At 43.2% G+C, this 144,179-nt stretch overlaps 3 protein-coding genes across 4 annotated transcripts; all 3 read right to left on the bottom strand.

Annotated features, from left to right (window-relative positions):
• Positions 1-16,797: 16,797 nt before the first annotated feature.
• LOC147634159 (uncharacterized) lies at positions 16,798-20,076 on the bottom strand. Its single transcript, XM_086804549.1, has 7 exons — positions 20,054-20,076; positions 18,876-19,912; positions 18,679-18,780; positions 17,535-17,690; positions 17,384-17,438; positions 17,119-17,276; positions 16,798-17,002 (listed from the first exon to the last, which is right to left on the bottom strand). The coding sequence occupies exons 2-7, from the start codon at positions 19,617-19,619 to the stop codon at positions 16,868-16,870; spliced, it is 1,350 nt and encodes a 449-aa protein (XP_086660675.1). The 5' UTR covers positions 19,620-19,912; positions 20,054-20,076; the 3' UTR covers positions 16,798-16,867.
• A 106-nt stretch (positions 20,077-20,182) lies between these two features.
• Positions 20,183-24,980, bottom strand: LOC147634158 (uncharacterized). The gene is made up of 10 exons (XM_086805630.1): positions 24,875-24,980; positions 24,693-24,754; positions 24,344-24,425; positions 24,024-24,161; positions 23,641-23,906; positions 21,314-21,388; positions 20,833-21,213; positions 20,608-20,706; positions 20,395-20,463; positions 20,183-20,260 (listed from the first exon to the last, which is right to left on the bottom strand). The coding sequence occupies exons 1-10, from the start codon at positions 24,927-24,929 to the stop codon at positions 20,183-20,185; spliced, it is 1,305 nt and encodes a 434-aa protein (XP_086661756.1). The 5' UTR covers positions 24,930-24,980.
• A 38,846-nt stretch (positions 24,981-63,826) lies between these two features.
• On the bottom strand, positions 63,827-123,778 carry LOC147634157 (uncharacterized). 2 transcript variants are annotated; one of them, XM_086805306.1, is made up of 6 exons: positions 122,921-123,778; positions 88,509-88,607; positions 88,163-88,207; positions 64,623-64,760; positions 64,419-64,530; positions 63,827-64,322 (listed from the first exon to the last, which is right to left on the bottom strand). In XM_086805306.1, exons 1-6 carry the CDS (start codon positions 123,350-123,352, stop codon positions 64,210-64,212), a joined length of 939 nt encoding a protein of 312 aa, XP_086661432.1. In that variant the 5' UTR covers positions 123,353-123,778; the 3' UTR covers positions 63,827-64,209. The 2 variants fall into 2 exon arrangements, with proteins under 2 accessions (XP_086661432.1, XP_086661430.1); XM_086805304.1 differs by having other exon boundaries at positions 63,827-64,530.
• Positions 123,779-144,179: the final 20,401 nt, after the last annotated feature.

Below are 144,179 nucleotides of genomic sequence, written 5' to 3'. Positions count from 1 at the left end.
GACATTTGAGTGTAGTACAGTACCCGCTGCTGAAAATACAGCGGTTTGTGCAGGACAAACCAGAGTGCTATTTCTGGTAAATTTGTGTGTCTGGCAAGATGTCAAATGATGGCATAAACCAGATTGTTGCTAAGAAGCTTGACAAAAATAACTTCCATGCTTGGAGGTTCAAGTTGACAAATTTCCTGAGATGGGAAAGGGTTACTGGGACTACATAGAAGGTGAGCATGAAGAGACACCGGAGATACCGGAGATCAATTCGACTACTGCAGATGTGAAAGAGTTTAAGGATTAGAACCAAGGAGCCAAAAAAGTTATGTATTGGCTCTCTACCAATATACATGACACCATGATTGGGCACATACAGGATGCCAAGTCCCCAAGGAGGCGTGGGACACCTTGGTAAAACTCTATGAAATGAATACCAAGGCACGAAAGATACAGTTGAAGAATGAACTTCATACTGTGGAGAAAAAGAGTATGTCTGTGAATGACTATGCATTGAAGATCAAGGGTATTCTGGAATCCCTTGCATCTATTGGTGTTTCAATAGATGATGATGATAAGGTGGAAGTTTGTCTACGTGGTCTCGGACCACAATACAAGGCGTTCAAGACGTTTATTCAGACTCGGAAAAATATTCTCGATTTCACAGATTTGGTGTCTATGTTGATTATAGAAGAGAAGAGCTTGGGTGAAGACCAACAGTCTTCACAAAACAAAAATAGTTCTTCAGGGCAATAGGCCTTCTACACAAGTTCAAGAAGAGGACGAGGTAGACGAGGCCATGGACGTGGCCAAGGAGGTGGCCAAACAGGTAATCAGAATTATGGCCAGTAGCAACAACAACAACAGTCCCAGAATTCATAACAACAACACGCAGGTGGAAGAGGCCAAATCAGAGGCAAGGGGAGTCAAAGAGGTCGTGGAAATTGGCAAAGGCAGTATAATGATACACGTGGGTGCTTTTATTGTGGTAATCCTGGACATGTGCAGGCAGATTGTTATAAGAAGCAGGCTGACATGCAAAATGAAAAATTACAGCAAAACAACTATGCATCCTCGAGCAGAAACAATGAGGATAATGAAAGGTTGTTTGTTATATGCATCATGTCGTTAATGTCATGTCGTCTGAAAATGTTGAAGCAGCACATAAAGATGATGTATGGTACGTTGATTCAGGTGCTTCGAACCACATGACAACACATGGTTGGGGAGTGGTTCAAGGAGATGAAAAACCTTGAAAGATCAGGTTTTGTGAAAGTAGGGGATGACACTGCTCATCCAATTTTCCATGTTGAAGATGTGTCATTATCTATGCAAGATGGGAAAGTGAAGTACCTCATGTTCCGAACATAACAAAGAATCTGGTTTTAGTTGGCCAAATGATTGAGTAGGGTTTGCAGGTTCGGTTTAACCCTGATGGTTATTATGTTGAAGACTTTAAAGACAAGTGCAGGTTGGTTGCAAAAGGCGATAGAGTGGGAAGAATGTTTACATTGAATGTAAACAACATGCCTGAAGTGAGTGCTGCGATGTTTGCAAATGGTTCATGAAATTGTTGCAGATGCACACATTTGGCATAAAAGAATTGGACATGTGAATGTGCAGAGAATGAAGTCTATGCAGACTAAAGGAATTGTGGCAGGGCTGCCAAAGTTTAAAGTTGAAGGTATGAAAAAGATATGTGAAGCATGCCAATTTGGAAAGCAAACAAAGCATGTATTTCCATGTGACAGAAATGTGAGCAAAAATGCACTAGATGTTGTGCATTTAGATGTATGGGGTCCTATGAAGACCATGTCTATGGGAGGTTGCAGGTATTATGTGACATTTATTGATGACCACACAAGGAAAGTGTGGGTATACTTCATGAAGGAGAAGAGTGAGGTATTCACTCATTTTCAGAATTTCAGAGTTATGGTTTAAAAGCAAACAGGGAAACATGTAAAGTGCGTAAGGTTAGATGGAGGGGGAGAGTACCTCTTTAATGAGTTCTCTGAATTTTTACAGAAGAATGGTATTCAGAGACAATTTACATGCAGATACACTCCGCAGCAAAATGGAGTTACTGAGCGGAAAAATAGGCACATTGCTAAGATTGCGCGAGCATTGATGGGAGAGAAGAATATGCCACATAGCTATTGGGCTAAGGCTGTTTCTACAGTAGTTTACATCATGAACAGGACTCCAACTGTAGCCATACATGATGTAACTCCAGAGGAGAGGTTTATTGGCAGAAAACCTAATTTGTCTCATCTAAAAGTTTTTGGATGCATTGCATATGTGCATGTGCCAGATGAGCTGAGAACTAAGTTGGATCAAAAAGCTAAAAAAATGTGTGTTTATTGGGTATTCCCTTGAGCAAAAGGGATACAAGTGTTATAACCCTACTACACGTGAGTTGAGGGTAAGCAGGGATGTTGTTTTTTATGAGATGAGCATGCACAAAATGCAAGTCAGCAATCACAGTCTTTGAGTGGACCAGGAGAGTCCTCATCTAGTGGTTCAGTTGTTGATAGACCATGGAGTGGCAGGCTGCGTCATAATACCAGTCCTGCAAATGTGATTAGTACATCACATAAAGGCAAAGAGAAAGTGGTTGAGCCCCTTAGTATGCCTGACATTTCTGCAGGGCATTCTCATGTTGATGGAGAGTCTAGTGGCTCAGAGATGAGACTTGATGAGGATCTTGGAATACCAGCTATGAGAACACCTGGTGTAAAGAAGGCTATGGAAGCCATGAATGCAAAGCTGCGAAGATCTGAAATTCCATTAAGAGCTTGAAATCCAAAGAAAATACATACTTCTCTATATATGGCAGCACAACAAAGTAGGTACAAGGACTAACTCCTTGGAAATAAGGAGCAAGGTCCTCTTCAGACCTCAATGGGTCAATCAGGATAGTTGATACCAAAGGATCACAAATATATACTTGCCATTAGGAAGTGAATGGGGTCTTCTTGGGCCCTTTAATTTGCCCAAGCCTAATCAAGGTGATTAAGGAATAGCCAAATGGGGGGTTGCCATGTGGACTGAAATGTTGGGTTTGCAAGAGAGGTGTAAGAGTGGTCAAAGGGTGCACTTTTTCTCCCAAAAAGGGAGGGAGGCAATTTTACAATTTTCGGACCTCCATAACTTCTACATACAAGCTCCAATTTGAGCGGAGATTATAGATCCGTGATCTACGCATCAAGAGCTTTCCATAGATATGTTACATGATATGGTTTTGTCCGCTAGATTTTAAATTCCATTTTCCCCCCAAAATTCAAATTCGAATAAAGTAGCCGTTTTGAAGCTTCTAATTAGAAAACGTTTCTTCTTAAGAGAAAAGGTTTGACTCCTTAAACTGCCAAATAAAAGGGCCCAAAAAGCCTTCCTAATGTTTTCTTGGTCTGGCAAAAGCTCTTTCAACTGTACCCTGTAGATTGAATTAAAAACATTAGGAAAAGGAAAAAGAAGTCAAAATAAGAAAGCATTCAAAAAAAGGCGAAGAGTACACACCTTAAACAAGTAAGCACAATACTGTCATTGATCTCTCTATTCCTGTCAACGAGCATATAAGCATCCGTTGGAGCGATATGGAGGTACTCCTCCTGCTTGGCGCGCTGTACGAGACATTGCATATGATCTGACCAGGCATCGCCTTAAGTCTGTCGTTATTCTCTCCCTCCAACTTTAGAAGGTTTTCTGCCAATTCATCCCCTAACGACATGCTCTTCTAATACTATCTCCTTTCCCTTCAGATCCACCCCCTTTACAAGCCTCTTCAGCCCTTGTGGACCTGGTGTTGTCACCTCTTCAATAACCACCTTGTTAGTAGCCCTGTTCTTCTTCAAAGCAGGAGGAATGAAGAGGATTTCTACTGCCTTCCTATCCCTGAATGGTAGAGGTCGCATGAACTTATCATGCCTATACCTAACTCTACTTTACTAATGTCATGTCCTTGTCCATTAGTGTGACCCTCCTGACATGGGCAGCACAAATGTTACTATCATTTAATAAGTCTATAAGGAAGTCCTCGCATGACTCTTGAAGACATGCGAGGACGCTACTCTGCCATTTAAAGTAACCTTTCCACTTTATTATGTCGCTAATGGATCTGACAATCCTCAAGGAAAGGAGCTTTGGGATGAGGAGATTGACAGCTGCCTGCGCCTTCCTTATCTCCGTAAACATTTTTCTTTGCCTCTGCAAAGTGACCCTGGCCTTTGAAATATTCCTGCTGTTGTTGGGTTTGACATCAGGAAGCACAGGTTCCCTTGCGACACCCTTTGGAATTTCCTTTGGAAGATCTGGAACCGGAAGTGGATTTGGCGTTGGCACTGAACTCTCCTGACAGTCTGTTTCGTGCGCGCCATTGTAATATTAGAAAAGAGAAGACAGAGTAATTAGCCAAAAGTCACACGCCACCATCCACCACGCAATAAGGTGAATCCAAACGTGGACCAACGTTCATTTTGTCGGTGAATGAAACAAGAACTTATAATAAAATTCACCCAACCGTCCACACGGAGCGATATGTCGATTCGAAAACATGGAGAATGGCCATATTGCACCGTGAACGAGGTCAACGAAAAAAAAGGGGAAGAGAGAACTTATCAATAAAATTCATCCAATCATCCACGGAGCGATATGTTGATTTGAAAACATGGAGAATTTCCATATCGCACCGTGAACGACATTAGCGAAAGAAAAGGGGAAGAGAGAAAAACTTACAGGCGCTTGAAAAAAGGGTTGGGATGGATGGATTCAGCTAGCTACACGAGCAAAGCGTGGAGAAACGCAATGGAAAAAAAGCGTGGAAAAGAAAATATTCCTCCTTTTTATAGAGCAAAACGCAATCTTGATGTCGACTGCGTCAGCCCTACACGAGGCAATTCGTGAATCGATGATGACATAAGCCCTACCACACATGGCGTTCGATCCTCAATCATGTGACATCAGCCCTATTATTTGACCTATATAAAGATGGTGCGAGTTTTTCTTTTCTTTTCTCTGCGCTCGAAATATTCTCGCCTTCCATACCGTCCACGATGTGAGTCGGCTTTTTCCACGGCCCATACCGTCCATGGTGCGATAGCTGCATTCGCGCTCCGTTGCTTTCTCCTTATTATCGCACTGGTGAACGGTTTCCACTCAGATTAGAGCAGTGGCGATGGAGGTTAAGAGTTCTCACTTGTACAATGCTGCAGATGATGTGGATGATTCATTGCTAGAAGATATTAAGGATGAGCCAAGTGCCACAGAGCATCTCTTTGATCTGCTAAGGAGGGCTGGGCAGGAGAAATCCCTTTCCCATGTAGAGCATGTGTTCAACGTTCCTTTCACTCTGGAGGAGATTATCAAGGACATGGCAAGGACATCCCTGGAGGGAGAGTGGAGAGAGTATTGCAGGTTGGTCGACGGAGGGACCGTCTCGGATGGGTCCATTACGTATGTCCACATGTCAAGCCTCGCAGTCACCTCATCTCAGAATTCAAGCATGTCGAAGAGGTGGGACACTTCCTCAGATGATCAACGTGTCAAGATTTGTGTTGACATGTGCCCAGTGCATGGCAGAAAATGCAGGTTGCTAGAATATCATTTTGGATTTGTTGTGCCTATCTCTTTCTTCATGCTGATAAGGAGGATTACACAAAAGAGGATCTCAAAGGAAGGACTGATAAATCAGAACAGCCCTTTATTTCAAGTGCTCAGTCTGCAAAAGAAGAGGTCCTGGACCTTGTGTCCGAGAAGGAGGAGGAACTCCTCAGCACAAATTTTGATGTGGCAGAGTTTAAGGCCTCCACCATCATCGATGAAGGAATATCATCCGTCCATGGGGAGCGATTGACATCCAATTTCATCATCCCTGGGCTACCGTCCTTCCTAATTAATGGGAAGTATTACCTCCTCCTCTCCCACATTCAAAAACTCTACAATTTTAGGGAGGATTACTGTCTTGCTATAATAGCAGACGGTTATGAAGCTGTGTTCGGTGTTCTCGATGTAGAGAATAAGCATAAGGAGGATGAATTTCTCGCATTAGAAGTGACAGAAAACTTCTTAGAGGCCCCAAGCGGCAATGTCCTTGTGCTTTAAAAAAGCCAAGGAGAATGAAGCTTCTCTTCCTTCAGAGAGGAATAATTTCAAGCCCTTCAACATGATATGGGCATTTGTGAGTTTGGCAAGGAACCTATTCCCGAACTTGCCCAAGAAAATGAAGAGGGCTCCATCAACCTTTGGGATGCATCCAAGTTGGAGAAGGATGACAACCAGAAGGCAAATTATTGCTTAAGTCTGTTGCCCTCAATTAATTATTTCTTTACTTTGTCTGGTCTAATTCTTATTGCTTCAGTCTGTTTGAATTATTTCTTACTTTAGTTTGTTCCCTCCTGGTTCTTTATCAATGTAGATAGAGCTTGATGGCACCGATGGATTTCTTGGACGAGGTAGTGCTGGTCGTGCAAGAGTTCGGCAAGATGCCGCTCTTGCACACTACGTCTCTTCTATCGACAAAAATATATTTATTTTATATCATAGCAAGTACTCCAAGGATGCAAAGACTCCACTCCTTACACTGAAAGCCCTATCTAGGTATACAGGGTATGCATTTATACCTTATAATATACATAAAGTCATGCTTCTAGAGAAGTGTGCTGCCATCCATATCTTTGGATACGGCCTTGGTTTTTGGCCTTCTCGAGCAGGTTATTTCCTATGTTATTCAAGCTATGTCCTAGGTTCAGGAGTGGAGGATGTAAAGTCACTCAAGGGCTATAATCGTAGAGGTTTTTGCGTTATAGAGGGAAAATGCCTACCGAAGAGGGGGAGCAAGAAGAGAAGAGACTCAAGAGCAATTAGCTCTTTTCGTTGTAAAGATTTTCACTGCTGTAAATCTTTAATATAATAGAATGGTGTAATTATTTTTTATTTTCAAGTCAAAAAGCTTTACAAATTTCTTCTAAATGTTGTCTACTTCCTAAGTAAAAAATGTTTACAACTTTATTCCAAATACTTTCAATTTCAAAGTGTTGTTTCTACTTCCAAATTCTTCCTATGCGTCTTCGTGAAGATCTCCATGCTGCATGACGTGCTGGTTGCATTATTTCATGCTGCCCTTGCTAGATTACTCACACGTGCCCTTTCCATGGATAATTTTTGCCCAAAAGTGTATCTATAAAACCAGTTAAACATCTCCTTGAGGTAATTGGTACGAGTCTTTCCTCCTCCATGCCGAGTGTTTTTAAAATATACTCCTCTAGCTTGATAGTGAGATTTCTCCATTCCTTGTGTGCTCCACATGTCCAGAGAACCATACCCATTCATGAAGTATGCACCATGAGCATAAAGAATGTGCTGCACAAAAATTAAGAGAGTCAGTAGTTATTCATACTCGTTTCTTAATATCCAATAGGAAGGAGCAAATGTGTTTACCATGTAATGCGTAATGGTGGTTTCACCCCATGTATCAACCATGGACTTTGAAAATTAGAAAGCTCGTCTTGAAATTTTTGTCGCTCCTTTGTGGTTGTCCTGCTTTTGGTCAAAAGTTTCACCATCTTATTGAAGTCTGACCAAACCTTCTCACGTAGAATTACAAGGCTTGAATTGGTGTAGTCAAATGTTTTACATTTGCATAAATCCTTCCACAAGTTCCAAGGCTTAGTTGAGTCCTTGGCATTTTTTGGCTTCTCCAAAAAACGTCTTGCTTTATTTCCACATGGACACTTGTTGTGCAACCTCATGATTCATGCCAGAGATCTTTTTGTTAACAGTAATCTGCACATTGCCACCATGGCACCCAATTGAGTTGAGTAGTTGCTCTACTTTATGAAGAGCTTCTTCTTGTCGTTCTTTGCCTTGCATAAATGCATAATCTATGTGACCCTTGAGCAAACGGTCAAACACACGCATGAATGCATGCAGTGTATAGAAGTGGACTTTCTTCAATTCAAATGGAATTATAGGATTCCATTCTCGGTCTCTCAAATGCCTGTTTGGCACAACTAGCATGTTGGCAGACAAGACACCTCCAACCGAGTTGCCAGCAACATCACCCATGGGTTCCTGCTCAATATCTTGATTCTCAAACAAGCATCCTCTTCTTTCTCGACTTTTGTTTGTTTTTCCTTACCATTCTGATGCACCACAGACAAGGATTTTGAGTGTTGGCACCTTTTGGACATCCAAGCAAGCACTTTATTGTCTTCAGGTCACCCCCTAAATGCCAATCTATTGTATAAGTGCCCTTGCCCTCTACCTCAAGTTTTTCTCCCTCAATCTGTGCTTTAATGACAGTGGTAATCCAGGGTATTCTATCAAACATCCAAGCAAGAACTTCATGTGTCTCTTTTGGTACTTCAAATGTCCCAAGCCACCATATCTCTTTCTCAGATGGGACACTCTATGAGGGAAAGTCTAGCTTGCAAATCCTCTCCCTATCAGGAGTTTGGTTGATCTCAGTATTCCCCTCAAAGGTGTCTTCACTGAGAAAAGACGATAACTTTAAACTTTTTGCATATGCCATAGCCTCATTCATGAGTGTGATACTCATTCGCTCTATCCTCTTTCCTTTCACAATCTGACACTCATCCATTTTCAACAGAAAGCTAACTTTGTCACCTTGTATAACAAACAAAATTCAATAAGCTTTGATTTTTCGTAGACTTTTTCAACTACTTTGCAAGAGATAAAAGTTACAAATTATTAGGTAATCCATAGAATAAGATCATAACTTTCTTAAGACGTTGTAAATCAATAAATATATTGTTAAGCTTGTTTTGTAAGGAACCACAATATTACCATTGTTGCCTCGCTTTTTTCCTCAAGTTCTAATGGTCAGCACATCATTGACGCAGTGGTATTCTCCAATCTTACGTTGCATATCTTCATTGCATGTCCTCTTTGCTAATCTTAATCTTCTTGGGGCAAGAAAAATATTTCGTGTGATGCCTTGTTCGCGAAGTGTATCTTACAGTAATTAATGGAAAGCCTGGTATCCTTTTGTGCTTATGCCCACTTCATTGCATGCATTCTAAACTTCCTCAATGCCTAAAATGTTAGTTATATCTTTCATTATCTCATTTGCAAGTATCTGTCGTACCTGTTCATTGTCCTCTTTCGCTCTCTGGCTCCTATGGGTGTGCCCTTCATACGCGAGATTGTATCCTATAACTTTAGGATGTGGTCCTCTTTCTCTTTGCCCTCTCTCTGTAGCTATAAAATATTTTTCTATGCAATTTCGAGAGCTTGTTGCACACTACTCAAAGTGACTTGCAAGCTATGAATTTGTGAGTTTAGAAATTGAGCCTTCCATGCATCACATATACTTAAGCGTTTGCAATATCCAAGGAGCCCATTCCCACCCTCTCCAATAAAATGAATGAATGAGGGTAGGTCTGTGAAAGGTCGAGAGAAATTTGAAGAAGAACCATTAGGATATAAATACCCATCAACCCAAAGATCCACATTACAATGACCCTGCTGTCTTCTTTCTTGCTTCTCCTGTGCGTTTAGACGTTCTTTTCTGATAGGTGCATATTCATTCAACATGCGAATATGCAAGTCTACCTTCCTCACTCATGATGAATTTGAGGTGTTTGTTATTTCTGTGAGTGCCATAGTAGACACAATGGAAGATGGTAGATAGCTTCGATCCCAAAGAAAAGCTTGAAAGAGAGACCTACTGCAATGAGAGAGAGAGAGAGAGAGAGAGAGAGAGAGAGAGAGAGAGAGAGAATCTTTTAGTTGTTGAGTCGGACAGAGAGGAGATGTGATAGTAATCAATGAAGAAAATGGTTTTTAGGTGGGTTTGCTATAAAATATAAATTTTAAATTGTATTTAAAAGTGAAAAAATAAAAAAATGTAAGTTTTCCTTTTCTTTTAATGATTGTTGATTTAGAATTTGTGGGAACTTCAAAAATGCAATGAAAGTGTATTAAACGAGATTGTCTTTTAATGACTGTTGATATGGAATTTAGAGGGAACTTAAAAAACGCAATGAAAGTGCATTAAATGTGATTGAAAGTTATTTTGGGACAATTATTTTGAATTGTAATAAAAAATATTTTTGGGGCCCCTATATGGATGAGATTGATGATGTTTCGAGAGTTTTAGTGGCTAGAAAGAGAATCCTATAGTGAAAATCCTAGAGAGGGAAAACTAGAGAGATCCCCTACTTTTAGGGTCAAAAGTAGGCGTCATTATGAGGTTTGTCTCCTTAAGCCTCAATAAAATTATTCTTAATTATCCTTACAGGGCCCTTTTTATGTTCAAATGTCCCCTAATGGTTTCCAAAACCTTATGTAACGTGGACTCATCAAACTCTTTGAAATTATTCTCATCTTTAGCAAACATGTTCATTACTAGATCTTACCCCACTGCCACCTCAATATTCTTGCAAGATGCATATGGATTCAACTATGCACGGAGCTTTATTATACTATCTACTTGTTTCTGCATGTTCCTTTATAAACCAACTTCAATTGGATGATCATGCATACCAACATGAACGGCACATCTAGTGGTGTGTTCCCTCTTAAATGGAATGCAGTAATAAATATATTCATCACACACTCTGGTGGTAATCTATAATGATTACATTTTAATGTCTCATTCTCTCTACACAAAGGTCAAACAAGGGTGGTCTCCTTAGCTTTCCTTTCTGACACTCATTGATTATACATGTCCTCTTTGTGTGTAAGGACAGGCCACACTATAGCATCTTAGTTAACCATAGGGCCTGCTCATTCTCACAATACCAGGGAAGCTATCTTGTGAACTAGTACTATACTTAGCCCAAACATTTCCATCATTATTTTTGTCCATGCCATGCATACTGCTAACAACAATAGGTGCAGTAGGCAATTCACAAACAATATAACCATTGTAGTTCAAAGGTAGCTTATCTACCGCTTGCACATCCTTGGAACTTGAATATGCAAGATAAAGTGAGCTTGATAATGGAAGACTATCAATGAGAGTCAACACACTTACAGTTTCTTTAGGAATCTCTGTTTCAATCATTGGGTTCTTCAATGCAAAGTGATATAAACTATGTTGCTCACCATCCAGCTTGAATTCCAAGGATTTATCTCCAAATTGCATTAATGGCACTGCCACATGCAAATCAAAACGATTTGTACCATGATACATCTCAATAGCTTCAGTATCTGCAATTCCAAAAATGCTCTTTTATTTCTAAAAGGCCAATCCCACACAAAGGTGTGTCATATCTTATGGAAAGTGTGTCATAGGGGCCATATTTGATGTGGACTGTGCATGGCATGATGATCTTCTAGAGCAAGATATAGGTTTGTTCGTTGAAGAATGGCAAAGAGCTAAGGTTGTTTGTTTTTATATGCAAGTAATGTCATGTGCAAATTTTTGATAAATTATTCATTCAAGTATAAGGGAAAATAAAGTATGTTATTTAAAGCTATGAAATATATAAATTTTATATTACGTGTGCTATAATTTTAAGGTTATAATGTTTCTTAAACTCAACATCTAGCATCACAATCAAAATATTTTACATTTAGTGGTGTCAGAGAATGTATACCTGGATGGTCAAACATTAAATTAAAAAATATTGGACATTTATTCCTACTTAAAGATCAAATCCAGGGAAGGTTCAAAGGTGATCGAGAAGAAGAAGAGAAGAAGCTCTTTTAACGTCGTAGGAACAATCCCAAGAGACCAAATATGATCTATCCAACGGGAGTGAGATTCGAACACAAGATGTGTTGAATAACAACGAAAGAGAGAGAGAGAGAGAAAATTAGTGGCCCTAGGGTAATTTGCTTTCTCTCCTCCTTTGCTTCTTTGCCTATCTCATCCTTGGCTTCTCCAAGATTGGCTCAACACGGCTTACCAACTTCTCTAACGTGACCACGCTCACGTCCGTCTCCGGTAAGCTTGGAGCAGCTATTGTTGCAATCACATGTATGGTTTCTTTTCTTCTATATTTTTGGGTTATGTTGAGGCATCGCCTGCGTATGATGGTAGTATGGGGCTGGTAGTAGATGGCATGGCCTATGTATCAATGCGCGGCATCGCATCATGGTGCCCACATATCAATACACCTCATTTAACATCACGGTGCCTGCGTATCAATACACGGCATCTCATGCATATCATCAAGGAAATGCTAGGCCCACGGTCCCCATCTCATTGTCTGTGTATTGATACGTGGCATCTCTTGCACATCTCATCGCCTGGGGCTGATTGTCTGGTGATACAGATTGGCTTGTTGGTTGGTGTTGTAGATGGGCCTGCTATGATCTTTGCCTCTAGCTACTATAATTTTGTGGAGAAATTCTTATGCCTTGCTTTTCTTGATTACCTAATTCCCTTATGTATTTGCAAGCCTGCTTCATTTCTTCCTCATTGTCATCTTATGTCTTTTAGAGGTCAATCCAGGGGCTAATCTTATCATCTATTGAACTTGGAAGTGATTGCTCTTGGAAGTTAAGGATGGTGGCATCCTTATCTTCGAGATCTTTCTTGTACCTTTCAATCATCGCCAAGGCCTCTTCCTCCTTCTTTGCCTTAATTTCAACCGTGGTGAAGGTGAGCTACGAAGGTTATTGAGAGAGTCTTGCTCTCTACCATTTAAACCTTGGTGGAGATGAGCTACTAAGCTAATTGAGAGAGTCTTGCTATGTATGGTTCCTTTGGGTTTATCTTGGGCACTATGATGCTTACCTCCTTCACTGTGTCTACATATCAATGCATGCGCATCATGGTGCCTGTGTATCAATACAGGGTATCATGCGCATCACGGTCAGAAAGAAAAGAATTGTAAGGCACCCTGCCCATCTCATCGCCTGCTGCATATTGATATTCGCAATCGCCTTCTCATCTCATAATCAAAATCAGCATATTGTAAGCGTGCAAAGCCGTGCGCAGCTATAGCTACGGATCGCTATAGCCACGTTCTTTGAAAAAACAAATCCTTTTGTATGCGGCCACGGCTCTCTCACTACATCGCGGGGGGCTATACCATCATCCTTTTTGTAATGTTAGTAGTCCACAAACGCAGAAGGGAAGTAGAGTATCATCTTGTACTAGAGATATGGACATAAAACACAACAAATTTATGCCAGTGGAACAATGGTGTTTTCTTCTCCTAGAGGGCTTCTTTTGGCTTGACATCTACTTTTAATGATTTTTTTTCTTTTACTTAATAGAAATTGCTTTCTTTGAAAAAAAAAGATAAGAAAAAAGAAGAGAAGTAGATTAGCATATCTAAGACAAAAACACCAAATATAGTGTAGCTATAGGAGTAAAGGGAAACAACATAGGTGGTATTCCAATCATTCTTCAATGAATAAAGTAGTATAACAATAGAGAGAGAAGCTTGAGGAAGTGTCTCTCAAGCACAATAGATAGGTGCTCAGCAACACAAGAAGTAGCTACCTGTAGCAAGCATAGCAAGAAAACTATACCCCAACATCTCAAAAGACAAGCAACTCATATGAACTCCTGTGTAGCTCAAAAGTTGGTCATTTCCAACAACCATGTCAACTAGCACTGCTCAAAACTTTCCTTCATGTCTACAAATGCCTTGTCAAGCAAAGTAGCATTTTCATCTCTTCTTTCTTTGTGTGTGGAAGAAAACCCTAAGGTTTTCCTTAGGATTTATTATTTTAGTACAAATTACCCTCCATCAAGGCATGCTCCTATGCAAAATGCCTTGTATGTCCTTGATATAAAAGGCCCTTCTATTGAAATAGTGATGTTAGCATGCCTAGAAGGTGTTAATGAGAACTAGAGCATGAGAGGAAAATGGAATGGTTGTCTAAAGGGGTCCAATACCATTCATTGGGAATTGAAGGGTCCAATAGGAGTAAGCTAATGGCCAAGTGGCATGATGATGTGTAAAGGAGATTGGGCGAAAGGCTATCTATATTAGAAGCCTTTCATTGTATAAATATATGCAATAGAGTATTGTTGAGTGGGCTACTCTCTCTCTCTCTCTCTCTCTCTCTCTCTCTAGCCATGAACATTTTTTTTAAAATTGTGTGGTTGTGAAGTAAAACAAAGGGTTGAACCTTATCCCTTGGCTTTGATGTAGACTCAAATAAGGGTCATTCACATGCATTTTATTTCATTGTGCATGGTAATTGTGATTGTTTCCAAGTGGAGAACTGGTGTGGTCCTGGAGAACATTGTCAAGATAGGAGTGCAGAGAAAGAGAGATTCCCTAGCAGCAAAATGGTTGACTCAAGGTGCAAAAATTATATTTTCCCAAGACATGTTATTTTAAAGCTTATGAGCTCAAGACTTATGAGTCTATCTTTGTAAGATCATTTGATGTTGTAAGAATCTTACACCCGAAAGAAGTGACACCACATTGCTAAAGGCCTAAGTGGGCACTAAGGGGGAGAGTTTCATTTCTCAAAGTATATATGGTAATGACCATGCTTACATCAAAGGGGGGTATTAAATTAGTGATGTTAGCAAAGCCTAGAGGTGCTAATGAGCATAGGAGCATGAGTAGAATGAGAGGAAAATAGAATGGTTGTCTAAAGGGGTCCAGTAGCATTCATTGAATTGAAGGGTCCAATATAAGGAGCAAGCTAATGGCCAATGGCATGATTATGTGTAAAGGAGATTGGGCTAAAGGCTATCTATATTAGAAGCCTTTCATTATATGGTTCATAAAGTATGCAATAGAATATTGTTGAGTGTGCTATTTTCTCTCTCTCTCTCTCTCTCTCTCTCTCTAGAGTATGGGCTAATGGCCAAGTGGCATGATTATGTGTAAAGGAGATTTGGCTAAAGACCATCTATATTAGAAGCCTTTCACTATATGGTTCATAAAATATGCAATAGAGTATTGTTGAGTGTGCTATTTTATCTTGCTCTCTCTAGTCATGGAGTTCTCGGTGTGGCTTAACCCACCTTAGTTATCATGCTTAATCTTTTATCTACCACCATGATCAATCCCATATTCGGATTCTTAACACCTTCACGTGCGCATGCAATTTTCTTTTACACACAAACACTCATGGCTAGTTATTTCTTTTTTTGAACCATTGTCAACATCAAAATGGGCACCATTGACTTCGACCATCATAAATTATTTCACCAACATCCAAGTATTTTATCATGGAATTTATCGCCAACACGTTTTGATTTTTATGTGCTATACACGTTGGATGTTCTTAGCACTTTGTGAATATGATTATTGGATTTATCCCTAATTAGTGAGCCATTGATTAACCTTATTTTAATCTAAGTTTGATCAAGTTAATCTCTCGATCATGAATTGCATCACGTGCTTTGATTTATAAGTTATTCTTTGACCTTTTTAGTAGAATGAATTACAAATTATGCATCCATATTAACCATGTAGGTTAAAGTCATACTAGATTTGCTTAAACCATGACGTTTGTTTCTTCTTAACACTTCTACCACACTTTTGTTTTTTTTAGTTGCTTAATTTTTTAAAATTGTAGTGGGTGGCTAGCTCATCTTTTCTATATTTATTAGTACTATTTTCAAAATCATTTTTATTGTAGGTGGAAATGAGAAAGAGCACACGTTTTCACACACCAAGTACCCGGTACTACTTTTTTTTTAAAGTGAGTGCCCCAATTTTAACTTGGGCTATTGCTGAAGCGAGTAACTTTCCTTGCATTGATTGAGTTTTATACATTGTGGAAAAATGTAAAGAACTATGGAGTTTGTAAACCGTAACTTAGATTGGGTTTACACAAGTACAAGTGAAATTAGCCTTATGTATGTGAATGAGCTAGTAGTAGATCTAGTAGTGGAGTGGAATGATGTAGAGTACACCCTTATCTTTGACTAAGCTATTGAGTGTTATTAGACCCCTACTCGTGATATAATTTGAACTTTGAAACAAGGTCTTGGTTTATAGAGATGAGGCTCACCTTTCGATGGTGCCTTCAAACCAAGACCAATACTTAAGTCAATGCTATCACTAACCATTTATCACATGTTGATTTTAACTTCAGATAATTGAGAGTTAAATAGCCCATGAGCAATCAAGCATTGCTTCATCAAAATTATCGTATTTGCTTGATGCTTCTCCAAATTTCTGCTACTTTAAAAGTTGGAGGACAGAATAAGTGGTAATATTGTGAGTAATTTTTTGATATATAATCATGGTTATATATAAAAGACATTGAGGATCGGAAAGACAAGTCATGTAGAGTACACCCTTATCTTTGATTGAGCTATTGAGTGTTATTAGACCCCTACTCGTGATATAATTTGAACTTTGAAACAAGGTCTTGGTTTGTAGAGATGAGGCTCACCTTTCGATGGTGCTTCAAACCAAGACCAATACTTAAGTCAATGCTATCACTAACCATTTATCACATGTTGATTTTAATTTCAGATAATTGAGAGTTAAATAGCCCATGAGCAATCAAGCATTGCTTCATCAAAATTATGGTATTTGCTTGATGCTTCTCCACATTTATGCTACTTTAAAAGTTGGACGACAGAATAAGTGGTAATATTGTGAGTACTTCATTGATATATAATCATGGTTATATATAAAAGACATTGTGAGGATCGGAAAGACAAGTCAAAGAAAAACTCACTTTCAACCATTCAGTTTAATTTGTTTCAATTGATGGTGTACATTAAAATTATGGTCACTATTACTATAAATATATTAAGATAACAGCACCATTGTATTTCAAAGAAAGGCAAGAATGGTTATTGTGAAACACCATTAGAAGTACCACTTCCCATTCAACCTTGTCATAACCTGGCATAACCTTACTACTATGCCTGAACCATACTTCTAAAGGTTCAAAGCCATGCGCACATTGTGATATATTGGCAACAACTAGTTTGTGGGCGTTAAAGGCCTCCTATAGCTCGAGACAATACGAGCTTTTACGTATGGCATAGAGCTTGGTCTCCAAACCCAACGCACCCCCTTACAAGTTGATCCTTTGATGCTACAAAGAGCAGTTTCTGCACCGTGCCAAGCAAAGTCCTCTTCACTCTCTTAGGCCAGGTTGCCTGAGCCTGCATATAATTAAGGTAGGAGAGACAAATATCAGTGGCTAAAGTATGCACTATCTGAGGTACAAATAACATTATCTGGATTTAAGTACTTGGTTTATTGTTAGAGCTGTAGGTACCTCAAAGGTGGCGAACTTGCAATCAGGCGATAAAACATCCGTTGTGAGGTAGTCTGACTCAGAGCCATCTACGAGAACCTCAGCGGCCCTGCTGCGTTTCTTACTCTTTGCTGCATGCAACTTCTCATATGCTCGTGAGGTTTCCTTATAGGTTTGCCCTGCGCAGAGCAAGATTAAATTAACTCGGGAACTTATGTATCGATTAGAATTAAACAGCAGCGGGCAAGAGAATATTTAGAGATCATGTCGACCAATGACGGCTCACCTAAGAGCCCATGGACATCTGGTGACACCCGCAGTTGTGCGACCTTGAGATTTATCTGTGATAAAAGCAAAGTGTATTTAGTGCAACATGTTTTGGAAACAGGAGGATTAGAACTAGTTTATAATATCGGAGTAGCCCTAATTGTGATTACATAGTCTTTTAGCGATCCTCGCTTTCCGAAGGTTGCGTGTATTATGTCTGCAAGAACGTCCACTTCTCCAGGTGCAAAGATGTGCGCAAACTGAGGGGCGCGGGTGATCGTGAGGCCGCCTATCGTGAGAGTGCTGTTGACATCAGTGAGATCCACCTGCAACGCGAGTCCCAAAATACGTGTCCAGTGTGTGTTAGAAAAGGAAATTCATTAGTAACCTTTATGAATCATAGAAATATGCATTAATTATATAAGCCGTAAAAAAACCTCAAACACGCTAATCACAATCTACTATGGACAGTACACAGGGTGCTGTACCGATTAGCCCTTTCGTGTTTCTGTTTTGTATATCTCTATATTATCTTTTTTTTTCTTTTTCTTTATATTATCTTAAATATCTTTTTTAAAAATAAATCTCTATATTATCTTAAAAAAGAGTTTCACAAGACTATTATATGGCACGAATTTGAAGATGTCGGAAGAATAAAAAGAGGTTCGAAATAGTTTGAATTTGGAGCACGGGTCAAATGACTAATTGGTCAGACTAGTTTGACTAATTGACTTGAACTTCATCCTTCGTCACTGGTCGGCCGACTAATTTGACTAATTGACTTCAACCTTCATCCTTCGTCAAATCCCTGTCAATTGCTTTGCCCTACTCAAGCCGTGCTAGGGCTGGCTCCCGAATGACTTAAGGCTTCTACAGCTAAGACCTGCCCAGGCCTGTATTTCCCACCCAATGCTCTTGCTCAAGTGCCCTCTACATCCAAACAAGTGCAAACCCAGCATACCAAAGTCTCCACCCGGCCTGCTCTTAGACAAAGATATAGAGAGAGAGAGAGAGAGGAGCCCTGGCTCGTCGAACGTGTCTCAGAGAAAACTGCAGAGGGGCTGCAAGAGAGATACAGGCATAGTTACAAAAGCAGCGTCTTGCCCTCCAAGTGCAAATAACTATCTCACAAAATCTTGTATGTCAGATTTGACAAAAATAAAAAGAAAAATGCTATTTTCATGTTTTAAAAGGAGCTTTGAAATTTTAACAATTCTCTCTCATGCTTAGATACGAAACCCAGAAAAAAATTTCGGAGTCGGTGTTCAGTGAAACTGATCATAAAAAGACCCCATGCTTTATATTAGTACTCACATCATCGACAGCCAGCTTCCACGAGTGATTTTGCTTCCCTTTGCTTTGCGCTTCAATCAAAACCTTTCGACCTCTATACAGAATGCCTAACTTAGAGATGAACTGCATCACAAAAGGTTACGTAAGAATATAGTGCACCGAAGAGTGTTCTTTCACGTCTTATTTTGAGCATTCTTGCGTCCGACGTGAAGACTTACAGTTGATTTGCGCAGCTTTCCATGAAATACATGCATGTTTATATGAATGTTTTTGTCGGAAACAACACAGTAGTCTCTTCCATCCTTCCCGTGGAAATCGAATCGTTCGCCGTGCTTGCCAACAAAATGAGGGTCCCCCGTGACGCTGCCTAGGGAGGAGGGAGGTGGCGGAGGAGCAGGAGGGGCGCTCTCCACCGACGCCTGGCCCTGAGGAGGGGGGGACCCCCATCTCTTCTTGGGAGGTGGAGGCGAAGAGGTCATTGTGGCAGGAGGAGGAGGAGGTGGTGCACTAGGTGAGGCTGTGGAAGAAGAAGGAGAAGGAGGGGGTGGTGATAGAGTAGGTGAAGCTGTGGAAGAAGAAGGAGAAGGAGGGGGTGGTGGAGCAGGTGGGGCGTTCTCCACGGTGCCTTGGCCTTCAGGAGGAGGAGACCATCTTTTCTTTGGAGGAGGAGGAGGAGAAGCGGAATTTGGCGGTTGAGGAGAGCCCGAGAAAGGCGGGGGAGGTGGGTGATGTGGTCTTCTTGGTCTCCTCTGCCTTGGAGGAGGGGGAGGTGATGGTGTCGGGAGGGGTTGGACAGGAGATGGAGGTGGTATAAGAGTGGGGATTGGAGGAGGTGGGGCAGTTTGTGGCAATGCAGGGGGAAGGATAAGTGAAGGGGACGGTGGTGGCGGTGGCGGTGGCGTTGGCGGTGGTGGTGGTGGGGAAGCTGGTGGGGGAATAGAAGGAGGGGCCGCTTGTGACATTGGAGGTGGGACGATTGAGGGAGATGGCAGCTGTGGTGGTAGTTGAGGAGGGGGATTGCTTGTAGAGGGTGGAGAGGGTGGAGGAGGTGGAATGGTTTGTGCTCCAGGAGGAGGAGGAGATTCTGGTGGCGGAACCACTACTTGGGGTGGAGGAAATGCAATGGTTTGAGCAGGTGGGGGAGGAGGAGGAGATGGTGGTGGTGGTAGCGGTAGTGCTGACTCTACAGGGGGTGGGCACTCTTGTGGTATCCATGGGCATAATGGAGCCGGTGGTAAGGCATCTGGACATGAGCCTGCCCAAAAAAAAAGGAAGTCAGGATTCTTATCGCTATTATGGTAGATTTTATAGATGGTTGAAAATTTATCAGAAATAGCATCTCAATCCTAATTTTATATTCTATTATTTTTATGGCACTTTGAGACGCTTGAATTACCTTGAACTTGTTGCAGCCTTTTATCTACCTGTATTTCCGGTGGTTTTAGCAGCAGATAAGCGAAGAGCCAAGAAAAATGGAACTTTTAAATAGTTCGAAAACAGATGTCTACAAGTCCTTTGCATATTACTATGTTGGGTTCAGAAGGACTCTTACCGGGCAGGTGGTGTTGCAAGTGCCTTCGCATAAGGTAGAATTTGCAACCATCTATGAAAGACAAGAAAGTAGTAATTTATTTTGCATTCATGAATGCCAGGGGGTTTGTATTCATATCACCAAAATACCAAATCGACTTTATAGGAGCTTTGTAAGAAGCATTTGTAGGAAACATTGTAGCTTACATAGGAGGAGAAATCACACTTGTTGAAGGAGGCAGAAGCTGCGCGTCCAACAGCCACAGAGAGACCATGCTGTTGAAAAGCGGGCGATAGCTGTATTAACAGTCTGTGTGTGTGTGTGTGTGTGTGTGTGTGTGTGTGTGTGTGTGTGTGTGTGTGAGAGAGTGAGAGAGAGAGAGAGATCAGAACTTTAAAAGCTAATTCAAAGTAATGTACCGGCGCACTACTAGCTGAAAATACAGTACTGTAAGCGTGTAACTGAGCTCCTGTTGCTCCTGCTTGACCTGCCTGAATATTAACGTCTCCACCATCTTCCTGGAAAAGCATCAAACAAACAAACGTAATAAAGCATGAATCCTTGGCTTTACAGGATTATAGCTAAAAGATATATTAATATCTTACTGGTGAGTTAAGCTGTAGAATGGATGGATGAAGCTGTACCCCTGCAGTGTTGCTGAGGAATGCGCTCTGCTTGGTGTTGGCCGTGGCTCCACTGGAGACAAAAGCGAGCAGAAGAGCCCCTCCCTGGTGCTGGGCGGTGTTGTTGAGGAAGGTGCAGGTGGTGCAGTCCACCTGGGCACCGCCCACATCCGCGCAGTCTGGGCTGGAGTCGTCTACGAAGATGGCGCCACCGGACACGCCCGCATGGTTCCTTGAAAACTCCGTGTTGGTGAAGGTGGTGCAGGTTCTGAAGGTACAGCCTGCTGGTGTTGACGACGCACTCGGCTTTGGAGGGGGTGCAGAAGTGCTAATAACTGGAGGTGGCAGCATCGGAGGTAGCTTTGAACTGCCTCCCACATACACAGCACCACCTCTGTTTGCCTGCATAATAATCAACCACACATAATCTCACTATGTGCAATAATAGATTTGGAAAGCATGCATAAAATCAAGTAGTTTCCTGCACCCCTCTCATCAGTACCTTGTTATTGTAGAAGACGGAGTCGCTCACGAATGCCGATCCACCTGATTCAATCGAGACTGCACCACCTACATCCTGAAACCCACATGTTGACGTTAGAAAAATCAGGATAATAATAATAAAGAAGAAAATAATCACTGGCATATTAAAAGGACAATATGCTGATCCATTATTATTAAGAGGTAATCGAATGCATACCTACAAAACACAATACAAAATGTACCGTAGTTTTGGGTATTCGAAAAGAAAAAAAAATCCATACGAAAGGAATAGTTTGGGTATTCAAAAAGTAAAAATTTCCATACAAAAAGTACTGTTATCATCTAAAAATAATGCTCTAACTTGGCCTTCTCCTTTCTTGAAATGTGTCTTCAATTGAGCACACTCTATAAGATTGTGGAGGTCAAGTGATTGAGTTTGTTTAGCCTTTACTACTTGACTATTGCCAAGTGACACAAAGTCTCTTGTAGGCCTTGAAGATGTTTTTCACAAAAAAAAGGGGGGACTTTAAGCTAATTACACCAAAATAAACACCTAAACTTTCTCAAAAGCTCGAAAGGTGTCCACCGCCCACTTAAAAATCTGAAGATATCGAAGATGCATAATATTTTCAAATTTGGCATGCCATCTTGGCCTTTGCATCAAAGTTTGAACTACTATTCCTGTAAGTCTACGTAAAAGGAGACCGCCTAGCTCTACCTCTAGAGGATTAATCCTCTTTCTCCCTTTAGTGGAGACCATGCCCTTCAAAATAACACTCCAATCACTTGTTTAGATTTGTGATTTTATTAGATGTGAATAAAGGCGAGCTTCTTGTGATTTTTCATTCATATTTTTATTGAGACATTATACACTATATTATTGAGATATTATATTCGCTATTTATTATCACTTGTTTGGATTTGTGATTTTATTAGATGTGAACAAAGGAAGTCTTCTTGTGCTTTTCTCACATATTTTTATTGAGTCTACATTATATTTACTATTTAGTGAACACTATAGCTATTTAGCATGTAGCCCTAAAATTTAAAGGTGACCTTGAATTTTCATTTGAAGGACTCATTTGTACCTCGCATCTCTTCGTAAAGAAGTTGGAAGGGCATACTTCTTGTGCTTTTCTCGCATATTTTTATTGAGTCTACATTATATTTACTATTTAGTGAACACTATAGCTATTTAGCAGGTAGCCCTAAAATTTAAAGGTGACCTTGAATTTTCATTTGAAGGACTCATTTGAACCTTGCATCTCTTCGTAAAGAAGTTGGAAGGGCATACTTCTATTTTTTTTTCAAGATTTCATCACTCAAGGGAGTCACTCATAAATATGTAAGCATAGCACATGGGTTCAACAGAAAAGATTTTCTAAATCCTTTTTTTACACACAAAAAGGTACCATTTAAAGGAGGTATTCATAGGATAAATAGAAAAAGGACATGTTTTATTCATGAAAAATTAACAGATAAGGGATTTTTAAAATAAACCTTGAACACACGCGATATAGAGGGTTTACTTATAATGAACCTCCCAAGTTTCACCACGCCTAAAATTTGAAGCCTTGGGAATCCTTCTTGAGACATTTTATAATTGATCAAAAGAAAAACTAAATTTTGAGAAGCTTTTTATTGTACCCTTCTCAACTAAAAGCAAAGAAATTTGGTTATGATTGTGCCCTTCAAATGAAATAATAGGATCACCCAAAAATTTTAGGCCTGTTCACCACTACACTACTAGCCCATGATTACCACATGTGTATTCTAATAATAATTTAATGCTTTTATGAAAAAACCCAATGACTATTCAAAGTTTGATTTTAAAAAAACACTTGATCACACTTTGATTGATAAAGGTTTAGGGTTTAGGGTTTAGGGTAAATATAAACAATTGAATTGTTCACACTACTACGTCTTCATATTTGAAAATTTATACTATAAATTTTTATCTATATTTTTTGGTTAAATAATCAAGTAGATATGTGTCAAATGATTTCTTTGCCCCATTAAATAACATGGATATGCTTAAAGTTTATTTAAGATTTGGTGGAAAGGAGAGAGACACCTGAGCTAAACCATAAATGGAATCTATGTGAGACTTAGAGAAAAAGGAATCAATTACCAGTCCTACTTAAAAAGAAAACATGGTATAGACTGTTAATAGAATCTACGTCCTAGCGTTTAGAGGGCTCTAGGTTCTAATCATGGCAGTTAATGTAATTAAACAAGCCCTAGACATCACTAATAACAAAAAAAAAAAAGATGAACAGATAGATAGATAGATATGATGCTAATTACTTGGATAAAATTATATAACAACAAAGCGTAGATACTCACTGTGGCGATGTTGTTGAAGAACTTGACATTCAAGGCTTCAAGTTTGCCACCATCATTGCTGGAGTCTGCTCCCAGGCCAGTCACGAGGACCGCAGGTCCTTGGTTGCAGAATCCTCCTGTTAATTCGAGGTCTTTGAGCGTGAGGTAGCCGCTCAACCCCACCACAAAGATCCCCGATCCACCCTTTGCATCCAGCCTGCACTTGCTCTTGTCACACACACCCGTGATGCTCACTCTGTCCTCTATGGTGGGGAGGATCCCCACACCTGCAAAGCCCAAACCTGTTAGCGTTGTAAGGTGGCAGCTGCAATTAATAACTATATTATACCCTCATTTGTTCATAATCTTTGTAACTGATCAAATCCATGCATGGGGAAGACCACCTTGAAGGTTTATGTTGCTTGTTATATAAATCTGTGGCCTTCTGTTAAGTAAAGCTTGGACTAAACACAATGCATCTGAGCATTCCGGAGGTTTTATGGCATTCAGCGCATCCCCCGTCGCTAGCCTTCGGTGGGAACCTTTTGCACACACCGTCAGAAATTAGAAATACTTCATTATCAGTCACTAACCTTCGTTATCACTCACTAACCTTCAAACACTTCGTTATTAGTCATTAACCTTCAAAACCCAAAATTTTATATTGCACCATATAACATAATTTACAATCGTATCATAAATCTAGAGATTTAATCATGCATACTTAATAAACCTTGTCGCCAACGAGGGTTATAGCTTGAATGTTTTGTGTGGGGCTCATGATGTCCGCTTGAGGCAAAGTTAACCTGTTACAATGATTACCTTATCAATTGAGAAAATGCTTGTTTAATTTTTGCAGCAACACTATTAAGAATGTGGCTCCACAAAAACAGTAGCGGGCATCTTGTGGGTTATTGGTATTGAGGCTAACTGTGGACAATTGTGGTTATATTGTTAGTGAGGTTATAAATTGCAGCCCATTGTACGCTCTAATTAGAACCTGCAGGCAGAGGACATGAAGGCCGTTTAGTTTCAAAAAGCCAATGATCATGTAGTAGGAGTAGCTGGTGCACCTCATCTTTTGCTGAGAAAGCCAAAACGTTAGTTTCCTGACGTTTGCTCTCGCTAAGAAGCCCTGTTGAGGATTATAATGGGGGGTTATGAGGTGTATCAACAATAACATTAAGGAAGTGCGCCGCCTATTATAAAGGCGGCCGATTACGTTGAGAAGATTGGTCGAAGGTTGATACGATACCTGTTTGAAAAGAAGCCGCAACAAGGAGGAGAAGGGTAAGTGTTGGATGATGCATGTTTAATTGCTAGCAGAGTGCGAGCTTATCCATGCACGTCGAAGAACAGAGAGTAATGAGACAAGGCTTTAGCGTGGACGTCCGACAATATATCAAGGCTGTCCCGGATGATGATGCATGCCGTCGCCAAATACAGTTATCTCGAATCCAACGGCTGAGGCTATTCCCCGTCATAACTACCTTAACGTCTGCATGGATGGGTGTGTCCACTTCCGTCGTCTCTCTCTCACACACTCTCTCTCACAACAAGAGTATAAATTTGGTAACCTCCTTGTAACCTGAACCCAAAAAGATTACCAATTTAATTCAAATTCCATTTACCATTACCATTTGGTAACTTACCTTTTCCATTTACCAGGGTAACTTACCTTTGAGACGAAGTTACATATTGGTAACTTAGAAATTCTAATAAATTACAATCTTGATAACTTAGCTTTTTTGAATAATTACCAATAGGTTTTAGGCTTTATAAATTGTAATTTTTAGGGGGTTACAAATTGTACCTCTTAGTGATGTCAACCATGTAATTTTCAAATTTTGTCTTTCAACAAAATTCCAACTATTTGGATGTGCGAGTCGACCAATTTTGGAGGGAGTCACGACTCACCAATGACCATGGAGTGGTTTGAACGCCCGCCCGCTGCCCATACTACTCTGGCTTCAATTTCCCCTACACGTAACACGGACCAGGGTCCAGGCTCTACAACGTAACAGCCTGTTTGGCTTCTTCAACTACAATTTATACTCTACCTACAGGCTACTACACGTAACACAGACTACAGTGGTCCAAGACCCTAGACGAGTCTTGAGACTCGTGAGCATCGATGATCGCGGGCTGCAGGCGCCGAGCATTGACGTAACCACAAGAGCCCAGACTCACAGACACGGGCTGCAGGCATTGAGGTAACGAGGTTCTCTCTCTCTCTCTCTCTCTCTCTCTCTCTCTCTCTCTCTGGATCGGAGTCTCTCTCTCTCTCTTGAGAAAACATCTTCAGTCCTGACACCCGCTTCTGTAGGTTCAGCTTCGGTTTTTGCCTCTATCTCCTGCAAATAGCGATTTCCTATTCTCACCGGAGGAAACACCTATGAAAGGTAACATCCTAATCTCCTGTGCATCACCTACAATAGTAATTGATGGCCTTAACATTGAGCCTCAACTTCCTAACCCCACCCCTAACTTTGAGCCGATTCACGATTCTCTCTCTCTCTTCTCTTTCTCTCTCTAGTTATTAAACAAGTTGTACTTGGCCTTTCAATCTTTCAAACTAAGTTCAGTTTGTGAGCATGTAAGATCCTTATCGAGTCGATGCATTGGCCCTTGTTCCACTTTGTGCATTGCTGCCGTATTGAGAATAGGCAAGGCAAGTCTTTCACCGAAATCCTTGTGCTTCTTTTTGTCCTTTTACCAAGCATGCTCATTCGCTTTCTTGCCATCTCCCTCTTGATCTTTCTCTTTCTCCTCCCCATTCCACTTCCTTCAAATCTCATCATCCTTCTTGTTGTGCTTTTTTTCCACATCCTCCACTAGTCTCTTAAACTCTCTTTCTTTTGTATCAAGTTCATCATCATGTGCCTCTAGCCACCAAACTTGTAAACTTCCTTCTTGCTTTCCTTCATGAGAGTTGGTTGTTGATAGATGCACACATAGAGCATAGTATAGTGCTTCAAGTGTGTAAATTGTGTATGTCTCCACCATAAGAGAGCAAGAGACTAGCTCTATCCATGGCATTACAAGGGCACTACCCATATCAGCATCATTCACAGAGAGTGTTATCTATGTCCTCTGCTAGTAGGCAACTCACTAGTGGAGTGAGGGCTTGGAGCAACAAAGGTTTTTCTGCTTCATCTTACAGATGGTTTAAATATACCTCCACTACAAAGAAGTTGGTGTAGATAGTTGGCCTTTAAAGCCTTTTCATAAGCTCCTCTTCCTCCACCTCCACTACAAAGAAGTTGGTGTAGATGTAATTTTCCAAAATGTACCTCCACTACAAAGAAGTTGGTGTAGATAGTTGGCCTTTAAAGCCTTTTCATTAGCTCCTCTTCCTCCACCTCCACTAAGCATGCAAAAATAACTTTTTTGAAAACATCTTGCTTATTTTCCATGGCCTTTAGTAGACTCTTAGTCGTGTCTTTGTGTGAAAATATCTTACTTGTTTTCCATGGCCTTTAGTAGAATCTTATCCATGGTATCTTTGTTGATGGCCTTGGAGAAGTCTATGTCATATTGGAGGAGAGACAACTTTGCTACCTCCGTTCTCAAAGGCACATTGGAGAGTGGGGCCCTTAGTGATTGATATAAAGTTTGTTACATTAATTCCCACCCTCATTGTCTAGTCAACCTTATCCTCTAGTCTTCCTTGTTCCTCCTTAGCAATTGTCAACTTCTCTTAAATCTCTCTTTGAGCCTTGGCACTCTTCTAGATACCCGTACTAAGGGCAGCCATCGTTGCCTTTGTAATTTCTTCAACATGCATATTACTCCTTGTCTTGAAAGATATGTTTCAATAAAAGAGTGAGAGATGGAACTAGATACTATGGGCCTTCTATTGAGTGAGAGATGGAACTAGATACTATGGGCCCTCTATTGAATGTATTTCCTTTGTGCTCTTTTTTAGTTGCTCCTTCTGAGCTATCAACTCATCAATGCAGGCTTGTATAGCATCGTGGAAGGTTCTTCCCCTTCCTACTACTTTGTCAAAGCCTTGGCACCCTTCTCTTGTTGCTCTTTCAACTTTAATAACATCCTTATCTTTAGGCACATGAGCTATCTTGGCATCTATCTCTTCCCTCTTAACCCATCCTTTTTTTTCTTCCAATAGCAAATATTTCTCTTTCTTTATCTTCTCAATGCCTGCACTGACCTCCTCTACCTTCATCTTCAAGCTTTCTTTCACCTTCACTTGAGCTCCTAGATCGAGTGTGAGCTCTTCCACTTCTTTATTTGCAACTTCTATAGCAAGTTATTCCCTCTTGCATATCCTGAGGTGAGCTACTCCACCTTCTTTTTTGCCACTACAAGCTATTATGTAGATGCTTCCGTAGCTTTCAACTTGGAGCTTCTCTTGATCTTTGATAGCTTTATGTATTCTTGACCAAGCTTTAAATATTACTCTAGAAATGTCTTGTAGGTGGTATGTGTCCATTCAAATTCTTCTTGAAGCTTCTTCCTCTCCTCCTCCTTGGTGGGCTAACTCCTTCCTCAGCGGCACTAACTCCCTTTCTTTGGGAGATTGATCTCCTTCATTTGCTTAGAAAACAAAGCCATGACCCCAGAGTTCATCATGTTGGTGACTTGTGAGCACGTGATGTGCTCTTGCATTCTGTGCTGCCATTGTAAGATATTTGGATGCTTCCTTAGCATTCAACTCAAATATTTTCTTGATCTTTAGTAGCTTTACGTAGTCTTGGTCAAGCTTTAAATATTCCTCAAGCAATGTCTTGTAGGTGTTGTTTTCTTGTTCAAATTGTTCTTGGAGCTGGAGTGCTACCAGAGCATCACCTAAGGTACAGACTTCGTGAAGAGGTCCGCCACATTGTCTTCTATCGAACAATAGATAAGCAAGATGTCACTAGCCAAAATCTTTACACGAACAAAGTGATATTGCATCTCTATGTGCTTGGTTCGGGCATGGAAGATTGGGCTTCCGAGCAATAGCTATACAGCTCTGGTTATCACACTGAATGACTATGGGTTCCTTCTATATGGAAACCCAATCTGTCACGTAGGCTGTAACGCCTGTGTGACCGACGGCAAACCGGATGGCCGAGGACGTGGCCATCCGCCGGGGTTCAGTGGGAGAGGACGCCCATGCGGAGTCATGGGCGTCCAGGCTAGTGTGGACGGCAAGCCACACACTATATAGCCTGGGGGATGAGGGGCAATCCTCATTCTTCCTCTGCGGCGGCTGGGTGGTGAAGCCAGAGGCCATCCCCTCTTGTAGTAGTAGCACCCGTAGCGGCGCTACGGAGATCTAACACTGGTATCAGAGCTTGGCGTCGGGATTGCGAGTGGCATGCAAAGCGGGCCCAACCGTTTAATGATTGGCTCTCAATCAAAATTGGGGGGATAACCTTATCCCAAAGGTCTTCATCATCTTCTACAGCAAGAAGTGTACAGAAGAAAAAGGTTGCCATAGCTAGAAGGAAGGGTTTCCTCTCTCTCTCTCTCTCTCTCTCTCTCTCTCTCTCTCTCTCTCTCTCTCTCTCTCTCCCTTGCACACACCCAAGCTCTCCATTGCAGGTAAGCAATTTTTGTGTTTTTTTTCTTTGGAGCTTGTCTGTGGGAGAAGAGGTCGACTGTGCATTCACAACAACGGGAGAAGAGGTCGACTGTGTGTGTGGGAATCTGAAGAGATCGACTGTGTGTGTGGGAATCTGAAGAGGTCGACTGTGTGTGTGGGAATCTTGTAAGGGGGCGGCCTGCCTGGCCACAGCCAGTGGCCTGCCCACCAGCGGCGGGCGGCCTGCCTGGTGCTGCCGACGGCCAGCCCGCAGATGGCCAGCCCACAGATGGCCAGCCCACAGGAGGCCAGCCACGACCAGCGCAGCCGGCGCGTGCCCACCAGCGGGCGGCCTGCCTAGTGCTGCTGACGAGATGGCCAACCCACAGGCGGCCAGCCACACGACCAGCACAGCGCAGCCGACGGCCTGCCCAGCAGCGGGCGGCCTGCCTGCTGGCGCAGCCGGCGGCCAGCCACGACCACCGTAGCCGGCGCGGCCAGCCCTGATGAGACGGGCAACCGGCCTGGCTGCAGCCGGCCAGCCCATAGGCGACCAGCCATGCTAGCACATGGTCAGCCCCCAGGTGGATGCAGGATTTAAAAAAATAATAAAAAATAAAAAATAAAATCCAACACTAGGGTGGTTCCTGCGCACAGGTTCCCGCAGGGGAAATATTTACAGCAAGGAGCTCTCCCCGCATATATTTTTTGGGAGGGGAAAAGTTATACACGGCACCAGGGGGTTGGTTCTCACAGCGGGATGGTATTCGTATTTGGGACATATGTTTCAGTGAAGCTGTTCCCGCACAGGGACACACAGGACTTGATGACCGCTGCCTTTTACGGCTCCAAGAAGCGGTTGTTCGCATGATAACTGTCAATTAATTTTTTTTATGAGTTGCAGGCAACTTTCTCTCGGATCGGAGCATCCCGGAGTAACGATGCTTGTAGAGGCTCGCAGCGCAACACAAATCGGCAGTCGACGACAGTTGCAGGCAACCGTAAGGGGGGTGACTATTCTCTCTCCACTGCTCATTTTATTAGCGTTTTTTTATAATTTTTGAGTTCTTGCATTTTTATTTGTGCAAGAATTAAAATATGTCTGCTAGGCATAGTGTGTCCCCACCGCCTTCTACTTCTCTAGGGTTTTCAGGTCTCTTGTCCTCGGTCGCAGGCTTGACCCCGACCGAATTGTTAGGCCGTATACGCCCGACCGTTGTCCGGTCCAGAGTGCGCTCGTCGATCACACATGATCCGCCAGCGCCCTCCTCGTCTGTTGACCCTGCCTTAGGACCCAACGAGCCCGCAACGATCGCAGTAGCAGATGACCCCTTTCTGGCTGATGAGCCAGATGACATGAACACTGATGTCGCCGAGGAGACCAAGGAGGACCTCTTGGAATATGACGACGACGATTATGACCTATTGGACCCTGCTGACGTCCTGACAGAGACGGAGCTCTCTAGTAGACTTTTTAAATATCTTAATGCAAAACTGAACAATATGAATAAAGTCTAGGCTGACTTAGTCATGATGCTACAGAGCATCTCCACACGGTTAGACGCACTGAAAGCCGCCTCGGCTAGTACTCCGACTCCTCGTGGTAGACGAGCTCGTGCGGCACGGGTGAGCGTAGCCTCGCCAGTGGTTACAGGAGTATAGGCCGATGCGCCTGCGGGGCCGTCCATAGAGACAGCTTTGTCGTTATTATAAGACTTGAAGCCGCCTAGTTTTGGTGGCGAGGAGAAGGAGAGAAACAAGGACTCGGTCAACATGTTTCTAGCGAAGTGGTCAGACTTGCACGCACTGTGACAACAGCCCAGCTGGGTGCAGCCCGTAGAGGCTAGCCTCTCATTAACCGACAAAGCATCCAAGTGGTGGTGGATGAGTTTGACAACTCGTCCTGCCACTTGGACGGAGTTTGAAATGATGTTTCGAAAAGAGTTTTTGCCTGTTAATGAGGCGGAGAGAAGCTGGGATTTATGGGACAAGTGCTCGATGGAGAACAAATCCCTGACTCAGTACATCTCAGACTATAGGGAGATAGTACTCAAGCTAAAGGGGATCGATGCATTCCAGACATTGGGAGGCTTTAAAAGAGGCCTCAAAAATGATTACCTTGAGTAAGTAGAGCCCTTACAGCATAAAGACTTAGCAGAGGCAATTAAGTATGCGCAGATATTTGATGACATCAAGCGCCGTGGTGCACGTGGTGGTTCGAGCACAGGGCCAAGGATAGTGAGACTAGGAGGTCAGGCCTTAAAAGAAAAGGGTTCCGCAGTGATAAGCAGGGGGATAGGATGGACCAGGGAGAAGAGGGTGGTCATTGGTCTAAAAAAACGCGACCATCCAAGAAAAGAGACAGCGAAGTCCAAAAGAAAGAGCAGTATATTAAAGCGCGAAAGGAAAATCGCTGCTTTAATTGCAACAATGTAGGGCACACGAAGGCTGAGTGTCCAAAGCTTAAAGCCAGCACAAGCGGCAACGAGCCCAAAAGAGATGGTAAATCCTCTAGGCAGTTGCATACAGTGCAGAGACTCCCTCTCAGTTCCGCAGAGTTCAGAGAGGTAACAATGTGTCATTGTGATGAGCATCACGGTTATTCGATGACACTTATTCGATGACACCAGCGATATTGCAGCCTACTGTAGGTCCGCATGACATGCACATTTGTTCTGAGTTTATTAACTTTGGGCTGGAATTGGTTCTTGATTTGGATATCCCCAACATGCATTATGGCTGGGACAGTGTGTGCATCGATTGTGTTACTTGCTCTTGACCAAGTAAAAGGTAATCCCCGACTTGCATATCACGTTTCAACTATACATTTTAAGGGTTTAAGATAGGTGTGCCTTGCTTCATAGGACATTGGTCCTATGTTAGGCGCTACATTGGTCCTTGATGCGAGGCATTGGTTGTATGGGTTAGTAGCATGTGCACTCATTGGGCTATTTGTCCTATCTTGGGAAAAGTTTAGTCCTTGATATAGTTTTATAAAGTGCATTTTAGTCAAAAAAGAGTTTATTTTGCTTCCTGATTTCAATGTGTTTTAGTTGAATGTTGACTTGCATACGGGCTATGTTGTCCTAATTTGGGCAGCAGTGTAGTCATGTTATGATATGAAATTAGTCTTGTATGTGTGAAATTGAGCTATGTGTCCTTTTTGGGCAAAATTAGTCATGTTCTAATATTTTTATATGTTTGCATGTGGTAAAATGGTGAGCTAAGTTTGTATGCTAAGTTTATGTGACATGTATAAAATAGTGAGATAGTGGTAGTACCTCGGTGGCTCACGCGTCAAACATTAATAGTACCCCCCCCCTTTGGCTTTAGTACTGGAGCAAAGAGGGTGCCAATAGCTTTGGTACTATTGAGTGTGAGAACTGGAGATATCCCATACAGTGTAGTACCTGGGTTGCTCACATTATACATTAATAGTACCCCCCTCTGTGCATGTGCTTAAGCCTTGGCTCTAGTACTTGAGCGAAGAGGGTGCCAATGGCTTTAGTATTATTGAACGTGGAAACTGGGGAGACCCACCTGCAAAATTGTTTAAATAATCAATGGCTTGTACGTGCATAGACTTTGATATGTGTCATGAAAGTTGAGTTTTAAATCTAATTATTATTATGATATGTTTTCCTTAAAAGAATTTAATCTAGTTTGGATATCTTCTCTTTGAGTTGCATGTAATGTCTTTGAAATTCTTCTTTTATTGAATCGACAAGATATTAAGAAATGAGAAATCAAATTAGATTACAAGAGGTTGAAGACATTGGACCTAGTGTATTAAGGTCTAACAAGTAACCACAAACTTCAAACTAGATAAAGAAAAAAATGCCTAGTCTAGAGTGGCAGTTTGCAAAAAATGTATGCAGGCAATTTATTATATCGAAGTGCAATTTGTGTCAAGTCATTAAATTAGGTGGGATGGGGATCATTTCCTTAGCACTGCGAAGAAGTCATGTCGCAAATGTACACACCCTGCAGTCAATGCAGTAGCTAAGCGATTATTAGAAGAATCTCGAAAGAGAGATGTGAAGAATTCTACAGCAACTTGAAAATGATGACTACAAAGAGGATATGCCACGATGGATGTATGATTGCAAGACCAAGAGGACAATATGCTCTTTAATGTTGGTTGAACTTTCAGTATAAAAGAAGAGGTAGAAAGCAATATTCAAGTTGAGATGACTGAAATTGAAGCGCATCTCTCACATAGGCTTGCAAGGTCACATGCACTTATCGAAAGTGATGAGGAACTTGAAACACCGAACAGTTATACTTTCATTGAAAATTTGAACATAGTATGCACATGTTCTTGGTGATATTGTTCAAGTGATTAATAAAGAGTCTTGCACAGTTGTTGAAGAAGAGATTTGCATTACAAAGTAGTCATTACAAAAATATATTTGAATTACATCAATAAATTTATAGTAAAGTGTATAAAGTACACTTGTTAATAACTTATTGTGGAGCTAGTTACTATGTGGAATTACTGTTCATCTGGTCGCAAAATAGATTTTGTATTATGCTGGAGGTTTGAGCAGCCCTAGGCCTATGTTCATAATCATCACCCATACCAAAAATAGTATACAAGTCCTCAAGAATCTATGTATGGCATAGACTACATGCAATTTAGGTAATCATCATCCACACTAGATAAACCATATGATAGTAATGGCCATAGCTAAGCATGTAACAGTAGACATTCCGTACATCAAATGGTTTACAGTAAATGGGGCATGATGACACTTGGATGCTGCAAGCCTCTTATGCCTGAATATATTTAGGGTGTTGTAAAGAGCTTATTAGGTGATGGCGTTGGGGGGGAGGAGCCGATGGATGTATCTTATGTGTTAAACTATGCACATCATTGCCAAGTTGTTGGATGAAAGCTTCCATCCTAGCTCCTTGTTGAGGTGGTGTTTGAGCGACTTCAATTATTCTGTGTGTCTTTAGCTAGGTCAAAATGGATGATTCCAGCACTATGTGTTGTTGCCATGGCATAACCAATGCATGCATTATGTGTGGCATGTTTTGTAGCATTGACTTCAAGTGTGCTAACTCCAATGTGTTGAGCATGGGATCTGGGCCAAGAACCCTAATAGTGCCACCTTACTCCATTGTATCATGTGGCAGTGAAACTGGCCCATCTTGAATAGAAGGTTGCACAGCATGTTTCCTCTAAGGGTTCCACCATTGAAGTAAGGAAACACTATGATGCAAGGTGCTTGGGTGGTGAAAGCAATGCACCACACCAATCCAGGATGCAACTTTTGCATGCCCTACTCTATGGAAAAGGAATCTAACTTTAATGTGTTATATCCCTTGTAAAACTTTGCGCAGTATGTTAGGTGAGAGGGAAAAAAAGAGATGCCTTTTTATTGTGATCTTATGGCATTCTCCAAAACTACCACTTCCAATTTGATCATCCCTCACAATAGCATTGTATGGCATACTAACAAGATGGGAGCACTTTGCATTCGTAAGAATGCGGATTATTAGTTCAATGCCACTAGTGTCGACGCTTCCTTATGGCACGGTGTCTTAGGAGATCCTCACTCGCTTGGAGAGAGTAGTGCTAGCATCAATGTCTTTTGCTCTTTTGCTTTTGGCCTTCTCCTCCTTCCACTTATGGTGTCAAAACTGGAGCTTCTCTCCATCAATGCCTATCACCACATCATTTTTCAAGTCTTTAAGGACTTGAGGTAGATTTCCTAGGAGAGTGCAAGTGGAGTGCAATAACTCAATTTCATTCCACTTCTGGGCAAAAGCAAGAACTGCTTGGTTCTCTCTTTCTAGTCGAGTGCATGCTCGCTTAATAGTCTCCTTCATGAACTCCACCATATGGACGTCAGTAGCATTAATGTTAGTTGTGAGTACCTCGTCTAACAAAAGTTAAAGCTCTTGGTGCAATACTTTCATTCTTCTCCTTTGGATTCATCCTAGATGACAAGATGAAAATAAAAAGGAGACTAAGTTTGGGTGTTAAAGAAAAACACTTGTTGCAAGGAAAAGTATAAAAGCAATAAATGTTTTATAAGATTTTGTATATGATATTGGTGGCAGTGGGGTGTGAAGGTAAGAAGGAAAAAAGAACAAGATTTTGTGAGGGTATTGCATAAGAAAGAGAGCAGCAAGTGAAAAGAAAATAAGGTCTAGTTATGGTCTCTTGGGGGATGCACTAATAAGAAACCTTACTACCTAAAACAAGCATTCAAGGGGTAACCCCTTATGAATTTTGAGTTAATAAAAGAACCCCTTATTCTTTATAGCCTTATAATTTTTTTTCAAAGTGTAGTAAAAAATTCCCTTTTAATATATATTTTTATAAATTTACCAAAAAAATTAGAGTAAAGAACCCCTTGTTAATGAACTCACATGGTAAAATTATATTGTTGGAAGTGTACCCCCTGAGCGTGGTCTTCACTAAGGAGGAAGAGAATAGGAGAAGGGATGAGCGTTATACGTGTGTGTGATGTATGTGGTTATAGACATCACAAGAGAGAGAGAGAGAGAGAGAGAGAGAGAGAGAGAGAGAGATCATGTGAATTTTGAGCTAATAAAACAACCCCTTTTTCTTTAAAGCCTTACAAATTTTTTTCAAAGTGTAGTAAAAAATTTCCTTTAAAACATATTTTTGTAAATTTACCAAAATTTTTGGAATAAAGAACCCCTTGATGATGAACTCATGTGTACCCGCCGAGCGTAGTCTTCACTAAAAGGAGGAAGAAAGTAGGAGAATGGATAAGTGATATATGTGTGTATGATGTATATGGTTGTAGACAATACAAGAGAGAGAGAGAGAGAGAGAGAGAGAGAGAGAGAGAGATAACTCATGTAGTGTGAGTGTAGTGTCTTATGTATATTGGTTGAACTGTGTGTATATGATTGCATGTAAAAAAATTGACAACAAATAATATGCGACTAATCATATTATTTTTTGTATTAACATTTAATTGATCATTTATATCCTATCATGTGGCTAAATTTCATGTGCGTATACGGACAAGGTTATTTTATGTGCATATATGCACAAGGTTATTTTATGTGTGTATATACACAAGATTATTTTCTATGCATTAGTTGTGTATGTATAGGCCCATTTGTATTTATTATTAGGAAAAGGTTTTGTAATGTGTAAACCTTAGAAACTTTAGACAAGTTTATTTATATGTAAAGAAAAATCCCGAAGTGGAAAAGGTGCTATTATTGGTTCCAAGGGCTAAAAATATAAATATGACATAAATACCGTGTGTGGGAGAAGGGAGAAGGAGCCATGCACATCCGGGGTGGGAGACTGCACCCAATGCTCTGTTGATAAGTATTTTCTTCTTCTTATGTTGTGCTATGGTGTGTTAATATGTATCCATGTAAGGTTTCATTCCTTCTCTCCATGGATCGAATGATGCTAGGCATTTTACGTAACAGGGAGAAGAAGGAAAGCTTGAAAGTAAGCTTACTAGCTAAGCTACTCTAAAGTTTAAGCATGCACAGCTTTTAAGGTGATATATATATATGTATGTATATATATATATATATATGTATGTATGTATATATATATATCTATATATGTATATATATATATATATATATATGTATGTATATGTATATATATATATATATATGTATATATATGTATGTATGTATGTATGTATGTATGTATATATATATATATATATATATATATATATATATATATATATATGTATGTATGTATGTATGTATATGTATGTATATATGTATATATGTATATATATATATATATATATATGTATATATATATATATAGGAAAAACTACCCCATTTTCAAGAAAACCACGCCTAACCCGCAAAAGTGGTTTTATCCAAGAGTTCATTTTTCTCAAATCTGTAATTACAGATGATCTTAGCGGGCTGTATAGGTCTTAGCCCCACTCTCTCAGAACTTGATGAACTCACATTTTGCCTCTCCCTCTCTTTTCAATGGCCCTCAGCACATCTTCCTTATTGATTTTTTCTATGCGGCTAACTTTGTTGGCCGCCATGGTTTTAATGCTTAAAGTATTAAGTCTTAAGGATTTTAATCAGCCTTGTCTATAAGGCTTAAAAGCTACTTACTAAGCCTATAAACCTAGTTACTAAATCTTCTTTTTTTCAAGGAAAAGACTATTTATATTATTAAGAAATCAAAGAAGTTACATAAAAAAGAAATCTTTAACCATCAAAATGTCCTTGGAGATAACTATCTTTCTCAACCTAACTAATTCCTGGATTTCCTTGCATATAGCATGTCATCCTATCTGTGCCTAGTTGCATTGCACTTCTGAGCTATCTTGTCTTCTAGGTCCTTCAGCCTCCTTTGGATGAACCTTTCACTTGCATGTATTAATTGCACTTTCAGCCAGATTTGCTAAGTAGGATTAATGTTGAAAATGCAATCAAGTCTGTTTAACCACAACACCCAAAGCATTTTAGTCCTCAAAACAAACTAGAGCTCTAAGGAGTAGCCAATATTCTCCCCCAGAATCAGGTTTTTCCAATCTAGCTCAAGACCATTCCAAGACTTGACACAAGTTGATAGAGAGTCAAAACATCTTTTGGCTTGAGAAAAATGTATGAAGATATGCAAGTCATCCTCCATCTCTTAGCATCTCTGGTGTTTCCCATCTCCAATGTTGTTAACCCAATTCTAGGGTTAACAAGAACTACCACCATTATCTTACATCAACAAGGAGTCATGATAGATACACCACACACTATCCACCTTGCTTGACTAAGTAGTATTCTAGAAAGGTCTCAATAAATTTCTAATATCACATGAGCAGTATAAGAGTTCTAACGTGTTCTTGTGTTATTTAAGTTTGAGCATGCATAAAGTATACACATAATAGATTTGCATTTTAAGCCTCATTTTTATACTGTAGACATGTGGGGAGATGATCCAGACTCGAGAAGCCAAACACGTCGTAGTTTAGTGTCCATCGCGATGATGCAAACATGGAGTGTCTCTCACAGTTGGTGCTAGTTTGTCGCATCAGTATAGGAGAGAGAGTGTGTGGAACATTTTTGCTCCACCCTCACTCTCGGGGGTTATGTAAGTATACCACGTGAGTTCCAATGAAAAGGTTTTTCAATTCAAAGTTTTAAGGTAAATTTACATTTACAGAAGGGGTTTTCTAAAACGATTAAAAAAATCGTAAGTCCATTAAAAAACGGGGTCATTTTATTAATAAAAAATTCCCAGGTAAGGGGTTTTTTAAATACCCCTTGAACGCACGTGATACATATGATTTCTTAGTAGTGTAGCCCTCAAGCCCTTGCTTCCTTCCACAGTTAACCCTACACCGATGGGGGTTACTCTGATGGGTGGTTCTAATCGTGGGTTACGCACTCCTATACCCATGTCCACTCCCATTAGAGGATCTAGTCCACATCAGGGTGCTGGGACTTCACGTGGAAGTTGCGACCAAGCCATTCCACTCTCTTCTGTGGCACCTAGTCCACGAACTCGTCAGATATGAGGTCTGCCTCTTCTCATCATTCTAGTGGGGGTCATCGTTCTGGTGGGGGTGGATGTGGGGGTTGTTTTGGGAACAGTAATAGAACTGCTTCTAATTCCCCACCATCAAAGTATGTGCTAGCATAGCAGGTGGTGGATCCAAATGCCTATGACCGAGCGACGCTTCCTTATCGTGTGAGGAGGAAAGATGGGTCGTTCATTGAGAATAACAATGGGAAGCATGTCATAGCATGCATGCATCACCTTGTAAATCTTGAGTTCATAAACATTTGGGGCATTGACTTGAGAAATCAAGACAATACAAAGAAGAAATACATTCTAAGTGTATTGAAGAAAGAGTTTCTTGTGCCCCACCCTGACTTACAATTTAATAACCTTAAGATGCCGGATCGTATGCGGGGCCATGTGAGTCACAAGAAATCATTGATTACCCAAGGTCATGTGAGTCACAAGAAATACATTCTAAGTGTATTGAAGAAAGAGTTTCTTGTGCCCCACCCTGACTTACAATTTAATATACTTAAGATGTCGGATCATATGTGGAGCCATGTGAGTCACAAGAAATCATTGATTACCCAAGGTCATCAAGCGTGGTGGCATCAAGCCACCAAGAGAATCAAAAAAGGATTAGAAGAAGGCGAAAAAGACGTACTAGGAGAATCCCGATCTATTCAAGCAACAAACATAAGCAGCCCGATTACGCACGCATAAGAGAGGGACTTGTTATCTTGGATCGGGTGGAAGGCCATCTTTTCTTGCTCAATTTGTAAGTATTTTAATTGTTAACATTTTGTATTCAAAATTTTAGTTTTCAAAGAATTAAATCTTATATAAATTGTTCTTTTTTTACTGTTTGTTTAATGTAGAAAAATATGGTGGCCGTTCTCCTTCCTGTGAGGAGTACGACTTTGCTTATCCGCAATGGGATCTCGACCACATTGCAATGGTTGCGACAATAGGGTTTCACTTTGAACGATGAAGCTATGCCTGCTATAAGTTCATATTATTTTGGTTTTATAAGCTTTTAGAAATTTATCCAGTTTGTGTTTTAACATTACTTAATCTTGTGTGATATAGGAAGATGATGAAGAGGCAATAGGCGAGAAGGATAATGATGATGATGATGAGGAGGAGGAGAATGAGTAGAGGCCAGCCTATTGTGTAACTCCATACTTGATGTAGCTTGCTTGTTATGGCATTTTGGATGTAACTCGCCTTTTATGACTTTTGGGATTTAATACAAATAAGATTTTGGGAGTTACCATGTTGCAAATGTATTTTCATATGTCGATATGTCTATTTGTATAAATTATAATTGTCTTTGATATATTGAATTAAATTTATCTCAAAGAGGTTTGTGGAAATTACTAGGCAAAAAGGGGTTCGAAAAGGAAAAAATCTGTGTTTGAGGTAGATTGGGACTAATATCCCAATCTACCCCAATATTTTTTTCATAGTGTTGCTGAGTGATGGAAATAGCGATGCTAATGTTTTTTTATCAACGCCGTTGAGTGTTGAAAATAGCAATGCTGTTTTTTTATCAGTGCCACACTGAGTGACAGAAATAGCGACACTGTTGTTTTTTGACAGTGTTGTTGAGTAGCAAAATAGCCTGGGATATAGTAGCGATTATAGCATGGGATATAGTGGCGGTCATAACGTGGGACATAGTAGCGATTATAGCGTCGAAAAAAAAGCGACGCTTACGCTCCGACACTTTTCCAGATCCTTTTATAAAAGCTACGCTATATTCATCCCTCTTTTGTTGTAGTTGTTATAAAAAACTTTGAGCAAGAAAGTGGAGCAATGCTTAATTATTGTGGCATGATTCAAAACATCCTAAAGGTTGGATTCATGACATTCCAAATTTTTATATTAGATGTGAATTGGTTCAAGGATGCGTGTGGATGTGAAGTGGTTCAAGGATGTGTGTGGAGGTGCTTAAGCATCTATGAAAAGGTATCCAAATGGATTATGGGCAATTGATTCCACAAAATTTTGACAAATAGAGAGGGACACATTTGTGCTAGGTACCTCATCATTGTGAACAAGTAAATTCTAACCATAAGCTTTTATTATATCATACTTATGCATGTTTGATTTACACTCGATGTGTTTCTTTTTACAAGGTTGTGTAATGACAAGAAACGGTGGTATGTCATACAAGTGGCTCCTTGTTTAAAGAGCATTTTTCAAGATAGGGATGTTGAAGAGCTCATGGACGAAGTGGCAATCGAAAATGAACATGCGGAGGATCAAGTATAAGACGAAGAACGTGAGATACCACCAACTAATCAAGACGAAGGTGTCATTATCTGAAATAACAAGGAAGGACTTGACGAGGAAGGAATTGATTCCGAGCATGATGATGATGATGAATGATGATCTTGAGTCCATTGCTAGTGGGATAGATCTTTTTTGTTGATCTTTCAATGGTACATATGGATCTTGAGATAGACCAATTAGCATGTATGGATTTGATGGTTCAAGATGTAAGAGATGTTGGGCCAAGCTCACCCTAATTCATTAAACAATTGCTCAATTTTCCAATCTTGATTTATTCCATATTTGATTGTATTACAATACATTTGGTGCTTCTTATTCTGTGATATTGGGATCACATTGTGTGCTTTTCTTTTGTGATATTGGGAATATATTTTCAGCTCTCGAGAATGCTCTTTGGAATGTTTGGATTTTTTTCACAGTAATTGCGAACACCCTATGCACCTGCTTGGGTCCCCTCTCTCTACTCTCTCTCCTCTTCACACGGCTATGCTATGTGGCTATGCTATGCGACTATGCTCCCCGTCTCTTATAGTGGAAGATGAGGATGCTGCATTAATTTAATTAGTTTTGGATGTCTTCATCTTTATTTATTTTTGGACATGAAAACCTTATGTAATTTTCAGCTATGTACGTAAATTGCAATATAATCCATGACATTGCATTACAAATTTTTTTAATGTTTTAAGTGATTAAGTGTTTTTTAAAAAAAGTGATTAAGTAGTGTTTAAATAATGTGATTCAAAAAAAGCAAAGACAGAATGGGGGAGACATGTGGGGACACATGTCACCACATCTCTCCCCCATTATGTCCTCATTTGTTTTTATAGACAGTCTACTGTTATAGCCGCATGCGGCCATACACACTGCTATATACATGGTTATCTGTGCGGTTATATGCATGGCTATAGCCGCGCACTCATAGAGTTGCATGTATAGCCATGTTTATAGCCGTGCAAAGTTTTTTTCCATAAATAGATTGTTTTAAATTTGCGTGGCTCTAGATGCGGCTGTGCTCTTCATTTGTTATAGGGTAATTCATCAACCATTGAATACTATGTGTTTCTTATCTCTATCTCACTTGACAGTTTCCTTGCTTGTTGATGATGTATGCTTGACAATCTAGTGACCATAGGTTGTATCTTGACACATAACCTAAGATTTAGCAATTCACACTTAATTCATTTATCAAGAAGCTATGTGATGTTTTTGCTCATATAGACCAATCTCATTTATATCTAAGCATTCATATCATATCAATCGACTGAAGACATGCACAAACCCCTTGAAAAGAAAGAAGAGATAGAAGGCTATATCAATGGTAACAAATCAAAACATCTATATAGACGTCTTGTGTAAGATATTCTTTTCCAAATCAAATGGTGACTAATCAAATGATGATTATAATGATAAATGGGGATCAAATGATGATAGTAGTGATAATGATCAAGATATGCCTAAGATGATTATGCACTCTAGTTATATATTCTAATGGGTTTAATCATGCTTAAGGCCACATCATACCTCCCTCTTGAAGGTTGAGGCTTCCCACAACCCCAAAACATGAAATAGTGCGATCGAGCATTCCTCCTTGGGAGATGGTTTCGCCTTCTAATGGAGAGTTACTGAACTAATGCAAGTTCTTACTTGCAACTCTTGGAGGGTTAGTTGGAGTATCCATAGTGTTGTAGAATAAATACATGGCTTATATTTAGAATGCTCAGCTACCCATGCAATGTCCAAGGGGCCCAAAAAGCTAGGTAGCTTAACTTAGGCTTATGTACATACAAAATTTATCTTACTTGACACTACACATGTCATAGGCCCGACTGGATCCCATAATGATATAGCATGAAGTATTTGGCACGGTTACAAAAGGTATTGCAATAATGGTTCGATCGCATATGTCAAAGAAATGTTAAAGTGTGGTTTATATGAACATCTATAGAATGCCAAAATGATCTTTGAGAAAAAATGCAAAATATGATGATAATGGAGGCCACGAGTCAAATTCATGAAAGGAAAGTACTAAAATGCAAAATATGAAGGCGATGGAGGCCATGAGCTAGATTCATGAAAGGAAAGTGCTAAAAGCACTAAAAGCACTAAAAGAAAGATCTAGCTAGTGCAATGTCTTCAATCAAATACATTTATGTGACATAGGTTTGTTTGTTGTGCTTGGAAGTTGAGTTGGGGAACGTTGTGAGCATAGTATAAATTTAAAATTTCTTAGAAATTAGCACTGGCAACCAAATAAAAAACTTGAGTTACCATCTGGAAACTTTCTAGACTTTCAAAGTTTCTGATTGGTTACTTTCATACCCGAGATGATTACTGCCGAAAACAACTTGTATAGGCAAAGGGCATTGTAAGTTGCAACTACGAGACATGTCATACATCCTAATAAAGATAATGATGGACATTGGATAGATCAACATATAAGGCACTCTTATAAAATTATATCCACATGACAAGATTGAAATATTGATAATGAAAGGAAAAAACCTAAAAACAAATTTGCTGCTCTCCATGAAACAAATGGTGGAGCCTCTAGCTAAGCAAGTTTTAATAAGAAAGCTGAAGCAACTAAGCTCAAATCAGTACTTGATAGTGAGAGCCTCATTATATAGGCTTGAATACAAAGCTTTCTTAACATTAGCTAGGATTCCCTTCCAGCACGGTCGCCCTGAGAAAGCCAGCCCACTGGGTTCGAGGGACTGGATGGGCTCGGGTGAGAAGAGGACGGCCCTCTCTGTGAAGGAGGGCAGCTCGTACACTCAAACAATATTGTTGTCACCTGCGTAGGAAGAACACATGGAGATAGGTATGCCGTCCTCGCTCACAAATCCGGATAATGCAATTAGCTCAGGGGCTTCTATATCTGTATGGCCAGCACAGTCTTGGGACTTGGGAGGGGTGTGGGTGTAGTGAAGATCCAACTTCGAGGGTGGACCTGATTGCATTTCCAACTGCGTCAAAAAGAAGCAAGAAAAACATCGAGTTCATGAAAAATGCCTTTCATACAAAGTTGCATCAGTCTTATCTCTCATCTTACCATGGTTGAGTATGAATTAATGTAGCCACCCAGCATCGCCAATCAAAACCTTTGGCATATCCAGAACCACAACCCATGATAAGTCTAATGGCTTCTACTTTGATGTACATGTTAAATATAATATTAAATATCTCTCTCTCTCTCTCTCTCTCTCTCTCTCTCTCTCTCTCTCTCTCTCTCTCTCTCTCTCTCTCTCTCTCTCTCTCTCTCTCTCTCTCTCCACACTTGTTGAAGTATAACTCTCCCTCTCTCTCTCTCTCTCTCTCTCTCTCTCTCTCTCTTAATGCACAAACAAATTTTTCAACTATCTCTATCAAAAGACGCACACTTGACATGAAATTTGAATGGCTATATATGTAAACATATTTATGCTGCAAATATATATACAACTCACTGTGATAATAAAATGATAAAACCTCCACAAGCTTGAAAATATGTTTCTTTCATAAGTGTTATCAGAGATGAAATCAACTTATCATGTAGTGTATGCACTCAAAGTTCAAGGAGACAAAAAACCTAATGTATTGTGAGGTATCTAAATATAAGAGTCACTAAATATTAAAGTTATTCTTCATGCCATCTACCAAGGCCTTCGACCATGATCCTTCAAATCTTTCCATATATTTTCCACTCTTTTCCAATCCACTTCCTCATATGGAACCCTTGTCATATAAATCATCATATGAGCATCCACCAATGTGTCAAGATTCAAGAGGCTCCTTAGCTTTGATTTCACTTCATTCTGCTTCCAAAAGCCTCTTTCATAGGTGGCCGTACTTACAGGAACAACCAAAATCCTTTGCCACTATCTCATTATTATAGGAAAGTCTTCAAACCACTTCCCATTGAGAAGCCCGTCCTTTGAGTAACTCACATTTGAAATGCAGTATCTCCATGCACCAAGCATACTTTTGTGAGGACAAGCATTGTACAAGGTCTCCACAAATCCTTCTCTTTCAGCATAGCATGTTGTAGGATCCACACCTCCAGCATTGAAATGCTCAAAAAGAGTCTTCAACCATGTCGAAGTCGATTCACATCATCTTCTTACAAGATCTGGATACCCAACCGGTTCAAAAAAATTCATAGCCTTGAAAATGTCATTGTTGCCAAGTCTAGTGTCTAGAGCTTGAAGTAGATGTTGCACATGCTGTTTTACTAGGTCCTTGGAATCTTCAAGTGAGCCAGATTCAACATTTCTAGCATGCTCTCCTTTTATATGATTTTCAATTGATCTCCAAGTGATGGGAAAACTCTTTATACCACCACCTGTTGTTTCAAATCCCATGAATCTAATTGATCTTGTTCCCTTACTAGGTCCTTGCAATCTTCAAGTGAGCTAGATTCAACATTTCTAGCATGCTCTCCTTTTATATGATTTTCAATTGATCTCCAAGTGATGGGAAAACTCTTTATACCACCACCTGTTGTTTCAAAGCCCATGAATCTAATTGAGCTTGTTCCCTTGATGAATTTACTAAGCCTACTGAAGTCTTTAGCAAACTCACAGTGAGGGTCCAAGTACCTTGTGTGTAGGATATTTTTTGTTTTCTAAAATTTTGATCCAATGGTTGAAACATCAACAATGTTCTCTTGAAAACCCTTGCTCAAAATATTTATTTGCTCCAAGACATCAGCAAGGTAATGGAATAAAATTGAACTTGGTAGAGGACCATAGTCGCATACTCCGGATGATTGTTCACTTTCCATTGTTCCAAGATACCTGGCATCACCTCTACCAATCTAGCCATTACCAAACCTCTTGAAAGCCATCGAACATTGTGGAGTTGTAGAATTTTCAAGTCATGTAGTTGAAACTCCTTCAAAAACTTTGAAAATTCAGCATGCCTATTGCTAGACTTACCCAGCCAACCATAAATTTTCCCTGCTAGCTTGTCCATAAATTCCATTTCTGAGAATTGATCTGTGACATCTTTGACAACTAATGCCTCTCTATGTGCAATACAATGGATAGCAATAAGAGAGGGAAACAACCTTTTTTGTCCAGCTACCACACTTGTTTTTCTTCTTGTCATGGTGCTACAGCCATCAGTAGCAATGGCTATAAATCTTATGGTGTCTAGCTTCAAGTCTCCGAAGAGTTTGATGATGGCATTATAGATTGTTTCAGCATCTGCCCTTTCTATTTCCAATAGCTGCAAGAGGTTCACCTGAACCTCAAGTTGTGTTGTTAAGTACATTACATAGACTATCAAATGTTTCTCCAAATGTCGATCTGTGCTTTCATCAATGGACAAAGAAAAGAACTCACTTCTCCTTAGCTTTACCACTAATTCACCTCTTATATGATCACAAATGGCCTGGAGCATTTCCCTTGCAGCCATAGCTTTTCCATAAGTTCCATAGCTATCATGAAGAGGGATAAAAGGATTTTTCATGAATCTTAATAACTCTATAAGCCTTGGGATTCCATTCACGCTCTTCCCTTCCAAAGCTTTGTAGTATACCGCCTGCATGACACTTATAACTTGAGACCTATAAACTTCCCCACTTCTCTGCAAGCCAGTATCCACTGCTCCTACCACTTTCCCACCATTTTTAAGTAGCTTCTCCAATATCCTTTCAGCGCTTTGGTGTTGATTTGTGCTTTCATGTTTGCTAAATGCTCCAATGTGCATAACTTCTGATCTTGTGGTTGCAAAAATGTATCTTTTCTTTGTTGCTTTGCAAACCTTGCATTTCACCACTAGCTAGCCATCTTTGGAATCTGGTGACACCCACGAGTGATAGAACCTCCATGAGTCCCTAAATTTTCTTTTTGACCCTACCTTAGGCTTTGAGCTGCTAGCTTGTGCAACCGCATTACTCTCTTCTAAATCAGCCTCAAGCTCATCACTTCCTTTAGAAGCAGAGTAATTTTCTCCAAAAGTTTTCTCAAACATTTGTCTTCGTGTAGCATCCTGCTCAAAGTGTTGTACCTCCAGAAGGCACTGGGGGTGGTTGTGGAAGAACCCAATGATTTAAATTCAATTGTTTGAAAGTTCTTGCTTTTGGCAAGATCTTATAGTAATATGCAAAAACACACGAATGGGTAATGGGGACACAACAAAATTCAATTGTTTGAAAATATGATACCTTTGCTTCTAGCCATGTCTTCTTAATCAAAGATAACACTAAACAAGAAAGAGCTCACGATGTTTGATGGCCAAAAAGCCAGATATAGCTTCCCACACCAGAAGAGGCAAAGATACCCACAATTACAAAGCTGCACCTCAATACTATCTGAAGGACCACAAACCTAGAAAATGAAAACAAAAACATCCACCAAGTCATACTTTGACATTCCCATTGGAAAATAAGAAATATTTCACACCATCACTTCCCTCTAAGGGTTGCATGTAGTTGAACCTTGCATCTCTTTTCCAAAAAAAAAAAACCCACACATATGTGTGCATACATGTTTGTATGTGGATGAATATATACATATGTGTATTATGTATGTAAGTACATATGTTGTGTGCAATTAACCACAAAAAAGAAGTCCAATTTGCAACATTTTTTATGTCCAGATTAATGATATTGAACCAATATCTGATGTCAAAAACCAAGGTCCAGTCAAATCAATGATATTGAACCATCTTTTATACCCCCTCAGGTACCTAGTTGGCCACCAAGGGTGTGGTAGCATTAAATGCTCACGACTTGTGGAAAATACCAATAAAATGTTTTAATTGTTTTCACACCATGTAGTGGGCTGGCCACTCTATGCATGGCATGTGGGGTGCTGGGCAGCCTGTGTGAACTGTTCCACATCTGGCCGACAGCCCCTGTAGGGCTTGGGGCCTAGTCGGTGGCTACCTACTAGCCCTAGGGCTAGCCAAAAGCCCCTTCCAGCCCCAACACATGTAGTGGGCTCGCCACTCTATATGCATGGCATGTGGGGTGCTGGGTGAGCAGCCTGTGTGAACTATTTCACATCTGACCGACAGCCCCTGTAGGGCTTGGGGCCTAGTCGATGGCTGCCTACTAGCCATAGGGCTAGCCTTCCTAGGACACTTGGAGGAAAGCCATGCAAGTGGAACTGGAAGCCATAGAGAAGAATAACACTTGGGAGTTGGTTCTGAGGCCGTCAAAACGGTTCGTCATTGGTGTCAAGTGGGTCTACAAGACCAAGTATATGTCTGATGGGATGGTGGACAAGCATATAAGGCTAGACTTGTGGCTAAGGACTATGCTCAGCACTTTGGCATTGACTATGAGGACACCTTTGCACCCGACAATAGGAATGACCACAATTCGGATAGTTCTTGCCCTTGGATTCCTTAATGGTGAGCCACAGGAGGAGGTGTATATTGAGCAACCTCTAGGCTTTGAGGTTCCGAGATCAAAGAGGATGGTTTACATGTTACCGAAGGCCTTGTATGGTCTTAAGCAGGCTCGAATTAGAAGATTGATTCCTTCTTTCTATGTAAAGGTTTTCAAAGATCAGTTGCAGATCCTAACCTGTATCTCTTTCGAGAACGCGGTATGATCACCTTGACTATCCTTTATGTGGATGATCTTATTCTCACTGACGATCATGTGGAGCACCTAGCTGTTGATGAAGGCTTCCTTCTCAAAGGAAATTGGCTACGTAGGTTACTCGGTGAGATTGTGTTAGATCTCCGTAGTGTCGCTACGGGTGCTACTACAGGAGGGGACGGCCTCTGGCTCACCACCTAGCTGCAGAGGAAGAATGAGGATTGCCCCTCATCCCCCAGGCTATATAGTGTGCGGCCTGCCGTCCACACTAACCTGGTCGCCCATGACTTTGCATGGGCGTCCTCTCCCATTGAACCCCAGATGGCCACGTCCTCGGCCATCCGGTCTGCCGTCAGTCACAGGCGTTATAGCCTACGTGACATTACTCCCCCATTAAGAAGAGTTTTTGTCCTCGAAAACAAACTGGGGAAACCTCTTGGAAATTGCACTACGGCGTTCCCAAGTACCTCATCCTTGTCTATCCATTTAACAAGTACCTCCTAGTACACTTTATGTCGGGTTGTCTCACGATACCCTAGAATCTTTTCAGGTTCATGTGGTATCTTTGGTGGCTCTATCAAGTCCACCAAAATCTTTGGAGAAACTGCCTTCTCTAACCCGTGAACTGATTTCTTCAGTTTACACATGGAAGACAGGATGGACTTGAGAACTCTCCGGTAACTCAAGTTTATATGCTACGTCCCCAATCTTCTTAAGGATTTTAAAAGGACCACAATATCTCGGAGAAAGTTTATCACACTTTCCCGTTTTCATGGTTTCTGACTGCGCAGGAACCTTGAGGAATACAAAGTCACCTTCTGCAAAGGTCACCTTTCTACGTCCTTTATCTGCATAAGTTTTAGCGCGATCCTGAGCGCTACGAATGCTCTCACGTGTGGCTCTGAGCATATCATTCATATCTTCAAGGAAATCCTTAACAGATTGAATCTTCTCCTTTTCTAGGCCTACAGCCATGGGAGATCTCGGCTGGAATCCATACATTAACATGAATGGTGTAAATCCAGACGCTGAGTGTTTAGAGCTGTTATAGGCAAACTCCAATAAGGGCAAGTACTCTTCCCAATTAGATTGCTGTTATAGGCAAACTCCAATAAGGGTAAGTACTCTTCCCAATTAGATTGCTTCTTACTAACATAAGAACGCAACGTATCCTCTAGAATTTGGTTAACTCTTTTAGTTTGACCATCAGACTACTCTGGATGATCTGCCGTACTCATACTGAGAGTAGTATCCAACTTTTTGAAGACTTCCCTCCAAAAATGACTGTTGAACTTTCTATCTCTATCCGACACTATATCTGCAGAGCGGGCCATATAGCTTGTAGAGATGTTCAATAAAGAGTTTTGCCAACTCTGGCGTTTTAACAGTTTTCTTCGTGGTGATAAACTTTGCCATTTTAGTTAACCTGCCCACTACCACCACCCACACCGAGTCATTCCCTCGACTCATCTTGGGTAAACCGGTAATGAAATCCATGGAAATGCTTTCCCATTTCCTCTGAGGAATCTCCAGCGGATGGAGTAGTCCTCCAACCTTAAGACGTTCATGTTTATTGATGCGGCACTTATTGCATTTCAGCACATAAGTCTGGACGTCCTTAAACAAACTATACTTATTGCATTTCAGCACATAAGTCTGGACGTCCTTAAACAAACTATATCTATAGGTAAATCCACAAGGAAAAATGCCACACCTAGCACTACGATACACTCCCCATGCGATTTTCCCATAGTGACATCAGTCGGGCAATGCTTAATATATAGGAAATACCTCGTCGGGGTTTTGGATAGTCAAGCGGGCCCGTCGGGCTATGTAGAAACCTCGGTGGGGTATTTAAAATTCTCATTGAGCTTTTTGCATATCCCGGCAAGCCCAGTGGGATTTGGATGAACCCCAATGGGATTACCTGATTAGCAAGTTCCAAAAGGTTAACGTGAATATAAATGTTATTAGCGTAATGTGTGAGAGTTCTACATCTCTGGCATTGAGATTCCAACCTCTTCATAACAATATCGGTTTAGATCCACCAATTTTTCTTTAAGTTAGTGGTTGCATCTCTTGATATAAAATGGTCTCTCAATTTTTGAAGGGATGGGCTAGTACTAATGTATTTACCTATAAGATATTCATTGCAATGATTACTTTACAACACTACCAAATAGCCAAGTAGAGGCCTCATACAAGGAAACTTGGAGCCCAATTATTAAGGCACACTTCATGCCATGTGAAGGTGGCATGCTAGAGACACATGGACACATACATGGCCACATTAGGGGTCTCCACCTAGGCGTTGTATATTACCTAAACTAGGTTGCCAAGCCTTGTTAGGCTTGGGTTTAGGCTTAGAAGGGAAGAACTACTCAAGTAGAGCTATTCCCACATAAAATGGATGAAAATAGACATTTTCTTACTCAAATTAAACCAAATTTTTTTCCCATAGATTCACCATAATTAACACTACTTTCTCACATAAAATTATTGCATAATCATGTAAAAACTATTTTTTTTATAATAATTTACTAATTATGTTCAAATGCTTAGAGACTTTGAAGTAAATTTCCAATAGAGATCTTGGAAAATCTTACAATTAAAAATGAAATTTGACCATCCTTGGATCATTTAACTAAGTAAACATAAATATTTTTTTTCATAAAGATGTGCTATATAAAAAAACTACTCTTTTAATATACCTTCAAAACATATAATAATTAATTTAACATAGAAATTACATACACAAAAATACAATAAATCAAGTTAAGATCACTATTATATATACATTTCTTGCATGCAAAGTGGGGATGGAATTAGAGTTAAAATAAGATGTTATTAACATTTTTATGATTATAGTGTCTACCTGTTCAAGTTTGGAACATGTCATATACATTATACTTGTGACATAGGAAATTTGGCATTTGAATTTTTTTTAATTTTCGATCAAACCATATGTTAAAGTGCATGAGTAAGGGTGTGATGTTTCATTAAAAGAGATCAATGTTAAAGTACTTTGCCAAGTGGGTGAGATTAGCCATTTTTAGTGGAAAAATAGATGTTTTTTTGCACAAAAAGGCTTGGAAGGTGAACTAAAGTGAGGACCCTTATTGTACCACCTTTCTTTGAGTGGTACAGCTTTGCCTTTTTCCTTTCAAAGATACAAAGGAAAGAGATCATGAGATCCTCCCACGTGTTGAGCTTAGGATGAGATCTAATCCATGTTCATGGCATCAAAAAAACCTATAAATAGGCCATTATAGAATCATTTGTAACTTTTGTCATACCATTACAAAATCATTTGTATCTTTTGTCATACTTGTAATTCTTGTATCTCAAGTCCTCAGAGCTTCTCGAAGCTGTGTACTCTCATATGTGCTTTCATCATCATTCATTAAGTTTCTCTGAGTCTTGAAGTACCAATCCTTAGTTGCAATCTCTATAATCTATGTATAAGTATAATGTATACATTGTTATCAAGAAATCTAATTCAATCCTTTCTATTTTATTGTTGTAATATTTGTAAGTACAAAGTTTACATTGTTATTGAGAAATATAATTCAATCCTTTCTAATGAAGGTTTAAGTGTGATAGTTTAAAAGAAAGTATTCATCGGTATCAATTACATCACGTGCACTTCTAATCCTAGTATTTCATCCTCACCACAAGTGGGAACAATATATTGGACCTGACCTATACACTAAACCCAGAATTTAAAAGGCTGAGTTGTCAACTAGCTTTTACCCACTTGGTTACATAATCAGTTATTGCCACTACTAGTAGGTATATGTTCTTCCTCTCAAGGTAATGTCTTTAAATGCATCTTAACAAAATTTAACCCCCATTTCATGAAAGGCTCCAAATCTAGGATTGGGTTTAAGGGCATCATATCTTTAGACATGATCAATCCTCTGACATTGGTCACACTGTGAGCAAAATTCAAGAGCGTCCTAATTTATCATTATTAGCCACCAAAATCCCACTTGGAAAATGTTCCTTGCGACGATATCCAAGGAAAAGTGATCACTTGGAAAAGTAACTGCTTGAAAAATGCTCCTTGTGATGATGTCCATGGAAAAGTGACCGCTTGGAAAATGTTCCTTGTGACGATATCCATGGCAAAATGACCACTTAGGAAATGTTCCTTATGATGATATCCATGGCAAAGTGACCTTTAACATTCACTGAAACTTTTTGTCCAATCTTCTCATGCCACACATCCACACAGAGAACCATATCCGTGCTGAGTCATTATAATTCTCCTTCAATCATAGTGACCTTCCATGACTTGACACAATTACCTTCCTCTTATTCCTATCCACTTCCTCCAAGAAATTCTCATAGGTTAAATAGGATATAATATCATATTCATTACAAATAGTTGAGCATCTAGAAATGGATTGGGAAATGTAGCTCCTAGTTTTTCTTTAGACCAAGAAATGTAATAAGCTCCAGAGTGAGTCTAGACTAGTTTTTTATGTGAATAATCTTGAAGTCAAAGTCTTACAAAAGCAACAACATCCATCTCATTAGTCTACACTAAATTATCACCTTATTAATAAAATGTAAAGGGCGAGATGGTCTAAATGAAAGAAGTTGCCTAGCCTAAACTTCTGAACACTAAAGACCATCCATAGTGCTTCTCTTTTTTAGTATAGGATTTTTCCACCATTGCTAAAAACTTGCGGCTTGCAAAATACTCCAAAATATCCACCATAACATATGGTTAGGTTGGTTGGTTGGGCAAGAAGACTTCTAATATCCACCATAACATATGGTTAGGTTGGTTGGGCAAGAAGACTTCTAATTGTTGTGTTGGATGAATCCACGTGTATACATGCAATATTATATTCCATCGAGGTTTAGGCTATGGATGGTCATCTCCCTTATCCTCTAAAATTCCTCCTCCTCTTGTATTCCTCCCCATTAGAATTTTGAATTCACTTTGGCAAGTTTGTATAGTGTGGAGTTATAATTTTGGTAGACTCATTGATGAACAATATGTAAAGACTAATGTAGCCAACAAATGATTGAACTTGCATGATGTTGGTTGGTGAGGTACCAATTTCATCTTGAGAGATTATGTGCCCCAATAATTAAAGAGAATGCGGGGGAGAGAGAGAGCTTGAGTTCCTTGCAAGCAAACACACACACACACACACAAGAGAGAGCAAGACATACGAGAGAGATGGATGGCTAAATTTTCTTCTATCTTCTTCTCTTCTTTACAACCATATAACTAAAAGATAAGAGTACATACGTAAAGGGAAAGTACTCTCCTACAATAACATACAAAATGGTCGGTCCATAGTGTGAACCTGACTATACGAGTCGATGCTATAACTATGCCATAACTCTAGTACTCCAAAGTGGCTATCACATAGCCTGTCATCCACTGGCAACATATCAACCATAATCTCATCAACCATGCCAGTGGCATGTGTGGAAGCTATCACCCAAGCAGGTCATCAATGTTTGCCTCGTAGCTTAGTTGAGCTCGATATCTCAACAATAATTCCCTCTTAAAGACACAAAATACACATTTGAAAGGATTCAAGGAAATCTTGGTAGGTCATGTTTGCTCGTTTCTTGAGTTGTTGAGTATTTCTTACATTTGAATTTTGATACTTGTGTTTGCTCGTTTCTTGAGTTGTTGAGTATTTCTTACATTTGAATTTTGATATCTCGTGTTTTACTAGTATAGCATTCTCTACTAGTATCCTTGGTACCCTCTTCCTCCGTAACCTCAACCTATGTAAGCTAAGGTGACTCTTGCCAATGATAAGGTCATCACAGGGTTTTGGGTATCCTTTTTTTCCATCGATGGTTCATCAACCCCTACCCCCAAGCACCTCTTGAACATCTTGTGCATAAGTGTTTGCCTGGTGTTGTGGGCGTCCACATATTCCTTTTCTAGGCACTTTCTACATTTCAATCATTTTGTTTGTTAATGCCTCGAGCTATTTCATGATAGCCAATAATTCACTTGAAGTTATCCTTCTTACATTTTTCTCGGTGATCTTTCAGACCAACCGATAAATTGGGCCAAATCCTTCACCAAAGCTCTTATAAGAACCCACCCAATATATTGCATATATATGATCCAAAGCTCTTGTAAAAACCCATAGGTAGGCAAATTACATTACGTACACATGCTCACAAAGGTCCTTTATCATGCCATTGACAAAGAGATTCCACCCCCCATGCCTCACCTAGCCCATCTAGGTCTTATGGCATAGCATCCCACTTACCCCCCCGAGCCCCACCCTCCAAAGAAACACAAATAGGAGCCATCCTATAATCTATCCATTCTTCCCCAAGCCCCACAGAAGGAACCTTCAATAGCTCCAATCCAACCCGTAAACAACAACCTCAACCTTCCACCCGCCACCGCCACAATCCATATTCGTAGCCCACTCAAGGAGAAGCTCCTCTTGGCTCCATCTATGATATGTTTGAGCCTCATGACTTCTTTGCACGTGACAAACCACATCCTAGAGAGAGGTGATTGAAGCAGCTCAAGCTAAAGATGCCCATTAAGAGTCACCAAGTGACCCATGAGATGGCTCCCACTACCCTTCCCAAATTCATAATTTCTTAAGCTAAAGATGCCCATCAAGAGAGTCACCAAGTGACCCATGAGACGGCTCCCTCTACGCTCCCCAACTCTTAATTTGTCCCAACCTCTCCCCCCACATTCACTTCGGTCGGCCTTCTACCCTCTTGAGCATCCCAAGGGTGGAAGGATGACTAAAGTGGAGTTGGGTATGGAAGCAACCCATACCCACCAGGATGTTATAGATTGGTCTCTCACAGACCATCTAACTCCATCAGAACCAACCCATGATTTTGTAGCTACCCCTAATACAAACATCAATACACTCATCACTGGGTCGGTCTTATCGGCCATGTACATAAGGAGAAGAATTAGAAGAACAAATCTTCCATCATGTGTGGCAGTGATGGGGCTTTTGTTGCCCAAGGCAAGGGCAAAGGAAAAGCCAAAAGCAATTTTCAGCCAAAGGCATAAGTAGTCCATGTGCACCTAACCAATTTACAAAGGAGTGGGATGTTTCTCTCATCTCGTAACACATGAGGCCACACCAAAGCTCTCAATAAATTCCATGAGGAGTATAATCACACCTTGAGCAAAGCGACCACTGGGAAGCAGCCTACCCAATACCTCGTCAACAAGCAAGCCCTGATCTCACCTAGGCACATGCCATGACAAGCAGCCTACCAAGGCCTTCTCCTCCACAAACAAGCCCTCATCACCCAGGCACATGCCAAAACTTGAAACCCTTGCCTTGGTTAATACCCCATTGGAAGGGTGCAACCAACGGAAGATAAACATGCTTCTCTAATGGGATACCAACCTCGACACTTTGCTAATCATGAGTCGGGCTCCCATGGATACCCTTACCCTCATCAACAACTAATCCTGGCCCTTTATTTTTTTCAATTCAATATCTTTTTATCAGACTTTATTTTCACCTCCACCTTCCACACCATCTTATCTTGCAGGTAACACCATGCCGCAACCTACCCTTGCCACCCTTTCTTCTTCAACTAAGCCATCTCATTCATGGAATCTTTTTCATGGATAGTACACTCCTTTATTCCATTGAATACCATCCTCTTGTGTCCAACCTAGCAACTTGGTGTCACCTGTTTGTGAATTCTATACTCTTTATTCAGGAAGATCATTTCCTCGACCTCACAGCACCACTCGGCCTCAACTTCCCCATCCATGTAACCTCACTTCACTCAGCCATGATCGCCAATGTGCTTGTACATAGTAGGATCCTCCAAAAAATCTCCAATATTTGTAATCAGGTTTGTGTTTTACTCCAATGGCATTGAGATTTGGGCAGTATGTCCAAAGCATAATGCCTCTACAAAAGCCAAATCCCATCTGGTCTCACCTCTATACCTAAGAAGTATCACAACTCACCCAAATCCTTCATTTCAAACTTCTTTTTAAGGAGCATCTTCACCTCATAAACAGTAATGTCATTGTCCCCTATGACAATCAAGTTTTCAACATAGATTACTGCTAGAACAATGCCCTTGGCAACCTTTTTCACATAAAGTGAATTATAGATATATGAAATCCAATAGTGTGACAAGATACTATCCTATCTTGTCTGAATGAGTGGCTTTATGAATCAGTTTGAGGGAGATCTCCTCAAACCTCAACTCGAGGCTTGAGACTACTCCGTGTTAACATCCGATGGGTGTGGCCCAGTAGTGTGGGACACTTAGTGTCACATGCACTCTGCACTGTAGTGCATGATGACAAGCTGGCTCATCATCATTAGTGCAACATTGTAACAGTATTAGTTCCATTCAGGATGATATTTGTCATACGCCATGACCCCATTGTAATCCTCAGTACATGATAAGTCAGGCACGAGTTACATAGGTCATTCTCAGCGATAGTAAGTCAGTCAGTCAATCTAAGTCCCTTAACCCACTTAAAGAGACGCATTCATGCATATACAGTCAGTAGAAACCTTAGGGTTTGCATTAGAAAGCATCCTGCATATTTCACATCATTCATGCATAGCATCTAGACATTGCAGGAATCCCAAATATCATCCAGTATTTATCAGGATATTTACTAGGATTTTTCAACAATGAACTATTCAAATCATGTTTTAATTTCTGACTTTGGGCTAATCACCTGAGGTCCAGGATGCCTTCCTCATGTGAATCTTCTAATGCAAAATAAATTAAGCCTAAAAGAAAAATCAAGAAGCCAAAGAGAAAAACAAAAGCACATTATTTTGGCTATGCCAAGGGGGCCATAGGGTTTTTTAGATTTTTTTGGCTACTCATGCACTTGTATGGTGAAGGAGGTTTTTAAGAGCCTCCTAAAATCATTGTGAGGGTTTAGACATTGTCCTTGGATTGATTTTCCAAGTGATAAGACCTCTTGAAATCATGTTTAAACACTATCCTTGGATTGATTTTCCAAGTGATAAGACCTATTGGAATCATTTTTAACACATTCAAGCATGATAAGCTTTAGGGATATGATTTGCAGACGTGGCAAACCAAAATCAAGTTTACACTGATGAGGAAGGGACTATGGGGTGTAATGGGGAGGGAGGATAAGGCCATTTGGGTAAGCAAGGATGAAAAGCCATTGGCAATCATTGCCTTGGGCCTTAGTGACACTTAAATCCATCACATAGATGGAAAAGAAACTTCCCTAGAGGCATGGAATACTCTTGATACATTGTTTTGAGAGCTCAATCCAAAAACTCAAAGGTCAGTCTGCTTATAAAGTTTTTTGAACTTAAGATGAATTCAAATGAGTCTCTTCCAACTCCTCTTAACTACATGAAGTGTATCCTTACACAGCTTGGAGGTATCAAGAAGACCATTGAGAAAGATGTCATTATAGTGAAGAGTCTCTCTCAAGAAGAGTATAGTAACATTGTTACCATGCTCACAAACTTGTTGGCACCAAAATTAACAAGACAAAAAGGGCAAGCAAAGGCAAGGCAACATCGAAGGGGCTACAAAGAAGGCCTCAAGAAGTTTGGTTCAAAAGCACAATTCAAAGGGTCAAATTAAAAAAAGGATTTTCTTAAGAAGTCTTACAACTTCTATAGAAAACCAAGACATGAAGAGAAGGATTATTTCTTTAAAAACAAAGCAGAAAAGGTAGGTGAAGACGACTTAAGTGGAGAAGAAGCTGAAGAGAAAGAAGAAGGGGTCTTAGCTGAGGCCAACTACATCAATAATAGTTTGAGCTCTCTAGACTAGCTAGAACAACCAGTCCTACCTGTTAGAGTCACTCCTACATCCTTAGCAAGTTATAATCATAACTAGATTCTAGCATCTGTTAGCATAATTGGTATTGTAAACCACCTTGAGTAAGACCTACAGATACTAGGATGGTTATCATAACCAACATTATAAATAGTAACTAGGGCTAGCATTGACATAATCATCGCCATGGGACATAAGGGCATTATTGTTCTACGGTCTAATATAATATGGTCCATTTAGCTTCACAAATCCACAAGAAGAAATATGCCTATTACAAATTGAGGATAATCTTGATAGCACTCAAATCTAGGTAAAGGAGGGTGCTCCCTTTCATGGTACTCAAATCTACAAGGTATTAGGGTTAGATTAGCTCCTAAGCCTATCCTAATCATTTTGTACTCTTGCCTATTTAAAGGCACCATACCTATGACCAATTTGTGTGTCTACAAGCAGCCAAGCATGCTCAACATTCTCCTCATATTGTGGGCCTTACAAAAAATTAAACAATCCATTACCCACATGGTAAAGTAATAATGATGAGAGTGGAGCATTGATTTCTAACACAATAGCCTCACAAAGTCTATCAAATATTTTAAAATATTAAACAAGTGCATTGTTTTTTAAGAATTACGACCAGCTCCATAGTGGAACGCTTGCACGAAAAAACTTTAAATTTGCCCAAGTATCCAACATAATAGCATAACTATTGCTCCATTTACTAGACTTTGGGGAGCCATAATTTCTAAGGCCTTCAAGGGTAATATAGGCCAATAATGTTCAAAACAAGTCTTCCAAGGACATTATAGGCTAACAACATGCAAAAAAAGTCTTTAACCCCTCTAAGGAAGCAAAAGGAAAGCAAGTGCAAATGAACAATAAAGTCACCATAAGTGGCAAAAAGAAAAGTTATTCTAAATATGTAAGAAATTGTGACAATAAGTTCAAAACCCAAAATAAATTTGGATGGATATATCTATAAAATTATTATCTAAAATTATCATCTAACTCCTTCCAAAAGCAAAGCTTAAGATATGGTCTTTGATGACCCTATTATGGTATTTAAATCACTTGCATCAATGAAGGCTTGTCCCACATTGAAAGACTAAGAGAAGTACCCAAAACCCTTTGAAGAAAGAAACAAATCAAAAGAGGCGATATACTTAGTTTAAGAGTGCCAAGAAAAGTACAAGAGATATTTAAACCAAATAAGGTTATAGATATAACATCCAAATGCAACACTCATTGAGCCTAGTGGACAGTTGTAAAAATTTATGAAAGAGGAGTTTGATGAGTCAAATGTGGGTTAACACACTATTTGCTAAAGTGTTTTGGTAATGAGTTACTATTTGAATAGCTCTACACTATCACACATTCGAGTTTGTCTAACACCCAAGGAGTAAGAATAATGCATATTGTCAAGACCATTGGCACATTGGGTTAACACACACTATTTACAAAAGTTTTTGGTAATGAACTATTTGAATATCCTACACTATCATATGTCTAATTCCATCTAACACCCAATGAGAAAGCATACATATTGTCAAGAGCATGGGCACATTATTGGAAGGAAACCCATGACCCAAAAGATTGGGTTGAAAGGGTGCCAACATGACTAGAAGATCCAACACTTGTCCAAGCGAAAAACCTCCATGAATGGCAACATTGTGAAAACAAATTTGCCTAAGATACTAATCAATAAACTAGGGTACTATTTTGAAAGTAATAACATAAATGTAATCTTACCCATGTATATAAAGGCTATAAGAAAATACATAAATCTTAGATGATGGTGAGGGAATAAGCATCATCACAAATCACTAATGGGAACAATGGGGACAACTTCGGTGGTGAAATTCACAAACAAAACTAGGGTAGTCTTCTTATAGGACCTCAAGATTAAGACCCTTGAAATGGCCTTGAAACACACCTTTGTGGTGATGAACTCCCACGTGTACTGTGCCCAATGTGAATGACATCTTAAGGGATAGTATATGATTAAACAATGACCGGATCTATTTAAGAACTATGACCAAGCACAAAAGTTTGTTCTTTGCACATAGAGAGTACATGCAGATCTATTTAAAAAACAATGAAGGCTATTCTTTGCACATAGAAAACACATCCAATGGAAAAAAAATTATGTTGGGCCGGCAGAAGAGGCAAAGACCACTACAAGGACTATATCACAAATAGAAAACATGTCCCATGGGCAAAGATATGTTAGTTAAAGAGTCAAAGACCATCGCAAGGTCTACATCTATTGTAAACTCTTGGTGGGTGATCATGAGGAAGACATGTGTGGACCACTACTAGACTCACACATATTTATTAGCAATGACTGACATCCCAACAATAAGCCTCATGAGGAAGACTTGTGTGGACCACTACTAGATTCACACGTATATATTAGCGATGACTGACATCTCAACAATAAGCCTCATGGCCATCACCACTCAATTTGTGGATTGAAACCATAATGTAGATAAAAAACAATCATATTCCTCAACATATTGAGTGTCCTCTCACCGAAAGATCTTAACATCTTGGTAAAAATGTGCCCAATATGGCACAATCAAACAAGGACGTGCAAAAGACTTGACTTGTTAAGAGAACACTAAAAATAAGACAAAAATGCTCATTAACATGGAAGCTAGCCATAATATCTTTTCATCAGAAACATGGGTATCCCTTGGTGGCCAATTAGTTTTCAATTCGGTGTAAACATGCAATGAATTCTTCAAATGGGAACAATAGGGCTAAATTGTAGTGGTTAAAGGAAAAATCAAGGTAGTCTTGCAGGACCTCAAGATTAAGACCTTTGCAATGACCTTAAACACACCTTTGCGGGTGATGACCCACATTGTTTGAGGAGGCACTTAGACACAAGAATTAGGAAGATTCCATGGATAAAGAGATGGTTGCATTGGATGAAAATGAGACATGGGATTTGGTGCCTTTGCCTAAGGAGAAGAAGGAAAATGGGATACAAGTGGGTCTATAAAGTAAAATAGAATTTAGATGGGTATATGAGCAAGTACAAGGCAAGATTGGTAGCCAAGGGATATACACAAACCCATGGCATTGATTATGAGGAGATCTTCAATCCAATTGCTAGGATAGCAACCATGAGAGTGGTCATTGTTATGGCTCCAGACAAAAATGGTCTTTACATCATATGGATGTGAAGACCATTTCTACATGGTGATTGATTATGAGGAGACTTTCAATTTGGTTGCTAGGATTGTAACTGTGAGAGCACTCATTTGTTATGGTTGCAGCTAAGAAATGGACTTTACATCATATAGATGTAAAGAATGCATTTTTACATGGTGATTTATAAGAGGCGGTCTACATGGTGATTTATAAGAGGAGGTCTACATGGTGATTTATAGGAGGACGTATAGTACATGGTACAGCCACCAGAATATAGATGTAAAGAATGCATTTTTACATGGTGATTTATAAGAGGCGGTCTACATGGTGATTTATAAGAGGAGGTCTACATGGTGATTTATAGGAGGACGTATAGTACATGGTACAGCCACCAGAATATGAGGACCATGCAAAAAAATAGGCTTCAAAGGAGCATGCAATTGAAGACCTTCCACTAAGCCATTCCAAAATGCTTTTAGGACACTTATAACACTAAGTAAAAATAAAGATGAGATTAAAGCCCTTAAACATATCATCAACCACTGTTTGCTCAAAATGTGTCTCTGTAAGATAGACTTGGATTTGGTACTAGCCTGGTGAGAGATACTTGTGGATCATCCTCGTGGTGTGCTCGGCATCAAAGATCTCGTGCCTAGACATCGACATCGACTTGGATATCCTACACCGACATATCTGTTTGTTTTGTATTCATTGATTATATGATCTTGGCTAGTGTGCCCGTGGATTGTTCCTGAATAAATTCTAGAAAGGGAGTGGAGTCTCTTCTCCACTCAATGTGGTGTATCGTGCAAGATCCCTATTCCCTTCTCTCTCTATATCTTTTATCTCTTGGAAACATGGTTAAGTCTGGTCACAGCACGCCCATATATATCTATATATATACATATATTGGAAAGATATGGTCACCTATCATGGATATATTTCATCACATAGGGATATCTTGATATCAACACTCATAATATACTCGAGACTTTAGGCCCCATGGATATAGATATTGGGTACACTTACGATATATTCGAGACCTGCAGATAGATATTGGAATGCAAGGAGTATGAATGTCTTCTTGGGTTGGTAATAGATTGCACGACACCGTTCGTGATGAAGGATTTGGTTGTGTCCCATGACCAAATTCCCACTGGGTATGTTTGGGTGGACCTACTCTTGGATAGTTGATTGATTGGGGCTTCAACTACATCCTCAAAAAGGATTTTATGGCTTGATGATCATGATATGGATAGCTCTACTGTGTAAGAAAACCAAGTCAAGATTTGGACTCTTATCGATTGCTTTTTGAGTAAATCTTGTGCCATCAGCACATGTTTGGGATATTTGGGCACACTTGAAGAAGGTGCAAGGACTAGTCAAAAGCATGCATGGTTTGGCATATGTCTACAAAGAAGACGCAAACGTTGGTTTATGGAATTCAGCATGGATAGCTTTGTTGAGGGGGGACGTATGCAAATGCGGCTGACTAAATTGTAGGATAGAGCTAGCACTCTATAAAGAGACTTTGTAGAGATCGGTAATGATATGATTGATAAGCAACATCGATGCAACAGAAGAGCGAAAGGGGCAGATATATAGATGCATACGGGTGAGGGACGATCCTTTGGCAACAAAGGAATCCGAGTGTAGCTCGAGGAAGGTGAGGCTAAAAAGGGTGGTGACATAGTAGCCTCCAGAATCATTTCAAAATATTTCAACAATGAGCCCAAGAGCAGCAGATAATGCAATCGCACGTCTTTTCTACCTGCAGCAATTGAAGAGAGAAGTGGCCCTATGAGCCTCTTTCTTGGGGAGAAGCAAGGCAAAGAAGATCTGCACATGCAGACCCATTGTTTACTTTTATCAACTCAATAGCGAAAGAAGGTAATGTTAAGCATTGCCAAGAATCATGGTGGAATTTTGTTTTTGCATGATATTGAATGTCTATGAGCTGTATCACAAAAACATTCAAAAATTTGACTTCTTTAGTAATGTGATGTGTACAAAATGATATTTATGTTATCAGCATTACAAATTATTAGTTAATTAACATATTCTCTCAATTTTCATGTTGCATGGTTCTTTAAAAAGGCCCATTATTTTGTAGATCTTTTCAGGTAGCGAAGTGACTGATGAGGGACAAAGAAGAAGATGCTATAAGCATTTGCTACTGTTCAACACTTGGCCATGAAATTGGCTGATGCAAAAACAGTTGAAAGAAAAGACATACTGTTGGTTAGGGTAAAGACATATACCTAGATGAATCCAAAAACATGCCCAAATTCACCTTATAAGAAAGTGCAATTTATAACCTCATGGTAGTCATCCACAAGAAAATAAACCATCAACTCCATTATGGTGCAATTTATAACCTCATGGTAGTCATCCACAAGAAAATAAACCATCAACTCCATTATGCATAGTATAGACTAGATACTACGACATCCCCACTAACGTCATCAGTGCCCAATAGTGGGTGTAGAACTTGGTATTAATATATGCTCCCTCACACACATACTCCACGTGCACACACACACACGCATATATATATACTTTGGCTACATACTGTTGGTTAAGGTAAAGACAATGGTTGCAGAAAGAATTTATTTCAATCCCCACCCTGCATTGAAAGGGTACCCTTTCTAAGATCAAAGGCACCTGGCATCTCGAAGTAAAAATAATTCCCTTTGAGGAACCACTAGACTCCTGACACTTAAAGCCAGGAGATATTTAGGTCTTCAGGAAAATAGAAAAATCGCATACATTAGGCTCTACTATTCAAGCTTTTTGGAGTCTGAGACTTACAAATTGATTCAAAACAGATACACTTACTCCATCCCACACAGATGGTGTTGTTGGAAGACTGACAAGTTTCTCCACCAATGGCATATCTGCAGGCAAAACATATGCAAAGACCGTGTATTTGGGATACCATTCCTCATGATTAGCAAGGCTGATAAAAAAATCAGGGCCATTGTCGATCCAACCTACTGTGCCCCTCCTAATGCTAGGACATGCCTCTTTTTGAATCTCTTTGAAAAGCAGACCCTGAGCTTCCAAAGAGCCTTGCACCAGAGCATATGGAGGACCGGATTCACTCTGGAGAAAAACATAATCCATCAATTACCAAAAGAACTTTAAAAAAGCAACATGCACGGGCATGCTCATCATGAGGAAAGGAAGTGTCAAACCTGGTTGATGCGGCTGCCTGTTTCATCCCATATATTTCCACGGCTCTCAGCACGATAGAAATGGCAGCCCGCACAGTGCCGGTTTTTTACTAACTCAAGCAAATATGCTATGGACATTGGAGCACATTCTGGCAGCATCTGAAACATAAAATTGATAATAAAATAACAAGTATGCGACGCTGTTGCCTAGCCCTAAGCAATTAGTAAGCAAGCAAGCAAAACAGTTAGAATGATAACAATGAAATAGTGAAGCAAGCAATAGTCAAGCAGGCAAAAGACAACACACAGCAATGCTAACAGATGAGCAATCATTTAACAAACCAATAGACTGTCACGTGCATCCCGCACTTGGATGCCACGTAGACATTTCTGTACAGAAGGTGCAGGACCTGGGATGGTGAACTGGTCCCATGTGAGCCCAGTCCGGGACGAGTCAGCCACCAGGGATCCATCTCAGTCGTCCGAGGTCAGGTGTGCATTGTCCTGCACATGAGTCTAAGGTCAGGTGTGCACTGTCCTGCACATGAAACAGTGCCAGTCCGCGCTGTGAGTCTCCCTCTAGTATGATGTCAATGGTTCTGTGTATCTGGTATGGTACCGGATGCCAGATCACTGAGTAGATTATGTTTAGGACAAGGGGCCAGCCCATAGGGCTACCCCGGATCTGAGTGTGGACATGGGAATGGTGTAGAACCACCCCCATGAGGGCCAGGAAGGCCCAGGCTGAACCCACCAGCCATGGAGGGGCTGTGGGACAGCCCTAGGGCACAGATAAGGCAATCTCCAGGAGATTACAGCCTTTATATGGCTGTAGGGCATGTATGGGGCAGCCCATACAGGCTGCCCAGCCCTGGGATTGTGGACAAAAGTTGTGTCCAGTCAGTCAGAAGCAGGCGCATCACTTTCAGCCTGTTAGGAATAAAAGGCAGTATTTTTTGAGATTTAATTCAGCATTTATTGCTGAATTTCCACCAGTCGTGGGACATAGCCTGATTTTCAGCTGGCCGACTGCTCCTGAGGAGGAGTATAAATAGTGGAGGCCATAATCCCATCATTCATCTCAGTTTTCACCAAGTGCTCAAGCCAATCAAGGGCCAGTCAAGCCAAGGAGATTGCCAAGCAAAGGGGTGGACTTCTGAAGGTCAAGGGCAGGATTTTCCAGCCAACAAAAGGTCAAGTTTTCTGTATTTGTTTTTCAGATTTACATCATTCTAATAAAGCAAATACACCATCCGTGGTGGGGGCCCTACAGAGGGTAATTGGGACCCAATACTGTGTCCTCTCCATCGCCCCCTTCTCTCTCTATTTTCTGCACATCTCCTTTCAGTTTGTGAGTTAATTCCGTCGCGAAAAGAGTGCTGATTTCTGAGTTTTGAAGTACCGATCCTTCTCCGAAGCTTCCGCATACTACAGTGGTATCAGAGCCTACTTCAAGGACAAAGATTCAGCAAAGAAAACCAGAAAATTTTTTCGCTCGTGTGGTTGGTTTTTAGACGCCGGTGGACTACCCCTTTCGGAGTGACTCTTGTCCCTCGAAGGACGGTTGGTTTTTAGCCTCCAGAAGTCTCCCACACAGACCTTTGGACGCCAAATTGACACCAGCGGCGCCCTCGAATCATTTTCCCGAGAAAATGAATTTCAGTAAGTACAATGGTAAACTCGATCCCACAACTCTTTATTCATGGTTACATCAATTTGAAGCTTACTTTGCCGCAGTTAGGAAAACAGATACTGACAAAGTGATCTTAGCTAGTTGGTACTTGGAAGGTGAGGCCATTCCTTGGTGGACTCAGTGGGCTCATGCCCACACCAGAGCAGGTATGGCAGCTTATGTGTGGGACGAGTTCGTCCGCGACCTTAAGCAACGGTTTCTACCGCCCCACTACCTTGAGCGACTCGACGAGTTCAGGGGAGCGCGTCAGAACGCGCAACCAGTCCTTCAGTTTGCCGATAAAATTTCGACCTTGTGTCTGCAATTAGGCTTATCTGATACGGACAAGAAATGGCAGTTTTTGTATGGCCTGGACACGCAAATCCAATGGGAGGTGCGTATGTTTAGGCCAGCCACCTTTGAGGACGCACTCTCGCTTGCGCAGAGTGCAGAAATGAAACACAATGGTGGCAAGCCCAAGACTTCCCAGCCGGCTTCTCCCAAGGCTAACGCCTCGGGGGGCAAAAGCCAGAACCAGACGGGGTCTTCCCCAGGACAGAGCCCGGGAGCCTCTGGCTCCAAGAACTCGAACAATGCGTCTAAGCTTACTCCAGACCAAAAAGCGGAGGCAGGCAAGACAGGTGGCAAGTTGAGTGCTGAGGAGCTTTCTCAGTACAAGAAGGAGGGTAGATGTTTCTTTTGTCACACAAAAGGACATACTTCTCGGGATTGTCCGAAGAAGCCTCCAAAGGCCGCCGCCGCCTCCACAGCTTCCGTGGTGAGCACAGCTCCCACACAGACCCCAGCGGCTACCCCTAGTTCTTCAACCCCCGGTGCTTCAGTTGGAGCAATTATTAGCCGGGAGCTCAAAGATAAGCAGAAGGGCGCCCATGACCAGAAGTATGAGCGCAACGAATTGCTCAAGTCCTTTGGCTACATAGGTGGCCAGAGAGTCGTTGTCTTGTTTGACAGCGGCAGCACGGAGGATGTGGTCACGGAACAAGCCGCTAGGCGTGCCCGTTTCGAGCTAACTCCGGTGGACAAACAGGTTAAGGGTTTTAGCACAGGTATGACAACGAGCGTCAAGTATGAAGCTCTAGGTGCTAAGTTAGTGATTCAGGGCACAGAGTTTGTGCGTGACTTTATGGTTGCCCCTCTTGTAGGAGCAGACATAATTTTGGGTATCCAGTGGTTTCACAAGTTTCTTCCTGATGTCAAGTGGGACAAGCACACGTTCCAGATCGATCAGAATGTGTCAAACACCCCGGTGACCATTAAGTGTGAGCCAGGTATTCCAAACTTTCCGCTCATAAGCCACTTGCAGGCTAAGCGAGTAGTCAGGAAAGGCGCACAGTGTGCGATGATTTACATCCAGACAGCCCAGACGGTGGCCAGTGCTTCCGAGAAGTACTCGGTTCTCCATGAAAAGTTCCAGAAGATTGACCTCCTCCCCAGCTCCCCCCGTCCAGACCGGAGGATCACAAGATTGACCTCCTCCCAGGCTCGGAACCCCCGAGCAAGTTTCCGTATCGCCTTTCTAAGGCAACGGAATTGGAGTTGGACCGCCAACTCCAAGAATTGTTGTAAGCTGGCTTCATCCGCCCCAGCGTGTCGCCATTTGCAGCACCGATCTTGTTTGTCAAGAAGAAAGATGGATCTTCTCGGTTGTGTGTCGATTATCGTGCACTCAACAAGCTGACTATCAAGAGCAGATTCCCGATGCCTCGAATTGACTATATTCTCAAGAGGCTGAATGGAGCTAAGGTGTTCTCCAAACTGGATTTAAAGAGTGGGTACCACCAGGTACGGATTGTAGAGGGGGACATCCCCAAAACAGCCTTCCGTACAGAACGGGCCCACTATGAATTTGTGGTCATGCCATTTGGTTTGACGAACGCCCCAGCTACATTTGACCGCATGATGATGCGTGTTTTTCGGGAGTTGATTGGAGAGTGTGTGTTCATATTTTTGGACGACATACTCATATTTTCAGCTACAGTTGAGCAGCATGACATTGATGTGGAGAAAGTCCTTAAGTTGCTGGAAAGCAACGAGCTCTACGTCAATGAAAAGAAGTCAGAATTTTATCTGTTCCAGGTACATTACTTGGGATATATAATTAGTGCTGAAGGCATTGGACTGGATCCGGCTAAAGTGGCCGAGATTGTTAACTGGGAAGTACCACAAACAGCTTATGACATTAGATCATTTGTGGGTATATGCCAGGCATATTCCACCCACATTGACAAGTTTTCCGACCTCTCGGCAGATCTCACCGATCTGCTAAAGGGAGTGAAAACAAGAAGGCAAAAGATTCGAATGACTCCACGAGCGTTGGAGGCATTCCAGAACCTCAAGGTGGCTTTGTCAGAAGCGCCTTGTTTAGCCCTTGCCTCGTGGGACGAACCATTTCAAGTGATCACCGATGCGAGTAACATCGCAATTGGAGGTGTATTGCAACAGAATGGTCATCCGGTAGCTTACATGTCTCGTAAGTTACTGCCCGTCGAAAAGAACTACTCAGTCTATGATCGTGAACTCCTAGCAATTATACAGGCCTTGAAACATTGGAAACATTTCCTGTATGGTCGTGACTTCGAGGTTCGCACTGACCATCAGGCATTGCGCTGGATTCAGACGATGCCAAGTGCACAGTGGAGTGATCGACAACACCGCTGGAGTCAGATATTCCAGCAGTTCGGTGGTATGATTGAGTACCTTCCAAGAAAGGCCAATCCAGTGGCCGATGCTTTGAGCAGGAAGGGACAAGTATCTGCGATTCAGACCACTAGACTTGACCTTGTTGGTACAGGACTAGAAGACATGAAGCACACGTACGCGGATTCCGAGGAATTCGGTACTCAGTGGGAACAGGCATTGGATGCCACAGGACCATGCCATTTTCTGATACGCGATGGTTGGCTTTTCTACAAAGGCCGACTATGTGTCATGAAATCATTCCGGGCAGCTCTTCTCCATGATACCCATGACGCCATTACAGGTGGTCATAGGGGCATGAATTCGACTCTGGAGAAATTAGAACGGCAATACTATTGCCAAAGATGAGGCGTGATGTATTTACATATGTACAACGTTGTGACATTTGTCAAAAGGTGAAAGCTCCTCGTGGAAAGAAGATAGGGTTGTTACAGCCTTTGCCAATTCCTGAGGGTCCTTTCCAGGACATTTCGATGGACTTTGTCACAAATCTGCCTCCCAGTCCGAGTAAGCGTAATACGCAGTGTTTAACTATTGTTGATAGGTTCAGCAAATTTGTTATGCTTATTCCTTGCAGGGCCAATGTGACCGCCGAGGATGTTGCCCAGCTATTCATTCGGCATTGGTACCCGATTGGCGGGATTCCTAGAACCATAGTGTCAGACCGAGATGCCAAGTTTACCAGTCATTTTTGGAGGACATTGTTTAATAATTTTGGTACTAAGTTGAATTTTTCCAGTGCATTCCACCCACAGACAGATGGCCAGACAGAGATATACAACCAGTTGGCCTTTGATGTGCTGAAGTGTTATGTCCACGATCAGCAAGGTAAGTGGGAATCGTTTTTGCCTTTAGTTCAAGCTGTTTTGAATGACTCTTTTTCTTCAGCTATTGGCAGGACTCCATATGAGGCAGCGTTTGAAAGACCTTTTCAGTCGTTGTTAACCAGGACTTCGTCTTCAGTACCAGAGGCGAACAGAGTGACGGAGTCTTACCAGGAGATTTTAGAGTCAATAAAGGACAGATTGGCTAAAGCACAAGAGGCCTATACTCGACAGGCCAATAAAGACCGAAGGGATATGACGTTTTCGGGAAGGAGATTGGGTGTATCTTCGGATTATGAAGCAAAGATTGAAGCAGGTGGGCAAGCAATGCCCAAAGTTGTCTTTCAGGAGCTTCGGACCATTTCCCATCCGGAAAAAGACTAATGAGGTGTCTATGCAGTTAAAGCTACCTCCGAGTTGGACTATGCACGATGTATTTCATGTCAGTTGGTTAAAGCCATATGCAGGTCCACCCCCTTCAGAGGTCAAAGACGAAGCGGAACCAGACATTGTTGATGAAGCAGAAGTAATGGTTCCAGAACAGATCCTTTTGCATTGTTTCAAGCATGGCTCAGGCCGAAGACTACGACAGTTCCTCACGAAGTTTCAGGACCAAGGAACTCATGAAGCGGTATGGCTCGACAAAGAATTTTTCGAAGACTATCCGGCATTATTGACGGATTATTTGGAGGCTATGCAGCTTCCGTCAAGTTAAGCAGAAGGGGATGTCACGTGCATCCCGCACTTGGATGCCACGTAGACATTTCTGTACAGAAGGTGCAGGACCTGGGATGGTGAACTGGTCCCATGTGAGCCCAGTCCGGGACGAGTCAGCCAGGGATCCATCTCAGTCATCCGAGGTCAGGTGTGCATTGTCTTGCACATGAGTCTAAGGTCAGGTGTGCACTGTCCTGCACATGAAACAGTGCCAGTCCGCGCTGTGAGTCTCCCTCTAGAATGATGTCAGTGGTTCTGTGTATCTGGTATGGTACCGGATGCCAGATCACTGAGTAGATTTTGTTTAGGACAAGGGGCCAGCTCATAGGGCTACCCCGGATCTGAGTGTGGACATGGGAATGGTGTAGAACCACCCCCATGAGGGCCAGGAAGGCCCAGGCTGAACCCACCAGCCATGGAGGGGCTGTGGGACAGCCCTAGGGATAAGGCAATCTCCAGGAGATTACAGCCTTTATATGGCTGTAGGGCATGTATGGGGCAGCCCATACAGGCTGCCCAGCCCTGGGATTGTGGACAAAAGTTGTGTCCAGTCAGTCAGAAGCAGGCGCATCACTTTCAGCCTGTTAGGAATAAAAGGCAGTATTTTTTGAGATTTAATTCAGCATTTATTGCTGAATTTCCACCAGTCGTGGGACATAGCCTGATTTTCAGCTGGTCGACTACTCCTGAGGAGGAGTATAAATAGTGGAGGCCATAATCCCATCATTCATCTCAGTTTTCACCAAGTGCTCAAGCCAATCAAGGGCCAGTCAAGCCAAGGAGATTGCCAAGCAAAGGGGTGGACTTCTGAAGGTCAAGGGCAGGATTTTCCAGCCAAGAAAAGGTCAAGTTTTCTTATTTGTTTTTCAGATTTACATCATTCTAATAAAGCAAATACACCATCCGTGGTGGGGGCCCTACAGAGGGTAATTGGGACCCAATACTGTGTCCTCTCCATCTCCCCCTTCTCTCTCTATTTTCTGCACATCTCCTTTCAGTTTGTGCGTTAATTCCGTCGCGAAAAGAGTGCTGATTTCTGAGTTTTGAAGTACCGATCCTTCTCCGAAGCTTCCGCATACTACATAGACATCAAGCCACAACCTAAAAACCCCATCCAAGGTCGTCTGAACTCCCAAATGGGTCAGAAACCCCCAGACAAAGTTGTTTGCGGTTTCATCCCTCAAGTCCTGAACTTGTCCCTCTTGTGAAACACATGGTACATCGGTGTATGCAAGCTGCTACCAAACCAATCGCTCAGCTAGTACCTTGCTGCTTAGCTAAATCAGTTCTCACCAGACATGAATGACATTCTCCTCTATCTTACTCCCTTTGGAGTATTTGCTTTACTTATAAGAGAAAAGTTAGTAAAGGCTTACAACTGCTGGCTGCTTCAGAGAATTCTCATTAGACAATCTATCCCGACGCAAGCAGCATCAATTCTCCAATATCCAGTTCCCCTTGGCTGCACACCGGTGGGATCTGCTCTGCTCAAACATTGTTTATTGAAGTGCTGACCTTATAGAGTTAAGATTTGTCATGCCAAGCTTTGTTTCTTTGGATTTTACACGTCCCATATTAATAGGATTCCCCCAAGGATGGGTAGGTGATTGCGAATTCTAGAGGGCTTAGGCAAGCGCATGAAGTGGCCAATGTAAATAGAAATTGCTAAGGGGATGCCAGAGGCTGTAGAGCTCTTGTGCCTATGTGCTAGGGTTTGAAAAGAGAGCAGCGGAATCATATACACAACACACACAATAGCCCTAAACTACTGATTTGTTTTATGTACAAAAAAGAAGTGTTACAACTGAATTTCTAGTACAAGAGATAATTGAAGACGTTTGACCATGATTCAGCCTGTGGCCCTGCCGAAGAATCTCCTTGACAAGCCCCTGTGCCAAAGAATCGTTTTGTAGGCTTCAATCGCTGAGAATGCAGATGAGAATGAAGGAAAACCTATGCATGTATATATAGGTCCCATCAGTGCTGGTCGGCCACCTTTACTGCTGTCAGAATGTTCTGAGGACTGCCCACGACCTGCTCCTACTAGCCGACTGCAACATGGCACTTGCCCACGGGCCTGTGCATGCTGCCCACTGGCTCCTGCGCCTGCTGCCCGACTCCTACACGTGAGGTGTGTCACATTCTCCCCCACTTGCATTGCAGAGCTGTCCGCACGGTGTCACATGAAGTGTCCTTTCATAAAAGGAAAAGGTCCAAGTAAAGCTCATCCAAGGTACCTGAACACTGCAAGACCACTGTGTGTCCTCTGCGAAGGCTCACATTCCGTCCTCACCATCAGCACAAAAACCTGCAAAGAGACCTACAGATGACCAAATCTCACCTGATCTAGCACTTTCTGTTTGTCCAATCATCCAAGAAGAAACCGCTTATATCCTCCAGTAGCCCACGGGAAGAACACTATAGAGAAAGGCCTGGCAAAACTCCACTATCCACATGCCATTCACTAATGCATCAGCTCAGATGGATCACAATACCTGCTTGCACCAACTCTAATGCACCCTCAAGGATGAAAGCAGAACCAAGTACAATACTCCCCAGAAGAGCTGCATCAAATTTGTATCCACCAGTACTGCTTGGCACATATATGTCTAGACTATCATCTCCTTGTGGAACATACTATCCAAGTAATACCTCCTCTAATACATGGAGGCAAAAACTCCGAATGTTGTTGGTATAGTCTCCAAGAAATTCGTGCACTGTGAAGACACACCAAATGGCATATCCTCCCAAGCTGAAGACAAATTCAGTGACATGTCCTCTTGTGGTGCCTCCATGACATCAATCACAGAAGATACTCCACCCAAAGCAACCAGTAGGTGAGAAGAGCCCTCTTGTACTAGCCCAAAAACTAAAGCGACCGCCACTGAAGCCAAAGATTCTCCACTAGTGCAAATAGCAATTGGCTCTCCCTCAAAGATCTGGTTGGAAACTTCCTTTGTTTATGCCTATGGCCTGATGCAATGAAGTACGCTTGGTGTGTGCTCCATCTGAGAAATGAGAAATGAGAAAAGCTGAGACGCACACACATGCATCTCTTTCACACTCATTCTCTGGTTCTGAAGAAGCCTCCTCCTCGAACTGCTCCTCCAAGTTCCTTGGATAATCCTTCACAATGTGCTCGGTGGAGTCACACTTGAAACATTGACTGGCTAGTCACTTGGCTCGGAACTCCTCCTAAGAGAGTCGTGTCCGTGAAACTCCCCCACTCGAACTATTGTTATCCTCCATGGCAAGAACATCAGGAATCCCCTTGCCTTACACTGTTGGACTTTTTGCCAAGTCCTTGTAAGACCTATCTTGTAAACACCTGCGATTAAGCATAACATGGGAACATAAAGACATTGGCATCTAGCTCAACGCCCAACCATAAAGCCATTCAAGTCACCCCCAATCATGGAGGTTAGTAGGATCAAAGACATGGCTCCATGTGCAAAGCCTAGGCGTCCCATACCACTAAGACACACACCTCAAGTGTATGCATAGTGTAGTCTCATGGGCCTCGAGTCCAAGTTTGATCCCCAAGATCACTTATGATGCTTTGTAAATACCACTAACCTCCCCATAAGATGCCTAATCTCCAGTCTCTTGTTAACCTAAGCCGAGGATCGACCTCTTAACCCTGCTAGAGCCGTAGGGACATAACAATCTTAGATTTGAACTCTCATGTCTCGAGGGTTGTAGCAAGACGAACTGCAACTGAGAGATCATAGGGCTGATGTACACGAACATCTGCGTGCAAGGACAATTTCAAACCATCCATGAATCTACTTCAACCATCACGCACACTCCATAGGAGCATAAACAGAAGCTTCCAAAAACGTGCCCAAAAGTCTATTACCTGCTCACCCCTGCTTCTCGGCAAAGCGCTCCCATTGACCTTTAGCTCACATGTAATAATCCATGGGAACAAATCGCTTCAAGACCGCCTTGCAGCAATCATCCCAATAAGTAAAGGAGTGGTGCTGAGGTGGTCTTTCCACCACAAGAGAGCGGCCCCTATCAATGCGGCGCGTACCAAATGGAGCTGAAAAACATATGAACTACCTATTGCTGCCAATGTGTCTTGCAGGACGAAGTGGTGATGACTTCTCTGTCCATCTTCCCATTGAACTTGGGAGCATTTAGAAGCTTTAAGGACTGAGTTCATTCCTCACGAAACATCGAGGAAGAACTTGGCAAAGTAGTAGTGCCCTGTCGTCGTCGAGCCAGTGAAGGGTGAATGGGGACTAGGAACTATCTGGAGAGTCTCGTGGAGGGCTCCGAGAAGGAGACCGTCGACGATGCGAATGGGATTTCTCCTGCCACCACTCTCGCAGGCATAGAATGACAACTGACGGACTCGGAGCAAAGCTTGTCTAATACATCAATATCTTCATCCAAAGGACTTAAAAACTCTCCTCCGAGGAGTTTCGCCACTTCATCCTCAAGATTTCATGCCCTTGCCGAGAAGCATGAGCCTCGGTTGATGCCAAATCTAGAGCAATGGCACCATCTCTAGTCTATTGAGAAAGTTAGACATGACCTCCATATCTACATTCAGGTGTTGAAGCAACTCTGCAAGATGTTTGGAATCCATTACGAAGAACTTGGAACTAGTGAGAAGAGAACCCAAACAGAAACTTTCCCAAACCTGACTTGTGCAGGGCTTGTACACATACATGTCCATAGGGTGCCCAGGACCCTATCCACACAGTCAATACACATGGGTGCCAGAAAGGGAAAATTTTACTAGTTCCCTATGCTGGTCCTAAGCTTTCAAGCTAACCTGGTCCTAAGCTTTCAAGCTAAACTTGCAGTGGCGCCCAACTATATAGTGTCCATGTCTCCCGCCTGTCGAGCTTGTTAAAATTTTGCATGCATCTCAAGTGAAGTCGGCCAAGTCCATTTGTGGATATATAAGCTCCCTAGCTCCATTGTAAAAATTCATCTAATTCATTGCTGTTGTGTTGGTTCGAATACTCTCTCTCTCTCTCTCTCTCTACCTCTCTCTAGCATTTGTGCACCCTCTCTCCCTTCTCTGCCAACGTTTTCTCTCATCCTTTCTCCCTTAGCGTTTTCTCACTAACGCAATACTGCTTCCGCATCGTCAACTTTGACATGGTATCAGAGCCAAGGCACGTCAACGCCTAGGGGACCGGAGCACGAGGAGAAGGCAGATCTCGGCTGCGATTTTCAGCCGGCAGGAGAGCGATTGATTTGCTGCGTTTTCATCGCGAGAAGCACCCTTGGACCAGCGTTTTTGCTATAAGAGGGGGGCTGATCGGATCTAGCAGCGTTTTCATCGCGGAGAACCCCTTCAAATCTGCGTTTTTCAGCCTGTAAACGACAGAGGAGTGCTGCTGATTTTCAGCGTGAAGTTGGACGAGATTTGGGCTGCGTTTTTGGAGAGGTGGATCGGATTGACGAAGGAGATGGGTCTCCCGTGTTCGAGCAAGGACGACAAACTGAATGGCGACAATTATGCGCATTGGAACTTGATCGTGAGGCTATGGTTTAGCAAAAAAGGCTTATGGGACATTGTTGATGGCTCGGAGGAACGTCCCCAAAGGGATAGCAATCGGTTCACACGTCTTCAGGAGGAGGAGTTTCTCAAATCTCTTGTGGGTTGGGATGCTCACAATGCGAAGGCAATGTCGGCGATTGCAGAATCTCTCACCAAGGGAATTTCCCCTGCCATACAAACTTTGAAGACTGCCAAGGAAATGTGGACAAAGCTTGCAGGAATGTTTGATCGAGACTCAACAATGCGAGCAGTAACCCTTCTCGGCCAGTTGTTTTCCATCAAGTTTGAAGCCGGGACCTCTATGCAGTCATTTCTAATGAAGGCAAAGGTTATCCATGATCAGTTATCGGCTATGAATAGTGCGTTAACTAGTACCCAGTTAGCTGCCTTGGTTCTTAGGAAGTTGCCTGAGGAGTATGAGATGGTCTCGAGGGCATTACGCCTACAAGTCACGAAGGAAAAGCTGGAATTTGATGATCTCAGCCTTTTCTCATTGAGGAGGAAGCAGTGCTCATTTCCCAAGGCAAGATTCGAGTTCCGAAGGATGCAGAATCGGCACATGCTGCATCGGAATCCAATAAGAAGTCTAGGAGCCGTTGTTATAAGTGCGGAAAGCAAGGGCATTTGGCTCGGGATTGCAAATCCAAAGCTAAAGCTCAAGGCTCGACGAATGACAAAGGCAAAGGCAAAGCTGACGAGGATGACAGTGACAGTGATACTACCAGGGATGATACGGCTTCTGCCGGTGTGGCGAGGACTACACTGGCACATGCTCCAGCATTCTAGCTTGGTGGATGGATGCTACCACGTGCTTCAGCCAGAGAGAGGCATGTGAGTGGCAGAGAGGGGAAGTCTGTGCTCCCGTTTTGACGACTTGGACCCGTGTGTCGGAGTTCAATTTCTGGGTGTTTGGATCCGTGTGTCGGAATTCAAAGCACTAGGCATCTGGCAAGGAACCAACATGGCGTATAAAACACTATGGATGTGCTGCAGTCATTCATTGTTGTTTTCGGGATTATGGACAGGGTGTGTACCAAAGTTCATTATCTTGTGGAGTTTTTTTGGACGTGATGTGTTCACAGTTCATGAATGGGGATTCTTGGACGTAGTGTGGTCTACAGTTCAATGTTCTTTGAGGCAGTTGGTGCTCAGGATGGCATTTTTGGTGGTGACAAGCTGGTGGTTGCAAATCCGAGGTGTACCTAGTGGTTGGCCACTGCTGGGGTGTCCATGGTAGCTTCTTCATCGACTTGGTATTCCTACTTATCTCCACTATGAGCTGCAGAGAGGGTGTCAAAATTTTGCATGCATCTCAAGTGAAGTCGGCCAAGTCCATTTGTGGATATATAAGCACCCTAGCTCCATTGTAAAAATTCATCTAATTCATTGCTGTTGTGCTGGTTCGAATACTCTCTCTCTCTCTCTCTCTCTCTCTCTCTCTCTCTCTCTCTCTCTCTCTCTCTAGCGTTTGTGCACCCTCTCTCTCCCTTCTCTGCCAGCGTTTTCTCTCATCCTTTCTCCCTTAGCGTTTTCTCACTAACGCAATACTGCTTCCGCATCGTCAACTTTGACAGAGCTCACCTATGGTATACCCTATTTACACTACAGAATCACCTGCGCGCAAATCTAGCTAAAGCAAGGTTAAGCTCTGATACCAACTCTTCCAGTCTCTTCTTTCTTCGTCACTCGACCTCATGGAAGGCGGCCTTCGACCTGCCTTCAATGTGATTATGATCACAGGTGCCATGCGAGAGAGGCTCTTAGAGGGTTTGATACACTTGATTCCTAAGGAGGGTGGTGACAGATTGGAGATCTGGCAATGGAGACCCATCACTCTTCTAGGGACCGCCTATAAGATTTTGACCAAGGCCATCAGCAAGAGACTTCAGCCCTTCCTCCCTGACTTGATTCACGACGCTCAGACAGGCTTTGTTTAAGCCTGTCAGGATTGGAGCATTCTAGACAACATCTTCACCTTCTGGGAGGCGACAGCTTCGGACGGGATGCGGTAGCAAAACCTCATAGTGCTACTCTTGGACTTTGAGAAAGCTTATGATAGGGTCACTTGGAGCTTTCTGGAGGGCACTATAAGTCGGATGGGGTTCCCCATGGAGTGGATCCGAGGTGTTTCAGGACTTTACTCAGCTTCTCACAGTCAGGTTCTCATTCAAGGAGCCCGTGGAGACAGATTTCCCCTCACCCGCTCAGTCCGGTAGGGCTGCTCTCTGGCACCTTATCTTTTCTTATTCGTCGCTCAGGCCATGAGCAGTTTTCTCTCAGCCCAAGAGACGGGGCTCCAGGGATTGTGTCTCCCCCTTCGTACTCAAGAGCAGCTGTTGGACTTAGAGTTTGTAGATGATACAACAGCTTACCTTTCTGGAGATGTGGGGAATCTCCAGAGATTCGCTAAGGCGATCGAGATCTCTGTCGCGCATCAGGAGTGCAGATCAACTGGCACAAGTCGTGTGGCTTCTGGGTAGGCTCTGCCCGACTTGGCGTCCAGTTGAGGCTTTCCACTGGATTCGGAGGGGCTCTCTAGTTCGCTATCTTGGATGTCAAGTGGGCATTGATCTCTCTCCTTAGGAGTAGCTCGCCCCCCTTCTTCTAAGCATTCGGAAGAAACTTTTGTACTGGAGTTCCGCAAGACTCTCCCTAGCTAGTAGAGTGGTGGTGGCGAACCAGTGATCATTCAGCCACGACGCAGAGGGGGCCTAGGCATCATTGACCCCGCTATTTAGAGCCGCACCCTGTTGGGCAAGCTCATTGTTAGAGGACTCCTTCCCGGTGGTGAGCCTTGGAAGGACTTCCTCTTGGCTCGGATTTCAGCCCGCACCCCAAGTCTAGGGGGCCCTTGGCCGCAGAGAACCAGATGGATCTTCACATAGATGCAGGCCCGCGAAATATTTCTGCTTTTGGGGACAGATTTGTAGAGCGAGTTTGCTCCAAGCTTGGGACCACCTCAAGCCGGCCCTTGCGCAGCTACGGTTGCCGCAAAGGAGCGTCGTCAACAGCCATTGATCTGGAACCCCTTGATCCTTTTACCCAATGGCCACATGCTGGGGGCCTAACCTCATGTATCATGGGGCACATTGAGCTTAGGACCCCAAAGGTTCAGGAGAGAGGTTTGGCAGGGATCCGGGGTAGAGACAAGCTCGCATCGACATCGACTGTGCTATTCCTCAGGAGTGGCCGACTCCTATCCCAGACCCACGACTCCCCCAACATGGCTAGACGTGTTGACCAGGCATGATATCGTTGTGGTAGTTCACGGAGCGGATGAGGGCAGTGGTTTTCTCACTTTTTCTATTGGATCCCATGGCAGATTAGAGAGATCCGAGTACCCTTGAAGAATTTCAATGGCTGCACCCTACAGAGGGTGAGGGTGATTGGATTTCATGCACAGGAGTGGCACATAGACCCACCACCGGCAAGGTGGCCAGGGAGAGATCCTGGTGGCTATGGATTTTGGAGTACATGATCCCACTGATCAAGAGGAGACTCTGGATGCCCCTTTTTTGCATATTGTCAGAACCACCTTGCGACTTCCCCCACTGACCGCATGCGGTCAGAACCACCTTGCGACTTCCCCCACTGACCATGGAGGGTATGTATGATGTCAAGCCAAATGCTCCTGATAGACTCTACAAGCGAAGTGTGGGTATCCTTGATGGCTTCGCTGCATGTAGCTCGCCATGCTGCAATGCTATTGCAAATCTCCCATCTCTGGCATGAGCCTAGTCACATGTGGTTTGTAGATGGGGTTGTGATTGGTACTGTCGAAATGTAGAGGTGAGAGACCTAAAGGGCTAGCCCCCCACCATCCTCCTCGTAAGCCCTGACCACCTTAGCCCTACTGAGCCTTCGGGAAATCCCAAAGACAATGTCGCTAAGACTCTTGAGGGTGGCTACATCTGAGGCAAGCTACTGACCGACCTCCAACTGCCAACCGAGTGCCAACTGCCAAGCTCTTATGTGCCATCAGCCAAAGAAAGAGGGTGATCTTTCTAGGCCGAAAACTGTCCCAAAGCCTCTTCCAAAAATCTGAGAGGAAACGCTGTGAGAGGCCCTCTGACTACCAATGTGCTGCTGCCAAGGTGCCATCAATCTCAGGCATTTGGATCTTGCGACCTAGCTGCGCTTGGTGCGGAAGCGGCGGGAAGCTTTCTTGAGGCTCTGGCGGCCTGGCCCTTTTCTCATTATTGATAGAGGTGGTGACCCCACTTGGCATTACAGACCACCTGTGTTGTTGTCCCCCCCCCCACCCCCCGTATGGGAGCCTTCTCCTCATAGAGTGGCCAGCCGGAGGAGAAGTGTCTCTTTCCCCTCTTTTGATTACTTGATCCCCGCCCTGTGCATGAGGCGAGTTTGTATCTAGCCCTTCATGGTTGTATTTAGCCCTTCGTGGTTGTATTTAGCCCTTTGTGGCTGTTTTTTCATCTTTTTCCCGAGAAAAAAAAAAGCTCTGATACCAATTGTAGAAGATCTGTTGTGCCTATGTGCTAGGGTTTGAGAACAGAGCACCAGAATCAAAAAAACAACACACACAATAGCCCTAAACTCTTGATTGGTATGTACAAGAAAGAAGTGTTACAACTGAATTTCCAATACAAGAGATGACCACGATTCAGTCCGTAGCTCTGCCGAAGAATCTCCTTGACCAGCCCTTGCGCCAGAGAATCGTTGTGTAGGCTTCAATTGTTGTGAAATGCAAATGAGAATGGATAAAAAACTATGCGTGTATATATAGGTCCCATCAGTGTTGGGAAACCACCTTTACTGTAATCGGTTTGTTCTGAAGGCTGCCCACGACCTGCTCCTACTAGTTAACCACCACGTGGCACCTCTGCTGGCCAATTTGTTGCTCAACTCCTACAGGCCAGCCACATGTAGAAGACAAGCATCGAGTTCTCCCCTTGTCTTGGACTTGGGCGGTGGATGGTTCTTGCACTGGCCCTAAGGCTAGGGTATGGAGCCACTCTTTTATTTGTTTTCATATACCTAGAAATCTAGTACTTGGCACCCTCATCCTTCTATCTGCAAAATACTCTTTTTGGAATAAGAAACTCCTAAGGGGGGGTTGGCTGTTTTAGTCCCAGTGTGCCTAACCCTTCTCATTTTTATGCTAAGTGAATGGTATGTTAAGTTGCCAACTCTTTAAAGGATTTGTTAATGTGAACATAGTATTGAGAAAGCCCCATTGTTTGTCCCAATCTTGTTACACCCATCCTCTAGGGAAGAGGTGGTGTCAACAACAATCATGTTATTTGAGAAAGAATTTTCCACTATAAAGGAGACATCACATGTGAGGTTAATGTTGGGGATGCTAGATGAGCTTGTTGAAGAATTGGATTTTGATCATGTTGAGGTATGCAAAGATGAAAAAATTCCGATGATCGAGCAAGTGAATTTGTAAATTGAGAAGTTGTTTCCAAGATCCTTTCAAAAACCAAATAGAAGACTTGAAGATAAATTTCGCCTGTTCCAAGATAAGCAAGAGGGAATGACAAATCCCCACAAGCTCCTATTGGTATTGTGACCGCTTTGTGGCCACAAGAAGTACATCTTCAAGTGGCAAGACCAAAGCCGGCTCTAGGCGAGTCCCAAATTGCAACTACATAAGGATATACTCAAGGCAAAAAAAAGGCAAGGTGAATGTCACATGCATCCGTCTTCAGACACACATGCCATGACAATTGAGGACACTTATAGAGTATGCACATGTGCAATTAGGGAAGAATTAGTAGTAAATCAGCATGGTGTAGAAATGTGCAGGTTTGGGACAGTTTTTGATGAGTTTTGGCTGCCTAAGCATGTGTAAACCAGCCTGGCCAAGGGACCAAGGGTTGGGCACCTTTTTAGCCTAGTTTAAACACATTCAAGGATTTTTTATGACATAATTTTTGGCCAACTGGAGTTATTGAATGAGGGATTTTCCTATAAAAGGATCCCTCACTCTCCATTTGAGACTTTTTAAAGCAGCAGGGAGAAGATCCACTAAAAAAAGTAGCAATCCAAATCAACAATAAAGTAAACACACATCACGAGTCTAGATCTTGCAATATTCATTTTCAATCACTCAATCAATACATGCAGTAGTTTACATTGAGAAACTAAGTCTTCTGTTGTCATCTCTCTTCTTCTCTTCCTATCTTTGTATCTATTCAGTTTAATGCATAACAATAGTCTAAAATATTCCACGAGTGTACATCAGACAAAGCCAACTCTAAAGGTTCCAAAAGGAAGATATGAAGAGGCTTGGTGTAACATGCAAAAGCTTAGAGGAACTTTGGCTTGTAAGTACAAGAGAGATAAGCCGGTGTGCTAACTTGCACAAGCAGAAGAGAATAGAAGGTACACGATACACCAGATGGGGTCCCAAATACCCACTAAAGGCCGCCTCCCCACAGCAGTATTTGCTTTAATTACTATGACAGGGCTGAATCTGCCCAAATACTGGACTGAACTGGTTACCTCTGTTAGGGCTTGCGTTAATCTCCTTACAAGCTGCAAATCTGCTGCCAGAGATTACCCAGATTGAGGGCTGTAGTAGACGACCTTCCTAAATGCGTTACTCTCCTTGCAGGCTGCTTGTGAAGCAGCCAAAGATCAAAGATCAAGCAAAGGCTCGACTGAAGATGGGAAGAATGACGAAATTGTGCACCTGTTTATAGGACTGGTGTTTCAACCCCGAGATCTCCTAAATGCAAAACACGAGTGATTAGTACAAACCCCCTAAGAGGGGTGCAGGCTAGCTCAACTCCCAACCGTAGGTTCTATGCTTCGAACCACCCCCGAGCCAAGGGCTAAGTCTGACTCTCACATATCCATGACAGTCCTTCGACATACCGATCTATGCTCTGCCACACGCATAGCCGGAGTCTTGGTCGAACTTTGACCAATACTGAGGTTATGAAAATAATAACCCATGCTTCACTTATATAGTGCCCACTGCTGCTATAAATAACCAAACTGGTATAATAGCCAGTACACATGGATTTATTAATATTAACCTTAGCCGCCCATGCTAGCCTACTTCCTCCTAATCCCAAGGCTCCCCTAACCCTACCGGATTAGGCCACTAATCTTGAGAATTAGTACTAGTTATGTAACAGCTGGTGGGCATAGTTGTGTAGGGTGTGCAGGCCTGGCCGACTGGGAAAACATAGGATTTTATCCCCTTTTCTTCTAATAGACTCAATTCATTGGTCCCCTTGCCCCTGCGTCTTGGCCAATGGCCAATGTGGCCATCCCATTAGCTACCACAGCCCCTCTACACCTTGCTCCTTTCCTCCACTTAGACCTTAGGTAAGTTCTAGGCTTCACGTGTCTTCCGGTTGCTATTAGAGCCTGGGACTCAGGGTTCACACGCAACATTTGACAATAGTGAAGGAATGCACAACAGAAGATGGGAAAGTGGAAACACAAGAGAGAGAGTTAGAGAGAGAGAGATCACCCTCCTTTCTTTGCAAAACACTGCAAAGAACACAAGCTCGGACAAAATAAACTCTACTCAGGATCTCTGAAAAGATTCTACTCTCATCAAGAAAGAACTACTCTCCTCCAAAATCTGCAAACTCTAGTCCCAGAAGAAAGTCTCCACAGATACAAAATAGCTCCCAAAACTGATCCTCAAGTGAAGTAACTGGAGATGGGTCCCCTCTGAGTGTAGAAAAATATTTTGGGAAGTAAAACGCAGCCAAAACATTGCTGTCCAGAAAAAACAGCACTCCACCGCCAACAGAAGGCAAGGAACATGAAGAAACCAGGGAACTGTGTAGGCTAGGAACAAAACGTAGGTATAGATGCTCCATGTAGCGGACTTGGTTGCCCAACGTGTCGGCACACTAAAGATCACTAGGGTCCTCTCTAGGGCAGTATACCCTCAGGAATTGGCACGGGATAGGGGGATGGCGACCACTCGGTCCCACTCCACTCACACTCACACAAACTCAAGAACTGAATACACACAAGAGCTACCTAGAGCGACATGCACACAACACAAGGCGGAAGTAGGCAAGAGTTGGGACAACACAAAAACATGTATTGCATGGGGGATCCCCTCTCAGTACACCAGTCTCTCTCTATATACAATGGGCGTGGCCCCTTGGGTTGTCACGAGCCAAGTGCTAAAAGTGGTCACTGACAGGTGCCGTTGGAGTAGGTGAGAGGCGCCAAGCACAAATAGGTGAGCACCGCTTCGTCGGCCAAGTGAGTAACCAAACTTGGGAACTGGGGCCGCCGGAGATTCCCACCTTTTGTGACTAGTGGGTGGCCTTGTGGGTGCCTTGAGGCTCACAAACTTGGGGTGCCCAATCTTGGGGGTTCATGAGCTTGGGGTGCCTGACCTTGGGGGTGCCCGACCATTGGCAGTGAGGGTGGCTACAAGTCCCCCACCAATTAATCCGTTCACTATCCCGGGCGGTGAACACAAAAGCAGAGAGGCACATGTGGAAGTGAAGCTGCAAATGGATTGCCACAGATCCAGGGGAAAATGCTGAAGAAGTGAGACCACCACACGTCCAAGAGGGTTGTTGAGGAAGCAGGACACCATATGTTCACAAGAAAGACTGGTGAGAAGAGAGTTGGCCACCACAGGCCGCATCCGAGACGAGAAGTAAAACATGATGCATACTGGTGTGTGTCAAACTGAACTAAGTAACAAGCAACGATCCAACCAAGAACAATATAGCAATAACCATGTAGCAGTTCTAATGGCATATACAATGAGCTGCCATGAAAGGCATAATAACATAAAAGAAACAGTCTGAAAAAAAAACTAAGAGCAAAACGAGGAGTGGTGTGGTCCTCCTAGGTCATAGCCGTGCACTAGCTGTGGTGCTCGTAGGAGTGCTGGAGGGTGGGGCTGCAGGAACAATGCCGAGACCACCAAAAGCGAACTGGAGTGTCTGTCGGAGAGGTCATGCTTTGCGGCCTCAAGGCAAGAGAGCGAGTAGTCTCGAGGTCGGTCTCAGTGGTGGTGAGGCACGCTCGTAGTGAAGCTAACTCAGCTTCCAAAGTGGATCGCCAGCTCTCAGATGCTGTAAGGAGGTGGCGCAGGTCGGTGCATTCATGACGTGACTCCAAGAGAGAGGCCTAGGCCTGCTGAAGATGGTGTTGGAGAGGTGCTGCCGCTTCTGAGTGGGCCTGAGTGAGGGCAGGCTGTGCCTGGCGGAGTCACTGCGTGTGCATTCTCACTCGCCAAATTTTTAGTGTACCTATAGCGGACTCAATTGCCTGATGCGTCAGCACAATAACGATCACTAGGGTCCTCTCTAGGGCAATATACCCTTAGGAGTTGGCACGGGCTAGGGAGATGGCGACCACTCTGTCCCACTCCACTACGCACTCACACAAACTCAAGAACTAAATACACACAAGAGCTACCTAGAGTGACATGCACACAACACAAGGCAGAGGTAGGCAAGAGTTGGGACAACACAAAAACATGTATTGCATGGGGGATCCCCTCTCAATACACCTGAGTCTCTCTATATACAATGGGCGTGGCCCCTTGGGCTGTCACAAGCCAAGTGCTAAAAGTGGTCATCTCACTGACAGATGGTTGGAGTAGGTGAGAGGCGCCGAGCACAAGTAGGTGAGCACCGCTTCGTCAGTCAAATGGGTGGCCAAACTTGGGGAGTGGGGCCGCCGGAGATTCCCACCTTGTGTGACTGGTGGGTGGCTTGGTGGGTGGCCTTGAGGTTCACGAACTTGGGGTGCCGACTTGGGGGTGCCCAATCTTGGGGGTTCATGAGCTTGCGGTGCCTGACCTTGGGGGTTCACAAGCTTGCGGTGCCTGACCTTGGGGGTGCCTGATCTTGGGTGCCCGACCCTGGCAGTGACGGTGGCTACACTCCAAAATCAGCAAAACATTGACTGAAATATAAAAAAATCAATGTCCTCCTCAGGTACCAAACTATCACCAATGCCACAATCCACACAAAACCCCCTCTGCAAGTGATATGTGTCCACTTGAGAAGAAAATGCAGCCAACAGAGAGGCTGCAAATCTGAAATACAGGCGGACCAGCTTCCACACCTCAGATGAGGAAAAAATGTTGAAGAGAAGGTACCTTCGGGTCCAAATGATGAAGCCCAGGTGAAGGTAGAGCTACTAGAAGGAACAGTCCAGAAAACGCAGCAAAACAGGGCTGCAAATCTGAAAACGCAGAAGTGAAAGGGACAGTAGATAGGCAGAATCTGAAAACGCAGATCCTGGAAGGTACCACCAAGCCTCAGATCAACCAACCAGCATCAGCAAACGAGCCTGTAAGAGAAAAAACTCAGCAAAAACCCTGTTGGCCGGCACAGAGCAGGCCAACAGCACTAAAGGAGTCCCAGGGACAGATGCTGATGAAGATCGACCACAAAACTGCAGCAGTGAAGCGCCTGGAAGAGGGCAAACTGACCAGCAGCAGATCTGAGAAAAAAAAAGGCAGGAAAGAGGAGGGAGCAACTAATGCTACACGTCACCGGTGCTCTGATACCATGAAGGAATGCAGTGCGGAAGATGAGAAAGTGGAAACACAGGAGAGAGAGTGAGAGAGAGAGAGAGATGAAGAGAAACGCAAGTATATACCTTCTCTCAATATCACCAAACGAGAAACACATGCTGGTACAAGTCCCGAGCAAGAGGGGAAGATGACCTCGTATGTGAGGGACTGCAACAAGCCAATATGTAGAGGCACTAAGGCATGCAAGAGGCACAAAGCAATGAATGTGAGGGAGAGAAGGCCCAACTATATATATGCCCAAATAGGGGCAACCGGCCAGCTCCTCACGACTAGGAATAAAACCTAATGACTCCATAAAATAGGGAAAAAGTGGGAATATGATGTGAGGGGTGACCGGCCCCTCTAGCTAACATGGTCATCCCTAAAGGCTAAAATAGGACACCACAAAGGAAGTCAGCAGCAAGGGGATGATAATGTCTAACACATAGTTGATGACACATTGATAGGGGTTGCCAAAGACACCCGATAGAAGTCTAATAAGACCCTTCACCATATCTTACTGCCAATGGGTTACAATGATGATGCCAGACGAGCACACCTAGATGGTGTGGGACATGCACGACAACAACAACTCATCCATGTTGGGACTCGTCCGTCTGGGCATTAGTTTCACATCATGCCACCTGGGTGATAACTTTAGTCCAGGGATAGTTATCGTTAGAAATCAATGTTTCACCGTCATCATTTGTTGCACTCTTGTCTTAATTAGCTCTACGTTGTGAGGAGCATCCATGTTTGAGCAGTAGGGTGCCCCACACCCATTTTTGACACCAAATGGGGTCATGTGTGAAGTTCTATTTCTCTGCCAAACAGGTAATAGCACAATTTGTGAAGTTCTATTTCACTGCCAAACAGGTAATAGCACAAAAGGGGAAATTCTCTCAAACTTTGCAGAGCTGAGGATCAACATATGTAACTAGTATGCTCCAAGAAAAAAAAAACCAGACTCAGCACCTATTTTACAAAGATTGGAGGCTTTAAAGGAACCCAAAGAATGGGTGCTCATAAATTTATCCAAAAAAAGGGTACACAGGGTCATGTGTGACCAGGATGGTGTTGATGGCTTTGTGTTCTGTTTCACTGCTAGATGGGTGCACAGAAGGGGAAATTCTCTCAATCTTTGCAGAGGCAAGGATCAGAATATGAAGCTAGTATGCTAAAAAACAAAGGCTTGGCACTCTTTTTTTTCCCCCGATTGGCCTTAGCTCCAAGATCCTCCAACAGTTACCATTTTTCACCGCCCGTAGGTGCTTTTTATCCACCCATTGGCAATGCCGCCGAGGAAGCACCATGTGGGGTTTTGAACCCAGAACTTCCTGGTCCTCGACAAACGCCTCTACCACTTGAGCTATCACCTCAATGGCACGTGGCACCTATTTTACAAAGATAAAGGCTTCAAATGAACCCAAAATGGGTGCTCATTATTGATTGTGGTTTTTGTGTGTGTGTGTGTGTGTGTGTGTGTGTGTGTGTGTGTGTGTGTGTGTGTGCGCGCGCGCGCGTGTGTGTTGCCCTCACTTGTGAATCGTGATGGGTACAGAACAGTACACATAGTACTAAGAATGGCTACCAATGATGGTGAGCAGATCGTACCTTGATGCGAATCAATCCATGCTCAGTCTCAAAAGCTGCAATGCCCTTACAGTTCAGCAAAGGAAAAGAAGTAAGAATAAAGTCAATAAAAACCAATGAATAACTTTAAAAATTTGATATTCTAGACAAACAAACAACTTTCTTAAACCATTAAAAAGAAAAAGAAACTACTTAACACATCCTTTCTTAGACTACTAAAGAGAAAAAAGCTGTAAGTAAGAAACTATTTACCACATCCTTTCTTAGATTATTACAGAGAGAAAATGGCTGAAAGTAAGAAACTACTTACCACATCCTTTCTTAGACCATTACAGAGAGAAAAAAGCTGAAAGCAAGAACTTCTTACCACATCCTTTCCATAGATTAGGCCTGAAGTCCACATAGTATCGCGCGTTGAGTCTTGCACATCCGGATTTAGTGGGTCCACTTGCATCTTAAGCCAACACTGTTGCAAGAATGATGCAACCATGAGATGAAGATAATGACATGCGCATAAACCAAGCACCACATCAAAGCGTGCTATCGTGGTAAGACTACTCAAAATAAGACTGCATGGTAAGACTGAGACCATCCACTCGCTTATTAGTTATAATTCTTGTCCGAAAACTCAAACTTGCGTGAGCACCGAGATACAAGAATATTAAATGTACACACGCATCCATTATTTTAAGAGCAAAATATGCTCCATTTTTCTCATGAAATCATGTGTTTTCTTCTCAATGTGATGTAACATGCTTGTAGAAGCGTGATCAGATTAACACTGATTAAGCTGCTAATTAACAGTAATCAAATGACTTAATTACTTAAAAGATAAGGCAAATAAAACTAATCTTCTTTATATTGCAAAACGTGAATATTTACAATGATGAACTTGGATCTAGACTCAGATATCATGCTAGGTAAATGCTACATGCATGAACAAAATGTTACTGATGTTCCAAAGCTGCAAATAATTGGAACCTGATCTGCTATGGCTGCAAACTGCTCAGATCTTGACTCTTATCATGCTTGCATTAATGCTACATGCATGAACAAAAATTACTCGTGCTCCAAAGCTGTAGAGGGTTGGAACCTACTGTGCTATGGCTGCAAACTGCTAATCCAGGCACTTCCACTGATTGACTTTGACTTGGTAGATTTTTTTTTTTCAACTAGCCTTTGGCCCAAGATCCTCCCATAGTTACCAAATTTCACCGTCCGTAGACAGCCACCCATAGGCGCTTATTTATCTACCCATAGGCGACCTCTTGGTCCTAGGCAAACACCTTCACCACTTGAGCTATCACCTCATTGGCAACTTGGTACATTTTTGCCACTCAATGTCCTGATTTGACCCTCAACAACTTTCCATGTCTTCCATGAAGAATAATGCACTACCTAGACCTAGAATCTATCTCCATGCAAGACTCCTACATGCAAACTAATGCACGGAAAAGCCCTATGCAAACTAGCGCATATCTAGCTGCAAGTTGCCTTGGGCAACCTAGCGTTCAGATACCAATGTATGTCATGTGCAAGACATGTGCAGGCTGATCCCAAGGCTGACCATTGAGGGGCAACAGATAAAAAGACAAGACTAGAACCAAATTCGGAACATGTACTACTTGTGTGGGGAGGGAAGAACTTGTGGAGGACATAGGAGGGCTGTTGGCCAGCGCATGAAAGGGAATAACTCCTGTCGGCTGCACCATTTTTGGAATATTTTGTCCAAGAGCTGGCCGACAGCAAGTCGGCCAGTCCATAAGGACTTCCCAAGGCCTATTTAAGGCACACTTGCTCATTGTTAGAGGTATTCAGCCCCACATGGGCTGGGTTGGTAGATTAGATTTAGATGAAGATACTTATGAGTTAGGAACACCTTTTGAGGTGGCCTTTGTCTGCAAGACTTGTACACCTTTTTGTACATTATGAATATACTGAATACTCGCTCTCTCTCTCTCTATTCTCTATCTTCTGTATACGTTTTGCATCAAGCATGTTCCAGGATGGTGTTTAGGACTGAAAGAAGACTCCCAGAGCTTCCACATGTGACATTGGTGTGTCAGAGCTTCAGGCTGGTTCTGAGATATTGTTGTTGCGCATGTCCTACCCGCCCTTACTGCATCGCGCATGGATGAAACCATCGCCCGTGTCTTGATCTTTTGGTGGTGTGGGAACCAAGCAGCATTGTCTCAGCAAGGTTAAACATTGATGGTGTCCCAAAAGAAGGTGTACAGTCCAAGGAAAGGAACACAAGACATGGAAGAAGTTCCCAGGAGGTTGGTTGGTGTTGTTCCACAAGACCCAAGTGGAATGGCAGTCCTGTGAGTCAGGTGCCACTTGGGGCACGTCAAGAAAGGCTTTCAGGCGCCTTAGCCACAAAAGCGAATGACCGTGTAATCTCCCCGAACCCTGCCTGCGCCCTTGTGCCTGCGTCACCTCTATGCCCCTTCCTTCCTCCACCTCCCTCTGTCCTTCTCCGCCTCTGTGCCTGCATCGCCCATTCCTTCCTCCACCTCCCTTCTGTCCTTTCGCCCCTACCTCTGCCCGCCATCATTCCTCCGCCTCTTCCCTCTGCGCAGCGAACTTCTCCTCCGCCTCCCATCATTCCTCCTCCGCTGGTTGCCCTTGCCTCTTCCTCCCCTTCATTCCTCTGCCTCATCCCTCTGCGCAGCTCATCCCTTCGCCTGTGCGTCCAACTTCCCGTTTTCTTTTCATTTCTTTTCTTTTTTCTTTTTTCTTTTTTCTTTTTTCTTTTTTCTTTTTTCTTTTTTCTTTTTTTTTTCTTTTTTTTCTTTTTTTTCACTTCCTTTCTTTCGCCTTCTTGCCTGCCTCTTCCCCTTGGTTCGGATTGTTCCTCATCCGGGTTCAAGTCGGCCTTCTTTTTCGATTAGCATCATGGCTAATCATTCTCCCTCGGCTAGGCGAACCATTGTTTTTTCCAAAGACGAGCTCGCGGTCCTCTTCGCCGAAATCTAGAAAGACTCCAAAACGACCCTCATTGCCAGAATCTTTGGATCCCTCGACTGGGTGAACCATTGTTTTTTCCAAAGACGAGCTCGCGGACCTCTTCGCCGAAATCGAGAAAGACTCCAAAACGACCCTCATTGCCAGAATCTTTGGATCTCACCCTTCCCATCTCCAGGCTCGGGATTGGGTCCTGGTGGCTCTGCCTTCCGACCTCGCTCCACACTTTCGAGATGTCAGGTTGCTTGGAAGAGGTTTCTTCCAGGTGGATTTTGATTCGAAGGACGCAGCCTCAGAGGTTTTGAAGAGCAGCCCTTTGCCATTGGGCCCAAAGAAGATTTTTTTTCTTCCCTACTCCAGCTATTTTGACCCTATTGAGGAAGACTGGAACCGTTTCCCGATTACTCTCAGATTCCCAAGTCTTCCTCGTGCATATTGGCCTATGCTAGAGGCCATCGAGTCCGCCTTTGGGCTGGTTCTTCAAGTGCCCCCCCTCCACGCTTTGCCGACATCTTCTGCCCAGGTCGTTACTACCTCGGCGGATGTTGTCCCCAGGGTCATGGTTCTTGCCCATGACTGTGAGCTTTTTGAGGACTATGTTTTGCTTCCGGGCCCTAGTGGTCTTTTGAAGCAAAGTATGGAGATTGCAGGTAAACCCGATCAGTGCCGGGTTTGTCACCAACAGGGTCACTTTGCTCGAGATTGCCCTCGGGCTCGGGGTCGCCGGAGGCCTCGCAAGCGTGCTTCTCAAGCACCACCTCCCTTGGATCCTTCCCGTCCCACAGTCCACCAGGTGTGGCGAGCTGTCTCTCACGCCCGCCCCCCTGGTGCGATTGATGGGAAGACCTCGGATCTTGCACCTCAGATAGATGATGTTTCTAGGAAGAGGGATGTATCAGCTCATGCTTTCTTTGCAGGGAGATGATATATCAGATGTTGTGGAGCATCCACCAAAATCTCCTTCTCCTGATCAATGTCGGATGATTCCTCCGCCTGAGGTGCTCGTGGACGTGCCGGGTCAAGTCGAGGAAAAGGAACAAGAGGATCCAACGAGGAACCAAGGAGAGGTTGAGTCGAATCAGCCCCTGAAGATGCCCCCTCTGCAATGGAAGATGAAGTCTCATCAACCACCACATCTCTGCTAACAATGATCTTTGAGGTTGCAGGATAGTAGAGCCAATAACCTTTAGATTCTGAGCTATAACCAACCAAAATATGATGCTTGGACTTAGCTTCCAGCTTCCCCCTATCACCATCAGGTACATGAACAAATGTATCTAATCCGGAAACCCGAAAATGAGAAACTATGGGTTTTCTACCGAAGTAGGCCTGAAAGGGGGTCTGTCCTGGGACATCAGTAGTAGGGGACCAATTAAGAATATAAATAGCAATAGCAATTGTCTCCGCCCAAAGCTTTTGAGGAAGACTTTGATGTTCCAACATTGTCCGAGCCATCTCAGTCACCATTCGGTTCTTCCGCTCCACCACGCCATTCTCTAAAGGAGCTAAATGTTGGCAAACTCCCCTTGAATGTAAAATGTAGCTCACAATACTAGTTAAATTGACAAGATGTAAACTCACCTCCTTTGTTGGCTCGTAATGTCAAGACAAAGTGTCCCAACTGTTTCTCCACCAAGGTTCTCCATGTTTGGAATCTGTCGAAAGTTTCATCTTTGGATTTGAGAAAATAGGCCCACGTATACTGACTAAAATCATCAACCAAAAGAAAAACATAACTAGCAGAACCAAGAGACGGAGTGCGCATTGGGATGCACAAATCCGCATAAACCAACTCCAGGGGTACTGTAGCTCGCCGTGTAGCCTTCTCTGGAAAGGCCTCTCGATGTTGCTTCCCTTTGAGATGACTGACAAGGGTCCTCACGTGTACCAACCAACATCTGGTAATCCATCCACCAATTGCTCCAGAAAAGCCTTCCGCAAGGCCTCCAAATGAAGATGTCCAAATCTAGCATGCCAAAGATCGCCTGTGTGAGTACCTATGTGAGAGTAAAGAGCCGTGAGTTTGTACAGGCCATGGTCCTCGATGCCTTGCCAAAGGATCTTGTCAGTGAGAGGGTCCTGAATGATCACCGAGTCCTCCATAAATTCCACCTTAGTGCCCCATTTGCAAATCTTGTGTACAAAAAGGAGATGAAATTCTAAATCAGGTACATAAAGCACTCTCGAGGTGTACTTCCCTCCATTGCCATCCGGAATGAGGGGCACTGTCCCTTCGCCAAGAATGGGGACATTAGAGTTATCCCCAATGGCAACTCTGCCGTGGCGTTGCTACAGTTGATCAAGCCAATCCTTGCAATGAGTCATGTGCTGTGTGGTGGCACCGCAATCCAAAATCCACTAAGGAGAGTGGGAACAATAAGGAAGAGACTACTCAACCACTAGAGGGGGAGTCTCGGACTCGAGATCAATCAAGGTGACGAAAGCTGACGACTCCACAACTTTGGCGGATGAGCTTGCCCCTTTGTCCTTTGGCTTCCCTTCCAATCCCGCATGCGACTCTGGCATTGTTGCCATAAGTGCCCTTGTTTGGAGCAATAATCACACACCTTCTGGAAGAATTAGAAGTTGAAGACCCCTTCGGGGCTGACCCCCTCTCTATCCAATGAAAGCCTTGTTACCTTTCTTTGAAGAAGAATCCGTGAATCTTCTCTCCTGATCAAGGACCATAGGCACCAGTTCGTCCCAGGTAATGGTTTCCGTCTGTCCTAAGGTAAGAAGTAACGAATAGAAACTCTCATATTTTGGGGGCAGCTAAGCAAGTAGCTGGATGGCCATATCCTCAATGGAAGTCTCCTTCCTGCACCCAGAAATCTCAAATCGCAATGACTATAGTTTGTTGATCTAATCCCGCATGGAAGTAGAATCAATGGGTGAAAGCTTCAACATTTGAAGCTCCAGGGAAACTCTCTTCATGGGTGTCTTCCAATCATAGATGTCGCAGAGTCTCTTCCAAGCAACATGTGCATGGGTATCCCGTTTGATGTGAGTGATGATTGAGGGTTGAGAGTTCAAAAGAATGAATGACCGAGCATGGGTGAAATCTCAAATCACGATGACTCCAGTTTGTTGATGTGATCCAGCATGGAAGTAGAATCAATGGGTGAAAGCTTCAACATTTGAAGCTCCAAGGAAACTCTCTTCATGGGTGTCTTCCGGTCGTAGATGTCGGAGAGTCTCTTCCAAGAATAGTCACATGGAACGTCGCTCTCGAATGCTTGGAACGTGGGAACGCCACTTAGCGCATGTGGGGAGCATGGAAACGTCATGGAACGTGTGAGGCAGCTGGTCACACAACTCATATTCTGGGAACGGATGGAACGCGTTCCGAGAACGGATGTATGTGGGGAGCGTGGAATGGAACGGAATGTCATAACCACTCGTTCCTATTGCTATGAAGTTATAGAATGTCCACATTTTCTATCTTGCAATCTCTCTCTCTCTACTAACTCACTCTACTCTTTAGAGTTTAGACTCTCTCTCTCTCTCTCTCTCTCTCTCTCTCTCTCTCTCTCTCTCATGATGACGGGTCGTTCCCGTTCCCATTCCAAGTCCAAATGTCCCCGTTCCCAGTTCCAAAATCGGGCCTTGTTCCCACTCCCGTTCCACGTTCCATATGTGACCATGCTTCCAAGCAACATGTGCATGGGTATCCCATTTGATGTGAGCGATGACCGAGTGTTGAGAGTTTAGAAGAATGAATGACCAAGGACGAGCATTAAGCCGATGCCATAGAGCAACTTCGTGCGTAAGGGCATCCCTCGTATCCTCATCCTCTGCGGTGTCGGGGTTGTAACGGAAAAGCAACTGCTAACACGGAAATCTTATCAATCATGAATACTGATCAAACACATGAACATGCCAGATAAGAAAAAGAAGATAACAGCTCTGCACAATACAACACACTAGGGGCAAGAAGATGGGCTGAACACCCCCCCCCCCTTATGGTTAGATTACCAAAAAGGAGTCTGCTTCAGATACAACCTTGCGGGTAGCCCAAGGATTCTCCACTGGCTACGCCTGATTCTTCCAGTACATGATAGAAAAAAAAGAAAAACTTATGCTGAATTCGGTGTTCGTACACAAAACAAGAGAGCTTTCCCGGCTTAGAGCACATGCAGGACAACCATGGACAGCCCACAGCATTCCCACATCAGCCCGGAACAGACCTATAAACTATCTTCAACCCTGCCAAGCCCACAAAGCAAATCGACCAGCCACAAAGAGACTGAACCAGCAGTCAACCAGCCCTCAGAGCTCCTTGTAGTAGTCGATCAGCCAATCCCTCTTGCCAGAAAGAGTCGGCCAACACAATCTCTGCTAGAAGAAGTCGACCAACAGTTTTTATGCCTGTTAGGAGCCGGCCAACACAAAGGCGAGCTCCAAAAACAGTAGACCAGCCCCCACCAGCTACTTGGATGATACCAGACTTGACGGGTAGCAGCGGACAGCTCCAGATTAGGTCGGCCAGCTCCTCTATGCACCAGAAAAGCATGCGATCTGCCCTAAACACGACTTCTCTCCAAGAAATAGAGCTTGTCCTCCAAAAGTATCTCAAGCGTTTGCTTTTTAGGTCCAGGATAGGCCACCTACAAGCAATCAGCCCACAAATTGTCCAGAGCCTATCCTTTGGCCGCCACGTGTATTAAAATAGTCATGCCCAGTGTGTAGAACTTATAAGTTTGTTCGGTCACTTATAATAACTGAGTGTGGACCTGCATCCATAAATATTAGTATGTAAAATCATAAAGCTGTAAATTGAGTTTTCAGGGACACTTACCACCTGTAAAACACATGTAGACCACCTGCCAGTCCAAAACAAATGTGCACATACGTGTCCACAGGGTGCCCGGGCATCCCCGGCCCATGGACAACACAGGCAGTAATCTCAGGCATTGTCCAAGCAAACAAGACAAGTCATCCAAATATAAAATTAAGGTCATACACACACGAGTGCAAGTACACGAGTGCAAGTAGACTTGCAGAAACACCCATCTTCTCAGTTGTATCAAGTATTCAGTGATTAAGGTTATACACACACGAGTGCAACTCGGACTACACACATAAGTACAGATAATCACCAGGATAGCTAGTCCTGGGAAATCACATCATGTCAAGCTCCATGAGCCATACATGTATTGTCATGTCAGGCTCCTTATGCCATATAAACACGCCATGTCAGGCTCCACAAGCCATACATGTATGTCATGTCAGGCTCCATATGCCACACATGATCAATAGAAAACAAAAGCAATGAGGAATTTCCCTCGGCTTCTAAGCAGTTGACCGCAACTAAAAAGCTTCTAGATAGGCCATCAAAAGTTCTAGATAATCCTGAAAATAATCCTCATTTATCCATTTTGCATCCATAGCCGAATAGTTTTTAAATTTCACAAGATACCTGCGTACTAGCTTGCCTCGTGCATGCTTACACTCCTTGTGAAAAACTATTTGCTTAGGTTGCAATACCTCCTTAAGCTCATCCACCTCCGGTGGATCTTCCAAAACTAGTTCCATAGGAGGTGATCCCACATAAGGACTCAGCAAGCTGACATGAAATGCATCATGTATTTTCCAGTGATTGAGTAATACCAATCTACCTTGCCATAAACTATCTCAAACGGAGCCTTGTTAGTTGAAGAATGCACGATGTTATTGTATACAAACTCAACCAGGGTGAAATATTTCTCCCAATCTCTTTTCTGGTTAGATACATAACATTTGAGTAAATCAAGTACGGCTAAATTTGCGATTTTCCTTTGACCATCCGTTTGAGGATGATAAGCCGATGAAAAATTCAACTTTGTGCCCATGTTATCAAACAATGCCCGCCAAAATAAACTAGTGGTCCAAAGATCTCTATCCCCTACAATAGATTTAGGCATGCCATGATGTTTGAAAATCTGAGCCAAGAATAGCTTTGCCATGTGCTCTGGCTTGATTGTTTTCCTCACAAGAATAAAATGTGTCTGTTTGCTAAAGCGATCAATGATAGCCATATAACATCATTACCACGTACAGATCTCAGCAAATCCATAATGAAATCCATGGCAATGCTTTCCCATGGTTCCTGTGGAATGGGTAAAGGCTGAAGCAAACCAGGGGTCTTGTGCCTGTCAAATTTGACTTTCTGATACTCTAGGCACTCACGAACATATAAGTTTCAATATCCTTGCGTATAGCTGGCCAAAAGAAATATCATTCCAAAGCCTGTGTAGTAGCCAGAATGCCACAATGACCTACATACGGAGGAGCATGACACTCTTCCATAACCTTTTGGCACAAATCTTGGACCACACAAATGCGGTTTTGCATCATTAGAAAACCATCTCGTATCGAATAAGATGGGACAGCACCACCATTCAAATCAACCCAAATAAGCTAAAAATCTGTGTCCAAAGAGTACGTATCTCGCATCCCTGACAAGTCCTAATGGTAGGCGGTAGTCACTGCATGCACTTGAGGCCTGCGTGACAAAGCATTTGCTACCAAATTCTTCTTGCCTGGAGTATGCAAAATCCAAAAATGGAACATGGACAAGAAATTTACCCACCTTAGATGCTTTTCTGAGAGTTTAGGCTGTGTAAGAAAGTGCCGTAAACTCTGATGATCTGTTTTAACCATAAATTCAGCCCCCAGAAGGTAATGTTTCCATGTTTGTAGGGCATGAATAACGGCCAATAACTCTTTCTCATAAACCTGCAAATACAATTCTGCATGTTGTAGACAAACTTTCAAAAGCCACTGCATGCCTCTCTTGATTCAAAACAGCCCCCAAACAATCTCCACATGCATCACACTCGACCACAAAGGGCCTATGCAAATTTGGAATAATAAGAACAGGCCCTGAGATAATGGCGTCCTTCAACTTTTGGAAATCTTCTCTTTATGAATCAGACCAACGGAATACAGCTTTCTTCTTTGTTAAATCATGCAACGGAGAAGCCAAGAAAGCAAAGTGTCGAATAAATCGACGATAATAAGAACATAGGCCAATGAAACTCGTGACTTGATGAACATTTTGAAGTTCTAGCCAGTCCTTAATAGCTTATATCTTTGCAAGATCCATACGTACACCCTCTTTCAAAACAATATGCCCTAAATAATGGATCTCTGACAAAAAGAATTCACTCTTCTCCCCATTGATGAAAAGCTTATGTTTCCTAAGCTCTTCAAACACAATGAGTCATAATTTACTCCTGTTAGGCAGCACTTACCTTGTAAGGAGGTCGGTTAGGAGGGGAGCTACCAGGGATTATGCCAATACAATGATCCTCTGGCCTCTCTAGGGGTAACTATCCAAGTAGGGTGTCAGCAAAACAATCAACATAATCACTTAAGAAATTAATCTTATCTTGATCTATAGGAGTCACAGAATCATGTTCAACATTATCGCGTATAAAGACCAAGTAAGAACAAGCTGATTTCTTTATTGCCTTGGAAATAGAAATATGGCTTACAACTGGTATGGTACTCCCAGTGGTACCCGCATCTATACAAACTTCCCTACCTCTATGAGTAAAATTTACTTTCTTCTTATTTGCAAAATCTTGGGATCCAAACGATTATGCCAAGGCATCCCAAGTATCACATCACATCCTGTAAGCCGTGCTACCAAGAAGTCTTCATGATCCAAATAACCTTGAATCTGTATACGAAGCTTCCCTATGATGGGAGTGACTTTAACTTCTTTGCCCTCAAAGGTGGCATCTACATGAAAATCCATGCCCAATTCCTCGGGCTTTAACTCAAGAGCAGTAACCTTCTAGATGGATATAAAGTTATATGTAGAGACATTATCAAAAAGGAGTAAGGTTGTTTGATCCTTCAACTTGCCCTAAGCCTTGCATAAAATTCTGCTCTTTGGTTCATGTGCAGTATTACCCTATACATTGGGTATGACATTCACACTTGGTTTTGCATCCTGCACATTATTCATTTTTACATTCTGGGGGCATTGAGATTTCATGTGATCCGTACTGCCACATAAGAAGCATTTCCCCTCTTTCATGCATTCAAAAATATGCTGTCTGGACAGATTGGGATCATCCTTCTTACCCCCGGCTTCTTTTCAAAGCCCCCTTTTGCATTCTTGGACTCATTGGGCATAAACTTAGATGGCTATCCACCCTTTTTCTGCTCATTTCCAGGTCTGAATTTTCCTTTGTATGAGCTGAATTCTTGCTTTTTTGATGCTCCCTTGCTATGCAGTTCCTCGGAAATAGTGGTTGAATATATCAGCTCCTATAAAGTGCTCTAAGGATAAACTATCAAGCTCTTCTGGATGATTCGTTGCAGCCCTGACTCGAATTTCCTTTTCTTCTCATCCTCACTAATTGTAACACGCGGAAGCTCTGAGAGTCTTCTTTCAGCCCTAAACACCACTTAGAACATGCTGATGCAAAAACGCAGACAGAAGAGAGAGAAGAGAGAGAGAGATAGCTGGAAATTCAGTATATTCATATGGTACAAAAAAGTACCTAGGTTCTACAGCCATAGGTTGCCTTCCATGAAAAGGTGGATCATCCAAAATAATCCTAATACTGGACCCACTCCCTAGTGGAGTGAATGATCTTGACTATGAGCAAACATGCCTATTTATAGGCCCTTGAACTCTTGGAGTGCTGGCCGCCTGCTGGTCGGCCAGCAGACTGGTCCCTAATTCATAGATATTGATGCGCCTGCAGCCGCCTTACCTCTGGTACAGCTGACAGCACTTTGGTTCAGCCGACAGACCCTTTCGTGCAGTCGACAGCATCCTTCTTGTCCTTCTCCTAGTCCACACTAGCCAAAACAGCAGCATGCTCCTAAATTCTGGTTTTCTTACATCTTTTTGTGGCTGCCCCCTTCTGGACTAGCTTCAGGATATGTCCATGGGCAAACATGCACATGACATCCCCCTCTGCTAAACTTGATGACGGGATTCCAACCTGTTCTTGGATGACTGTCATCATCCCATTCTGTTCCCTGAGTCCCTCTGTCATCCATCCATCTCTGGCAACCCTTTTCACTGAAAACCTGGCCCGGTCTCCAAAACCACTCTGACTCTGTATAAGATCTATGCATCTGTTCCATCTAGTCCCCAATCCATTCCTGCCCTAACTCTGAACACCGTCTTGGTCTTCATTCCTGAGAAATGAGTCTGGCACTCTCACTCCACCCCTTGGAGGATCACCCTCCCTTGGGACTGTTGCCCGAAAACCTATCTGGCTCACAGACTGCCATCCCCTCTGGCTTTGTGGAAACCACCAACAAACCTCTTGGGAGCTCTTCTCAATCTTGTGTTCCTTGCCTTGGGCTTCCTACCCGTGCACTTTCCTGTACCTTGGACTTGTACACCATCATATGGGACTGAATCAGGGTTTAGCCTTGCTGAGCTTGATGCTCTGATATCAATGTAACACGCGGAAGCTCTGAGAGTCTTCTTTCAGCCCTACTTAGAACATGCTGATGCAAAAACGCAAACAGAAGAGAGAGGAGAGAGAGAGAGAGAGATAGCTGGAAGTTCAGTATATTCATATGGTACAAAAAGGTACCTAGGTTCTACAGCCATAGGCTGCCTTCCATGAAAAGGTGGATCACCCAAAATAATCCTAATACTCGACCCACTCCCTAGTGGAGTGAATGATCTTGACTATGAGCAAACATGCCTATTTATAGGCCCTTGAACTCTTGGAGTGCTGGCCGCTGCTGGTCGGCCAGCCGACTGGTCCCTGATTCATAGATATTGAGGCGGTTGCAGCAGTCGGCCAGCCGACTGATCCCTAATTCATAGATATTGATGCGCCTACAGCCGCCTTCCCTCTGGTACAGCCGACAGCACTTTGGTTCAGCCGACAGACCCTTCCATGCAGCCGACAGCATCCTTCTTGTCCTCCTCCTAGTCCACACTAGCCAAAACAGCAGCATGCTCCTAAATTCTGATTTTCTTACATCTTTTCGTGGCTGCCCCCTTCTGGACTAGCTTCAGGATATGTCCATGGGCAAACATGCACATGACACTAATCATCATGAAAGGTGTGACCTTGAGAAGAATCCGCCAACATTTTGAGACATATGAAGAAACAAACTCACCTTTATCCTGTGTTAGCCAATCACATTCCTTCCGTACATCTTTTTCAAAGTGGGGAGGAAGAAATTGATCATAGAATTGTTCCTTAAAATTACTCCAAGTACGAGCAGCGGTTCTGTCTAAGAGCTTTGCCATCCACCAATCACTCGCAGTCTCTTTAAGATGCATTCCCACATGCCTGAGCATAGATTTCTCTGTGGAATCCTCAGTGCAGAAGGCTATTTCAAATTGCCTTATGAATGCAAGTGCCTTAGTGGTGTCCAGCTTTTCATTATAGCTCTCGAATTTGATGTCCTTGTCCCCCAATTTGAATTCTTTGGCCTTCTTGCTGTGCCGAGCATCCCGTCGCACTTGTTCATCATCTCCTTTGACATGTCTATGATGGCGACGATGCCTAGATCTAGGGATGTTTTCCCATGCAAAATCCTCCGCTCTGGATGGAACTCTGGGAGCAGGAACATACCTAGGTGGAGATATCACCGACAATGCATTTAGATCTTCCGCATCTCTCATATGGGCTGAAAACCCTTCTTCATCTGCTCGGGCTGCATGTCGATATACATCATTCCCTCGGGCTGCATGCCCTTGTACAACATTCCCTCGGGCTACATGCCTTCTCATTTCAGTTGCCTGGGCTGCAGGCCCTCTCATAACATCTGTTCGGGCTGCATGCCGTCTCACATCACCTGCTCGGGCTGCATGCCATCTCACACCAATTGTTCGGGCTGCATGCCCTCTCACAACATCATCAGAATTCCCTTCATGGGATTGCCTACAAGGTTGCCGTGTGAAGAACCACTTGCCCTCATCATCGAAAACAACATCGCCATGACTTTTCAAATAAGCAACCGCCAACTCTCGTGATTTCTCAATCCCCATCCGTTGAACAATTGCATCAAAAGTGACCACATCTGTCTTAACCTAAGCCTTGGACTCAATAACCCTCTGGACATCCGGGTCCCTTTGCAAAGCACGGAGATCTTCAAGCTCATTCATCAAAGCATCAAGATCTTGCTAATCTTCAACCCTAGTAGTTAACTTGGATCGTCACCTACCAAAGCCCCGGCTTTGTCCCTCTCTCTATCCTCTTCCCACATGCGGTGAATGCGAGTGATAGAATCCTTCATAGATTGATCTGAATGGCTAGCCATGATGTATTTACCAGAGTCTTCAGAAAGAAAAGAATTTCCGTTCCCCAGAATTGCTCCCTACCAGCTTTCCAAGAATGATACTGAATAGACTGCAAGGGTGCAACAATGCCCCTACACAGACAAGAGGACCATGAAGTCTTTCCACACGCTCACTGTCGCTTAAACCAAAGATAACCTCTTTCGGAGCACGACAATAAGACGAGCTACCTCAGAATCCCAACCTTTTTTCACGGATAATGACTCCTTACAGCCATATCCAGCATCATGTCTGGCATGAGCTTTGTAGAAAGCAAGGCTCTGATACCAACGTAACGGGGAAAGGCGGCTACTAACACGAAAAACTTATCAATCATAAATACTAACCAAACACATAAACATGCCAGATAAGAAAAAGAAGATGATCACTCACAGTACACCACACTAGGGGACAGAAGATGGGCTGACCGCCTCCTCAGAATCCCAACCTTCTTTCACGGATAATGACTCCTTACAGCCATATCCAGCATCATGTCTGGCATGAGCTTTGTAGAAAGCAAGGCTCTGATACCAACGTAACGGGGAAAGGCGGCTACTAACACGAAAAACTTATCAATCATAAATACTAACCAAACACATAAACATGCCAGATAAGAAAAAGAAGATGATCACTCACAGTACACCACACTAGGGGACAGAAGATGGGCTGACCGCCTCCCCCACCTTCCGCCCCCACCCCCCCCCCCCCCCTCCCATGGTTAGATTACCAAAAAGGAGTCTGCTTCAGATACAACCTTGCGGGTGCCCAAGGATTGTCCACTAGTGTAAGCGCCCCGTACAACGTGGTATGCATAGATGAATAACAAAACTAACTTCAAATAACTCAATAGTCAAATTAATTACAACACATGTGCATAAGATAGCAATACATATTGAAAGTAAAGTTGAGAGACATATGATGGAGCTAGATTGAGGGTTGAAGATTGGCAACCCCCCCCCAAGATGGGAATTTATTTCTACTCAATCCAAGTACTTTAGGATTGAGTTCAGTTACAATCAACCTGAGAGTGAAGAAGAAGTAATTTTCACTCTCACAAACCCTATAAAAGTCTATGCTAATGAACATACAAAAACAAGCAAGTATGCAAATGCATTTTCTTACAATACATAGATAGTGAGAAGCCCGAATGGGAGAGAGAGTAGAGTTGTACAATGGCTGCAACTTTGTACTTGATCCAAAGATTAAGGGAAAAGAGACTTTATAAAACTGAAATTGGAGTAATAAGAGAGCTGAAACCTCATTTACAGACTTGCTACAATAATGGACAACATGGGAAAAGGTGGAAGATGGAGCACTTACATCATGTGGAAGCGTTGAGGGAGAGGTAGGGGTTGTATCCAAGTGGTGTAGGCTGCTTTAGGGTGAGTAGGGACTGATTTACACAAGGGAGTTGTGTGTAGAATGAGAGGAAAAGGGTTGTATTTATAGAAAAAGAGAGCTTCAAGACTTAAGAGGAAAAGTAAGGCTAAAAAAGACAAGTGTCCAGCCACATGTTAGAAGGTGGAACAAGTGGAGGGACACTTGGAAACTCAAGTAAGAAGTGTTGGGACACTTGCCCATTCTTCTAGAACACTTGAGCTCAAGTGACAAGTGTTGGGACACTTATCTATTCTTCTAGAACTTTTTGTAGTGAGGTGTCAACTGCCAAAAAATAGAAACCTCCAAATTTAGCAAGCACAGTTAGGATGCAAAAATTACTAAATATAGTAAGTGATTCCTAAATTTTAGGAAATCTCTATTTTTTAGTGTTAGTCTTCTCAGGACAAACCGAGGTCCCTATTTTTTAGGGCTCGGTCCTAGATTTTAGGGACCCCCCAATATTGGAGTCGAATGAAAGCTCTTTCCGTCCACATTCACAAAACAGTAATGGTTTTTCAATATGATGCATCTAACTCATGTAAAATGAAAATCAAGCAATCACTCTAACGTAGACTGCCTACGAACCTCGCCTCCTTGCGCCCCCAGCTCCCGCCTTTCCTTCGCTCCCTCTCCTTCTTGTGCAGCTGCGCTAGCCCCTCCCACCTCCTCACTGCGCCATCCCCACCACCTTCTCTCAGCCTGCACATGCCCCCCCACCCCCTCGCTGCCTGTCGCCTGCCCCTCCCTCTCCCCCAGCCCTTCCCTCCCCCTCTCTCCGCCTGCTATACTGATGTGTGTGCAAGCCCTTCTCCTCCCCCGCCTCAGCTCCCCCCTCCCCCCCCCCCCCCCCCCCCCGGTGCTCCGCCCCCGCTATCCTCTCTCCTTCCGCCTCACCGTTTCCTCGTAGGGCTGTGTCCCTCCCGTTGGTGACCCCGGTCTCTGGCCTTTTCCCTATGGAGGACTCCATGGAAGCCGCTCCGACTACCCCTGCCGATTCCGGTCTCCGTCCCCACAGATGCAGATCATCAGTTGTTTGTTTCCACAGTATCCGCTCTTGAGGCCTCCTCCTTGGTCTGCAAGATAGTGGGTAGCCGTCCGATGCGGAGAGAGCTTCGCGACCTTCTGCAAGGCAGCCTCGTTGGCGTGCCTGCCAAGATCGTCAGCGTTGATTTTTTGGGACGTGGCTACTACCAGGTGGATTTCGAGTCCCCCCAGGCAGCTCAGACGGTGCTGGCTCGGAGCCCCATTGCCCTCCGCTCATCCCGGGCGTTCTTGGCGCGATGGACTCACGGTTTCGACCCCGCTTCTGACCCGTTAGCAGGCGCGACAGGTTTCCCCATCACTATCTGCTTTCCTGGACTCCGCAGGGAGTACTTGCCCCTCTTGTCATCCATTGGCAAGGCGTTCGGGCAGGTGGTGGAGACGCCTCAGACAGCGGCTTCAGTGATAGCTCGGGCAGCAGGACTCCCGGCCATTCGTGTTGTGGTTCCGTCACCGGAGTCCCTCCCGAAGACGATCCTCCTCCCTTGTCTTTCTGGAGAGCAGATTCCTGAGGATCCCGGGCCGCACTCCGCGACCCCCGGCCCCTCTTCCCCTCACTCGGAGAGCACTCCTTCCACCCCCCCCTCTCCCCCCCCAGCCCCCCCCCTCCCGCCTCCCCCGGCGGCCCCCCCTGACACCTCTCCTCTGGCATATGCCTCTCCATCCTCTCCCCGCTCTCCCCCCTCCTCTCCGCGAGCCACCATCCCTCCCTCGGCCTCTCCAGGATACTCCTCCAGACCACCCACTGCCCCAGGGCAGCGCAGCTGGGTAGGCCAGAGTTCAGTTCAGCGACTGTTCCACCGCCACTCCGGGCCGGTGGAGATGGCGATCCTAGCTTCGCCCGCCACAGAGTTCTCTCCAGCCTCCCCTGGGGGACCCCCGCGAGTGATGGGGCTCCCAGTGGATTACGGTTTCTTCAGGTGTCTCCAGCTGGATGCTGGCCCGTTCGAGACACCGGTCGCGCCCTTGCGAGTATGCGTGGTGTGCCATCCATCTCATTCTCCTTCAGTGGTGAGCAGCATGGTGGCCTTCTCCTTTCCTCTCAGTGTTGCCCCAGACACAGCATGCGATTGCAACTCTGTAGAGGAAGTTTTGCGTGATCAGATACTGGAGTTTTCTCACCACTTCAGTGACTTGGGGCTCACAGAACTCTGAACACCGTCTTGGTCTTCATTCCTGAGAAATGAGTCTGGCACTCTCACTCCACCCCTTGGAGGATCACCCTCCCTTGGGACTGTTGCCCGAAAACCTATCTGGCTCACAAGACTGCCATCCCCTCTGGCTTTGTGGAAACCACCAACAAACCTCTTGGGAGCTCTTCTCAATCTTGTGTTCCTTGCCTTGGGCTTCATACCCGTGCACTTTCCTGTACCTTGGACTTGTACACCATTATATGGGACTGAATCAGGGTTTAGCCTTGTTGAGCTTGATGCTCTGATATCAATGTAACACGCGGAAGCTCTGAGAGTCTTCTTTCAGTCCTACTTAGAACATGCTGATGCAAAAACGCAAACAGAAGAGAGAGGAGAGAGAGAGAGAGATAGCTGGAAGTTCAGTATATTCATATGGTACAAAAAGGTACCTAGGTTCTACAGCCATAGGCTGCCTTCCATGAAAAGGTGGATCACCCAAAATAATCCTAATACTCGACCCACTCCCTAGTGGAGTGAATGATCTTGACTATGAGCAAACATGCCTATTTATAGGCCCTTGAACTCTTGGAGTGCTGGCCGCTGCTGGTCGGCCAGCCGACTGGTCCCTGATTCATAGATATTGAGGCGGTTGCAGCAGTCGGCCAGCCGACTGATCCCTAATTCATAGATATTGATGCGCCTGCAGCCGCCTTCCCTCTGGGACAGCCGACAGCACTTTGGTTCAGCCGACAGACCCTTCCATGCAGCCGACAGCATCCTTCTTGTCCTCCTCCTAGTCCACACTAGCCAAAACAGCAGCATGCTCCTAAATTCTGATTTTCTTACATCTTTTCGTGGCTGCCCCCTTCTGGACTAGCTTCAGGATATGTCCATGGGCAAACATGCACATGACACTAATCATCATGAAAGGTGTGACCTTGAGAAGAATCCGCCAACATTTTGAGACATATGAAGAAACAAACTCACCTTTATCCTGTGTTAGCCAATCACATTCCTTCCGTACATCTTTTTCAAAGTGGGGAGGAAGAAATTGATCATAGAATTGTTCCTTAAAATTACTCCAAGTACGAGCAGCGGTTCTGTCTAAGAGCTTTGCCATCCACCAATCACTCGCAGTCTCTTTAAGATGCATTCCCACATGCCTGAGCATAGATTTCTCTGTGGAATCCTCAGTGCAGAAGGCTATTTCAAATTGCCTTATGAATGCAAGTGCCTTAGTGGTGTCCAGCTTTTCATTATAGCTCTCGAATTTGATGTCCTTGTCCCCCAATTTGAATTCTTTGGCCTTCTTGCTGTGCCGAGCATCCCGTCGCACTTGTTCATCATCTCCTTTGACATGTCTATGATGGCGACGATGCCTAGATCTAGGGATGTTTTCCCATGCAAAATCCTCCGCTCTGGATGGAACTCTGGGAGCAGGAACATACCTAGGTGGAGATATCACCGACAATGCATTTAGATCTTCCGCATCTCTCATATGGGCTGAAAACCCTTCTTCATCTGCTCGGGCTGCATGTCGATATACATCATTCCCTCGGGCTGCATGCCCTTGTACAACATTCCCTCGGGCTACATGCCTTCTCATTTTACATCCGGGTCCCTTTGCAAAGCACGGAGATCTTCAAGCTCATTCATCAAAGCATCAAGATCTTGCTAATCTTCAACCCTAGTAGTTAACTTGGATCGTCAAGCTCATTCATCAAAGCATCAAGATCTTGCTAATCTTCAACCCTAGTAGTTAACTTGGATCGTCACCTACCAAAGCCCCGGCTTTGTCCCTCTCTCTATCCTCTTCCCACATGCGGTGAATGCGAGTGATAGAATCCTTCATAGATTGATCTGAATGGCTAGCCATGATGTATTTACCAGAGTCTTCAGAAAGAAAAGAATTGCTCCCTACCAGCTTTCCAAGAATGATACTGAATAGACTGCAAGGGTGCAACAATGCCCCTACACAGACAAGAGGACCATGAAGTCTTTCCACACGCTCACTGCCGCTTAAACCAAAGATAACCCCTTTCGGAGCGCGACAATAAGACGAGCTACCTCAGAATCCCAACCTTCTTTCACGGATAATGACTCCTTATAGCCATATCCAGCATCATGTCTGGCATGAGCTTTGTAGAAAGCAAGGCTCTGATACCAACGTAACGGAAAGGCGGCTACTAACACGAAAAACTTATCAATCATAAATACTAACCAAACACATAAACATGCCAGATAAGAAAAAGAAGATGATCACTCACAGTACACCACACTAGGGGACAGAAGATGGGCTAACCCCCTCCCCCACCTTCCGCCCCCCCCCCCCCCCCCCCCCCCCCCCCCTCCACCCTATGGTTAGATTACCAAAAAGGAGTCTGCTTCAGATACAACCTTGCAGGTGCCCAAGGATTGTCCACTAGTGTAAGCGCCCCGTACAACGTGGTATGCATAGATGAATAACAAAACTAACTTCAAATAACTCAATAGTCAAATTAATTACAACACATGTGCATAAGATAGCAATACATATTGAAAGTAAAGTTGAGAGACATATGATGGAGCTAGATTGAGGGTTGAAGATTGGCAACCCCCCCCCAAGATGGGAATTTATTTCTACTCAATCCAAGTACTTTAGGATTGAGTTCAGTTACAATCAACCTGAGAGTGAAGAAGAAGTAATTTTCACTCTCACAAACCCTATAAAAGTCTATGCTAATGAACATACAAAAACAAGCAAGTATGCAAATGCATTTTCTTACAATACATAGATAGTGAGAAGCCCGAATGGGAGAGAGAGTAGAGTTGTACAATGGCTGCAACTTTGTACTTGATCCAAAGATTAAGGGAAAAGAGACTTTATAAAACTGAAGTTGGAGTAATAAGAGAGCTAAAACCTCATTTACAGACTTGCTGCAATAATGGACAACATGGGAAAAGGTGGAAGATGGAGCACTTACATCATGTGGAAGCGTTGAGGGAGAGGTAGGGGTTGTACTTATAAATTTGGGTATCTCCACGTAGGCCGCCACACAAGGATAGCAACATACGTAGCTGGCGTGAGGTTGATTTGAGTCATCTTCTCTCGATTAGCTTTGGATTGAGAGGAGCTTCAGTGAGCAAGACTGGATGCTCTTTAGAAGCAACTCGAAGCTTATTAAAAAAAAATATATGATCCCAAATTCTTTCCATGTCATCCCAGTTGGTTACGATACTATGCTCATTAGGATATTTCAAGGTCAATATTGCCCACTTAGATTGGACCTCATCACCAACATATCCATCTCTCTGTCCCATGCCCACCATAACACCAGTGCACCGAGAAAGACCCACAATACTAGGAAACACTGCCCTAGAAGCATCATCTCCAGCAAACCAAGAGCCTTCTTGATCTCACATTTCCCATACATGTTGAGAGGGGTGTTCCCTACTGCAAGGTCTACCATAAGCATAAGGCTCCATATTTCACACCACACTCATATACAAAAGCTTCGAGACCTGACTCAGCCTCAGCTCCCCCCAATATGGGAGTCAAATGAAAGCTCTTTCCGTCCACATTCACAAAACAGTAATGGTTTTTCAATCTGATGCATCTAACTCCTGTAAAATGAAAATCAAGCAATCACTCTAACGTAGACTTTAATTGGTCATGCCATCTTATCAATTGTAACTGTCTGTCCTAGCGGATCTAGCCCCCACTCCCAGGCATCAATCCTTTCTGTGTGCGAGCTTGACCTTGGTATGCTTGAGTTCTAGCCATATGCGCCCAATCAAGTCATATAGGTGGAAGTGTGCACTATCCATGTTCTAGTCCACTACGTGGACCCACCATGACCTATGGCCACTCACCAGTAGCCAGCTCCTATGCACAAATCTATCCAAATGAATGGATTTTCGTGCTTATCTAAATTCAAAGGAAAACATGAAAAACATAGAAGAAAGAATAATTATTACAAAGGATACAAAGCATTCTTTCTTTCATTTTGCATTGAGTCATGACAACTAGCTAGCACCAGATTCGTCCAGTACAAGATGGAAACAAAAGAAAAATTATGCTCAATTTAGTGTTCGTTCACAGAACATGAGAGCTTTCTCGGCTTAGAGCACATGCAGGACAACCATGGACAGCCCACAGCATTCCCACATCAGCCCAGAACAAGCCATCTTCAACCCTGCCAAGCCCATAGAGCAAATCGACCAGCAACAAAGAGGCTGAACCAAGAGTTGACCAGCCCTCAGAGCTCCTTGCAGCAGTCAATCAGCCAATCCCTCTTGCCAAAAAGAGTCGGCCAACACATAGTCTCCGCCAAAAGAGGTCGACCAGCAGTTTTTGTTAGCAACCAGCCAGCACAAAGGAGAGCTCCAAAAACAGTCGACCAGCCACTTGGATGATACCGAACTTGACGGCTAGCAGTGGACAGCTCCAGATCAGGTCGGCCAACTCCTCTATGCACCAAAAAAGTATGCGATCTGCCCTAAACGCGACTTCTCTCCATTAATAGAGCTTGTCCTCCAAAAGTATCTCAAGCATGTGCTTTTTAGGTCCAGGATGGGGCGCCTACAAGCAATCAGCCCATAAATTGTCCGGAGCCCATCCTTTGGCCGCCACATGTATTAAAATAGTCCTGCCCAATGTGTACAACTTATAAGTTTGTCCTTTCACTTATAAGTGAGTGTGGACTTGCATCCATAAATATTAGTATGTGAAATCATAAATCTGTAAATTGAGTTTTCACGGACACTTACCACCTATAAAACACATGTAGACCACCTATCAGTCCAAAACAGGTGTGTACATACACGTCCAAAAGGTACCCAGGCGTCCCCGGTCCCAAGAACAACACAGGCAATAATCTTAGGCATTATCCAGGCAAACAAGACAAGTCATCCAAATATAAAATTAAGGTCATGTCATGTCAAGCTCCATATGCCATATAAACACACCCTGTCAGGCTCCACAAGCCATACATGTATGTCATGTCAAGCTCCATATGCCACACACGAACAGTAGTAAACAGCAGCAATGAGGAATTTTGTGACACGGATTGCGTCGCACGACTAGTCGAGTGATTGTAATATGCGGAAGCTTCGGAGAAGGATCGGTACTTCAAAACTCAGAAATCAGCACTCTTCTCGCGACGGAATTAACGCACAAACTGAAAGGAGATGTGCAGAAAATAGAGAGAGAAAGGAGAGATGGAGAGAACACAGTATTGGGTCCCAATTACCCTCTGTAGGGCCCCCACCACGGATGGTGTATTTGCTTTATTAGAATGATGTAAATCTGAAAACAAATACAAAGTACTTGACCTTTTCTTGGCTGGAAAACCTGCCCTTGACCTTCAGTCCTTCACCCCTTTGCTTTAGCAATGTTCTTGGCTGTCCTGGCCCTTGTTTGCTTGGAGCACTTGGTGAATTATGAGATGAGATCATTGAGTTCTTGGCTGGGCTTTTATACCCCACATAGCATCCAGTCGGCCAGTTAATAAAAGCTCCACGACTGGGTATTTTCCAATAAAGTGTTTTCACACTATATACCATACTGTCCAGCCTGCGCATGCTTCTGGGGCAGCATCCTGGCTGCTGGGCATGTTGCGCAGAGGTGTGGGACTGCTCCCTACACCTAGCCGACTAGCTGGGTAGGGTATTAGACCTGTCGGCTGCCTGTCCAGCAGCTTGAAAGCTGGCCGACAGCCCCTTCCAGCCCATGCCATGGCTGGTGGGCACAGCCTGGGCCCTCCTGGCCCCTTGGGGGTGGTTCTACACCTCCCCCATGCCCACACTACAAGTGCAAGTGCAAGTTCTTCTCACTGGGGTAGCCCTATGGGCTGACCCCATCTCTACATGCAAACCTACATGCCTACAGAGGCCTGGCATCCAGTTGCAAACCAGATACACAGAACATCTGACATCATTCCAGAGGGAGACTCACAGCGCGGACTGGCACTGCTTCATGTGCAGGACAGTGCACACCCGACCTTGGACTCATGTGCAGGACAATGCACACCTGACCTCGGACGACTGAGATGGATCCCAGGCTGACTCGTCCCGGACTGGGCTCACATGGGACCAGTTCACCATCCCAGGTCCTGCACCTTCTGTACAGAAATGTCTACGTGGCATCCAAGTGTGGGATGCACATGACATCCCCTTCTGCTTAACTTGACGGAAGCTGCATAGCCTCCAAATAATCCGTCAATAATGCCGGATAGTCTTCGAAAAATTCTTTGTCGAGCCATACCGCTTCATGAGTTCCTCGGTCCTGAAACTTCGTGAGGAACTGTCGTAGTCTTCGGCCTGAGCCATGCTTGAAACGGTGCAGAAGGATCTGTTCTGGAACCATTACTTCTGCTTCATCAATGATGTCTGGTTCCGCTTCGTCTTTGACCTCTGAAGGGGGTGGACCTGCATATGGCTTTAACCAACTGACATGAAATACATCGTGCATAGTCCAACTCGGAGGTAGCTTTAACTGCGCCCACCTGCTTCAATCTTTGCTTCATAATCCGAAGATACACCCAATCCCCTTCCGAATACTTCATGTCCCTTCGGTCTTTATTGGCCTGTCGAGTGTAGGCCTCTTGCGCTTTAGCCAATCTGTCTTTAACGGACTCTAGGATCTCCTAGTAAGACTCCGTCACTCTGTTCGCCTCCGGTACTGAAGACGAAGTCCTGGTTAACAACGACTGGAAAGGCCTTCCAAACGCTGCCTCATATGGAGTCTTGCCAATAGCTGAAGAAAAAGAGTCATTCAAAACAGCTTGAACTAAAGGCAAAAACGATTCCCACTTACCTTGCTGATCGTGGACATAACACTTCAGCACATCAAAGGCCAACTGGTTGTATATCTCTGTCTGGCCATCTGTCTGTGGGTGGAATGCACTGGAAAAATTCAACTTAGTACCAAAATTATCAAACAATGCCCTCCAAAAATGACTGGTAAACTTGGCATCTCGGTCTGACACTATGGTCCTAGGAATCCCACCAATCGGGTACCAATGCCGAATGAATAGCTGGGCAACATCCTCGGCGGTCACATTGGCCCTGCAAGGAATAAGCATAACAAATTTGCTGAACCTGTCAACAATAGTTAAACACTGTGTATTACGCTTACTCGGACTGGGAGGCAGATTTGTGACAAACTCCATTGAAATGTCTTGGAAAGGACCCTCAGGAATTGGCAAAGGCTATAACAACCCTATCTTCTTTCCACGAGGAGCTTTCACCTTTTGACAAATGTCACAGCGTTGTACATATGTAAACACATCACGCCTCATCTTTGGCCAATAGTATTGCCGTTCTAATTTCTCCAGAGTCGAATTCATGCCCCTATGACCACCTGTAATGGCGTCATGGGCATCATGGAGAAGCGCTGCCCGAAATGATTTCATGACACATAGTCGGCCTTTGTAGAAAAGCCAACCATCGCGTATCAGAAAATGGCATGGTCCTGTGGCATCCAATGCCTGTTCCCACTGAGTACCGAATTCCTCGGAATCCGCGTACGTGTGCTTCATGTCTTCTAGTCCTGTACCAACAAGGTCAAGTCTAGTGGTCTGAATCGCAGATACTTGTCCCTTCCTGCTCAAAGCATCGGCCACTGGATTGGCCTTTCCTGGAAGGTACTCAATCATGCCACCGAACTGCTAGAATATCTGACTCCAGCGGTGTTGTCGATCACTCCACTGTGCACTTGGCATCGTCTGAATCCAGCGCAATGCCTGATGGTCAGTGCGAACCTCGAAGTCACGGCCATACAGGAAATGTTTCCAATGTTTCAAGGCCTGTATAACTGCTAGGAGTTCACGATCGTAGACTGAGTAGTTCTTTTCGGCGGGCAATAACTTACGAGACATGTAAGCTACCGGATGACCATTCTGTTGCAATACACCTCCAATTGCGATGTTACTCGCATCGGTGATCACTTGAAATGGTTCGTCCCACGAGGCAAGGGCTAAACAAGGCGCTTCTGACAAAGCCACCTTGAGGTTCTGGAATGCCTCCAACGCTCGTGGAGTCATTCGAATCTTTTGCCTTCTTGTTTTCACTCCCTTTAGCAGATCGGTGAGGTCTGCCGAGAGATCAGAAAACTTGTCAATGTGGGTGGAATATGCTTGGCATATACCCACAAATGATCTAATGTCATAAGCGGTCTGAGGTACTTCCCAGTTAACAATCTCGGCCACTTTAGCCGGATCAAGTCGAATGCCTTCAGCACTAATTATATATCCCAAGTAATGTACCTGGAACAGATAAAATTCTGACTTCTTTTCATTGACATAGAGCTCGTTGCTTTCCAGCAACTTAAGGACTTTCTCCACATCAATGTCATGCTGCTCAACTGTAGCTGAAAATATGAGTATGTCGTCCAGAAATATGAACACACACACTCCAATCAACTCCCGGAAAATACGCATCATCATGCGGTTAAATGTAGCTGGGGCGTTCGTCAATCCAAACGGCATAACCACAAATTCATAGTGGGCCCGTTCTGTACGGAAGGTTGTCTTGGGGATGTCCCCCTCTACAATCCGTACCTGGTGGTACCCACTCTTTAAATCCAGTTTGGAGAACACCTTAGCTCCATTCAGCCTCTCGAGAATATAGTCAATTCGAGGCATCGGGAATCTGCTCTTAATAGTCAGCTTGTTGAGTGCACGATAATCGACACACAACCGAGAAGACCCATCTTTCTTCTTGACAAACAAGATCGGTGCTGCAAATGGCGACACGCTGGGGCGGATGAAGCCAGCTTGCAACAATTCTTGGAGTTGGCGGTCCAACTCCGCTTCCATTGCCTTAGAAAGGCGATACGGAAACTTGCTCGGGGGTTCCGAGCCTGGGAGGAGGTCAATCTTGTGATCCTCCGGTCTGGACGGGGGGAGCTGGGGAGGGAGACTGTCTCGAAGAAAAATCTTTTGGAACTTTTCATGGAGAACCAAGTACTTCTCGGAAGCACTGGCCACCGTCTGGGCTGTCTGGATGTAAATCATCGTACACTGTGCGCCTTTCCTGACTGCTCGCTTAGCCTGCAAGTGGCTTATGAGCGGAAAGTTTGGAATACCTGGCTCACACTTAATGGTCACCGGGGTGTTTGACACATTCCGATCGATTTGGAACGTGTGCTTGTCCCACTTGACATCAGGAAGCAACTTGTGAAACCACTGGATACCCAAAATTATGTCTGCTCCTACAAGAGGGGCAACCATAAAGTCACGCACAAACTCTATGCCCTGAATCAATAACTTAGCACCTAGAGCTTCATACTTGACGCTCGTAGTCATACCTGTGCTAAAACCCTCAACCTGTTTGTCCACCGGAGTCAGCTCGAAACGGGCACGCCTAGCGGCCTATTCCGTGACCACATCCTCCGTGCTACCGCTGTCAAACAAGACAACGACTCTCTGGCCACCTATGTAGCCAAAGGACTTGAGCAATTCGTTGCGCTCATACTCCTGGTCATGGGCGCCCTTCTGCTTATCTTCGAGCTCCCGGCTAATAATTGCTCCAACTGAAGCACCGGGGGTTGAAGAACTAGGGGTAGCCACTGGGGTCTGTGTGGGAGCTGTGCTCACCACGGAAGCTGTGGAGGCGGCGGCGGCCTTTGGAGGCTTCTTCGGACAATCCCGAGAAGTATGTCCTTTTGTGTGACAAAAGTAACATCTACCCTCCTTCCTGTACTGAGAAAGCTCCTCAGCACTCAACTTGCCACCTGTCTTGCCTGCCTCCGCTTTCTGGTCTGGAGTAAGCTTAGACGCATTGTTCGAGTTCTTGGAGCCAGAGGCTCCCGGGCTCTGTCCTAGGGAAGACCCCGTCTAGTTCTGGCTTTTGCCCCCCGAGGCGTTAGCCTTGGGAGAAGCTGGCTGGGAAGTCCCATTGTGTTTCATTTCTGCACTCTGCGCAAGCGAGAGTGCGTCCTCAAAGGTGGCTGGCCTAAACATACGCACCTCCCATTGGATTTGAGTGTCCAGGCCATACAAAAACTGCCCTTTCTTGTCCGTATCAGATAAGCCTAATTGCAGACACAAGGTCGAAATTCTATTGGCAAACTGAAGGACTGGTTGCGCGTCCTGAGGCGCTCCCCTGAACTCGTCTTCGAGTCACTCAAGGTAGTGGGGCGGTAGAAACCGCTGCTTAAGGTCACGGACGAACTCGTCCCACACATAAGCTGCCATACCTGCTCTGGTGTGGGCATGAGCCCACTGAGTCCACCAAGGAATGGCCTCACCTTCCAAGTACCAACTAGCTAAGATCACTTTGTCAGTATCTATTTTCCTAACTGCGGCAAAGTAAGCTTCAAATTGATGTAACCATGAATACAGAGTAGTGGGATCGAGTTTACCATTATACTTACTGAAATTCATTTTCTCGGGAAAATGATTCGAGGGCGCCGCCGGTGTCAATCTGGCGTCCAAAGCTCGGAGGTAACGCTCGTGTTCCACTCGTCGCATGGCGTCGTCTTCTCGTTGTCGAATCTCCAATGCACGCATCTGCATCTCAAGCAAGGAGCTTGGCTGCAGCTGTGACCCCGCGAGAGGGTCCCTGTGTGACGAGGATCTGGTATCTGGGATACGGAAGAAGAGGGAGGAGGAGATGGAAAACGCGACGCTGGAAAGCGAGAACGCTCCTCCAGAGCCAAAATCCGCGCCTTCTGCTCATCCAACTTGGTTGTCTGGTCTGCGATTGCTCGCATCATCTGCTGGAACATGTCTGTTACACTCAAGCCGGGTGCCCTAGCTGGGCTGCCTGCTGCACTCTGGTCCCATGGTTCTGATTCTCTCTCGTCGCCAAAGCTCGCCATAGCGGGAAAATGCAATTCCTTTCCGGAACGCAATCTGACCATCCACTAGCTGTGTGGGAGACTTTCGGAGGCTTCCGGAGGCTAAAAACCAACCGTCCTTCGAGGGACAGGAGTCACTCCGAAAGGGGTAGTCCACCGGCGTCTAAAAACCAACCACACGAGCGAAAAAAATTTTTGGTTTTCTTTGCTGAATCTTTGTCCTTGAAGTGAGCTCTGATACCACTGTAATATGCGGAAGCTTCGGAGAAGGATCGGTACTTCAAAACTCAGAAATCAGCACTCTTTTCGCGACGGAATTAACGCACAAACTGAAAGGAGATGTGCAGAAAATAGAGAGAGAAAGGAGAGATGGAGAGAACACAGTATTGGGTCCCAATTACCCTCTGTAGGGCCCCCACCACGGATGGTGTATTTGCTTTATTAGAATGATGTAAATCTGAAAACAAATACAAAGTACTTGACCTTTTCTTGGCTGGAAAACCTGCCCTTGACCTTCAGTCCTTCACCCCTTTGCTTTAGCAATGTTCTTGGCTGTCCTGGCCCTTGTTTGCTTGGAGCACTTGGTGAATTATGAGATGAGATCATTGAGTTCTTGGCTGGGCTTTTATACCCCACATAGCATCCAGTCGGCCAGTTAATAAAAGCTCCACGACTGGGTATTTTCCAATAAAGTGTTTTCACACTATATACCATACTGTCCAGCCTGCGCATGCTTCTGGGGCAGCATCCTGGCTGCTGGGCATGCTGCGCAGAGGTGTGGGACTGCTCCCTACACCTGGCCGACTAGCTGGGTAGGGTATTAGACCTGTCGGCTGCCTGTCCAGCAGCTTGAAAGCTGGCCGACAGCCCCTTCCAGCCCATGCCATGGCTGGTGGGCACAGCCTGGGCCCTCCTGGCCCCTTGGGGGTGGTTCTACACCTCCCCCATGCCCACACTACAAGTGCAAGTGCAAGTTCTTCTCACTGGGGTAGCCCTATGGGCTGACCCCATCTCTACATGCAAACCTACATGCCTACAGAGGCCTGGCATCCAGTTGCAAACCAGATACACAGAACATCCGACATCATTCCAGAGGGAGACTCACAGCGCGGACTGGCACTGCTTCATGTGCAGGACAGTGCACACCTGACCTTGGACTCATGTGCAGGACAATGCACACTTGACCTCGGACGACTGAGATGGATCCCAGGCTGACTCGTCCCGGACTGGGCTCACATGGGACCAGTTCACCATCCCAGGTCCTGCACCTTCTGTACAGAAATGTCTACGTGGCATCCAAGTGCGGGATGCACGTGACAGTGATGAACTCCAAAAGATCATAAGACTCCAAGACTGCTTCCACCACGACTTTCCAAATGTCGTATTTAGTGCCATCCAACTTGGCATCTAAAGAAAAGGTCAAAAGAGTGGATATCTGAACCGCCCAGGGTTGGATGAGTGCCATGATGTACCTCCTCTTAAAAAAGCAGCCACCAAAACATACCAAGAGCTGCTCTTTGCACTTGTAGGGAGCATGGGCAGGAGAGAAATAAGTTTGCGTGAAAACACAGAAAATCAGTACCAATCAGCGATTCTAGGTCTAGACGTCGTTGGGCTCTCATACCATGTCAAAGGGCAGCGAAAAGATGTAGATGAATGACAAAAACGTTGAAGCTCCAAGAGAGAGATGAGAGAAAACAGCAAAACGCTGATGCACTAATCCTCAAGAAAAGAGTGGATACAAGCACCCCGTAGGTGAGGAGTGAACTCCATAAGCAGAGGGCTGAAGGTGCTCACCAAAGTGATCAAGAATGATCAAGGAATGAAAGAATGTGAGGAAGAGGGCAGCACATATATATACTTCTATATGAGCTGCTCAACTGCTCCCTAGTCCCTCACACAACCTGAAAATAGGTGAAAAACTTCATGAAAGGGTGGGCAACCCACATCAAAGGCCCATAAAATAGGGGAAAAATGGGGGAAAATATGGGGAATGCCTGGGCATAGAAATAGCCCCCGTAAACACCAGAAAGCCACCAACAGGAGATGATATAGGCTAACAAGATGTCATGTGCAAGACATGTGCAAGCTGATCCCAAGGCTGACCCTTGAGGGGTAACAGATAAAAAGACAAGACTAGAACAAGATTTGGAACATGTACTGCTTGTGTGGGCAGGGAAGAACTTGTGGAGGACACAAGAGGGCTGTCGGCCAGCGCATGAAAGGGAATAGCTGATTTGGAGCATGTACTGCTTGTGTGGGCAGGGAAGAACTTGTGGAGGACACGAGGGCCATCGGGCCAGCACATGAAAGGGAATAACTCCTGTCGGCTGCAACATTTTTGGAATATTTTGTCCAGGAGCTGCCGACAGCACAGGTCGGCCAGTCCATGAGGACTTCCCAAGGCCTATTCTTGCTCTTTGTTAGAGGTATTCAAGCCCACATGGGCTAGGTCAGTAGATTAGATTTACATGAAGACTCTTACGAGTTAGGAACACCTTTTGAGGCAGCCTATGACTGCAAGACTTGTACACCTTTTTGTACATTATGAATATACTGAATACTCAGCTCTCTCTCTCTCTCTCTCTCTCTCTCTCTCTTCTGTATGCGTTTTGCATCAAGCATGTTCCAAGATGGTGTTTAGGGTTGAAAGAAGACTCCCATAGCTTCCGCATGTGACATTGGTATCAGAGCATTAGGCTCAGCAAGGCTAAACACTGATTCAGTCCCAGATGAAGGCGCATAGTCCAAGGAAAGGAACACAAGACATGGAATAAACTCCCAAGAGGTTGAGTCTTTAGCAATCCTTTAAACAGCATACATGAACTGAAAGAGTAGTCAAGACCACACCAGATGGGGTCCCGATTACCCACTAAAGCCCCCTCCCCCCCCCCCTACAAGCAGGAGTATTTGCTTTATTTCTTCTAGAGAATTGAATACAAGCTGAACTGTGTCCACAAGACTGAGCGGACAAACTGACTAACTGACTACCAAACGCAAGGACAAAGTGACCAAACACTGGGCGGAACTATGCATAAGTTGTAGGCAACTGTGAAGCTATCTTCGAAGAGAACACACCGGCCTGAGAATGAGGGATGGTGCTCTGAGAACTTTGGGAAGAGGCTGAGCTTCGGATGTCGGGGGCTTGAGAGCACAAAGATTGCTGAAGTATGCAAAGGCAGGCTGCCTAAGCACACATGCTTGATTGAGGATGAAGACTTGAATTTTGTTTGATGATTTTAGAACATGGCAGAATCCACCCTTTTATATGTCCAGGGAAGGCTGGTCAGCTGGCTTAACTGCTGTCGACCTATTTGTCTGCCACAACAGAGATAAAATAAGCATTAAAATATTTAATGTTGTCATGGGGTATCGAGCTGCTGGCTGACTGACAACAAGCTCTGCCGACTACTGCCCAAGCTCCTATAAAGGCAGCCGACTAGGTCTAGTTGTTTGCTGATGGTGAGATTCTCCCATAGCAAGGCTTGCCCTTCATGGGCTGGCCTTAGGGATGGGCCCTACTATATGGATGCAACTAAAATGCTTCTAATGCATTCTACACCTAAGGCTGACATCTACATGTACATACATGAGGACTACTTGCTGAATTCTCCAAAGTGGATTAAGAGGACTGACCTGACAGACCTCTATGGCTAAAAGACTAACCTACGTAGCTCGTGCCTGACATGTCCCGGATTGGGGCTCACAATGGGGTCACGGCGTACAACAAAATCGCCTATCAAGGTACTACTTCTGTACATGTTTCTTGCATTGTTGATGAGCCAGTGTGTCACCGTGTACCACAGTGCATGGGTGCACGTGGCATTCCCTCCTGCTTAACTTGGCGGCAGGTTCATGGCTTCAAGGTAGTCCGCCAATAACTGTGGATACTCAAGGAAGAATTCTTCATCTGGCCAAATGGCTTCATGGGTCCCTCGATCTATGAACTTGGTATAAAATTGGTGGAGTCCTTGTCCATAACCGTGCTTCCAACAATGTAGAAGGATATGCTTGGGTTCTATCACTTCTGCTTCATCAACCATTTCTGGTTGCTGCTGTTCCGAAACATTCTGCAATGAAGGGCTTTAACCAAGAGACGTGAAAGACGACGTGCATCGTCCAACTGTCTAGCAATCTGAGTTGCATGGAGACATCACTTAACTTCTTGGTGATGGGAAAAGGACCAAAACTCCTGAATGACAACTTTGGACAACACTTGCCCACTTGCTTGAGTCTTTGCTTCATGATCCTTAAGTATACCCAATCTCCCTCCTTGAAGTTAACATATCTCCTTGACTGCTTGATAGAAGCGGAGAGCCAGATGCACTAGAACTAAGAACTCGAACCCACTGATGCTCTTGACTTTGACTTCTGCCACTTATTTATAGTTTCATTTAGGGCTGCAAACCCACTGTCGCTTTTGACTTTGACTTCTGCTGCTTGCTTATAGGTTTGGCTAAATAGGGTTGGTCGGTTGGCTGCCAAGTGTACCAACTCTCCCAACTATTGCCGGCTCTGCCAACTGTGTCAACTCTTTCCACGCTTGGGAACCTGGTCTTGGGGTGTCCACAAGGCTCATGGGCCTTCTGAATTGGTGCCTATCGGGCCTCTGATCTTGCCCTTAAGCTTGCTCACCATGTCCACGTGGCACTCACATAAGTGCTGCATGTGACATGTGACTCTTCCAACCCTCTTGTCTCAAAGAATGGTATGTAAAAGTTCTAGGTGCATTAGATTATGTACCAATACTGCAGAGCGATAAAGCAGAGCGATAAAAGCCAATGTTCTCTTTCATGATTCAAAACCTAAGTGACCATAAAGGTCAATTCTATAAATCAAGAGATCTTTAATAGGGCTACCATAAGCGCATACTAATACCAATACAGCCTTGATGAAAAAGCCTGAAAGATACACTATCCTTGGAAAAACATAGGTCTATTAATGAAGGTGCTTAGAACTGCTTGCCACCTTCATGGAATATCCCATAGACAGAGCATGGGCTAGTTGTTTGCTAAACCCTGGCATGACAGGTGCATCTCATTGTTGGAATTGATGCATGTGTCATCCCATCCTACTTATCTTGGAACAGTGGCGATCATTACCAATGGTAATGCTCCACATGACTGAGATTGGAGCTATTGGAACAAACGAAAGTCGTAAATGTGGGTGCTTCCGGGTTTCAATATGGTTCAATCTCTATGAAATCTACTATTTTCTTCCCGAATTTTCTTTGCTTTTCTTGCCAAAAAAAGCTTATTTTCTTGCTCTCACGGCGGGTGTGGCTTAAGCAAGACAAGCTAACGAAGAGCCAACATGTCAAAGGTTCATGTATTGTTCAATGCTGGCTAGACCAACTCTAGGCATGGTTAGCCAGGTCCAATACCCAACAGATCTGTAGAGTCACAGGTGCTCTATCTACCCGTTGTGCATCCTCTGCTCTTACACAACTCTAGCCTCTTTCCTCCATATCCAAGACGGGTCAGGAGAGTCTGGAACAAGTTTTCTTTTACCTTGCTGGACCTATGGAGCATGTCGCAATGCGATGTCCTCCTTAAGTTGAGATAGTGAAAACCCTTACTAACTATAAAGCCTCACTATCAGCCTTTATCTTGAAACAATCCCCTGCTGTTCTTGCCAATTATTCTCCACGCTTAAGGACCAACCTTTCTACGGAAAAAAATTGTAGTCCGTCTATCTTTATAGGTTGGCTAGTAGCTGGCCAATTGATACAGATGCTCCTTTTCTAGTAAAGTGAATAAACCCTGTGTGTGCTCTCTCTCTCTCTCTCTCTCTCTCTTTTGCACTGCTTGCGGCCAGAGAGGATTCCTTGCTGATTTTATGGGATACTATACCGTCGGATGGAGCTCTAGAGCACATGCAGCCTTTTATCCTCCATCCAACCATGAATTGATCTACGCAATCCTAGATAAACCATGCGATCCCTTCTTTCTTTGACAGTAAGCACAGAGGGAGTTTTTAGAGTGCAGCGAGAGTTTGGCTGACTGGTAGAGACTTGTTCCGTTCCAATGGGTGATTGCTTCCGTTTCAGTTCCGTTCAAGATTTCCCTATCTCGATGGAAGGGGAACGAATATCCCATCGGCACGGAAAAAAAACCATGCATGCGCACTGTATCTCTCTCTCTCTCACTCTCTCTTTCCCTTTCTCTGTCTCACACACTCACACACGCGCGCGCGCGCTTAGAGGATTTAGAGCCAACCTCACCAAACTTGTCATTGCACTTCTTAGAATCTCCACAGAAGACCCATGAATTGCAGAGGCAAGGACCATCATCGGAGCACATGGCCTTGCAGGCATTGCAGCAGTGCTGGGAGCTGTTGAAGCGGTGGGCGCTACCAGATTCCACTACGCGGCCCCACAATTCTTGGCGCTCCGTGCCGCGGCAGCATTGGGAAATGTGGGTTTCGCTGGGGAGAAGTCTGGTTGAAGCTGGGGAAAAATATAAAGTCGAGAAGAGGTGGGAGAGGCCAAAATACACAGAGAGGCAGGTAGTGAAGGTGATGGCGGTGAGAATGAGGAAAGGCCTCCAGCCTGCTTCTTGGTCTGATGGGTGCCTGCTGCTGCGAGGCGCCGCGGTCTCAAAAGACGAAAATGAAGGACCGCCGTGCGCTGCGTGTGCCCTGTACTGCATCCTTACCACGCTCCCCAATTACAATCCCAAAGGTCAAAGTTCTGGCTTTGCGCGGGCAAGATCCATGTCTTCCTTCCCTTACACGAGGATCCCCCACAGCTGCGATCCACAAAATTGAGAGCAATCCTGAGTGTTTTTCCAGCGCAGGGCGCACTAAAGAAGACCGTCGGGACACGAAAGAAAAAGTTATATGAAGAAGCAGAATGTTCAGACGGTGCGGCGCGCACGCACTCTCTCTCTCTCTCTCATCGGGAGCGCCTCTGGCCCACGTTGAGATCAGTGCTGAAATCTAGGGATCATGGGCTCGCAGAAAAGCAGGTGTGAGCGCGCGCGAGAGAGATATCGTACAAGTTGTGTGACCCGCAGAAAAGCAGGTGTGTGTGTGTGAGAGCGCGGAGATCATACAAGTTGTGTGACCCGCGCAGCATTTCTTCTAGGGCTGGATACACACTGCAAAAACGGCACGAGCGGGGCCATGGCGCTATCTGTCATGGGGCGGGCAGAGGGGATCGACGGATTCTGGGAAAGGGAATAACTATATTCCCTATTACCGAAAAATGCCAGCCAGACGGCGGGACATGGCACATGGGGTGGGCATAGGGGATCGATGGCCCGATTGATTTTGGGAAAGGGAATAACTATATTCCCTATTGTCGGAAAATGCCGGCCAGACGGCGGGACATGGCAGAGGGTCATGGGGTGGGCAGAGGGGATCGATGGCCCGATTGATTTTGGGAAAGGGAATAACTATATTCCCTATTGTCGGAAAATGCCGGCCAGACGGCGGGACGTGCAAAGGATGGCGGCAAGAATTCGGCAAATTTACGAGGCGCGCTCCATTGCATTAAATATCCAGTAGAGTGGCAGCGCCTCGTTTGTTCACCGGCTTTGGATCGCCAGAGATGTTACCAGTTCACTAGCCTGTGAAAGCTTGCAGAGGCATCGCCTTCTCTCTCAGCGCCTAGCCTGAGAGAGAAGAGTGCGTTGCTGAAAGCCGTCGATGCCTTCTCTCTCAACGCCTAGCCTGTGAAGAAGAGTGCATCGCTAAAAGCCTGCACCGCCTTCTCTCTTAGTTCTTATCCTATGAAGAAGAGTGCATCGCCTTCTCTCTCAGTTCAACGTCCGGCCACCTTGGTCCTTGTTGAAGATCATTCTCTCTCAGTTCAATGCTGTTTCGGCTCAGAGCCTTCTCACTCTATGAGAAATGCTACATTTCACCCCTATACACTTAGAGACGAGAGCACACGCATCAGCCAGTCTGGTAAGAGCCCCGATTCCAATACCATCTCCAATTTTTTCTTTTTTTTTTCCACTGATGCCGGTGGTGCCTTTTTTTCCACCTTTTTTCCATTAGGCTTGCTTTTTTCTACCTTTTTTTTCCATTGAGCTTGCGTTTCAAAAAATGTGTGTTTTGGTGGTGTGCAGCCCCATTCTCTCTCTCGCTCCTTCCTTCAAAACCCTCTCTACCCCTCAAGGCTTAGGTTCAGGCTAGGGAAATGAGCAATACTAGCATCCCGTATGAGAATATCTGGCTCAAGAATAGAAGACAAACTCGATGTTGTCTAGCTAGTGAGAAATGTCAAGCAAAAAACATTTGCTATTCGAAAAGAGGAGAAATGATGGAGCATCTTCTACGAGTACATGGAATAAAGTATTCCATCCCATGTCAAAAAATCGAATGTCCCCCGGGTGTGGTTAACGGAAGAGTTTAAGATCATCACTATATGAGAAGCAATCTCGAGCTCAATTCAACGATGTGGCATACAAGTTCGAGAGAAATAGAAAAAAATATGGACAAGGGGAAATGAAAGAGTTGCTTAAGACGTGGGATGCTATGGAGGATGCCGAAAAACTTATAAAGGGACCAAAAGAAGAGTTTCTGAAAGGAGCTTTGACCAAGGCAATGGATGAATACATGGTGATGAGGGCTGGTTGTATGTCGGCTAGTCAAAGAAGGATTGATGAAGGAGGATACGAGACACATGTAAGTCACATTTAAAAACATTAAAATGCTTATTTTTCTTGTTTACTAAGTTGTTCTTTTTCTTTAAACTTGTTTTCGTTCTCTAGAAACATCGTGCTCCACAAAGTAGTCAAACACAGGGAGTCCAAGAAATGGTTGATGGTAATGATAACAATCATAACCAATTATCTACTCTAGTATGTGAATCTTGCCCCTTTTTTCTCTTGTGTGCTCACTTGTGGTTATGTGCTTCTCCATATGGCTGAAGTAAAAAGCTTCCCTATCTATTTTTGTAGAGAAAGCTCTCTACATTTGATGAACATGGTCCTTTACTTGCTCCCACTAAGCAAGAAAAAAGGATAAGGTTCGGCGAGGGGACTCCCATAGAGCCCTCGCTAGGCACACAAAAGAAAGACCCGCTCCATCAACTCAAATGCTCAAAATTCTGAAGGTTTGGCTATACTACTTTCTATTTTTTTAATGTCTTTTCTAGTAGAAACTTCTTATTACCCATTTCTTAATTCATCTTTAGATAAGATGGTCTATGGCTCTAAGCCTCATGATACAATTAGCGACTTCCCCTCCTCAAGTACTACCTGACCAAGTACATTAGTTATCTCCGAGGCTAATGGTGAGGCTTACTTGGAATCTACAACAAGCGATGCCGGATCCATTCTAGAAAGGTATGTATTAATAGCTTATATTCTATCTTTTGTGAATTGGTGTACATGTAATGATTGGTTTCAAATGATCTCTTGTAGATTCGAAAATGGTCACACCATCCACTTTAGGTCTCAAAGATTTACTACTCAATGCTATTATGAATGAGAAGGCGTCAACAAGGACCATGAATCTTTTCATGATGTTAGTTTCTTCCCACATTTCTTCCATGTTTTCAAAAGAATAGGGATACGATTTAAACTCTAGATGACAATTGTTTGATGTTTACCTCATATGTGGATGGAGAATACCTTGTCAAAAGATGTTATTGATAAGGTATGGTTTCTAGACAGTTTATGGTATGGTTTTTTGAAGCCACATCTCTACGAGGATAGCTCAGCAATCAAAAACTATTTTGGGGGCATAGATATGGTCAAACACTTGTTTTTCTTCTTGCCAATTGTTGGCAGGTATGGATTATGGTCCTTGTTACTATACGCAACTAATGTAGTGTTTAGTATCCTAATCATGAAATGTGGGTTGTTTCCTTTGTGATCATGAAAAAGCTCATACGTTTACCATGGGAAGACCATGGCATTATTTATTTCAATTCTTTGTCTAGATCTAACCCTCAACACTACCTTCCCAGAGTGCACCGGTAAGATAAATGGTTTTAGATTGAGAATTTGCATATGAAATGTCTTGTTCTATGGTTTTCCAAAATGACTTGCCTCACTGTGGTTGTAGTGCTCTCCAAATTATATCGCAAAATTGCTAAAATGCCCATTTGAAAGACTGCATGGGGAACCCAAGATTGACATTAGCACACCAATGGAGATGCCAGAGGTACATCCAAGAAAGATTCATGGTATTATCTTCTCTTGCAAGTTCAGACTTTGGGATATCGTATAATGGTGTGTTAAATGGTATGTATAGGCCCCACACCAACCAAATGTCATTGATTGTGTCTACTACATCATGATATATATAAAGCGTCTTAGTAAAGGTACATATGGGAAAAGATAAAAGAGTTGGGTAAGTTTTGGAGAAGCATTGATAGTATGCTATTTACATATGGTCTCCTAAGGCTTTTTGTTTTGTATGTAGCTAACAAAGACACGGTTTAAGCATGATAGCGTGCTAAGAACTACTCAAATGGACTAGGGATGCCATGAATGTGGAAAAGAGCCTGCTTCCACCTTCATTAGATTCCTAGGTCATCGTCATTTTGGTTCCATGAGCTTTATGGGTCAAATAGTGGCTCCATGTAACATTTTGATCGAGCAAAAATGCGACATTTTGGATGCAATATGTAACATGGACCTCGTTTATGATTTTGTATGCAATATGTAACATGGTCCTCGTTTATGATTTTGTATGCAATATGTAACATTTTGTTTGAATGGACATACTTCATCAACTCTCAACATCTAGATTTGCAACATTTGTTTTTACTAGCAACTCGTCTTTCATTTGCACATAGGAAGAGAAGAGAAATAGAAGTGAATTAGTGAACTAGAGTAGGCTTGGGAATATAAATTGAACTAAGAGTGAACTAGAAGTAACCCTAAAAATGAACTATGTTAACCCTAGGAATGTCTACTAGCCATAGGCAAAAAAGTGAACTAAGAGTGAACCAAGAGTAAACTAAGAGTGAACTAGGTTGAGCATGGGAATGTCTAGAATATAGGCAAAGAAGAGAAATACAAGTGAACTAGAGTAGGCTTGGGAATGTGTACTGAACTAAGAGTGAACTAAGATGTGAATTGAGAGTGAACTAGAAGTAAACTATGATTGCACTGGGAATAAAAATGAACTATGATAGCCCTAGCAATAAAAATGAACTAGGTGTGAACTAAGAGTGAACTAGAGTAGGCTGGGAAAATGTAGTGGGCTAAGAGTAAATTAGAAGTAAAGTAAGGCTGAACTAGATATGCTCGAATGTATGAACACCTCATAAAAATGTAGTTCAATTTAGTAGAGAGAGATGTCAAAAGAGATAGAGAGGAGCCTCTACTGAGATGCCAAAACTTTATCAAAGAGAGAGAGAGAGAGAGAACCAATCCTTCTTAAGAGTTGCATTGCAAGCAACATTATCACAAGAGGACAAGCCTCTATTGAGATGCTAAAACATGTAGTTCAATTTAGTAGAGAGAGATGTCAAAAGAGATAGAGAGGAGCCTCTACTGAGATGCCAAAACTTTATCAAAGAGAGAGAGAGAGAGAGAACCAATCCTTCTTAAGAGTTGCATTGCAAGCAACATTATCACAAGAGGACAAGCCTCTATTGAGATGCTAAAACATTACAAAGTACTTCACCACTTTCTTGAAGTAATGTGAAGAACCTCTCATCATCTGGTGATTGCCCACACTTACAAGCAACAATTTTACATAATATAGTACTTGGGATATCACATATTTTGACATGTTTGTTGAGTAGAAAGCCCTTTGCACAAATTGGAGCATGCCTTGTTGTTAGAGGTAATAGTGCATGGCATGTAGTGCATGTGATGGTGGTCGTAGAGTCTACCATAAAAGTTTTGTGCAACAATGAGGACCCCAAATCCGTGGTTTCTCCTCAAATTGAATACGATACCTGCCACGTTGATGCTTCCTTTATAATACTCCAATTACACAAGCACCCTTTTTGGGTTGAGAAGACCCTATCTCAATTTCATTTTTAGATGTAGTAGCTACCTCTAGTGTCTTCCCATGTCCAAGCCTTGTTTGAGTCACATTTTCTTGTATTTGCCAATGCTTCCTCTCTTGGGCATGTTGATCACTCTGGGTGCAAGAGTATTCATAAGGATTTCCTTTGCAAGTTTTAAGTTGATGCATGAAGGTAAATTTTTGATGAAAAGGATCACTCTTCTCTAACTCCAGTTCGATCTTTGAAAGGATGCTTCTCACTTCATTGACACAAACCAAGACTTGACTATTGTCCACTCCACAACTTAGAAGGGCCACTCCGCTCTCTATGGCACTCACCACCTCCTCCACATGATCTAATTTTGTGTCCTCCATTGTGCCATTTATGTCTTGAATCATCCCATGTGCATTATCCACAATTGGCATAATGGGAAGCAAGTGTGAGAAGTGCTTCTCTATGATAAGGCGTAGTGCATAGAGGTGTTTACAACGACTTGTTCCATCTGGGCAATCACAATAGTTACATTGCATGCTCACATAGTACCAATAACTTGGTGTAGAAACACTTTGGATCTTAAACAATAATGTCATGTCATTTATAATTTGCAAAGAAGACGGATCATTCTCATATCGTTGCAATATCTTTTCACCCCCTTGTTTGTAGTCATGTGGTGTGGTGCTTTGAGGAGCCATGGATGTTAAAGTGTTATGAGTCAACTAAATCATGTGTTACAATCTGCAAATAGACTAAACCAAATGAATCTTTTGAAGGTTAGACATACCTATTTCTTGCTTTTGCTTAAAGAACTCTAGCAAAGTCCCGCCTAAGATAGACCTATTGATTCGGGCATCTAATAGCGTATACTTTATGTGTTGCCATAATCTTTCAACCAAGTGGGTCGTGTCCACATTTCCATAATTGAATAAATGACCAACAAACTTGGGCCATCTCGTACGCCAAGAACAATCATGTCCACACCATCCATTCGTCACATATCGTTGCACATTCATGTAAACAGAATAGTGTCGAAGAAGCCCTTGATACTTTTGTTCAAAATTAGATTATGTGACACTATACATGAGTGTTGTCATGGAAGAGTACAGATGATCTTGTAGCTCCTTTGGAACCTACATATGCAATTTTTTTGATTAAAAAGATACTTATACGAGCAAAAAGAAAGAGTATACATATTAAAAACTATGATATACCTTTGGAAGGAGATTCTATACCCATGCTTTCTTTGTATGGAACCAATAAATAATAATGTGACATGAAACTTGTTCCCGAAGTCCCATGCCGTTATCTTTCCACGAATAATGGTCTCCATCAATTACCTTAATAAGAGCTTCAAGCTCTCTCTGAGATTTGTCAATAACAAGTGTCTCCGAGATTACTACTTCCACTACTACTCCTCTCCCCACTCAATCATATCAGCCCTTTAACCCATTCACTCAATCTTTGAGCCTTCTAAGTCTTTCCGATTCACAAAAGCTTACCCCAAACAACTACCACACTTGGTCCTTGTTTATGCAACTTCTTTTGGAAAGTGCCGGGGTGTGGTCTATAATCACTTCTCCTCATATGGTGCCTTCTCAATATCAAACCTATATGGATGCACGGGCCAAAGCTTTACTTGTGCATGGCATGTCTACATCAGTTGTGTCTCAATTTCTTTCTACAAGGAGTACGGCTCAACAATTATGGCACGCTATACAAATGCAATATGGAAGACTTTCAACGGTTAAGATGGCTAAGTTGGAAGAAGATTTGGATAAGCTTTCTATCTCCGAATCCGACAACATAGTGGAGAAGCTTGGAGAATTCAATCGAATCAAGCGGCAACTTGAAGAGTTTGGTACATTGGTAAGCAATCCGGTCCACAAGCTACTTGGTAAATTGCCTTCTTCTTTTGAATCGTTCAAAGATAACATCTTTCTTCGAGTTCCTTTCCCTTCCTTTGAAGAGACTATGGGTCTTCTTCATGTGATAAGTGCCTTACTCGTCTCGCAAGCAAAACAAAAAGGACTCGGCTTTTATAAGCCAAGGCAAGGGCAAAGGCAAAGGCAATCAACGCAAAGGCTCTAATTCCAATGCTAAAGATTCTTCAACCAAAGGCGACAAGGAAAAATCAAAGGATTCTTCCAAGGAGTGCACTTTCTGTGGTCGTAATGGCCATACGGAGGATCGTTGTTTTACTAAGAAGGCGGCATCCAAGAAGGTAAAAGCTAAACTTGAATCCAAATCTAAGGGTTCTTCTACATCAACATCTTCTCACGACGACAAAGACAAAGACAAGAAGGAAGACGGTAACGCCAAGGTTGCATATGTTGCTATGTCTTCTACTTCTTCATGTGACACATCACTTGTGGTAATCAAAGATCTTGATACGCATACTGCGGATGAGTGGATTGCCGACAGTGGTGCTACCTCTCACATGATGAATAGTTCTTCCTTATTGGAAAACCATAAGTCTATCTCTTCATTAGTACACATTGGTGATGCTTCGTCTCTCCCTGTGATTGGTATTGGTGATGTTTGTTTTGGAGATGCTATCTTACATGATGTTTTGCATGTGCCTAAGATGTCTGCCAACTTATTTTCTATCTCTAAGGCTACTTCTAAAGGTCTTGGGGTTTACTTTGATGATGAAGTGATTGAAATCATTGATAGACAGTCACTTTCTTGTGTGGCACATGGTTATCAAAATGCTGGGCTTTATCATATAAGCTCTTTTACAGCACAGTTGCCACCACATGAGTCTCATCTTCATCAATTATTTGCTTCTCCTAAAGCACTTGTTTCTAATGAAGATAGTGATCTATGGCATTTTCGCTTTGGCCATGTTCCTCTTGCTACTTTGCAACATCTTGTCTCACATGACATGGTTACAGGTCTACCAAAGCTTCAGAAACCTCGCCATCACATTTGTTCTTCTTGTGCTCAAGGAAAGCAACATCGAACTTCTTTTCCAGAGGAGGCTACTCATAGGGCCACACACATACTTAAGCTTATTCATGATGCTGATCTTGCAGGACCTATGGAAGTACAATTGCTTGGTGGATCCAAGTATTATATGCTTCTTGTGGATGACTTCTCTCACAAATCATGGGTTTATTTCTTACCTAAGAAGTCTGATGCTCTTTCTCATTTCAAGGTTTGGCTTGCCCAAATGGAGAATCAAGCAAGTCAAAAGGTATCTTTTCTCAGGACTGACAATGGAGGTGAGTTTACAGCATTTGAGGATTTTCTAGCTTCAAAAGGCATACAACGACAAACCACCATACCCTACACTCCTCAGCAAAATGGTGTGGTTGAAAGAAAGAATAGAACGGTGAAGGAAATGGCCCGCTCCCTCTTACGTCATGCAAACCTAACTTCCTCCTTTTGGGGTGAGGCTATAGCTACTTCAGTTTATCTTCTCAATCGCTCTCTTACGAAAGCAGTGGACGGCATGACTCTAGAGGAGGCTTTCACAGGCCACAAGCCTACTGTTTCTCATTTTCATGTCTTTGGTTGTGTTGCTCATGTGCATGTGCCTTCGTCTAAGAGGAGGACTCTTGATGCTAAGTCCAAACCTATGATATTCACAGGATATGCTTCTCTCTCCAAAGGGTTCCGTTTTTGGAATCCTTCTCGTGAGGATATTGTTCTTTCACGTGATGCCATCTTTGATGAGCATGTTTTTGGTCTTGATGAGTTACCACCTTCTACATCTCTCTCAGATCCATTTCCATCTCTTGAACTTGAGCCTCTCTCATTCCCTACAGTCTCATCCTCATCTACACCATCAGTTCCTACTTCATCCCCTCCATCCATTTTGATTGCGACACCTACGAATTCATTGGATTCTACACGGACTTCTGGTCCTCCAAAATGGGTTCGCTCTCTACTTCAGGATTCAGGTATATCACTTTCAGATGCTCAACAATCTACTACACGTGTCTTACATACACGCCCTTCAGTAAATATTACCTTGATGTCTCATATTGGTGATGTGTTTGAGCCTGAAACGGTTAAGGAAGCTCTTTCCTTACCACATTGGTGTGAAGCAATGCAAGCAGAGATTTCTTCTATTGAATCTAATAACACATGGCAGTTAGTTCCACGACCTTCACATAAAAAGGTCATTGGTGTTAAGTGGATTTTCAAAGTCAAGTTTCATTCTGATGGTACTCTTGATAAGTACAAGGCACGACTTGTTGCTAAAAGTTATGCTCAAAAAGAAGGCGAAGACTTTGATGAAACTTTTGCTCCTACTGCCAGATATTCTACTATTCGTGTTGTTTTTGCTCTTGCTTCACACTATGCCTGGCCTATGGATGTTAAATCTACCTTCTTGAATGGAGATTTAGAGGAGGAAGTTTATGTAGCACAACCTGAAGGTTTTATTGCACAGGGTCATGAACATGATGTGTATTTATTACAGAAAGCTCTTTATGGTCTTAAGCAAGCTGCTCGAGCTTGGTATCACAAGATTGACAGTTTTCTCCTTTCTCTACATTTTGAGAGGACTCATGCAGATCCTAATCTTTATTATGTGCTTATTGTGGATGATGATATATGCATTCTTGTGCTTTATGTGGATGATTTGACACTCACTAGCTCTAATTTGGACCTACTCAAATGGGTTTAAACTCAACTCACAACATCATTTGCCATGACTGATCTTGGACTCCACTATTTTCTTGGTTTAGAAGTGTGGCAATTTGCTTCTGGCATCTTTCTTTGTCAAAAGAAGTATACTTTAAGGTTGGTTGAGAAATATGGCATGCATGATTGTGCATCACTCACTTGTCCCATGGATCCTAATTTAAAATTATCCAAAGATGATGATTCCCCTGAGGTTGATTCTACAGAGTATCGCCAACTTATTGGTTCTCTACTTTATTTGGTTAACACTTGGCCAGATCTCTCCTTGCTATGAGTGTTCTCAGCCAATTCTCTTCACAGCCTCGTCGATCTCATTGGCAGGCAGCTTTGAGGGTTCTTCGATATCTTCATGGAACTCTTGAGTATGGCATTTCTTATGCAGGTAGAGATACACTTATTGGTTACTCAGATTCTGATTGGGTAGGCTGTATTGATACTAGGCGTTCCATGTCAGGCTATTGTTTTATGCTTGGTAAAGGACTTGTTTCTTGGAAATGTCAAAAGCAACGAATTACTTCTTCTTCAGTGTGACAGAAGCAGAGTACAAGTCATATCTTGATGCCACTTTGGCTTCAGCAAATTCTGAATCACCTTGGATGTTCATCTACTCTGACACTCATCTACTCAAATTCACAGAGTGCTATTGCTTTAGCCAAAAATCCAGTTATTCAAGGACGATCCAAACACATTGATGTTCATTTTCATTTTGTTCGTGATTGGATTTCTGAAGGTCGCATTCAGCTTGAGTATTGTCCTACCAAAGATAATGTTGCTGATTTGTTTACTAAGCCTCTTCCTCGACCTACCTTGGATTATCTTCTTCAGCACGTTGGCGTTGGTCCTCCCATCTGGACCTGAAGAGGAGGTGCTGGATAGGTGTCATCTCCAGATGGTGTCACGCTAGTGGCACACTCTTTAGCCTCTAGGCATTTTTTGGGATTTATAGCATTCATTTCCATTTTTTCCTATTTACACATTTTTGGGTGGAGGAAAGGGTGGATGAACTTTTCTAGAGATCCGTTCATCTTGTGCCTATATATATGAGGCATTGTAGTTCATTTCTAATCAAGTTGGCTAGTGATTCATTGATGAGTTCTTGAGTATATTGTCCCTTCTCTCATCTCTTCTTTCTCACACATTCTAGATAGAATTGTTTTACGGGTTATCTCTAGGGCAATGCTTTCATGGTTTGAGCCTGGATCATTTGTGCACATCATAAACCAAATAGGTATACCCATCCGATGTTGGTTTGGCAAGATAGCTGTATACAATGGAAGCCCAAATACATTTATCTTGGAAGTACTATCAATAGCCCATGAATTATGCAAAGAAAACCGCATTTCCATCTCTAACATCCACTTATCTTGAATAATAATAATGAAAGGCTTATCCTTATCATCCACTTATCTTGAATAATAATAATGAAAGGCTTATCCTTATCATCCACCGCATGAGGATTGTAAGGTTGGCAATAGCACACCTAGGAAAATAGAAACAGTTAGTATATTCTACTAACGACAATCTGTCCACTTATGAGGAATAAGAATATAACACAGACCTTGTCTTGTGTCTTTAACATGCAAGCCTCACTCCACATGGCAGTCCAATCATCTTTTGAGATCTTCCCTATAGTTGTAAAGAAATGTCAATCTCATTTGCAACTAACTAAAGCATATACTAGGTATAAGATACACTAAAACACTGTTAGAACATACCTTGATTGTGTATTCGGTAAGACAACATTGAGATCTCCTTTTGAATCATAAAGAACCTATAGACAACTTGATTAGTGGGACAAGATCACTCATAATGTAATCTTTCCTTTGACAAAGACATATTTGCCACATCATACAAGTCTCCCATGTAGCACTCAAGGACATTTGGATGGACTGGTGCTAGGGGTATGTCCCTCATAAAGCTGAAATAATGAAATGGCAGCATTTTTTGTGTCCTTAAAGTACTCTACTCTCACCTTGAAAGGGAAATCACATTTCTTTGACCTCCTAAGTCTCTTCTTGATTCCTATTCTATGTGGTTTCCCACCTCTATGGCATGCATAATCAACAACTATCTTGCATTGGCCATGGTTCTTACTTGAGGGAACCATAACTAGCCTCACTTTGTGCTCAAGCATAATATCCATCAAAGCTCAATCCACATTTGATACATATACACTTCTTTCATGCTTGAGAAGGGTAGTGTCTTTCTTTGGAAGTGATTGTGATACTTTGGGATTTTTGGTCCATCTCTTGCATCCACAAACATTAAGAAGGTCCTTCACATATGCAATAGGAATTCCATGCCTTCTGATGTCTACACACCAAGTAGATTTAATTTTTTTAAGAGTGTCATCTATCTCTAGATGACACGTTGTTCCATCCTCCATTGTGTGACACTCTTGCACAATGCTTTCCCACTCCTCTATCTAGGAGATCTTCAACTTTGGCAGTGAGCTTAAGCAAAGATATGTGGAACCATCTTCATTTTGCTCCAAGAACAAATTACCTTTCATTTTCCTCCATCTCTTCAAATCAATCATGTCTTTGGTGTCACAAGACTTCAAAGCCTCCAAGGTCATTGAAATGCTACTTTGGATTGCACTCTTCATCAAATCGTAACTCTTTTTATCAAAAGAGTAGAATGTGCTAGGAACATACTGATTTGGATTAAGGGGAGAGAATATTCTTTGTTTGCTGAGCTCTTCTGAGCTTGGAAGGGTGCCTTGAAAATGATCTTCATCATCTTCATGGTCGCTACTTTCATGGGTGCTTGTGCCATTATTTGAATCAACCTCTAAGAGCACAAAGTCACTTATGTAGTCTTCAAGGCACTCCATCTGTTCTACAAAAAATATCAAAACAAGAGAAGAGTGACTAAAGGTGATGATAAAGTGAGATAAGAACATGTGTATGATAATACTTTTAAAAAATCCTAGTGTACTTAATCAGTTCACCCCTAGTTTAATCTATAATCAGTTCACTCCTAGTTTACTTTATAGCCAATATTCGTCCACTCTTAGTTTACTTGTAGTTTACTTACTTAGTTCACTTCTAGCTTGCTCACGGTCTTGTTTATACATTGGTGTCACTTACATATGACAAAAATATAGTGATTGTGAGCCAAGATGTTATTTATAAACTTTTAGGCTCACTTTTATGAAATCTCCTTTTACATCAAGTATTCATGTGCAATCTTCCTCAAAGTTTGTGCCATCCCACATTTACTAAGTTGTCAGAAAATGTTGCACATAGTTCACTCTTAGTTTACCGTGTCTTAGTTCACTCTCAGTTCACTTACACATCTAACGGTAGAAATGCATCCCCGATTATTGCGACGCCTCATTTCAACCATTGATCCCTCCTAGACTACCCCGTGCCACTTAGTGAAACGAGGCGAGCATGGGCAGTGTGTATCCACCCCAACAATATCGCTCCGTGAACTCCTAGGTCTCTAAAAGTTAATATGATTATTGTAAGGGGGGAATAGCCAGATGGATAAGGCGAGATGACCTTTCTCCGGATAAGGCAAGATGACCTTTCTCCCCTCAGACATGGGTGAATGGATTTTTGACGTTTTTGAGTGCAACTTTTTTCACGATTCTCTTTGGGCGGGCACGGATAATGTGTATCCACCCTAATAATATGGCTCCTCTCTCTGCTGTGAACTCCTAGATCTCTCAAAGTTGATATGATAGGCAGGGTTGAGTGGTATAAGGCAAGATGACCTTTCTCCCCTTGGACGTGGGTGAACGCAGATTCAATTATGGCCCACCCCTCCCCCTCACTTCACAAAGGGGTGAAAAAAAAAGTGTGTGTGAGTTCCTCCTCACAAAATAATAGAGGGTGTGGAAAATAGCCTTGGCCTTGGTGTGTATGAGGTGATGACCTCGAATGCAAGTGGACACTTGTTTTATTCTAGCATCTTCATCATCCTTCATAAATAAATTAAAACTACATATATATATCTGCATCTTTGTCATCCTATGTAAATAAAGTAAATCTCTCTCTCTCTCTCTCTCTCTCTCTCTCTCTCTCTCTCTCTCTCTCTCTCTCTCTCTCTTGCTTTTTTGCATCTTCGTCATTCCTCCATAAATAAATTAAAGGTTCTCTTCCTAATCAAATTGATTTGATAGAAATTATAGCTTCCTTTGAGTAGCTTTAAATTTAAGAGTTGATAGGAGCTTAAATTCATAGCATGACTAGTCCAAACATAGGAGGCTATGTTAATTTGGGGTTTGGCCCTCTAGTTTGCCTGCTTTGAACTATATTAAAAAATTCTTATATCACAAGCTAATTTAAGGGAGAAAAGAAGAGCTAGTTGTAGCATGTCTACTCAAATTGTAAACCAACTAGAGACCTAACAAGGCAACAACTTCAAGAGTCCATGGCCACATTGGCTTCTCAAATCCAACAATTGCAGACAGATCGCCATTCTCACATCAGTTCTGTACCAACAATCAACATTACAGCATCAATGCCAGACAATGATGATACCATTCCTCCTCAGGTGAAAGGTGACGACCTTAAGACTATTTATCGTCTTTTGCAAGCTAGTAAAACAAAGAAATTGGAAATTAAATCCTCTGAGTCCTATGCAGGACAACACAATGAGTGTACACTTGAACAATGGCTTTACACACTTCACCTGTATTTTGACTTGACGGTCTTTATTACCGATGCCAGCCAAGAAGATTACATTTGCTGCATCCTTACTAGAATATTGCCTTACGTTGGTGGCAATGGCAATAGTATGTTGGAAAAAAGGTTACGACATGAAAAAATTTGAGCGAGAAGCAGCTTATCCCTACCAATGCAGATTTTCAAGCTTGAACTCGTTTACGCCACTTGGACCAAACTGGTTCTCTAGCTTCTTATATCTCATAGTTCACTAATCTAATATTGGAGATTAATTTTGTCCCCCAGCGGACGAGCTTCATACCTTCATTGAAGGTTTTAACCCTACACTTTGTACCAATGTGCAAAGTACCCTGTCGACTTTGTTACTACCATTCATTATGCCGAGCGTGTTGCAGATCTGAATCCGAATTCTCAAACATTGGCCTCTCAAGGTCGCTATGGTAGCATTTCATGTATGGCTCGCAAAGGTTATAAACAATCATCATCGGATAATTTTTAATTCCGACCTAAATACCCTTACTGACAACATTCGCAACACCCTTGCCAATAAGAAGGGTCATCTTCTTATCATTCTCAACATCAGTAGTTCTTCCAACCACGTGCATCTAATCGTGGACAAGGCTCTGGACGTGACCAATCTCACACTTCTCATCTTGCAAAATGACTTCGTCTTCTCATGAATAGCAAAAGACATGATTGTCCACAATTTGTAATGGCAATCATAGATGGTTCGAATGCCCTAAATGACCCAATGCTCCTTAAAACTATAATGTGGAACCTTCAACTTTAGAAGACTGCTTCGATAAAAACAAGCAGTATCTCACACACTTCATGTTAGTACTAGCATTGCTTTAATCATTTCTTTAGAGAGTTCACATATTGATATGGAATCCATTTGTGGAAGTAAAGTTGACTCTCCTAACCTTGGCATATCTATGGCAAACTTTATTGAGTCACTTGATGTCAACACCCAAGATTCCTCTAGCATGACTTCAGAAGAATAGCAAGATGATAGTGAAAAGACCTTGGATTCTTTATCTCTCGACATGATGAGTTGCTAATGATTCTTTATCTTGACATGATGAGTTGCTATTAATTCTTTATCTCGACATGATACATTGATAATGATGGACTTCTATGAAGACACATAGAGTACCAAAGTAGATATAACACTTGTTTCAACCTTACCCACATGGGATGACACGTTTTACATCAACAAGCAAGAGGATAATGTTTTCAACATTGTACAGCTCGTGGCTCGGTGGGGGACAACCAAGATTGTGAGCCTCACTCATGGCTATCATGGTTGGGTGTGGCGAGTATACCTGCACCCAAATTTGTTTCTCTTCCACTATTTCCTAGAGTTTCGGTTGGGGTTTCTGTGTTTGCTCTGCTGTTGTAGGTCTTCCAGGTTCTCGGAGCCAATCGGAGTTTTGACAGTGGTATCAGGGCCTCTTCGGGAGGAAGATGCGAGTGAGACACCTTCGGGTGGTGGGCTCTTTCTATGTTTTCTACAGCATACATGTGTGTGTGTGTGTGTGTGTGTGTGTGAGAGAGAGAGAGAGAGAGAGAGAGAGAGAGAGAGTTGGCGGCTGTGCAGCCCAACCCCGCAGATCTGGCGGACAGTCTTCTGTTGAAGGGTAGGTCAGTGTAGGGACTATGGGCAGTGAAAGGGCCCAGCTCAGACCTGAGAACATTGGCTATAGAGATGGTGGCTAATCTGGGGGTGCGAGCCGGCCAAGGTGACATGCAAGAGCCCAGATTTGATCGCGGGCAGGGAAGAGGGTTCCACCTAGGCTCGTCGACCAAGTGAGGGTGTGACCTGCTGGCCAGTGGTGGTGGGCAGCCAAGGGCAGAGGCCCCCTCCTTTCTTCAGTGAGCGGGCAGGTCCAAGAACCCTATGGGCAGGCTAGGGCAAGGCATGGTGGACAGCCCAGATGGGCGTAGCTAGATTTGGAGGGGATACCCCTCTCTCCATGGCACAGGAAGGCAGCTAGGAAAGCAGGCTGAGTTGCTTTCTTAAGTAGCCAGGAAAGCAGGCCAAGTTGCTTTCTTAAGCAGCCAGTTTTTTTTGAGGATACCCCTCTCTCTATGGCACAGGAAGGCAGCCAGTTTTTTTGGGGAAAAAAAAAAGCAAAGTTAAAAACTCACCTGGCCATTTTTTTTAAAAAAAGGGGGGTTTTCCCTAAGCAGTCCAAAGCAAGTGGGTTCCCACGAACCCTTTCTTCTCTTGAAATTCTTCTTTTTTTTTTCTCACAAAAGTTTAGACTGTTCTTCATAGATTTGGGGGTAAGTTTTGACTCTCATCTCGAGGTGAAGCAGGACAAGCTCGCGTACGAAGTCAAAGATGTACTTTCACGACTCGATGCTCGTGCTTCGTCATATCCTTGGTTTGAACTTGCATGTTAAGAGGTATGCGTTCGTACCAGACACATGTTATATATGGAACGATAGTAGAAGCATAGTATTGTATCTTGTTTTGCTCATCTACGAAGTTGTTCTTAGTACACATAGGAGTTTCTACTCCAAGAATTTATGGACATACAAGAGTTAGTCATGGGCTTGTACCATGCAAGACATCAACCTAATACCCTACAGATATTGGAATGCACCCAAGGAAGTAAACCCAGCCAACTGGCTGAATCCGGGATGCCAAGTGCTGACTTATTGAAAGTAGAAAGCCAAAGATAATAAATGGACTTCTGAAGGTAGAGAGCCAAACACTGAAGGCGTAGAGCGAAGTGTTGAAAGCCCAAAGCCACACGCTGAAGGCAGAGAGCCAAGTGCTGAATGCTAAAAACTAAAAGCCAAATACTGCATGTGAAAAGTGAAGGGCTGAGCTATAGACGAGCTGACATAGCTAAATGAGCTAACCAAGTAAAATTAACTGATGCAAAGGTCTAATGCTCAAGAAGAATGCTAAGGAGCTCACAGTCAGAGCTGACAGACACAGAAGTCCAATGTTAAAAGAAAGCTGAATGACAAAATGACAACAAGAGTAGAACCAGCTAAAAAACTCTCATGTAAGCTTAGTGCAGAGCTAGTGTGGAGATGAGCCATGAATGTATGACAGTATCAACAAGAAAATGATGCCAATGTACAAAAGAAGGCAAAAAAAACTTTAGAATTGTGTGAGAGTGAGTGAGAGCACAAACTCGACGAACAGCCCCACAAATTAGATACACCAAAAAAATACAAAAAAGGAACAAAAACCCTAGAACTCAAGAAAAGATAGTTCTACCCGAGATGTATAGTGGTGCAACTTAATCACGATAGTAATTGGGGACGAAGAGCTATTAGCTGCTATGAAGCCAAACTCTAAACCCTAGGCACTGTCTTCAAGACAACAAGGCTATGATACCAATGTTGGATGTGAAAGCAGATGCGCTGCACAAACTCACAAACAAAACACGCACATGAGCTCAGAGAGCGACAAAGACAATGCAAAAGCTGAAGATGATGAGTGAGTGGTGTAACTTACTAGTAGCCCTAGCACTAGGGCTAACATGGCTAACACACTAAGGGTGTGTTTCTCACAGGGAAAAAACCTACTAGCACAGGGTAGAAAGTATCCGTGATCACTGATGTTTACACCTAAACTTCCTAGAGGCAAAAGGCTAACAACCCTTCGTCAAAGGAGTGAAAAAACATCCTCAAAAAGTTTTGCCACTTCATCCTCAAAATCCTCATGGCCTTGTTGAGAAGCACGTGCCTCAGTAGATAGATGCCAAACCTAAAACACTAGGCACATAGTGCGTGCCATCTCTAGCTTGTCAAGATGATTAGACATGGCCTCTGTATTTGCATTCAAACACGCTGAAGCAAATCTATGATGAGCACCTTTGCAAGACCCATAACCAGTAGCCCGAAACCAATGATAATAGAGGGATTGCAAGGGCTATAGCCCTTCACACCGAGGAGGGGTGGGTGGAGCAAGAACTGGAGAGAACCCAAAGACCCTGACAACCAAGGCACAAGGGTGATGAAAAGAAAAAATCCTAGACTATGATACCAATTGTAGAACACTCATGCCTTTTTGCTAGGGTTTAAGAGTATGAATAGAGAGCAGTGAAATCATGCCTTTTTGCTAGGGTTTAAGAGTATGAATAGAGAGCGATGAAATCATGTAAGAAAAGAGAAGAGAGAATTGGAATCAAACACGCACAACATACACAATAGTCCTAAAACTATTGTTCTGTATAACCTAAAAATTTGTGGAAACCCTAATATCAATGTTGAGTACCTCAAACCAACAAAAACAAAGTACAAAAAGCATGCCATATAGATGGAGAAGTTAGGGCTATTCACATAGCTTTAAAGTTCTCCACTTTATAGATGTTAATCAAAATCACTCTAACAAAGCTTCCTGTTTGCTCCTTCAAGAGGGCATAGCGATGGTTTTCACACATCAAACTAGGTGAATACACTATGTAGAAATGCTTGATATGCTTCTCTGCAAGAAGTGGCGATGGTGCTGCAATTTAGGGCTTTAATGGAGTGAAGGCCTTCGTGTAAAGATTGAGTAGAATATTGGGTTACTTTAAAAATTTTATGAGGAGTGATAATGATTTGTGTATATAATTATAATTACAATTCTAATTGTAAAGTGTATACACTAATTATATTTCAAAACCTTACAAGTTTATACTTGTATCATTTAGATGTAGATGTAACAATTTACAACATTTAGAAACCAATTTACTCAAGTATTTATGTATTAATCTCTTTAATTATGGTTAAGAATATTTAAGATAAAAGATTAACAACAGTATCAGAGCAAGAAAACTCCAACCTATAGGATTTCTAGAGCCAAACCCTAACCCAACCAACCTTAACCCTCAAATCAAACTTAGCAAGGGTTTTATGGAAGAACTAGAGAGAATTCTCCTTTCAATTTTACCCAAAATCCCAATTTTTCCTGATTTAGCCTCTTTTAGCCTTACTCATAAAAAGCAAAAATCAGGGAAAAAAAACAAGATGGAAAGCACCTTATTGGAACCCATACCTAGCACCGAGCAAGCCTGTAGGAAGATCAACCATTGCACCATTTCATGCATTAGTGCCTCGTGAATCCTTAGTGACGTTTCAAAGCAGTACGTTTTCTAAAAAAAATTTAAAAAAATTTGGGCTCCTTCACACCATCAGCCCACGGCAATAGCCCCCAGCTGCCAATGTACAGCCCAACATCCAAAAAAAGGATCATTCTTTGCCGCTAGGCATTATGATGATCAGAATGCACAGAAAAAAAAGCCACTTACCTGAAGCACACGAACAGCCGGCTCCCACGTCTTTGTAGGCAGATCTAGATTTTCAAAGCAGGATTTTTAAAAAGAAAATTGAACCCTCTGTATCCTACATACACATGCATACACTTTTACGTATGCAACGTGTACACATTTACACATGTACTCACACACACATATACACATTTACACATGTACTCACACACACATATACATGTACTCACACACACATATACATGGACCCTCTCTACACACATTTGATAAATAAAATAAAAATAAAATGACTACATTTAAACTTCTGATGAAAATTTTAGTCATGAAATCGATTTTTTTGAAAGGAAAACATGTAAAGACCAAGAATTCTCCTTCTTCCTCCCCCCTCATGGCTAAAGAATTCTCCTTCTTCCTCCCCCCTCATGGCTAAAGGTAAATCACAAATACACTCTACCGGCATCTAACCCTAGTACTCTCCCAGTTCCAGCTGAACTTCCTCCTTATAAAGGATGGTCTATAGTAGCCTTGCAAGCTTGTGACCTACCTTCTCCAATTCACATAATGTATTTGTTGGGAAGAGGGTTCCACTTGGGCTCCGGCCAGGTCAGGGTGACCTATTAGTGGGCAGCCCGAGGGCGTGGCCAGGGCAGAGGGCCCCTCCTTTCTTTAGTGAGTGAGTAGGTCGAAGAACCCTGCGGCGGCGGCGGCGGGGCAGGCTAGGGCAAAGCATGGTGGACAGCCTAGATGGGCACAGTTAGATCTGGAGGAGATTCCCCTTTCTCTATGGCATAGGTAGGCAGCCAGGAAAGCAAGCAAAGTTGCTTTCTTAGGCAGCCAGTTTTTTTTGGGGGAAAAAAAAAGAAGCAAAGTTAAAAACTCACCTGGCCATTTTAAAAAAGGGGAAGGTTTCCCCCCCTGAGCAGTCTAGACGCAAGTGGGTTCCACGAACCCTTTCTTCTCTCAAACTTCTTCTTTTCTTTTTCTCTTCGCAGAAGTTTGGACTGTTCTTCACAGATTTGGGGGTAAGTTT

This window comes from Cibotium barometz, chromosome 11 (assembly GCF_041138505.1).
Source record: "Cibotium barometz isolate CiBa-2024 chromosome 11, ASM4113850v1, whole genome shotgun sequence".
Classification (NCBI taxonomy): Eukaryota; Viridiplantae; Streptophyta; class Polypodiopsida; order Cyatheales; family Cibotiaceae; genus Cibotium; species Cibotium barometz.
Note: the sequence above shows the minus strand (reverse complement) of the source record. Positions and strands in the feature narration are given on the sequence as shown.

Bases quoted from the DNA above. Each gene is read 5' to 3' on its own strand.
- LOC147634157 (XM_086805304.1), bottom strand. From the start codon at position 123,352: ATGCAGTACAGGGCACACGCAGCGCACGGCGGTCCTTCATTTTCGTCT. The intron at 64,761-88,162 runs GTACGATCTGCT...TTTATGTTTCAG, and splicing joins ATGGATTGATTCGCATCAAG to ATGCTGCCAGAATGTGCTCC. The intron at 64,531-64,622 runs GTTTGACACTTC...GTTTTTCTCCAG, and splicing joins CAGGCAGCCGCATCAACCAG to AGTGAATCCGGTCCTCCATA.
- LOC147634158 (XM_086805630.1), bottom strand. From the start codon at position 24,929: ATGCATCATCCAACACTTACCCTTCTCCTCCTTGTTGCGGCTTCTTTT. The intron at 21,214-21,313 runs GTACTGATGAGA...ATTATTATGCAG, and splicing joins CCGTCTTCTACAATAACAAG to GCAAACAGAGGTGGTGCTGT. The intron at 20,464-20,607 runs GTACATTACTTT...GCTTTTCAACAG, and splicing joins TTTCAGCTAGTAGTGCGCCG to CATGGTCTCTCTGTGGCTGT.
- LOC147634159 (XM_086804549.1), bottom strand. From the start codon at position 19,619: ATGTCACAAGCGGCCCCTCCTTCTATTCCCCCACCAGCTTCCCCACCA. The intron at 17,439-17,534 runs GTAATCACAATT...CTTTTATCACAG, and splicing joins GAGGATCGCTAAAAGACTAT to ATAAATCTCAAGGTCGCACA. The intron at 17,277-17,383 runs GTGAGCCGTCAT...TGCTCTGCGCAG, and splicing joins AGATGTCCATGGGCTCTTAG to GGCAAACCTATAAGGAAACC.